This window comes from Sardina pilchardus, chromosome 1 (genome assembly GCF_963854185.1).
Source record: "Sardina pilchardus chromosome 1, fSarPil1.1, whole genome shotgun sequence".
Taxonomy (NCBI): domain Eukaryota; kingdom Metazoa; phylum Chordata; class Actinopteri; order Clupeiformes; family Clupeidae; genus Sardina; species Sardina pilchardus.
In genome coordinates, this window is record NC_084994.1 from 14,372,698 (window position 1) to 14,497,697 (window position 125,000).

Sequence of the window (125,000 nt, forward strand, 5' to 3'; positions counted from 1 at the left end):
GGCTGCCACTGAACAACCCAAGCCTATATGTCGCCCCTGATTTACACATACACGCACGCACGCACGAACACACGCACGCACGCACGCACGCACGCACGCACGCACCCACGCACCCACGCACACACACACACACACACACACACACACACACTATAACTCACTCTGATTCAGAGGGTGGTTGTTCACCCCTGAAGTCGGGACCATCATCCCTGGAGTCATCACTGTGCAAGCTGGGTGCCGGAGATGGAGATCTTTGTTTTTCTGGTCTGGTGATGCAAAGAAAGAAAACAACAACAACACAACCGTTCATTTTACCCAGCGTGAATGAAGCAATTCACACCCAAACTTGGTTACATTTTAAAAAGTCGACTTGACAGAGGGTGGAATGCTGTTCTTTACTGTTGATTGCATTGTTGATTTCAGTTTACATTCCCATTAAATATAATCCAGTTTCAACTATTACATTCAATTTCAAATTGACTTGGAATCAGTTCCAAACTAAATCAATTCAATTTCAAAATGTACTATTCAACTTCAACTTTTCAATACAATTGTTGAAATGCAACAATTCAAATGAAAGTACTAAACGTTCAGATTAAGCTCTCAAATAACAGAGATGCCCTGGTGAATCGGGGATTTCCAGATGAATGCCATCTATACATTATTATGACCGCCGCTAGCATAGCTAGCGAAGCGGTCATATAGTTGTTGTCAAAGTTTTTTTTTTTTTTTTTTTTTTTTCCGTCATCGGTTCTGAATTTTTGGTCAACGATTCCCGGGACACCGTAACACCGGGGCACATGAAACTTGGTGGGCATGTAGCCCCAGTAGACTTTTACGGAAACATTTCGTTTCGTCCCCGGGGGTCACTCCCCCCCCGCGCTGGCCCCGCCCGAAGCCCAAAAATTGCAGTTTTTCCTACATAACTACCTGAACCGTGGCACCGAGGATGACAAATTTTTTATGGTATGTTGGTCTCAAGAGCTCGGATCAACTTAGCTTATAACCAGTCATTTGTGAATTGCACCCCCATGGTAAAAATTGAAAATGTAATGTAATATTGCTTTAATTGCCCCTATCTTCAGATGAGATGCTATGAACTGCACCAAATTTCATGTGTATGATTAACCTGACACCCTCTGGGAGTATGCCAAGTTTTGTGGACTTTCATCCATGGGGGGCTATAATAAATTTATTTATGTGTGCATTTAGTGAATGGTCCCTCAACGTGGCTGCTCTACACTGAAGCCTAGAATGGCCCCATGGCCCCATGTAGCTGTGTCACTGGCACCCCCGTGGCTACCCTGTGCTTACCAAATAAAACAATTATGTATTTATTACGATTTTATATGAGAACGTCAAAAGCAGAACTAATGCAACCACGTTCAAACACTGCAGCCTGCTGCCACTGGTGTGTGGCGCTGGCGCTACTCAGTGAATGATAGATCAGACCAGAGAGAAGAAGACAAACGAAGAAGATGGAGTTGTGATTTCTCAGTTCCGAATGGCGGCCATATTGGAATTTTCTTTACTGTCGCTAGTTTCACACTACTTGATTTCTCATGTTGCAGTAAGCTAAACGATTTCATCTCTTACGTGACTTGTTGTTCTTGCACGTAACTGTGTAACCGTCTGACTGATAAAGAAGTTGTTAAATGTCTTTACGTTTAGAAACATAATCAAGCAAACTCATCCAAGCAGATGCGAATAGCCTACAATGTCAGTACTCAAACCACCAGTAGCAGGCTTAGGACTAGGTAAGTAAAACATCTCTTCTCTATATCTCTACTATTTTCATTTTAAAAACTGTATGTAAAGCGTAATTCTAGCCAACACCTGTTTCCAAAATGTATTTATAGAGTCTGTACATGTGGTCCCTAGCTTGGTTTGCCCGAAAATTAAGTGGAAATATCCTTTAGAAGTGTTTACTTTAGGCGCTAGTTAGCATGTAACAGCATCTGAATTAATGAACTGGCATGGTGCATTTATACCTGACGATCTCTTTCAAGTTATTTGAATAAAAAACTGACATCATGGTTAGTATTTATAGAGTCTGTACATGTGGTCCCTTGCTTGGTTTGTCTGAAAATTAAGTGGAAATATCCTTTAGAAGTGTTTGTACTTTAGGCGCTAGTTAGCGTGCCAGGTGTCATACCATCAGTAATCATCTCACTAAACACGTCTTTTCATATCCAATCTGTTCAACAGAGTTTGCCAGTCAGACCACTACACCTTTGCCAGCACCACCACCCAGCAAGCTTCATCAACTCCAGCCATGCCGGTAAATACAGTGCCTATTGACAGCCTACACACCCCTGTTCAAATGCCAGTAGCTTTGTCCATTGTTAAATCCCCGTTGTTCTTAAATGTGTTATTGTGTTTCGGAAAGGTATTGCATTACATTACTCTTCACCTTTTGCTTTTGTAGTAGAAAACATGTTGATGGTAGTGAAAAGGTAGTAAATTCAGCTCAATTTTTTTTGTATGAACCCTGCCATTGCAGTAATCATCTCACTAAATATGCCTTTTCATTTCTAATCTGTTCAACAGAGTTTACCAATCAGACCTACACCTCTGTCAAATTCGCTCACAACGCTGCCAGTAACACCCCAGCAAGGTAGAACTGCATTTTCATTAATCTGGCACCAATATCAAGGGAGAAACAAGCCATGAATGTCTGTCACAACTTCTTTGCATCTTTACTTTCCTTACATCTGAAGAGTGTGTTACATATATCATTATTAAAAATAATTTTAATAAATTGTTTAAGCATGTACAATAAATAAAGCATGTAAATGAGCATGTAAAATAAATAGGCCTAAACAAAAGCAAGTAAAATAAATAAATAAACAAAATGTATTGAACCTAATACTATGTGTGGTGAGTCTGTGTGATAGTTGCTGAGGATAAATGTTTTTATATTGGATTATTAAATTACAGAATACATTTATAGGTTTCTCATCAGCAGGCACTGTCTTCACCTTAGTAAATTTGGTAACTTTGGTAAGTCCTGTAAATAATTGTAAATTGTTCTGATTGAGGGCAAATGGAAAGTGTTATAATGTATTATTGCTATTTTAGTGCATCATTTTCATTATTATGGCCATAAATAAGGCCAATTAGAAGCTGGTGGGTAGTAAGCGGCAAAAGGGTGGCCCTTTATCTGGAGCCGCTTCTGAGCCGCCGGTGGACAGCCAGAGAACTGATGAGCAAAACTCCAGCGGGCCACTGGTGGTTACCGCCGTTGGGCCGCCAACTCTGCCGCTGGTTTGTAACAGTAACTTTAGCATTGCCCATTAAATGATTGCAAAATATTTATTGAGGTGAGTTTAACCCTTTGTTGACTGCCCGAACATTCCATTTTTTCCACACTTGATGACCTTGTGGCACAAAAAAGCTTGCTGTGTGGCCATACTACATGGCAGAGATAAAATATACACACCATTGTAATCAGAAGAAAGAGCACTTCAAAATGGTATAAAACACAAGTAATTATGTGTGAGGGTAGCATAATTATGTCTAGAAATATGCTCATAATTAATCCGAAAAAATAAAACAAAATACAGTTTTTCAACATAAATCTTATTTTTCTCTAATTTCTGTTGTAGATAGAGAAAAACTTAGAGTATATGACAGACTAGCAATGTTGTCCCCTACTCAAGGAAAAAAACAGAATCAATGTATCGCTTTCTGCTCAAAAGTTATGGTCAATTCATTATGTCCTGTACGTTTGCAGAAAATAGTAGAATGATGACCTCGGGCACAAAAAAGCTTACAGTGTGGCCATACTACATGGCAGAGATAAAATATACACACCATTGTAATCAGAAGAAAGAGCACTTTAAAATGGTATAAAACATAAGTAATTATGTGTGAGGGTAGCATAATTATTTTTATAAATATGCTCAAAATTAATCCGAAAAAAAAGAGAAAATTACAGTTTTTCAACATAAATCTTATTTTTCTCTAATTTCTGTTGTAGATAGAGAAAAACTTAGAGTATATCACAGACTAGCAATGTTGTCCCCTACTCAAGGAAAAAAACAGAATCAATTTATCACTTTCTGCTCAAAAGTTATGGTCAATTCATTATGTCCTGTACGTTTGCAGAAAATAGTAGAATGATGACCTCGGGGCACAAAAAAGCTTACAGTGTGGCCATACTACATGGCAGAGATAAAATATACACACCATTGTAATCAGAAGAAAGAGCACTTTAAAATGGTATAACACATAAGTAATTATGTGTGAGGGTAGCATAATTATTTTTATAAATGTGCTCAAAATTAATCCGAAAAAAAAGAGAAAATTACAGTTTTTCAACATAAATCTTATTTTTCTCTAATTTCTGTTGTAGATAGAGAAAAACTTAGAGTATATGACAGACTAGCAATGTTGTCCCCTACTCAAGTAAAAAAAACAGAATCAATTTATCACTTTCTGCTCAAAAGTTATGGTCAATTCATTATGTCCTGTACGTTTGCAGAAAATTTTAGAATCTTTACCGAGTAGAATGTCTTCACTGCCCGGTTTGACATTTGACTCAAAATCCAGACAGAATGGTCAAAATAAGTTATTTTGGCCATATATCCATGAGACAGAGCTATATATGGTATGTTTCACTATACTTTAGGACAGGTAATACAAATCTTTATGGAAAAGAAAGTGTTAACCTTTTAGTGACCCAAGAAAAGTTGCACCTAAATAACCCAAATATGTACATTTTAACTTTTTTTTGGAAACCACCACAACACCCAACATCTATTTTGATTGTATTTAGTTGATTTATTTGCAAACATAAATTATTACAAACCATATTGCTTCATTTTTTTTAGATGTGGTAACTCAATAAAGAAGTGCACTTATCAAATCACGAAAAATAACAATCAATAAACATAAGCAGCAATGGACAAACAGTCAACCATCAACTAAAAAAGTGCTTCTTATTTAGGATGAAAAAGCATGTTATGAACAGTCAATCAATAAAATCTAAAAAATGTCTTATTTATGGTCAACAATAAATGTAAATTCATTGGTAAGTGCATTTCCAATAAACAATCAATAGTGAATGAACACTCAATGTCAGATCAATGGTAATGGAAAGTGCCTCCTGCTTTCATGTGCAATAAACAATAATCTCTTGTCAATCACTATAAACAGTACCCAAGGAATATGATCAGTGACAAATTCCCCAGGGTTTTGTATAGAAGCATAAACTATGTTTTGATTTCACCATTCCACAGCAACATGCTGGAATGGTTGGTAAAGTGCTTTACTACACGTCACCTTGAAAGTCTCTAACAGGCCAGTGATTTTGCAGTTTATCACGTTCATCTTCAGCACCAGTATCTACAACATGGAGCATTGGCATCAATGCTTTGAACTGGTCTCTTGACATTATGCTGCGTGCCCACAGGCCATGGTACATGGTTTTGGGGCTCCAGTATCTGTAAAAAGAACTGACTGGGACAAGGCCACAAAACATTACAAGGGCCATCAGTCGTGCCAATTCATCTGGACTAGTTTCTTTCCTTGTACCATCTGTGCCACCATAATAGGGCTTTCTGAGGATTTCCTCCTAGGCATAAGCATTTGTGTAGGTGCATTTGTAGCAGGAGGGCATCTGTAGAAAAAAGTTTTTAAAAATCTATGGCTTTGGTCATGGTACCTCGTGTTACTTGTACATCTAGGTGAACGCCAGGCTGGCGTACAGGACGGACAGATGGCAACTGGTTGAGCATGTCTGGATCATCATAGCTATATGTCTGGACAACAGGTTGATTCACTGGATGTGCAGCTCTCCCTTGGCACGGTCGCTCTGGCATTCCTTCTGGTCCTTTCAGGTTCAAGGGTCAGGGTCATCCTCCTCTGAGTCGGTGGCAGAACCAGGAGAATGTTGAGTTCTAAAAGTTGAGATAAAAAAATAAAAAAAACAAGACAAGTTGTTCACAACCTAGGTCAAGGCTAATTTCAGTCAGAAAAGGTTGTAGCAGAAAAGTTGCTACTGACTACATGTCATTATTTTCTTTCTAGAAGTTGAGATGGGGAAAAAAAAGTAAGTTGTTTACAACCTAGGTCAAAGCTAGATTCAGTCAGAAAAGGTTGTAGCAGAAAGGTTGCTTACTTACTAAATGTCATTAGGCTTTCTGTCTAGAAGTTGAGAGAAAAAAAAACAAGTTCAATGTTCAACACCTAGGTCAAGGCTAATTTCAGTCAGAGAAGGTTGCTACTTAGGCCTACTAGGCATGCCTTTCTTATATGCCATTACTTTCTTATAGGGAGCACAAATAGACATTTCTGGAACTAAACAGAACGAGTAACACTGATATTTATTTATTCCTTCCATCCTATATTCAGCTCTTCATCCAGACATGCCCATAGAATATGCTAGCAACACTACAATGTTGGCAAAGAGCGAATAATTTACCCGCGAGTATATAAAGCGCGATCAAAAATAAACAAACACGAGGCGCGATTTCTTTCAGTTGTGACAGACAAAAAACACACCATACAAAAGGCACAGTCTACTCAGAGTGTTATCACACGAAAATATAAGGTTTTATGAAGCTGTAAGTAGTGTAAGTAGTAGTAAAATACAATATTGAGTTTCAAGAACTTTATTGTTTACTCACGTTGTTGTCGCCGTAGCAGCAGCTAGTCGTCGTCGGAGTCAGAGTCACGAAAGTCTTCATCCAGTTCACGGTCCAACTTGTACTCTTTTCCACTAGATAAGCCACCTATTTCACTGTCTTCACTGCTATTGTCATCATTTATGTGTTGACAACACATTTCTGCCACCTCAGCAGCTGAAAAACGGACTTGTCGATATGTATGGTCCGACATGTTTATTCATTGAACAGCCGCGAATGAGCCGAACGCGGAAGTATCGGAGGCGGGGCAATCACAAGATGCAAAATGACATAAAACTAAGCCAATAGGCTATCAAAACGAACTAAACTACTTGACAGTGATTGGCTAGCTGTTGACAACGTATCTACATAGTTTTTTTCATCGGTGAGGTTAAATGCGTGATTCAAACACGGCGAACACGTCATGGTTCGAAATCGAACCATATTTCAATGGGCCGTCCACAAAGGGTGAGTTTAACAAGTGTAATTTCATTGGCATATAAGTCAGGCCTATAGTAGATGGCTAAATGGCTACAGTAGAAGGATACACGAAAAGCCCAAACTACCAAAATCTTCATATTTTATTACCACAGTTTCTATCTATAGGCCTCTCTTATTTGGTATACTGACTAGACATTATTGAACAAACATAGGCTATTCATCTGTATTTCAGTATCTCAGTAGGTTAAAGTATTTTTTAGATACCTCCCTGAAATTACTTTTTGCAGGTTGTGATGTCTTCTATATGTTCTGACGTTACTGTTAAAATGGCGTAACTGTTAAATTCCAATATAGTGAGTAGGCTATTGGCAAAACCGATTGGCATTTTTATGTTGAGCCGGCAGGGGGCTCAGTTTAAAAAGTAACTAAGTTCGCACACACACATCAACAGATTCACACGCACAGATAAACACACTTCCATGGATTCCACACACACACACACACACATGCGCACACATGCACATTCACACACACAGACAGACACACACACATCTTTATACAAGCAAACTCACACATGCACACTCATATACACATGAGCTGCAAGAGTAGGAGATATACATACAGTATATTGCACAAATCGGAGATAAGGCAGGTTTAGACTTGCTGCAGACAACGCGTTCGTGTTCGTATCATGACTGCCTCGCGTATTTTGCGGCCGTTTGGTGCGTCGGTCGTGCACGTCGTCGCAAGCGAACATGACGCGTCCGCGAGATGCAATACTGATAAGAAAGTAGGGGGCGATCACTACAAAAAAAGGTGACTGCAAGATGCATTATCGACATCGAAGCTGGGGGCAATCATGAGAGTAAACAATGGCACATGGCCACATCCACATCTGATGTTACTATTCTCCCCCTAGTGAAGACCTCCAGTAGGGTGCGTAATGCTGCAGCGAGTCTGTACACCGGACACAGCAGGTCGCACACGGGCGCATATGCTTACGGTTGGTCTAACAGCAAGTATAATCCCAGCCATACAGGAAAGTTGACGAGCGTAATTCGTTTTGGAGAGAATGTGCAGAACTGAGCGGCGGTCATATTGTGTACCGCTATGCGGTGCATCTAGTTTATGCTTAATTTGTATTTATAAGGGGAGAGCATAGATGCTTCTCACTTCTTTTTTCCTTTTTCTTTTCTGTTTATTCTGCCTCTGGATTTTTCTGTTTGACAGCTGGCTGGAGGTCTCTCTTTTTCTCTGACCTCTTGGCCTTCCTCTCTCTCCATCTTCCTCTCCCTCTCTTTCTTTCTTTCTTTCCTTCTCTTTCTCTCTCCTTACTTTTAGGTTGGGTCTTTATTTCACTCTCTATTTCATGAATTGTTCAACTGGTGTATTTGACATTCTAACTTGTTAAGTTTGAGGTTGTTATTTGGTTATTCTTACTTTATTATTTTGTAACTTTCTTACAATATATGCCTATCTGAGTCTTACCTCACATTCAATGTTACTGTAGGTGATATTGGTCACATCTACTTTCATGATTTACTGGTAAATAAATGGTTAATTCACCCACCATTTATATATCTCTTCTCGTATTCCATGCCACTACTCTGCTATAGTTGATAAACTTTGTAATTAATCGAGGTCAACTTCTTTGTTTTATGGAGTCAGATTGATTGTAATTTCTTGTAACATTTACCACAGTTTCACCAGTCTGTCCATGTTTAATACAAATTTAAACTTTGATGTCCAATGCAATTGTCATCTTGATGAGCAACTGTGCCATCACTTAAGCTACTTAGATTTTCACCTTGACAAAAAATAGTGTGACATTTTTGTATCGCAAGATCTCGTCGCACCCCTATTTGAAACACATGTTATTGGACGAGCCATCTGCCAATCTGGCTGGCACTGACCAACCCAAGCCTATATGCCGCCCCTGATATTTACACACACACAAACACACACACACACACACACACACACACACACACACACACACATTATAACTCACTCTGCTTCAGAGGGTGGTTGTTCACCCCTGAAGTCGGGACCATCATCCCTGGAGTCATCACTGTGCAAGCTGGACGCCGGAGATGGAGATCTTTGTTTATCTGGTCTGGTGATGCAAAGAAAGAAAACAACAACAACACAACCGTTCATTTTACCCAGCGTGAATGAAGCAATTCACACCCAAACTCAGCTACTGTAGTTTGATTGTAATTCCTTGTAACATTTACCACAGTTTCACCAGTCTGTCCATGTTTAGTACAAATTTAAACTTTGATGTCCAACACAATTGTCATCTTGATGAGCAACTGTGCCATCACTTAGGCTACTTAGATTTTCACCTTGACAAAAAATAGTGTGACATTTGAAACACATGTTATTGGACGAGCCATCTGCCAATCTGGCTGGCACTGACCAACCCAAGCCCGTATGTCGCCCCTGATATTTACACACACACACGCACACACGCACACACAAACACACACACACACACACACACAAACACACACACACACACACACACACACACACACACACACACACACACACACACACACACACACACACACACACACACACACACACACACACACACACACACACACACACACACACACACAAACACACACACACAAACACACAGAGAAACTCATTATAACTCACTCTGCTTCAGAGGGTGGTGGTTCACCCCTGAAGTCAGGACCATCATCCCTGGAGTCATCACTGTGCAAGCTGGACGCTGGAGATGGAGATCTTTGTTTATCTGGTCTGGTGATGCAAAGAAAGAAAACAACAACAACACAACCGTTAATTTTACACAGCGTGAATGAAGCAATTCACACCCAAACTGAGCTACAGTTTAAAAGAAGCCATCTTGTCAGAGGTAGAAATAATGTTGCTTACTGTTGATTGCACTGCATACAGTTTAAATTCCCATTCATTAGAATACAGTTTAAACTATTATACTCAACTATTTCATATTCTACCTCCAGAATCCCATGACAGTTCAAGCTAATATGACTCAAAAAAGTTGCCAAAAGTGGCAGCTTTAAGCTCTCAAATAACAGAGATGCCCTGGTGAATCGGGGATTTCCAGATGAATGCCATATTATTTATGCTTAATTTGTATTTATAAGGGGAGAGCATAGATGCTTCTCACTTCTTTTTCCCTTTTTCTTTTCTCTTCTATTCTGCCTCTGGATTTTTCTGTTTGACAGCTGGCTGGACGTCTCTCCTTCTTTTCTCTGACCTCTTGGCCTTCCTCTCTCTCCATCTTCCTCTCCCTCTCTTTCTTTCTTTCTTTCCTTCTCTTTCTCTCTTCTTACTTTTAGGTTGGGTCTTTATTTCACTCTCTATTTCATGAATTGTTTAACTGGTGTATTTGACATTCTAACTTGTTAAGTTTAAGATTGTTATTTGGTTATTCATATTTTATTATTTTGTTACTTTCTTACAGTATATGCCTATCTGAGTCTTACCTCACATTCAATGTTAAGTGATATTGGTCACATCTACTTTTATGATTTACTTAAGCAATATAGCACGATTGAGAGCGGGGTTGTTAATGGATATTCCCACGGGTGTTGTTCGGCAGTAGCCACGAGGCCGGAGGCTGAGTTGCACAGGCAACAACAGCCGTGGGAATATCCATTACCAACCCCACGATCACGAGTGCTACATTGCTTTTATACAACAATTCTACCACTTGTTTTGCGTTAATTTCCCATTATAATGTAAACGTTTAAATCACTCAAACTGTCTTGTTTGTAGAACTACTTCTTTCCGCCACACATTTCTCTTACGTTCAGGACAAACTGCCGTGACTAGTTCTAAATGGATGGTTGCTATGGCCAAAGAACAGTGTTAGTTCTAAAAGGACGGTTGCTATGGCCAAAAGCCAGTCGTTAGTTCTATCTCTCCCGTTGTCAAGCAATGCAGCCTAATAAACATTAGCTCGCATTGCGTCTGGTTAGGACATGCTTATAGCTTTGAAACATTACTGTTTTACTTATTGCCGACTACATGCCATCCAACTAGCTAAGATCCACCTCCGTCATATACTATGTTCTGAGCGTCTGTATTTCAGCTTGGATGCAACGTGACAGTTTGTTTAAACTTAACAACTTATTAGCTGTGAAAAGTCAGAGTTGATTATCGTGGGATATTTCAACTCATGGAACGTCTTTTGGCCAATCAGAAACAAATAAACAGCTCCACAGAACCCAATTGTTGCATAAAAGAAAATGAATTGTTGTTCACCCACAATTTATTCTCGTAGGCAATGCCACTACTCTGCTATTGTTGATAAACTACTTGGTATTTATTCATGGTCAATTTCTTTATTTTACAGAGTCAGATTGACTGTAATTTCTTGTAACATTTACCACAGTTTCACCAGTCTGTCCATGTTAAATACAAATTTAAACGTTGATGTCCAACGCAATTGTCATCTTGATGAGCACCTGTGGATCACTAAGGCTGCTTAGATTTTCACCTTGACGAGAAATAGTGTGACATATTTGTATCGCAAGATCTCGTCGCACCCCTAGTTGAAACACATTTTATTGGACGAGCCACCTGTCAATCTGGCTGGCATTGGCCAACCCAAGCCCATATGTCGTCCCTGATATGTACACACACACACACACACACACACACACACACACACACACACACACACACACACACACACACACACACACACACACACACACAGAGCACACACAAGCACACACACACACACACACACAAACACACAAACACACGCACGCGCACACGCACACGCACACGCACAAACACACACACACATCTCATAATCACTCACTCTGATTCAGGGGGTGGTTGTTCACCCCTGAAGTCGGGATGACCCTCAATGGAGTCCCTTCTCTCCAAGCGTGGTGCTGCAGATGGAGATCTTTGTTTATCTGGTCTGGTGATGCAAAGAAAGAAAACGAAATCAACACAACCTTTCATTTTTCCCAGCATGAATAAAACAATTCACATCCAAACTCTTTGGAACTCTTCGCCAAGTTGTTAGGGGGTGCAATTCTGTGTTTTACTGCTGATTGCATTTCATACAAATCCTCATTCAGTAGAATACAGTTTCAACTATTATATTATTATAGTTGTATGTGATCTGCCATTGATGGTCATTCCCACAAAACACATGACCATGAATCTTTCCATTTCAGGAACACAAAAACACTGTATGAGATGAGATTCAAAAGAAAGAAAAAAACAGAGAATGAGGAGAGTAAATGGGGTCTGAGATAAAGAAATAAAAAAAAAAACTAAAACTCACCCTCCACCAGAGTGTGTTGGTGACCCAGGTTCAGCCATGTCTTCATCATTCTTGATGGTTCCACAGCCGTGTGCTGCAGACTCTGGTCTGAGTGTCTCACTGGGACCTGCAGCCTCCTCTCTCTCCTGAGTGTCACTCATCCCAGCAGCAGTGGGAGAGTCTCTCTAGACCTGAGGAGCAAAATATACCTTTACATATCACAGATGCCGTGTTTCCTAGCAGCAGTGGGGGGTAATTATTCTTACTTCTATACCGTAATTTACCGCTACAAACCAGCTCCCTTGTCTTTTTAGAAAACTTGATGATACAATTTCAGTCTGGTTTCAGAAAACGGCATTCCACAGAAACCGCCCTGGTGAGAGTGCACAACGATATTCAGATGCCTCTGACAGGTTGTTGCTCCGTGCTAGTACTTCTTGACCTCAGCTCTGCCTTTGATACTGTGGACCGTCATATTAATAACATTTACCAACTGGATTTACTAAGGAAAGTCAAGATCTCTTACATACGTCACATACGTTTATTGCCTTATATGGATATGCTAGCTCTGTAGTGCTTGATCAACGAAAAATACTGTCTCCACAGCTTAATTGATGTATTTTCATTCAGAATCCAGAAATGGTCCATTTTAATCAGTTTACCTGTAATTTAACCCTCCACCATGCCTTTTCTCCCTCTCTCAATTCTCCCTCTTACCTCTCATCTGTCTTGTCGCTCAACTCCCTCTGCTCCCCCTTCTCTCTCAACTCTCCCTTTTTTCCTTTTTTGCCTTTTCTCTCTATAGTATAAAGTGTGATATACTTATTAGTACTAACCATCATGATTTATAGTGATACTAACCCACTCTATATCTCTTTCTTCCCCCATACCTCACCTGTGAGGTACACCACTACCGGTCATCAGTCATCCATGTGTACAGTATGGCCCTCATCACACTTGAAGTTGCATGCCTATGACTGCCCTATAATTACCTGTTGCTATCCACTTGCCCGGATTCCTGGCCCAAGCACCCTAGCAATCCACTATTTCCCTGAGACAATTCATAATTCCTATGGGCAATGTATTCCCTACACTAGGCTATTTGAATTTCTGACAGTAAATTACCTTACTGTCCTGTAACTGACTCTAGGCAGATGGGTCAGGTCCTTGATTCATGGATCTGTCCAAGGTTTCTTCCTATGTGTATCTACAATTCTTCCATAATTTTTCCTTGTCCCTGTTACACATGTTTAACACTCTGTAAAGCACCATGATACATGTGTAATGTTTTGGCACTCTATAAGTGAAATTAAATTAAAATTGAAATTGCAGTCACTATCTGAATGAGATTGATTTGATGTTGGATGTTCACTCTTCACATCGTCCCATATACCACCTCTTAGATGTACTGTATATTTTATTGTGAAGGAAAAGTATTGTATGTACCTCTTTCTTGGTTTCAATTGCAATATTTGTGGCATTGTTGTTGCTGACTCTTGAGATAGCCATGACAGCTGGTGGTAGCTAGGCATATACTGTCTACATCTACATCCTGTCTATCTGAGTGCCATTGAAGAAAGTTGTGAAGCATGCATTTCACTAATGCCTCAGCAACATGCCACTGGCTTGCAAGAATGCCAAATGCATATTCAACCTCTGGCGCTTCTCCTGGCGCTATAGAAACTATAGTTGTACATGCTTTCCCTGGTGGTGGCATGTACTGTACAGTACTCCTCATCGAACAGTGGAAAATCCTACCCTGAAATTGAAGGCAAGTGACCTAAAGGAGTTCCCTGTTGCTAGAAATCTGTAAGGGGAAATTAATTCAATTGAATAACATGATAATTAAACGCAATGTACCCTAAATTGTATTCAAACTTGTATGGTTAGGCTGCTGAGGCTCTTCTTAAGGAATGATGGACATATTATTGCTATCATAGCCAAATGTTCGGCTGGGCTGATGGCTTCTTTAAATTTTGTGTCTGTTTTTTTGTATCTTTGGTACAGTAATTTACAACAAACTGCTGCTTGTTCAGTCATGTGAAAATGGTCGTCTGCTAGGTAGAGCTGCGCACTAGTTTATGGTATTCTCCACATAACTTTCATGGCAGCAGTGTTTCATGAACCCAAACTGAATGCTTTTTTTCTTTCTCACTTTTCTCCCTTTCTTCTCCTTCCATTCCTAAAGTTTCTTGGTGTTTTGGGCCTCCAATGTTGTCTTCAAGGCAGCACTGCCTGGAAGGTGCTAGGGTTAGGCATGGGTTAAAGGTTAGGATAAGACTTAGGATTAGGTGCCTTGAAGTCGACAGTGACAGCGCTGCCTGGAAGACGACGTTGGGGGCCCAAAACACCCTAAAGCAACCAAGAGCAAATTTCTATTGCTGGCATCCATTTTGTTATCTATGAACGTAGCAACATTGACCACTAGTGTAATTTAGAAACAAAAAAGAACATCTTGGATTATTATTATTATTATGGTCTGAGCATTGCGTTACGCTTGCCGCTGGCTAATGTGATCCCCGCCTAATGCATGTAAGGCTGCTGGTCCTGATGGCATCCCCGTCCAGTTGTACTTACCCCCATCATCATGAAGTGCTCTGAGAGGTCCTGGTCACCACCATCACTAGAGTCCTTCCAATTTGTCAGAACAGGAGCATCTCTACGGTACTTCACTCTGCCCTGTCCCACCTTGACAATAGCAACACTTGTTCATGTTAGAATGCTGTTCATTGACTTCAATTCATCATACAATACCATCACCCCTCCAAAACTGATGACCAAACTCAGTGAACTGGGCATCAATACCTCCCTCTGTAACTGGATTCTGGACTTCCTGACCAAAAGACCTCAGTCTGTTAGGTTAGATAATCACACCTCCCCAACCATCATTCTGAATACAGGGATGTGTGCTGAGCCCTCTCCTTTACTTCCTCTTCACCTACGACTGCACACCAGTACATGGCTCTAACACCATTTTTTAAATACACCAATTCGACTTGTTTTACTGTGCATTCACACCGAAACCGTCAAAAGAGTCAAAATCGCTGGTGAAGCTCATAGCCCGACGCTCAACTCAGTTCAGCGCTGAAAGCTTCAAAGCCAAGACGTGAAACATTCGAACCAACCACAAGCAGCAGTCCTGCGAGTTTGACATTCTAATTGGTTGACGCCGAACCGTGTCACAGCTAATTACCATAAAGTTAACTGAGGCTCAACTTTTTTTTGACGCCCGTGAAGCTCATGAAGCCACGCTCACGCCCAGAACGCTTTTGACGCCGGTAACGCCGACTCTCCATAGAAAATGAATGATTTCCGGCGCTCTTGACGCTTTTGACGATCTTTACTTGGTGTGAACGCACAGTTATGCAAATTTTCCATTTTTATTTTCCACACTAATTCTTTTTAAGCGATTAAAACATTTAAATTATCACCGGAAATGAACCCAACGCAAGTGGCAACAGTGGAATAAGCGGGATAATGGACTTCACGCCGTTCGATTATGCATCTAGAACGTGCATTAACTTTGTATAATTGAACGGCGTGTCGTCCATTATCCCGCTTATTCCACTGTTGCCACTTGCGTTGTGTTCATTTCCGGTGATAATTTAAGACTTATGTCTTTAGTTACTGTAGGCTACACCAACTGGCCTGTCGATGGCTGGACAGTTTTCTGTGAATATCTCAAAAACTGTTGGGACTAGGGCCCATGTCCACCCATCCCATAACTACCCATTTCATGTCACCTAGTCAAAACTGAAAAAGCGAAAATGAGGCATTGTAATCACATATCTTTGCTTGATAGGATCAAAACTGCACACAATTTGAAGTCTAGGATCATTATTACACCCTCTGGATGCATGCCAAGTCTCGTGGAATTCCATATCAGACAGCTACAAACACGCACAGACACACAGACACACAGACACACACACACACATACATAAAGACACACGCATGCATGCATGCATGCACACACACACACACACACACACACACACACACACACACACACATCTAGTTTAAATTACATCACATGTTGCTAGGTAAATCATCAGTTACAAGGTTCTTAAAATGTATCTTCCTGCAAAGTGTCACGTAGGCTATATCCCATTTCTCACGTAGGCTATATCTCTTTGTCACGTACAGTAGGCTACATCTTTCAGGTCCACAGGAAAACCACAGACATTTGCTTTAGCACGTTGCTTTTCTCTGAGAGAACAGACACAAGAGCATCATCATGCAGCTATACCAAACTCTACAAAGTGCTATAATTAGACATTTCAAAATGTCAACTGTGTTATTTGTTTGAGTGGCTCTGTTGTGATATCATGGATGGAGAACATAGTAGCGACATGTAATCAAAGTAATATTGATTACATTTACCGCTTTAAGCTTACCTTTAAATTGTTAATCTACCCAACAATTACTTCTCTCTCTTTTCATAGCCTATGCCATACCAATACTCTACTTTGTAATAATTCAAGATATAATTCTTAATTTTATGGACTTATGGATAAATTGTGGTTTCTCGTAACATTAATATTGCTTCACCAGTTTATCTTTCGTTCACACATGCACCTGAGAGCGGCCAACGCAATTCTCATCTGTGAGGAGCGCTGTGTGCCTGTTATTTATATTCACAGTCACAACTAGGAATGGGTATCGTATGGTTTTTATCCGATACCGGTGAATACATGAATAGGCTATACTGTATGCACAAAAGGCTGTTCAGGTACCTTCTTTGTTTCCGGTGGAGCATAAGCATAAGAGAATAAACACAGTAAACTAAAAATACCTCATGAAGTTGGACATAACATGAGCTGAATAAAAACTAAAACATGAACTGCATGGCATAGAATAGTGAATGTCATTAAAACAATGGTACGGCATGATTATCCAATGATACCAACAACACAGAGCTCAGGTAGGCCCTGGGTAAGCATGCAGATGCGCACCCTTACCACTCTCTTCACCCCAAGCATAATACTGACTCCAACATAGGCCCAGGCTGTCTTCTGACCTCAGGGCTGCTCTGTACAGCTCTACTAGGCCCTGGGCAGCATGCAGAAGCCCACCCTCACCACTGTCCCCACCCTAACCCTCACACTCACACTGGCCCTCTGCTACAGCAGTGTGTTCTGGCCGTGTGCTGTCGTTACAGTGTACAGGCCCCGTCCACTTCTGATTGCCGGGGTGGCTCCTGCTTGGGTCAGATTGGTCAGCCATTAAAAGGCCCAAGATGGCATCAGAATAGGGCCTTTGAGCCCGCCAGCATCCACAGTTGTGTGAGAGCCGTGGATGGCTGTGTGTAGTGTGTCTTATGTGGTGTCTGTTTACAGTGTGTGCTGAGTGCAGCAACTACTCTCCCAGACTGGGGAGTTTGAGTGGCTACAGTGTAGCACATCCTGGCTTAGTGTGGCCAGAGTGTGCCGGGTTTGGCATAAGCCTGTTTAGTGTATTTGTGTGGCCACCATGCCAATCTCTAGCTATGGTGAAGGGTATGTGATGATGTGGGGCTATTTTAATTCCAACGGCCAAGGGAACTTTATCAGGATGCATAATATCCTGGATCTATGAAATAGCTGGCCTTTAAAAATAAAAAAATCTGCAAGTTAACCCAATGTGTTAGATTCCCATAGGGTTACATATGGGGTCAAATACTTTAATGCATTAAGATCAATTGTCAAATGATGTAGAAATACAGCTTGGCAAACAACAAAACATTCAGCAGATACCCCTAGTAAAGTTTGCTAACTTTCACTCAAAAATGCCCGAGGGTGTCACATTATCTGAAAATCAACCTGGTCTATTAGGACATGGACACCATATGGCCATGACCTTTCACCCCATGACCTTGAGTACTGATGTTCATTCTTACACAGGACAGTATTCAACAGGACAGTATTAAAACTACTTAATAGATTTGACATGAGGATTTATGCAAGGGGAGAGACATTATTTCCTTTTTCCCAGGAAGGAGAGACCACAGCATCAGAAAAGTCTGTGAGGAGCGCTTTGCGGAAAGAGCAGCACGTGTAAGACACAAAGCAGTAACATCTATAACACAATTCCAGTGACGGGCAGTAGCTTCACTCCTTGCACCATAGAGATCTGTTGAGAGATTTGTTTTGTATAGAGTAACCACTAGGTGCCACTAAAATCATTGAATCACTGAAATTGCCGGGTGGGGACAAAACATTGATCTCAATGGTGCATTTTGTCCATGTTTAGGGTGGAAAATGAAAAAGAAAGATTCGCATAAGACAAGTCAAATTGGTGTTTTTAAAAAGAAGAGGTAATGCAGATTAACGAAAAAAATAATTTATATTATATATAATTTATTGTATATTCCCATAAGGTGTTAGGGTGCTCTGAATATGAGATCCAAAATTATTTTTCAAACTTGTGAGGTCTGCTGGGAGAGTGTTTCTACTGATCTCAATAAGAGAAAAAAAATCAAGAGCCTATGTTGAGTAAACATATGTCTTCTGTAAGCCTAAACAGAGCCCAGCCAAGAACTCCAATAAAATTTTGATCAACTTTGAGGGACTGCTATGACCATGCAGGATCATCCAGACTACTCGTGGTGATTTTACTGCATACTATTCCTATTTATGCACCAGCCTGCAAAATTTGAGCCTCCTACAGATTCTAGTTCTTGAGCAATGAGCTTGTGAACTTTGACAAAAAAAAGAGGTAGAACAAATTTGACACCCCCCTCCCCCTGTAAAACTGGCTGTTACTTGAAAAGTATTGATCTTAGCCCAAAAACATTTTACAGAGTGTCTCCTGGGTAACATAGGCACACATGGTATTTTTTTCAGATTTTTTTGAGACGCAAGTGCGTGGGCTCTGGTCATGGGCGTCAGTTTGGTTTGAAATGTGCTGGGGACAAAAACGCATTCGGAAGTGCATTTTCAGAAGTGCTGGGTACAATGACGCATTCATTTTCTTTATCTTTTGCTCAGGCCATGTTTTGAAAGACGCTGTCTTTAATTACTTATGTAAATGAATAAAAATGTTGACAATGTGACATGACGTGACATCGACTCAGAGGCAGGCACGTACAGTAGGCCTAGCCTAGGTGTTCAAAAGATTCGGGGGTATAGATCCTTAATTACTGAGCTCCGCTTTAACCCTTTCTGCTGACCCTTCCATTTTCTGGGGGTCCGGGGGTTTTTCCCCCGGGAAAATTTTAAGATTGGGCTGTGAAAGATGCGATTTCAACATAGTTAGGAAAGTAGGCTAAGGCCAATCGTTGAGGTCCTCGTTGTCATATTTTAAAAACAAAGCTAATTTCCCCACTAGACCGAAGTCTACGTGTTTAGATGTGTATCGAGCAGAACGTTAATAACATACTCTGACGAAGATGTAGGCTAATCGAAACGTTAGACTGTTGCTGTGCACCTTTGCATTAGCCTACAATAAACTAACAAGCAAAAAAAAAAAAGCACTAGCCTTATAAACTGTGCTGCTCCGGTATTTTTCTCTTTTTTTTATCAACTTGTCCCCTGCCGTGGATGCATGCACTAGTAGTTGCTTGTAGAAGAGCATATCTATTCCTTTTTTGAAGTTTCCTATATGTCATTGATTGACTTAAATAGCTACACGTAGCCTATTTCCAGTTTACAAACAATACTAGAGGACGCCGGATGGCCGCTCACATCGTTCTGAAGTTGCACAAATGATTCGGACTCTAACGCCAGGTCAGCGCTAGTAACAATGTTGCAGTTGTGGCTGCCAGAGCCATATAGATATGGCTCTGGTGGCTGCTATGTGTGTTATGAACTTCAGGCTAGGCTACTGTTTAGTTTTTAGCCAAATTGAGCTCGAGTTTTTTTTTTAAAAAAAAGTGGTGGGGACAAAATGACTTATGACGAAATCTGATGAGGATGCGTCCTCACCGTCCCCAGCGCAATCGACGCCTATGGCTCTGGTTGATTTGGCGTGGAATGACCCCCACATGTGTAGCCTACATCAAGGCAATTAAGTTAGGCTACTGTATCTGTTATGCTGAGTTATGTTGGCTAGGTCATTGCCATAGGCTACCACTGACTTGTCATGAAGCTGGCTCACTTATGTTCATTGTTTTGTAAATTACAAAGTAGCTTCTGATGTAGCAAACTACTTTTGGGAAATGTATGTAACTCAGCTTACTACATTTTGTTTTGGGGTAGCTTTTGTGTAGTTAAGCATCATTTAATATCTGCGAGCTTAGCTCACAAAAATTTCTAAGTAGCCTAGCTTGCCCATCACTGCACAATTCCCTTCCTTTAAGGCACCTTCTTTCATTTCCGTTACCGAAAACATAAAATGATAGTAGCCTAGTAGTAGTGTCGTAGTTTATCTGCCTCTTGATAATTAGGCCATTTTTACGATACAAAACAAATGATAGTATAAGACATAGCCTACTTACGACGAAATAGGTCCTTCAACGTATCAATTTTCCGAAACGTCTCAATCAAAGTCTGTCCGCTACACGCATCTTCGAGAATTCTGAAATGGCGAGAACTTTTTGTACCACCTTTCACTTTCGATATCGGAGTAACTGTCAGTTAGACTGTGTTCAGGTTGACGGGGGGGGTCCACATTCTGCAATTCGCAGATGACACTACTGAAGGTTCGCCAGAGCTGTAGGTCGGCCAACAGATCCAGACATCCACAGAACGAGGTCAACAACCACGAAGTCAGGCAGTCTCCAGACCAGAAGTCCTGTTTTTGGGTAACCCTCCCGCACCAAGACCAAGAGGTAGCCTATTAGATTCGAGTTTGTGTTTAGGCTACCCACTGCCGCTGCTGTGCATTTCGTTGCCCTAAGCGATATTGCAGAGCCGCCGCTCCCACCACGCGCATAATGCTGTGCATAGGGCACCAAACGACAGAGGGGGCAGTGCACCAACATAGCCATTTACAATAGTATTCTTGCTGCAAACTGCGTTTCACTATTTGTCGAGAATGTTTACAATGTCAAACTTCACCAACGCCATGTTACATAGCTACTGTAGGACTGGCCCCAACAATATCTATAGCTCTTGTGAAGCCTATGTTTTTTTTTCCTATGTGTGCTGGTGTGCTTCGATATAACTAAGACAACATTAAATGGCACTATGATTGTCACTATTGTCACATTTACATGTATTCATTTAGCCGGTGCTTTTATCCAAAGTGACAAGACAAGACAAGACAAGTAGGTGTAGGCCTATAGCCTGGTCCTAACCATCCCATAATACTACCATTTCATTTCGTATTATGGTCTGGAATTTCTTTGCTCTGAGGCGCTTGCAGGAAGCGGGAAGTAACGCCCAGTTCTGGTTTGAATTGATTGGACAGCTCTCACCCAATCGGCGATAGTTACTCATAACAACATAGCGCAGGCGTTTAACGTCATCGTCACGAGCGCCCTCCCCCTTTCGCCCCCACCAACCCATCTCTTCGTTTATTGGCTGCTTTCTGGAGGGGGGGCGTTCTGTTACAATTCTACCGAGCAGAATGCTCCACAGAGGAGCACGGCCAGACTCGTAGTGGAGGCAATCCTTGGCCGGAAGTACGTGGATGGCTCGCGAGGCTAGTAGGCCTATGCTATACAGAGTGACTTGGACCAGAAAAAACAATCTCTACATCTTTACAAAACTCATCTTTTATTTTCTTTATATTGATACAGGTAAAAAAGACACAGGCATATCTCTGTTGGGACCCTCTCTATATTGCCAGACATGTGTAGCATTTGTACCATTTTGAGCAGTCAGTGGTGAAAGGCAGGATTAAATAATAACTAATGATAATAACAATAATGGTTCAGTTCTAAAAATTAGCTTTAGTATTAGGCCTACTGAAGACTTGCATTTTGCCCATCATTCAAATCAGAACCTACAGGCTGTCCTCCATATCTGCTGATGTCACTCCTCATCAGTGGGGACCTCTTTTACCTCTTTTACCGTCTCCACCAGATCAGAATCGCTACTGCCAGGATCACGACCAGCACACCTACACCTATGATTCCTGTAAAATTGCCTTGGAGAGACAGAATAAAGAAATCATCAGTACGCTACAACTGTTCGGTTGGAGTTTGTATGTATGCACACATGTATGTCTTCTATTCCATGCTACTCCATTTGCGTCATGTGGCCTAGATTTACATTAGGATCCTCAAATGTAATTTATTGTGTCTTAAGCACTTGTTATATCAAGCACTGGAGTGGTGTTTTTTGGTTCTCTACTCGGTAGAGTCTACTGCATATTCACAATTTCATATTTCACATTTCACATTTATTTTTCATTGCAACAGTTAGTAGCCTACTATTCTTTCTTGATTGGATTTAAAGCAAATCTTTCTATACATAGTATCAAAGGTATACTATGCAGGTCCAGGTATTTTCAGTGACTGTATATCTCCCCCTAGAGTCACTATGTATTTATATTTCACTCTGCCGTTGTAAACAGCCTACTTCTCATGACTTGTTCCCCCTGTACACAGTGAAAATGCTTTCGTTGTGGAGGTGAAGGATTAACAACTAACAAAAACTATCATATAACAGATATTAAATTAAACTCTGATAACTAATGCAACACAAATGTAATAAGAAACAAGAATGTGTCACTTCCTGGTGCTTATCATATGATTAACACCAGAAAGTCTTAACTCTCACACACACACACACACACACACACACACACACACACACACACACACACACACACACACACACACACACACACACACACACACACACATTTACCTTTGACATCAAGAGTTAATATTCTGCTTGGTTGTGATGATGTGGGTCTGTCTCTCCTCTCCCCCTGACACCAGTACTGGCCCTTATGAGACTCAGTAGCTCCACTGATGGTGAAGGTGTTTCCTTCAGACACTGGTGTGCTGCTGGACCCCTTATACCACTTATATGTCCAGTCACCATGAGACTCTATCACACACTTCAGAGTGACCGTCTCTCCAATGAACACAGGACTCTGGGGCTCTACAGTCAGGGTAGCCAAAGGCAGCTCTGCAGAGGAGTTGATGGAGAGAACAAGGAGCAAAGCAGAATGAATATGAACTGTTGGATTACGCAAGACCTTGGTAACAATACAGTACACATGTCCATGTAATACTATATCAGTATACAATTCAGACATGATACCAACATGGAGGTCGTTGGCCTTTTTCCTCTACTTCCTGGTGGTGGTCAGCGCGATAACTCTCTAAAAACTGACAAAGTGACAGACTATAGGTATATGTTTATGTTTATATCTTCTATTAACCATGCTGCTGCATTTGCGTTATGTGGCAGAGAATTACGTTAGGATAGACAGGTAGTATATTGTGCCATATTCGCTTGTGTGAAATTATTGTTATTATCATTGTTAAGTACATTTTGGAGTGTCACAGTTATCTTGCCAATATTTTATGTATACGTGCACTGCTGATGCAAAGAATGTTCTTGCCAACATTGTCCTTATGTGCGTCAAGGGAAACAGATGTACCTGCAAAAGCAGGATATGGGAGACAGCTAGGACGAATAAGGACAAGGTCACACTTCTCTTGCAATAAAATAACTACCCTGAGTTTCAGAGGACAGAGACTGTTAAGCAGGGAGGGGAATCCTCTTGTCTGGACACTCTCTCCTCTGGGCCAGAGTTAAAAAAACATACTACTTGTTGTGGTTCTTGTGTCTTAAAATCTTAAATACTTGGAAGATTTTCCAAACAGCTCGTTATATGAAACACTGGAGTGGTGTTTCTAGTTCTCTATTGCATATTCACAATTTTCTTATTTTACATTGCAATAGTTGGTGCTAATTCTGTGTTTTACAGTGTGAATTTAAGTTGACTAATCAAACTATTGTGTGCACCTTTTTTCTTTTTCTCTTTTTATCTGGGGGGTGGGGGGAGGAGCAGTATACTGCAAAATCAAGGTCATTTCTTGCTTTTCAACTGCGGTAAGAAAAAATCCATGTCGTCCCATTCCAATCAATATTTTAAATCCTATATACAGGATTTAAGGTATACTATGCAGGTTCAGACAGCTGTAGAGCTCCCCCTAGAGTCGTGATTTATTACAGTGCATGAAAATGCATTCTTCTTTTCCTTCTTCTTCTTCTTCTTCTTCTAACCAACGTTTCTGCATCTAACTCAGCATCAACTGTTTAATGTAGAAACTTGGTTCACACTTTGCAACATAGTCTTGAAAAGGACCCGTAGGCAGTGTAGTTTTCATTTGATTAAACATTATACTTTTTTTAGATATTAACAAAAAAAATCCCCATAGACTTTGCATTGGCACTATGACATTACAATGGGCTAATTAGACTGATTTGCACCTGTATCAACTGCCAGCTGCTCAACTAGACCAACTCTCTCTGGGTATTTCTCAAAGTCAAGAGCTCGTCCTTGATAGAATGCTTTCTTTCAAGTCGAGTGCTAGAGAGACAAGGCTACACACCTTCCCAGTACCCTCTCCAGCCGTCAAGATCACATGCAATGGAACAGCCTATAGCGAGTGTGGAAGTGCAGGTCAATTGTGCACGGTTCCGGCTGCGCGCTTAATTAGAACCGTGGAAATTGTGCTGCTTTTACAGGAGTTCCGACAACTGCAGCTGCACTTTCCTCTAAATAAACCTTTTGGAGTAGCCTACAGTATTTCCACATTCGACTTGGTCTTCACATGTCACAATCCGTAGTTTATAATTATGTTAGTGTCAATGGAAAGTTATACCGGTAATTGTCAACAGCAACGGTAAAGTTAAACTTCTACAAAGTTCGTATTGGGCGAAGTTCTGAGATAAATTAATAACAAGTCTATCACAACTTGTTCATGCATATTGACATATGCATTTATGATGAATATGCACAATAACTTGATATAAATGCCTGAGCAAATATACGATGGCATTAACAAAACACTTGATAAATCATATTTAGCCTACAGTACATTAACACGCACTGCTTCTTTGCATCTAGGCTACTTTCCATATCCCTCTCCCTCTTTTTTTTTTAAAGGAATACTCCACCCAAAAATGAAATTAAGCCTGTCTCGGTCACCCCCGGAGTTAGAACAGTGAAAAAAACCCGGTTAAAATCCGTCCGGGCATTGTCCTGCTTTGGGAGCAGCGTTTTTAGCGTTAGCTTAGCACAGTTGCTGTAAATGAAGGGTGTCAGTTAGCACGCCCTCCAAAAAAAGTGACCGAGACATCTACATTTTTTTCTAAATATATCTTGGGAGCCATGTGTTCAAAACGAGTACATATCATAATGCAAAATTGAACGAGGTTATTACCTGGGCAGATATTTACTTGGAACTATATTCGGCCTCATCACAGGCGAAGCACCGCTAAATAGGCGCAAAGTTCTCAAGCAGCAGCACTTAATCCCATCCCGTGAAGTTCCAGTCGAATCAGGAAGTTAGGAGTTTTCAAGTGCTATGTGCTATGGCTACGTGAGACTAGCTGTGCTTTGCCTGTGATGAGGCTGAATATAGTTCCAAGTAGATATCTGCCCAGGTAATAGCCTTGTTCGATTTAACATTATGATTTGTACTCTTTCTGAACACACGTCTCACAAGATATATTTAGAAAAGAAATTAGATGTCTCAGTCACTTTTTTGGAGGACGTGCTAAGTGACACCCTTCATTTACAGCAACTGTGCTAAGCTAAAGCTAAAAACGCTGCTCCCAAAGCAGGACAATGCCCGGACGGATTTTAACCGTTTTTTTTTCACTGTTCTAACTCTGGGGGTGACCGAGACTGGCTTAATTTCATTTTTGGGTGGCGTATTCCTTTAAACCGCACCGTCAGAAATGTTCTAATGGTTCATACGCAAAGGATTGTGGGTTATTTCTTCACTCCGAGGATCCATCGATGCATCCTCCAAAATTCTCAGAAATTCTCAGAACGAAGGACTCAGTACTTGCTAGAATTTGAAAGCATCCTTGACTTTGGAACAGTGCTTGACGAGATTTGATGACGTAATGTCCTTGAAAAAGTGGCTTGGAAGGAGCAATCCTTGACTTTGAGAAGCACCCTCTGTGTCTCTCCATTCTACAAAGGTATAATGCACATTCCATTCCACCTTCTATCCATGTATCTTCTTCAAACCATTCACTCATCCATGCATTAAATTATATGCCAATATCCATTAAACAATCTGCATATCAACATCCATTAAAATGTCTGTCTATCAACATACATTACATTATCTACATTCAACTTTTAAACGATCTACCTTGTCTCTGGCTTCCAGCACTGGCTTTCTTAAGACTACAGATCCCGTTAAATTGTCTGCTTTCCTCTGTTTCAAATAAAATTCCTTACTACAATAATTCACTATAAAATAATTTAACTATACACACCACTCAACTATTTAACTGTTCAGCCATTTCAACTGTCAGTTATTATCAACTATGCCTGACTTGTTCATGCACGGGTAATTCCTCAGAAATACATTTTCAAGTTTATATTTTACTCTGCCTAAGCGCACTGGGGTTTTGCCATTTTAGGAACACACTTTTCCATCACAGTCATAAGTGAATTGAAAATGATGAAACTAGTTAGACTTATACTAACACTAACAGATTTAAAATTGAACTCTGATCAATAGTGCAAAATGCACAAATGCAATACTTAGCATATTTGGAAAAAGAACAAGAAGTTAACACTGATTTTAATGATATGATTAACACCAGGAAGTGTTAACTTCTTACACACACACACACACACACACACACACACACACACACACACACACACACACACCAACCTTTGACATCGAGAGCTGTTTTTCCACTTGGTTGTGATGATGTGGGTCTGTCTCTCCTCTCCCCCTGACACCAGTACTGATCCTTATGAGACTCAGTAGCTCCACTGATGGTGAAGGTGTTTCCCTCAGACACTGGTGTGCTGCTGGACCCCTTATACCACTTATATGTCCAGTCACTGAGAGACTCTATCACACACTTCAGAGTGACCGTTTCTCCAATGAACACAGGACTCTTGGGCTCTACAGTCAGTGTAGCCAAAGGCAGCTCTGCAGAGGAGTTGATGGAGAGAACAAGGAGCAAAGCAGAATGAATATGAACTGTTAGATTACGCAAGACCTTGGTAACAATATAATCATGTACCTTTAATATTTATCAGTATACAATTCAGACATGATACCGACATGTAGGTCTTTGGCCTATTACCTCTACACCCTCCACGTGTACTGGTACTGGCCAGCATGTTAACGCTCTAAAAACTGACCAAGTGAGAGACTAGCTGTCTGTGTACATCTTATATTATCCATGCTGCTGCATTTCCGTTATGTGGCCGAAAATTAATGTTAGGATAAACAAAAGCATTTTATTGTGCCATATGTGCTTCTTATATGAAACACTGGATTGGTGTTTTTGATTCTCTCATGCATAATTACACTATCATATGTCAAATTATTTGTTATTGCAATAGGTATATAGTACTAATTCTATGTTGTCCAGTGTGGATCTAAGTACACTTATCAAACTATTGAGTCCACCTTTTTTTTTTCTTCTTGGGGACTTATAGCCTACCTGACTAGTCAAGGTGCTTACCAGGGTCACAGTGGTGCCTTCTGTGCTAATACAATTACTTGTAATCACAAAAGTGTTAATCACTTCATTAACACTTCTGAAATTGCACTCTGTTCACTAGGGCGGCACAAATGTATCGCTTTAGCATATTTCACACTTAGCGATGTACAGTGTAACAAAACGTTTGAAGTTCTTGGTGTTAATTTTAACTCGGTAGATATGTTTCAACACTGTATCTAAGTTGAATTTCTTACACTTTATGAAGTGTTGAATTAACACTGACGCGATTGAGACAAAATAAACACAGGCATCATGTTAAAATTGATTCTCACAGTGTCGATTTAACACTGGATGATTTGCTGTGTGAGTGGTTACATGATATTCTATGTCATTATATATTTTGCACATGCTCAATACATACTGTAGTACTTACCTTCAACAACCTTGATAGAGTTTAGCTTGATGGGAAGCACAGAAACATCTGGTTGATTTTCAGCCACGGCTTGTTCCAGAATGGAAACCACATTTGAGTCCAGAACATTTTCTTTGAATATCAGGACAAAATCCACAACAACTGATCCTGATCTAAGCATTCAACAGGGAAAGAGGGAAATTAAAAGGGAATAGATTAGACCTTTACAATCACTCTACAACACGTAGTGTAATATCATGCACATCTACAGTACCAACCTGAAACTAATGATTTGTGTGCGAAGGAATTGGGATCCATACTTCTCAGAGTAAATTTTGTCTAACTGAGAAATCAAGGCATTAAGAATCAATCATTGCTCTTTAGTCAAACATAATGCTAATGCAGGTTCATGTTCATGAAAACAGGAACAACACAAGTTTCAAGCAAAGAAGATGTTCCAAGGATTTAAAAACTGGAGAAAAACAGCAAAAAATATGCTTACCACTGTTGAAACATCTGCAGCCAAGCTCTTAAACTGTGATGAGGAGGAATCGGCCAGCTCTGGAGTAAAAGGCTGTTGCAGGCTGAATTCCATGTGAATTTGATCTTTATGTGCTGTTGGGATGGAGGAGGGTTATCTTACTTAGCCTGTTAGCTAACCTTAGCTTAAAAAACATGCAAACCGATTGCCTTGAAATTACAGACTAACCTGGAACAGGAATTGCAAGTTGTGCAAACAAATGCTTACTTAGCGTAGTGCACTTACACTACTGAGAATTCCTATTTCACCTACATAGGTCATTACAAGTACTCGTGTACTGTGTTTATTAATGTTGCAGTTCTAATGACTAACATTTCCCAGGTGTGGGACGGACTGTTTAATGTCTGAAAATGGGCTCATAGACTTGTCATTGTGCAACATGTCCGATTACTTTCAGGTAGAGATTTTTTGTTTTGCTTTTTGGTTTCAACAATGTAGGCCTAACAAACAAAAATCATGCAATTATCATGCATCATTTAGCATATCATTGAACAGAATCTAAAAAAAGCCAAAAAGTCTTTGTGAAACTACCCATACTGGAACAAGCCCCACACCTTACATTAAGCTGGCTACACTCCTGCATGTATAGTATTGTGTTTCATCCCTAAAATACCTGGCAGCATTGTAACGTTAACTTAAATGTACCTCTGTATTGGGAGAATCTGACATACATCAGTGACATCAGGACACCCAGAATAATCGGCACCACCCATGCAATACCTGTTTATATTAGTGAATACAGAAATACATAACACAAAAAAATAACATATGTTTTTTTTAAGGTGTGTGGGGTGTCATCAGAAATGCACATAAACAACACTTAGTAATTAAAAAGAACATATTTTACCTGATCTGATCCACTGAAGTGAATTGACTTTTGCTGGTGATACTTTTGGTTTCTGTTCAGGAGCAACAATTTCTTGTGTCTTGTCGCTCTCTGCCAGACGAGTTACACTGCAAGTCAGAATTCTCTGGTTGGTCAGATTTACTTTTGCCTGTATGCATGCCAAGTTTCGTGGAACTCCTTAAAATAAATTAAATTATGTGTACATTTAGTGACTGCACACCAACTGGCTTGTAAATGGCCAGACAGTTTTCTGGGAATATCTCGAGAACCACAGGCCCATGTCAACCCATTCCATAACCTCCCATTTAATGTATAGCGCCACTTAGTTAACATAAAATGCAAAACAAACTTTTATTTGGAAAGGAAATGTCTCCTCTCAATTGCTCTTTTTCCTGCCTGATGTCTTGACATTTTCTTGACCCGTGTTTGTTTGCCCCTCCTCCTATCTCCTTTACAATTGATGAGTAAATGAAAACTTAAAAATACTCCGCTACTGGACTGGGTATTAGACACTCTGCTCTGCTTGCGTGTCGTGTCTAACAATTGGTCCTTAGGCATTCTAAAATCAGTGTAACCCAGGGGCAGACTAACTATCTGGCATACCGGGCATTTTAGGCTGATGACGCTGGGCTGAATATAATTTCACTAGTTTAGTCAATGATCGGCTCAAAGGAAGAACAGTCAGTGGCCCACTGGTTAATTGTCCATACTGACGCTGGGCTGATCCAATAGGAGCCCTTGTCAGGCTCCACCCCTCCCATTCTGGCTTACACCTTGTCCTAACCGGACGCGATGCGAGCGAACATTAGCGATACAATTTGTTTAATTCCATTGTTTTCAATTGCAGTGTCCTGACTGAAGCGACGCGAGCAGCGCAACGTTTTGAGAGAACTTTTGTCGGACACCCTGTTTCTATTTTCATTTTGTCGCTCGCTTTGCTCTGCTATTTTGAATGAGAAATATGGAAGCCTGTGACACAACAGAGGGCATATTTCACGGATTCAGTGTAGACTGACAACATTCACAGTCGTTTGCTTGGATCCGGTTAGGACACGGTGTTAGAGCCTGGATTCTGTGAGCGCATCATAATGGGTAATTGATGCAGCCCAGAGCCATATACATCCCTTAATATGGCTCTGATGCAGCCTACATAATGTGACAATATTCTCCCCTCATTTTGAAGTTATTTGTTGAAACACCTTCGATTGGATGGGCCACCTGTCAATCTATCTGGCACGGGCCCACCCAGGCCCTTATGTTGGCCCTGGTTCACACACACACACACACACACACACACACAGTCACACACACACACAGACACACACACACACACCCACACACATACAAACACACACACACACACACTCACACACACTCACACACACTCACTCATAATAACTCACTCTGATTCAGAGGGTGGTGATTCACCCCTGAAGTCGGGACGATCACCCGTGGATTCATCACTGTCCAAGCTGGGTGCTGGAGATGGAGATTTTTGTTTATCTGACCTGGTGATGCAAAGAAAGAAAACACATGATCGTGGGGTTGGTAGCCTATTGGATATTCCCACGGCTGATTTTGTCTATCTGACCAAGTGAGGCAAAAACAGGAAAACAACAGCAACACAACCTTTCATTTTTCTCAGCGTAAATTAAACAATTCACATCCAAACTCAGTTACATTTTAAACAGTCATCTTGTCAGGGGTAGAAATTCTGTTCTTTACCATTGATTACATTAAATAGAGTTTAAATCCCCATTAATTAGAATATAGTTTACACTATTATATTCAATTTCAAGTTGACTGGGATTCATTTCCAAACAATTAATTCCATTTCAAAACATACCAATTAATTCCATTTCAAAACATTATTTGTTCAAATTCAGCAATTCAAATCAAAATACTAGATTATCAGATTAAGTTTGAAATGTAACACATCTTCCTCCATATTTTGTTCCTTAATGTTGATTGCATTGAATACAGTTTCTAAAACACACACACACACACACACACACACACAAACACTTATAGTAACTCACTCTGATTCAGAGGGTGGTGATTCACCCCTGAAGTCGGGACGATCACCCGTGGATTCATCACTGTCCAAGCTGGGTGCTGGAGATGGAGATTTTTGTTTATCTGACCTGGTGAAAAAAGGAAAACAACAGCAACAAAACCTTTCATTTTCCTCAGCGTAAATTTAACAATTTGTATCCAAACTCAGTTACAGTTTAAACAGTCATCTTGTCAGAAATGCTGTACTTTACATCAAATAGAGTTTAAATCCCCATTATATTATACAGTACTTTACACTATTATATTCAATTTCTTAATTCCATTTTGAAACATACTAATTCATTCAATTTCAAAACTATACTTCAAGCTACATACTTATTTTTTCAATACAATTGTTCAAATTCAGCAATTCAAATCAAAATACTAGATTATCAGATTGAGTTTGAAGTGGAACATGTTTTACTCCATATTTTGTTCCTTATTGTTGATTGCATTGAATACAGTTTCTAAAACACACACACACACACACACACACACACACACACACACACACACACACACACACACACACTCATAATTGCTCACTCTGATTCAGAGGGTAGTGATTCACCCCTGAAGTCGGGACGATCACCCGTGGATTCATCACTGCACAAGCTGGGTGCTGGAGATGGAGGTCTTTGCTCATCTGGTCTGGTGATGCAAAAAAGGAAAACAACATCAACACAACCTTTCATTTTTCTCAGTGTAAATTAAACAATTCACATCCAAACTCAGTTACAGTTCAACAGTCATCTTGTCAGAGATAGACATTATGTTCTTTACTGTTGATTACATTAAATAGAGTTTAAATCCCCATTACAAGTGCTTTAAGCATAGTGGATGGGCCACCTGTCAACCTGACTGGCATTTAATCCAATTTAACCAAATTAGTGAACACACACAGTGAACACACAGTGAGGTGAATCACACACTAACCCAGAGCAGTGAGCTGCCTGCCCAACCAGCGGCTCTCCGGGAGCAGTGAGGGGTCAGGTGCCTTGCTCAAGGGCACTTCAGCCGTGGACTGGTCGGGGATCGAACCGGCAACCCTCCGGTTCCAAGTCCGAAGCCCTAACCAGTAGGCCACGGCTACTATACACATCTCATCACTCACTCTGATTCAGAAGATGATGATTCATCACTGAAGTGGGGACCACCACCCATGGACCTATCTGATCTGGTGATACAGAGAAAGAAATCCACATCAACACAACCTTTCATTTTTCACAGCATAAAACTCACTAACAGTTTAAAAGCCAACTTGTCAAGAGGGTGGAATTGTGTTATTTACTGTTGATTGCATTAAATCTTGTTTAAATATCCATTTATTAGAACACACTTATACCATTTGTTTTATCAATACAGTCAAAATTCAACAACTCACATGAAAATACTAAATGTTCAATCACATGACTTGCTGAAACACCAAAGGTGCAGATATTCCTGGTGTTACACTCTTTGGTGTTTGAAAGATTTTCATCATTCTCATTTGTTATATTCAGTGTGTAAAACAGAGGAATTATACCTAAACTATCATCGTATGAGCTATCCTCTCTTGTGCTGTTAAATCTTCAAAGAAACATGTCTCCAAGATCAACATAATTTCTTCAACCTGCTACCTGAAACCTGTCTTCAATCTGTAAACTGTTTTTCATTACGATTTCTGTGTGGACAAAACTGTCTCAGGAAAACAAAACGGTTGTGAACCTAAGAATGCAACTGAAGTTTTCTGTTTCTAGAGTACATACATACTGACAGACTTCAACTTTATGAGAAGGATCTTACAGTGTAGCATGTAACAGCTTCTGTGCTGATTCTCCAGGATTATTGTTGCTCATATCCAGCTCTTTCACACAGGACGGGTTTGACTTCAGAATCAGAGCCAGACAAACATAACCGTCATCCGAAATACCACACTTACATAGTCTGAGAGGGAGAGAGAGAGAAAGAGAAAAAGAGATGATGATGATCAACTGTATTATAGTAATCCTGACAAGTGAGTCCAGTAAACCTCCAGGATTCTCTCAGTACCTCTCAGTATTCAAACTGAACTAAATGAGACTGAGTTGAGTCCATCTCTAAGACTTCAGATTTACCTCAGGATTAAACAATAAATTACTCAATAAACCTGCCTAATGATGTAAGCTACAGGTCTCTTTGTACATAATTTGATATGGTGTAAATAGTTACACTCTCCTTTTCACTGTCTGAGAGGGGCTCAATTGTTGGCCTGGGAACCCATTTTAATGTGAATTTGCCCTTGCAAAACCATCTGGCCACCTGTCCATTCAAATCCAAAATGTCTAAACACCCAGGAACCAATCAGCACCACGTATCAGTCATGGGGCGGGCTTTATACCATGACAGACAGAGGAGGATAGTTACTGTTTTGTACACAATCAGTGATGTAGGCAAACTGTTACGCTGACTGTTACATTGATGTGGCTTAACTATGAGACTTAACTTAACTATGAGAAAAGTGCATGGCCATTAATAGATGTCAATCATCAACCTTAATATCTGTAGCTTGCAGTGGGGGCTAGACAGTCCTTTAGAAAGAAGCTGAACTCCTGAATCTCCCAAGTCATTGTGACTCAGGTCCAGCGCAACCAGGGAGTTTGGTGACTGTAGAACTAAAGCCACAAGCTCACATGATTTATCTGCGAGTTTACAGCCAGCAAACCTGTAAGACAGTGTGACAAGATACCAATTATTAGCTGTTAACATCAGTAGCTACTTTTTAATTTACAAAAACAATGCAAACTAGAAAAGCTATTTCTGACCTTCCCTGAAAATTTCATCCGTCCATTACTTTTTTTTTTTTTTTTTTTCAAATGTATTTTATTGAGTATTCAAGATACAGGTAAAGTCATTAATACTGTACATTTCAGGCTCTTTTTTTTTTTTGCTTACAAGTATGCTCACAAAGTCGAAGAGGATATTGTATGCTGATAGAACACAACAGAAAAAAACAAAACAAAACATAGAAACAAACAAAATAGACAATGTAACACAATGGACATCAGGTTGACTAGAGTTTATGCTATCTCATAGCATAAATGTCCACCACTAACCTTAATGTCTGCAGTTTACAATGGGGGGTAGACAGTCCTTTAGAAAGAACCTGGACTCCGGAATCTTCCAGGTTGTTGAAACTCAGGTCCAGCTCTTTCAGGGAAGTTGGAGTCTGCAGAACTGAGGCCACAAGCTCACAGGATTTATCTGTGAGTTTGCAGTCAGCAAGCCTGTAAGACAGTGTCATAAAATACAAATTATTAGTCATTGCTGATTAAGAAGGGCTAATATTTCTAAATGATCCCTGTATTAATGGATGTAATGAATAATGTACTGTGTATGCGTTGCGCACATGAAATATACTGCAAAAGCATTAATACTACTAAAATGGTAGGTATTATGACATTTTTAATTTCAGGATATTGGGATACTTAACTTTTGTAGTATCACTGCACTGTGCAACACTAGTAGACAGAGATTTCTGTTCATATGGTACTATCAGGAAATACATGGCCATAAAATTAATGTCCGTCACTAACCTTAATGTCCGCAGTTTACACTGGGAACTAGACAGTCCTTTAGAAAGAAGCTGAACTCCAGAATCTCCCAGGTCATTGTCACTCAGGTCCAGTGCTAACAGGGAGTTTGGAGACTGCAGATATGAGGCCACAAGCTCACATGATTTACTTGTGAGTGTACAGCCAGCAAGTCTGTGAGAAAATGCAAATTATTATTAATTAATGATGAAGAACGGATGTTTTTGAATTATCCTAAATGAATGACTCAATCAATACTCTAATGTAACGTCATACACCGCAATGGTACACACTAAAAAGTGATGTGTTAAAAATCACACAAACTGTGTAGAGTTTCAACGCATAATGTTGAATGTGCTCAGGAACAGCACATTTGGTGTCAAATTCAACACAGCAAAGTGTGGCTGGCTGGGTAAAAGGTGAAGGGCATATTTCAGGTTAATAGTAATAATAATAATAATAATAATAATAATAATAACAAATATGATAATAATATAATTATATATACAGTATATACAGTGTGTATACATATATATATATATATATATATATATATATATGTGTGTGTATTCCTTTGGATGCTCTTTAAATTCACAAGAAATCTCAAAATGCTTCTGCACACTAATGATTGAAAACAGTAGACAAAAGAAAATCGCATTATGATATTTTAAAAGGCAGCAGCCATTGAGGTTAAATCAGCAGCTAGCCAGGCTAATTGAAAAGCATGTCATGTTGCAGTAGATAACAGATAACAGTAGCAGATGACATCACTACTAGTCACACATTGCACACCAAAGGTGCACATATTCCTGGCTCTATTCCCTTTAGTATATTGAAGTTTTTCATCATTTTTCAGTGTGTAAAACATTTGAATTATACCTATCATCTTATGAGCTATCCTCTCTTGCGTAGGTGAATCTCCAAGATCAACATAATGTCTTGAACCTGTAAACTCTGCCTTTCATTACTTTTCTGTGTGGACAAAACTGTCTCAGGAAAAGAAAAAGTTGTGAAACTGCGTATGCAACTGAGGTTTGCTGTTTCTAGAGTACATACTGAATGGCTTCAACTTTGCGGTGAGGATCCTCCAGTGTAGCAGAAAACAGCTTTTGTGCTGATCCTCCAGGATGATTGTTGCTCACATCCAGCTCTTTCACACAGGTGGGGTTTAAGATCAGGGCCAGAGCAAGACAAACATATCCTTCATTTGAGAAACCACACTTACAGAGCCTGAGAGTGAGACAGTGTATGTGTGTGAGAGAGAGAGAGAGAGAGAGAGAGAGAGAGAGAGAGAGTGTCATGACAAGTTGTATGCTGATAACTCCTGACAAATGAGTCCAGTAAACTCCAGGGATCAGTATTCAAACTGAACCAAATGAGACTGAATTGAGTCCATCTCTAGGATGGTAAGTTGCTACGTGTTCACTATGTATGTTGTTTGTGCTTCATTTTATGTGTAGAGACCCTGAGTAAGCCACTGACAAGGTTTGGTGCTGTTCTGAGCAATATTACTGGTTAGAAATGTTTTTTCTAACTTAACTTTTTAACTTTAACTTTAACTTTTAACTTACATTCCATTTGATTGATAGTGATAATGGTTGTATTTGCTTTTAATGGTTTACTGGTCAATAAATTGTTAATTCACCACCATTCACACCTTTTCTCGTATAACATGACACTACTCTGCTACGATTGATAAACTACTTGGTACTTTTTCCGGGTTGCCAATATTTACAGTACAACTTCTTCTTCATTCACCTAATGTTCAAGACACGTTTAAACTCTTCCTTAGCCAAATGCAGTTCTTCCTGAGGTGTGTCTTTTTACATCCTTATTGGCAAACTGTTTGACTGTTATGTTGATGAGGCTCTCTAAACTACAGTATGACAAAATACATTACCATAAATAAATGTCAATCACCCACCTTAATATCTGCAGCTTGCAGTGGGGACTAGACAGTCCTTTTGATAGAAGCTGAACTCCAGAATCTCCAAGATCATTGTTACTCAGGTCCAGCTCTATCAGGGAGTTTGGTGACTGTAGAGCTGAGGCCACAAGCTCACATGACTTATCTGTGAGTTTACAGTCAGCAAGCCTGTAAGACAGTGTCACAAAATACCAATTATTGTTCAGTAGTGATAAAGGGATAATTTTGTGAGGAAGTTACATAAACATCTTGTTTTTTCTTCTCTGTCTTTTAATCACAATTATTATACCATACTGTATCTCTTGTTACTTCATTATTCTGTATCTCTGCTTCTTTGAAAATGAGGGCTACCCTCAATGACACTCCGACAATATATAAAGGTTGAATGAATGAATGAATGAATTAATTAATTAATTAATCATGTACACACTAAACACTAACATCATTAGAATAGTTTCAAACTCACCTATTCACTTCACTATTCACATACAACGTTCCCCAAGCACTAGCATTAACTCTAAACGTCCATAAATAAAGTTACTTACTTACTGACACTTCCCCATTGTAAGACCATCAGAATTTTTTTTTATCTTCATCAAGAAACTCACCGTGCTTTTCTGAAGCACCTGGAAGCAGGTATCAGTCTCCTAAGTCCCTCATCTGACGTGTTGTATTTCCTCAGGTCAAACTCATCGAGCACCTCCTCAGACATCAGTAGCATGTGGGCCAAAGCTGAACAGTGACTAGGAGACAACTGTTCCTTGAAATCCTTTGTTGACTCCAGATAATTTAGAATTTCTTGGTGCATGGAATGATCATTCAATTCAAACAAGCAGTGGAAAAGATTGATGCATATGTCAGGAGAGAGATCTTCTCTGTTGAGCTCTTTTATATACTGACAGATTTCCTTAATGTTCTCTGTGGTGCTGTATGTGCGGTTCAGTAGACCTTGCAGAAGTCTCTGATTGCTCTCCAGAGAGATGCCCAGAAGGAAGCGAAGGAAAAGATCCAGGTGTCCATTCCTGCTCTTCAAAGCTTTGTTCACTGCAACCGTTAGAAGTTCATTCAGCGATACGTTCCAGGAAACCCCAGAACGAGATTCTAGTATCTTCTGATTTAAAATGAATGCATGAAGTGCTGCCAGAAACTCCTGGATGCTCACATGCACAAAGCAGTAGACTTTCCTCTGGTGAAACACAGATTCTTCCTTGAAGATCTCAGTGCACATGCCAGAGTACACTGAGGCTTCACTGATATCAATGCCACACTTCTGCAGGTCTTCCTCATAAAATATCAGTTGGCTTTGCTCTAAATTATTGTTGGCCATTTCGGCTAGCTTCAGGATTATTTCTTTCTGTGATTCCAAGAGCTTACTCTTATCTGTTTCATGTCTTTCTTGATATTTCTGATTCTTTCTGGAGGTCTGGATGAGCAAGAACTGTATGAACATCTCAGTCAGAGTTGTGGGTATTGCCTGGGTATTGTCCTGTTCCAGCATCTGCTGAAGCACAGTGGCTGTAATCCAACAGAAGACTGGCATGTGGCACATGATATGGAGACTCCTGGATGTTTTAATATGCGAGATAATTCTGTTGCCCTGACTTGCATCTTTGATCTTCTTCCTGAAGTCCTCCTCCTTCTGTGGGTCACTGAATCCTCGTACTTCTGTTATCTGGTCGATGTACTGAGCAGGAATTTGACTAGCAGCTGCTGGTCGTGAGGTTATCCAGATTAGTGCAGAGGGAAGCAGAGTTCCCTGAATGAGGCTTGTCATCAAACTATCCACTGATAATGTTTGCTTTGAGTCAGATACCCCTTTCTGTTGGAAATCAAAAGATGTCTGACTCTCATTTAAACCATCAAAGATGAACAAAACCTGACAGTCTTTGTATCCTTCACTCCCCTTCAGCTCCTTCAGCTCAGGGTAGAAGTCAAGCAGGAGATTGTGAAGACTATACCGATCACCTCTGACCAAATTCAGCTCACGGAATGGAAAGTAGAACATAAAGTCTACATCCTGATTAGCTACACCATCTGTCCAATCAAGAATGAACTCCTGCACTGAGACTGTTTTTCCAATGCCAGCAACACCTTTGGTCATCACAGTTCTGATGTGCTTCTCCTGTCCAGGTAAGGGCTTGAAGATGTCATTGCAGTTGATTGGTGTGTCGTCTGTGGTTTGTGCTCTGGATGCTGACTCTACCTGCCAAACCTCATGCTCCTTATTCACACCTTCACTCTCTCCAGCTGTGAGGAGTATCTCAGCTCCTGGTTTGATGATGCCTTGAGATAGGTTTTCAAACCTCCTCTTCAGACTGGTTTTATGATTCTCTATAACGTTCCTCAGGACCTCATTATCTGTTTGATATGAAGAAGGTTGCAAGATTGTTTAGCTTAATTTGCCTTAACTAAGCTTCGGAGTCATTGGAATGGTTATTTGACTTATTTCGATTGAATGACGTCTGTCCCCCTTGTGCCTCTAAGCGGAAAAAACACACATGCAAGTTTCCATAACAGAAAGTCTCCAGCCTCGCAATCATGCTCATGAAATGGCAGACAGACCGATTGCAGAGTTTTTCAAAATAAGCACGGTAAAGCTATGCTCTGCAGAGAAATCTGCAAGCATAAAACGAGAGCAAAATCGAAAGCATAGTTTCCCTTTAATAACTTTTACAATTGCAAAATGATGGACCCTATTTCAACCACTTGGCCATAAGCACATACAGTATAGTAAAGCTGAGAGAATAAAGCAAATTGATTGATCAAACCTCCGCTTCATGCTTTATATCTTTCAATTCTCCTTACCATTTGTATGCCATTGTGTTAATACATTTTAATACTTCAAAACTTACTTAAATACTTCATCAGAACATAAAGCTCTTGTCTATTCACAGTCAGTCAGCGGCAGCTAATTTACATTCACCAATAAACATTAACACTGTCTGTCCTGATTCTACTCATACTACTACTATTTTTGCTCATGTTCACCTGTTTGTTTGTTGATGCGATCATCAGTGTTTGAGCCACTCAGTTCCCGTCCACCGTCTGCACCCATAGACTGGTCAGCTCTCAATACACTACAAACACATAACATGGAATATGATCAGTGAATGGGTCCGAATTATACTTGATTAATGTACAAGCACATACACATGAAGTCAGTTATTAATTTCACTGGCATGGTGTTTTAAATTACCCTGTGTCAGATAAGCTCTAAATGTGCTACACCCACAGATGAGAAACATTTATGGGATACTCCATCATAAATGTCACAACCAGCCAGAGGTTGTGTGAAGAGATCATGTTTTCACTTTTGTCTGTGGATATTTGGTCAAATCTGATCTAGTATCGTTATTGAGAACCTGGATTAAACCAGGACACCGGCTCTCCTCTTCTTGCACACTTCACAGCAGTGAGAAGAAGCCGAGGCCTTTGTGGTCCACTCGTTTATATAAACCTTGGCACCATTCCAAGTCTCTTTCGCCACCTTGCCGCCTCAGATTCAAACAAAATCAGAACAGTGTGGGTGTAGCCTAAGAATGAATGGGGAAAGTAGGTCTGTGATCAGGAAACTCACCTTCCAGAGTCAGAGTGTGTTGGTGGTGACCCAGGATCAGCCATGTCTTCATCATTCTTCATGGTCCCATAGCTGTGTGCTGCAGACTCTGTTTTGAGTGTCTCACTGGGACCTGCAGCCTCCTCTCTCTCCTGAGAGTCACTCATCCCAGCAGCAGTGGGAGAGTCTCTCTACTAGACCTGAAGAGCAAAATATAGCTTTACATGTCACACATGCTGTTTCTTATAGCCTTGGGGTCATTCTTCTTCTTCCTATTAAAAGTAGAACTTGTAGTGAATGGGTAGATTGCAGTGCAACAGGTAGTGCATGGGCCTAAGCTTAAGAAAGTTTTAAGAAACAGACGCCTTAGGTCCTCGACTGCCAGTTTAATTAAATAGTAGGCTACCCATTAAAGAGTAGTGTACCTGAATGACTACATCTCACCTAAAGGCCGGGACACACCAATCTGACGGCCGACCGTCTGCAGAAAAGCAGTCGCACTTATCAGTCGACTCCCGTCTCCCCTGGTCGGTCAAAAAAGTGCCTCTGAACACACCGAAGTGACACTGACGCCGATTGTACGTTCTGGCGTGCACAAGGTGTGATTAAAAGATTCAGTCAGCCGAGTAGCCTAGTTATCAAGCAGTATTCGCCGAACGAAATGCCACTAGTTTTCGGACTTCTCTGATTAAGCAACAAGAAAACATAAATCTAATTATATATTGTGTACTATTTTATTGTCATCGCTCATGTGAGATGCCAATCGAACACTATCTTGGACACGGAATAAATAACTTTTTTGCCTGTTAACCTAGCTAGCTAACTAATGTTAGCACAGTAAACGAAAAGTGAATGGGAACTGCTACTCATGTTCGCTAGCTAGGTAGGACTTTGGTAAAACTTGTACATTGTTGCAAACTAACCTGAAATAACAACGTTCAGCAACGGTGCGATAGTCTGCTAGTTCTAGCAAACATATGTTAGGATATCAAAATGGGTTCATAACTTACATCGCTGAATTTAACATTTTTAAGTCCTTTGCTACCTAGCAATGGTCCGAGATGTTTCGAAGGGTAGGACTCCACCAATCAGATTGGTCATTGAGGCCGACAGCCACTGGCCGACTTTCAAGTCGGCCTTAAATAACCCCGACGCCGACACACCAAACAGACTCGAGTCCCCGACCGCCCCCGACTGTCCGACAACATCCGACAGCCGATTATCGGATTGTTATGTCCCGGCCTCAAATGACTACAGAAGTCTCACCTATGACTACAGACATCTCACCTACATGACAAGAGACATCTCACCTACGTGACTACAGACATCTCACCTAAATTACAAGAGACATCTCACCTACGTGACTACAGACATCTCACCTACATGACTACAGACGTCTCACCTACATGACTACAGACGTCTCACCTACATAACTACAGACATCTCATCTACATGACTACAGACATCTCACCTACATGACAAGGGACATACTGTATCTGAATGACTACAGACATCTCACCTGAATGACTATCTTACTTTTGTTCATTAGATCCTCTTTTCTGTTGAAACACAAGGTCATATAGTTCTATTGTTTTGCCCTTTGGTGCTCCTCCTGTATAAAAGATGGATCTTGTCCAAGAGCTGGACAAGAGCTGTTTTTATAAATGTCTTGTTAATCATTAATAAATCAATAATTTAGTCGAACAGTAAGCCTTTCACCTCTAATTATATTGGATATACTCCCACAGGCACACAACAGTGGCCTATGCACAGTATGCTGGACTTCACCATAAGGATCACTGTCAGGACAGGACATACCTAAACCTCTTTTCCACATCTGTTATGTCTTACATGGTATCAACAACAACCAATGAAGATCTGCGCACCATGATCAAAATCAGTATACACAACAATAAATGTGTTCCAGTCTGGAGTCACATGGCACAGGATCACAGCAAATGAGCGCAAGGTCAACATTCTACACTCAACCCTGTAGGTGAAAATGCACCGAACTATGTTTTTTGTTTTATCTTTATTGTCATTTCAAATTGCCAAGTCTTACCTTAAGATCGTTTTAACCACCGATTCCACCAAGACTGTGTGATACCTGTTTCAGAGTGAACTTTGTGCTCCTTTTTTTTTATAGCAGCGAACACAGTTATCACCAGAACTAAAGTCCATAATTCAGCATTGAGTCAAATTCCTTAAAGAAACAGTAACATGTTGTAGGTGATATGTGTGTGTTTTGGACTGAAACAGTAACATGGTGTAGGTGTGTGTGTGTGTGTGTGTGTGTGTGTGTGTGTGTGTGTGTGTGTGTGTGTGTGTGTTTGGGACTGAAACAGTAACATGGTGTAGGTGATGTGTGTGTGGAACTGAAACAGTAACATGGTGTAGCTGCGCATAGGTCATAATAATATATACTTTTTAAGAAGGAAGAAGAAGAAGCCTAAGAAGAGCAATACAGTGCCTTTTCATGCAAAAATTAAATACATTTACAAAATCTGGCCCCAACAAGTTCTCATTCCAACAACACTAATGTGCAGTGCAATTCTTCTGTCTTTCAGTGGCGGACCTCATCTAAATCAGAAGTCACCTGTTCCCCCTTCATTCCCTGGAAGTTTCTTTATCGGGCCTCTAATAATACAGTATTTGGTCTAGTCTGTGTTTTTATTTACTGCATTCTCGTCATTTTAAAAGTAGGTTTCATTTTGTTTTGCCCTGCTGGAATTGTTGATGTTGTATTGTAAATTGTAGATTTTGTCAATCCCACTGACCGATTTCATCAAGAGTTCAGACATGCTGATTATAGAACGTTACAGTAGCCTACACTGTCAGATGAGGGACCAACATCAAGTTAGCAAGCATGGGTGGTCGTTACGGTCAGCAACCCGCTGCTGGTTTGCCAGCTGTGACTACTTCACTTTACCATTTGACCTAACAAACATCACAAAGACATCTCTCAATGTTCTGAATTTCATCATTTTGTCTGAATTTCATCATTTACAGTATTTCAACTCTTTGGACATTGTCTTCCTCTTCCTACCTGCCCCTCTCCTCTTCCTTGTACCCCACCTCTAACACACACACTTGTCCCCTGCGTTTCTGTTTTTTGTCCATTGTTGATATGAACCTCCAGCCAGCCTGTTTCAACTCTGAGCTGATGGTTACATCATTAGACACAAGTGTTATCAATTTTGAGTGGTAGTGTTCAAATGGGGACAACTGTGCTTTAAATGTTTTCACCATCCACCTTCTTTGATTATCAATGTAATTAAGAAGTACATTATAATGTACAATGTGTTTAGAGTTCTGCAAAAAGGGTTTTGTAAAATGCATCTAATTAGGTGAAAGTAGTCTATGGGTTTGCCAAAAAAGAGATTGATTCAATAAATGCGTTCAGGCATTTAAGATTTTGATTCAGATAATGAGGTTTATAGTGTTTTAGCAACTGTGAAAATCTCTAATGGCCATATGACCTCATATAAAAGTGTCTCTGATATGACCTGTAGAGGAAGCTTGGCTCCGCCCTCCTACTGTACATACTTCTGCTCAATTTTCATTTCCCTTCAGTACGTCGTCTGGGTCTGCGGTATATTTGCGGGTTTTCTCAAGACAAAAATGTGCAAGTCCAATCAGCGAACAGAGGGAGTAGCTGAGAAAGATGACCACTCTGGTTTGAACATCACACAGGTCACGACCAAATGTTAGCGATTGGTTATGGCAGATCTGAGTGGCTCTGGGCAGATCTAACAGTTGTAAACATCATCAGAGTACTCGCATTCAAGGGAGTTCCCGCTTGGCAATGGAAAGTGGCCAGACTCTGTACATTATGAATGTCCAAGAGGTTGATAGGACCAGGCAAGAGGGCCCACATTCTCTGACGACCGAAATCCACCTATGACCTGCACATACTTCCTAATCGTGTGGTCATAACGTGGTTATTTCTGAGACTCTGTTACATTTTCAACCATGACATATGCACATCTCCGAGTTGAAAACGTATCAGAATCTCAGAAATAACCACGTTATGCAGTCGTCTTAAGATGGCTGCAGGCGGCTACATCAAGTCAAATCCACTTCTTGTTGTTAAGGTTTTGGGGTGGGACTTAGGTCATGGGACCTTTCCTACACCTCTCTACCTGGTAAATGTGTTCACCTGTGATTGTCTGGCATGCCCTGATAAAAACTGTATATAGGCTTAGTTGAAAACATGTTGCCATGAATTTAGATTTTTCATGCCAATTTTGATTTTGAAAGGCTTTTTATATGTTTATCAGGGGTGCCTCAAGTTTTCTGTTTTTATGACAATCACATACCAGCATAGATTGGAGTACACAAACCAAGGCCAAATGCTTCAATAGCAAACAAACACACACACAGAGATAAACTGACTACAAAGGACTTTCTGCCTTTTGTCACTCTCCTGCCGCAGGCATGTGAAAATGCTGGCCTTACAAAAGAAAACAATCAAGTGAACTCTACTTGAATACTTCAATCCATGTCAATAATCAGAACACTCTACTGCACACTATTGACTTAACTCTATTTTATTCAGAGTGAACAAAACATAATTATCATCATCAAGTACAAAGGCTACATAATTATCAAAACCCTAACATGAGCAAAAAGATTTGTAGAAAAATATACGTCACAATTATGCATCATCATTATATCCACAATGTTACTGATACATGCACCACCGTGAAACTATTATAGTCAATACCCACATTTACAGAAAATAATCAGAACACTCTACTGCACACTATTGACTTAACTCTATTTTATTCAGAGTGAACAACACATAATTATCATCATCAAATACATAGGCTACATAATTATCATCAAAACCCATCTACCGTGAAACTATAATACATGTAGTCAATACCCACATTTAAAGAAAATAATCAGAACACTCTACTGCAAACTATTATTAACTTAGTTATTAACTTAACTCTATTTTATTCAGTGAACATTTTGCATACACAGATTCACTCAGGTGCGGCCTGAGTTCTCAGGTGCCTCTTATTTACCCCACATCATGATAATCACCTGACCAGTTGTTCTCAGTCATCATTTTTGAAATGCCAATATCCAATATCCCCACAAATAGCATAGACCATTTCTATTAATGAAAACAAATATAAAATCTGATCCCAGAGTATGTCCTTTAGTTAGTACTTAATTTAACATTTTTCTAATTCAGGTAAAGGTTTATAATTATGTTACAAAATGCAGTAGTAATAGAATAAACAATTGAATAAATGTGTAGGCTATAGGGCGTACTGTATATGTGCAGAATATTTCACTGGGAATATCTTATTTTTTTTCTGTTGAGAAGAAATGTCCAAACTGTCAAAAAAACCCAAGTCTAATACTTTGTTTTCTCATCTGATACTGTAGTAACGCTCACATTTTCATTGTAGCCTACTGTAAGTGTTCTATTCTATACAGTACATAAGCATTGCATGATAAAGCCCCCCAAAAAATCACTTGGACCACTGGGTTCAATAATTAGCTTATAGTCATAGCCAATTTCTATCACTGAAAAGGAAAAGATAAATAATTTCTTTCCAAATAGAAAACTATGAAATATTGTTCATCTGAAAATAATAATGTAATCAGAACAATATTGCTCTGTCGCTCGTTTGGAGTTTAACATGGTTTTAAACTCCAACTCCCAACTCCAACTCCAGTTTAAAACCGTATTAAACTCCAAACTAGCAACAGAGCAATTGCCCCTATGAGAGAAGAGATGTTTCATCATAACAACAATAACATTTCCAGTGAAATGGCCTGAAGCCCCTTAATTCCCTACCACCTTTTTGATACCCTTTTGAGCCACCCTTCCAGTATGTTTGCCCACTGTTTCTCCCATCTTCCCACCTGTGATGGTATACACAAATTCACCAACCATTTGATCCAGAAAACCCATAATTGATATTGCTGCTACATTGTCATCAACACCTTTGCCTCCTGTGTTTACAGCATTAAGTGCTCCACTCAGTCCAGCATTTGTTCCTGCCGTCCCACCAGCTCTCCCACCTGCTGCTCCTCCTAGTTCACCCCCCTGGCTGTATCCCTCTTTTGCTCCTGTATATGCACCAGTGAAAGCCCCTGCAGTCACTCCAGCTGCTGCTCCTAGTTTTGCTCCAGCAATTGCTCCCACTGGGCCTCCTACAAACAATCCACTGAGTGCTCCTAGTGCCGCTCCCCCAAATGCTCCTCCTGCTGCTCCTCCAAATGCTCCCCCAACAACTCCTGCAGCTGCTCCTATTCCTTGACCTTGGTAAAAGTGAAAAGGAGTTACAAGTGCACCATTTATTAATGAATTAAACTGCATGAAATTAGTATTTAAGAAATTTATATTTTAAAACAAAAATTATTTTCATTTATGTTATAAAACAGCAGCCTGGGTATTCCCATGCTGCTTTGTGCGTGATTTGATTCACGCTGCTGAGGCAGCCTGGGAACTACCGTCCTAATTATGACCGCCGCTAGCATAGCTAGTGTAGCGGTCATATAGTTCTTGTCAAAGTTTTTTTTTCCATTATTCTTTTTTTAAATTCTTTTTTCCCTGTCATCTACTCCCTGAATTTTTGGTAAACGATTCCCGTAACACTGTAACACCAGGGCACATGAAACTTGGTGGGCATGTAACCCCAGGAGACTTTTACGGAAGAATTTAGTTTCGTCCCTGGGGGCCACTCCAACCACGCTCTGGCCCCCCCAAAACCCAAATATTACAGTTTTCCTAAATAACTACCTGAACCGTGGCACCAAGGATGATTAAATGTTTATGGTATGTTGGTCTCAAGAGCCCGCATCAACTTAGCTTAATCATTTGTGATTTGCACCCCCATGGTAAAAAAATGAAAATGCAATATAATATTGCTTTAATCGCCCCTATCTTCAGATGAGATGTCATGCACCAAATGTTCATGTGTATGATTAACCTGACACCCTCTGGGAGTAGCTAAGTGTTGTGGAATTTCATCCATGAAATATAGCCGCAAGCGGCGATGGCGGGCCCGAGCACCTGCGGTGCGGAGACCTGTGACATTTCGGAATCTAACAAAGCAACATGTGCGTGTTGGTGGGCATGTGCATGAGCAACACACATAACCACCAAATTTGGTCAATGTTCCTGAATGTATGTGTCAACCACAACAGACAACACGCTAGGTGGCGCTATAGAGTCCCTAAGCCACACCTTAGGCCAGAGCTCTGTCTCTGACTATCGATAGCAATAACGCACAAGCCCACCAAATTTGGTTCATTTTCGTTAATGTGTGTGTCAACCACAACAGAGAATGCGCTAGGTGGCGCTATACAGTCCATAAGACACTATTGGCCAGAGCGCTGTCTCTGAATAGCTATAGCAATAACACATATGCTAACCAAATTTGGTTCATTTTCGTGAATGTATGTGTCAACCACAACAGACAATGCATTAGGTGGCGCTCTAGAGTCCCTAAGCCACACTCTAGGCCAGAGCTCTGTCTCTGACTACCGATAGCAATAACACACAAGCCCTGCAAATTTGGTTAATTTCCGTGAATGTTTGTGTCAACCACAACAGACAACGCACTAGGTGGCGCTATAGAGTCCCTACGCCACACCCTATGCCAAAGCTCTGTCTCTGACTAGCCATAGCAATAACACAGAAGTCCACCAAATTTGGTTCATTTTCGTGAATGTTTGTGTCAACCACAACAGATAACATGCTGCTAGGTGGCGCTATAGAGTCCCAAAGCCACACCTTAGGCCAGAGCTCTGTCTCTGACTAGCAGAAGCAATTCCACATGTAGCTGCCAAATTACATCCAATTCATAGCCTTTTTTCTGCCTATAACACCAACTTCCTGTTTCTTAATAAAACGCCATAATTCAAACCTTCGCCATTTCGATATACTTTTGAAATTCAAAAATCTGGTCGCAATTCCTCTCGGGCAACCCCTCAAGATCATTTTAGTGCTGATATGACATGATTTCGATAAACCGTCTAGGAGAAGTGTTTCAAAATACATGATGTGCAAAAATCATAATCATAATCATAACTCAAATTCTTCTAATATTTACTATAGAGTGTAAATGTAAAAGTTGTTCAGATTAATAGAACACACATGCCTACCAAATTTGGTTCATTTTCGTGCATGCACGTGTCAACCACAACAGACAGCGCGGTAGGTGGCGCTATAGAGTCCCTGAGCCACACCCTTGGCCAGAGCTCTGTCTCTGAGTAGCGTTACCAATTCCACATCTAACTGCCAAATTTCAAGAGTTTTAGAGCATGCTAAGATGGTGAAAAAATGCCAAACATGACCTGTAAGAAGATTCCACAGACATAATAATAATCTGAGCAGAAGCAATAGGGCCTTGCACCTACGGTGCAGCCGCTGCTACAGCGGCCGCACCTCGGTGCTCGGGCCCTAAATAAATGCATTTATGTGTACATTTAGTGAATGGTCCCCCAACGATAGTGGCGGTTCTACACGGGCCTAGGGCGTCCCGTGCCCCTGTAGCTACGTCCCTGGCCACCCCCTTGGCCACCCCGTGCTAACAAAAAAAAACATTTATGAATTTATTACAATTGTACGTCAAAAGCGGAACTAATGCAACAGAACGTTCTACACTGCAGCCTGCTTGTGGTGTGTGGCGCTGCTCAGTGAATGAGAGAGCAATGCTACAAATTGGGTGCCAGCTGCCGTTAAATGCCAAAGAAGAAGAAGAAGAAGTGAATGATAGATCAACGATCAGAGCTACGATTTCTCATGTTAAAACGATTTCATCTCGTACGTGACTTGTTCTTGCACATAACCGTGTGTTGCAGGTTAGGGGGTTTGTTTACATCAGCTACATGTAGTGTCTGTAATGGTAGCCTAACGTAGGCGGAAGGTGTGTGTGTAGCACACACGAGGATTGAAAGCTGACACAGGACTAGAGGCAGCAGTTACAGTACGTCTAGCCTACATTTATTTTCCATGCCCACTGTTTACATGTTGTAGCCTACGCTGAGGACAATAAATCACAAATGAAAGGAGCCATCGGACTGTTTTCTGAAGAGGGAAGAGTTGCAATAAGTTTACCCAGAGCATGGAAACTAGCTCTGTCCTGAACTAGCAGGAATGGCAACACATGTTACCGTCACACTGATAATGAAATGAAGTTGGTTCCCTGCAAGCAAATAACGTTCTGCTAACTTTAAGTAACGTTAGCATTTGGTTCCCCTGTGGTTAGTTTTTTAGTAACCTACTAATAACGTTTACAGGGCGTTCACACTGTCTACGTCCGTCAACGGATCTCATTTACTTTGCATGGGGCGGACTCGAAAGGAATTGTGGGTCCGTCCGTCCCTTCAGCTCCGCTGCCTCCGTCAAAAAAGTTGAGAAATGTTCAACTTTTCAGGCAGCGACGGATCCGTTAGCCAATCAGATAGCGTGTATGCAAATATACATACGGCAGACAGGCATTCCGTGATCCATCGACGGACGTAGACAGTGTGAACGCCCTGTTAGAGAACGTTATCTCCAGGTTGTCAAAAAAATTAACGTTCCCCTAACGTTTTTACAACAAAAAAAAAGAAACGTTATATTATGGTTGAATCCCAGCAATCAAATAACGTTAGCCGTTGGTTCTCCTGTGGTTAGTTTTTCAATAACCTTCTAATACCCTGGAGAGAACATAGCTCCAGGTTATCAAAGTTCCCCGAACAAAAAATAAACGCTATATTCTGGTTGCATTTCTCTTTTCACACAACGTTGCTACTTAGTTGTTTGCGGTATCTTATTTGTATAACCGTAGAACATATTTTCTGGTTATGTGCTTGGGGTTGAAATTGTTGATGAAAATCGCCCCCGAGTTTCCAATTGAACACGGCCAGCAGCCACACTGTAACTTCAGTCGGAATATAATTTGTTGCAAATTCGACATCAGTAGGCCTATAGGCATATTCTATTCTTCCCCCCTCTGTTGGATTGATATTAGGCCTACGAGCTATGAAGGTATAATTGGGGCAAAAGTCACGAGCACATTTAACTGCAGATTTCGCATTCGCACAGTAAAGTCACAAATGTGTAACCGTACATTTGAAGTTGTAAATATTTTTTTCATACCTTGTTAACACAAAATAGGGCTACGGGTTCACGAATCCGTTTTACAAGTTCACAAAACCGTTTTACAGATACACGAATTCTCACCTGTGCATCACAAGTTCCTGGCCTCATCCCCTCGAGACTTTTGCCCCACTTACACTGCAACGATTGGGGCAAAACACATTCGCACATCCGTGTTTCATAGTCTGAGAACATGCACAACATTCGTGCATTTGTAAACCCAAATGTGAACTAATGCAACAGAAGTTGTGCATCTGTGAAATATTTTCTCATTAATAAAAGTCTTGCACGACTACAAGTGAATTGATACAAGTGCTTGAGTCTACATCTGCGAGTTTCCGTCGCTGTTTTCCGGGGACGAATACTTTTGCACCAATTATTCCACCTAGGGATGTGCAAAACCGATTTGTACTCGTGCACACAGAGAGCATCGATCGAAAACAAAACAAGGCGGCCGGATCTGGATCTGGATCGCGCCCACACATCCCTGCTCATAAAGCCTAACCTCCGCTTGTTTCCTCATCAATATAAAGGACAAGGACGCACAATTTGTAGATTTTCTTTTCACAGAGTGAGAAAACATATTTCGGAGTGATTATTTGCACCCGGGTGTAGCCTAAATAGTAATATGGAGGCATTTTCTTATTTGCACCCAAACCTGTAGCCTATGCGTGCAGAAACAGATGGGATGGCCTACCTAAATCTAACAAGTTAGGCTTTTTAAAAACAATCTTTTTGATGGAAACGTGGTGCTAAATTCCCATAAACTTGTTCAGTGAACGGGTAAAACCGTCCGTTTGTAAGCAAAATCAAGAATTACGAGTTTGTTTACCGTCACCTAGCAACCAGAAGATAGACAAATATTAGTAGTCCTTCGTATTATACGACAATTCGTGTAGGGATGCGGGTAAATGCATACACCGGTAGTTTGAGTTTGGCAGTTCTAGTCCTATCCAAAGTTTTCCCACTTCTTTTTTTTTGCATGCCTAAATAGTTGAAAGAGTTGTTTTCTGTAGAGGAGTTGACTAGAAGCGTTCTACTCACAACGGTAGCCTTTCTATAACTAAAATAAAACTAGACCATTTTAACAGGTTCATTAAGCACAAACTCTTATTTGCCCCGAGGTAACGTCAACAAAGAAAAGAGAGTCGTTCGCACATACTTTCACAATATGTTATTTTGGCATGCAAAAAAAAAAAAAAGAAGTGGGAAAAGCTTGAATGGGATTCGAACTGCCAATCTGAAAGTCCCGACAGATGCATTTACCCGCTACCCTACACGATTGCTAACAAACTTCCATGGACTACTAATATTTGTCTATCTTGTGGTTGCTAGGTGACGGTAAACAAACTCGTAATTCTTGATTTTGCTTACAAACGGACGGTTTTACCCGTTCACTGAACAAGTTTATGGGAATTTAGCACCACGTTTCCATCAAAAAGATTGTTTTTAAAAATCCTAACTTGTTAGATTTAGGTAGGCCATCCCATCTGTTTCTGCACGCATTAGGCTACAGGTTTGGGTGCAAATAAGAAAATGCCTCCATTCCACTATTTAGGCTACACCCGGGTGCAAATAATCACTCCGAAATATGTTTTCTCACTCTGTGAAAAGAAAATCTACAAATTGTGCGTCCTTGTCCTTTATATTGATGAGGAAACAAGCGGAGGTTAGGCTATATGAGCAGGGTGGGCGCGATCCAGATCCAGATCCAGATCCGGCCGCCTTGTTTTGTTTTCGATCGATGCTCTCTGTGTGCACGAGTACAAATCGGTTTTGCACATCGCTAGGTGGAATAATTGGTGCAAAAGTATTCGTCCCCGGAAAACAGCGACGGAAACTCGCAGATGTAGACTCAAGCACTTGTATCAATTCACTTGTAGTCGTGCAAGACTTTTATTAATGAGAAAATATTTCACAGATGCACAACTTCTGTTGCACATTTGGGTTTACAAATGCACGAATGTTGTGCATGTTCTCAGACTATGAAACACGGATGTGCGAATGTGTTTTGCCCCAATCGTTGCAGTGTAAGTGGGGCAAAAGTCTCGAGGGGATGAGGCCAGGAACTTGTGATGCACAGGTGAGAATTCGTGTATCTGTAAAACGGTTTTGTGAACTTGTAAAACGGATTCGTGAACCCGTAGCCCTATTTTGTGTTAACAAGGTATGAAAAAAATATTTACAACTTCAAATGTACGGTTACACATTTGTGACTTTAGTGTGCGAATGCGAAATCTGCAGTTAAATGTGCTCGTGACTTTTGCCCCAATTATACCTTCATAACGAGCCATATAGGGAACCTAAGTCTCCGCCCCTTTCCAGGACGGTCCACTGGACCTAAGATCGGAAAAAAAATGAATGAAAGTCTATGGAGAAAGATAAATTATGTTGTGGTCCCGATCGTCTTGTGCCATGAATTACACATATGATGTTTGTCAATTTTAAAGACAAATTTTCATAAGACATTTGCAGTTCATTTCGTAACTAGTGAATTACAACATTGTGAAATATCGTAATTCCAGCGACTACAAACACATCAGTCGCGTTAGTGACGTTAGCCCACTTCACAGGCACAGCCACCGGCACCAGAAACAGCAGGTCTTATTTGAACTTCCCCCCTTGCCGGGGAAAATACCATGAGTCAGAGCATTAAACACTCCAAATAAGTTGTATTCCTCCATAGACTGTACATAAACTACAGTAAAGTTACATAGTTGGCAGCAAGATGTAACCGCTAACTAGCATAGCAACTAGCTAACTAGCGAGCCGCTCGTCTAATGTTGGTGAGTGACGTACATCGTTTGAGACGAGAGATGTAGTCCACTTGGCAGATTTGCACAAAACTAACATAACTTTTAAAGTCTATTGAATAACAGTACTTTATTGACGTGAGAAAATATATTTTAAATTCACACACATCATATGTGAAATGCACAGTACAATTCGAACGGGACCAAAAAATAACTAGAGGCATTTCCCCGGTGGGAAAGTGCGAAGTGTGCTTGCTCCGACGTGCTGCGACAGCGCCCCGGCAGGAGACGCAACCAAGCGCCAAAGTTTGGCAAAGACGCGAAGCTGCCTCGAGTTTGGCGGCATTGCCCTCGATTGCCGAATTCTTACACTGACGTGACGGGTTGCCTAGGTTCACCAGTGGTATGTCCCAGAGCAGATAGGCGTTACCAAACAAACACAGATTGTCCTGAACGGACATAACATTTTCCCCTCTCAAGGGGGGGGGGGGGGGGGGGGTGTTCAAATAAGAGCGGTAGACACAAAGTCCTTCAGGTAATCCGGCCGAGCTCTTGTGCGCACTGGCCGTGGAGAACACACAGCTGCAGGTGAGGCGACTGGTGATGCTGGGGACAGGGGCAGTGGTGACGGGGCCACTGGATGTGAGGACGAGGGAGTGTCTTCAGGCGGTGCGGCTGATTGAGGTGTGGAGTCCTCCTGCTCCGCTCTGGGTGGTATCATGTCGCTGTTCTGAGTTGACGTTGCAGTAGGATCTGGCACCTTCTGAAGGCAGCTGGCGTGCCAGCGGGTGCCGTCATCTAGGAGGTATGTAGCTGGTCCCAGTCGGCGAACCACTTGCTGTGGAGTGGACCGGAATGATGCCATCTTGTTCTCCCTGTGGGCCATTGTCGGTGGTAATGTCTGTGGAAGGCCCCAGCGGGAGAAGAGGGACTCCAGCAAGTCCACAATGACCTGGGAGGTCACAGAGCCGGTAGTGGTCGGCTCAGGCCATTTAGAGTGTAAATCATACACTACGACCAAGAACCGCTGAGAATGGGGGGCACCGTGGATCTCGCCACATATGTCTAATTGCAGATGCTCCCATGGCTTTGAGGGCCAGGCCAGAGGTTGCAGGGGTGGTGGGGGCTGGCGGCCGGTTTTTCCACTCACAAGGCATGCTGGGCATTCTTTAACAAGGGCCTCAATGTCTTTATCTATGCCTGGCCACCACACCAGGTCACGGCATCTCTGCTTAAGTTTCACTATGCCCAGATGGCCCTCATGAGCCATGGCCAGCACACGGGCACGAAGGGCCCCTGGAATCACAGTGCAAAGCCCACGCGCCACAGGTGTCATTCCAACACGAGAGCTCCTGCTTGACACGAGAAAAGGCCAACAGCTCCTCTGGCGGTTCCCTTGGCCATCCCTGACGAATGTAGGTGCAGAGCTGGGAGATGGCTGGATCCTGTTCTGAGGCTGCCTTCAGTTCCTGTAGAGTGACCGTGGACTCGAGCAGGGAGTGAAGCATGTGAATGATCTCCGTTTCGATGTGGTTGACGCTGGTGGGCATGGCCTGGGCAGGAACCGACCGAGAGAGAAGGTCTGCAACGACATTATCACGGCTCGGGGTAAACTGTAGCGCAGGGGTCTCCAACCTTTTTGGGGTCGAGGGCTACCCAAGGGTGAAAAAAAGGGCTACTCATTCGGGGGGGGGGGGGGAAACGTCTTAATTTCACTATAAAACTATGACTATGTAAAATTATTTGTGTTAATCAATAATAATCAATGAAGACATGAGTAATTAATAGCCTCAACAATTGTATTAAATAATATTAACTTTTATTTTAAATTCCCAAATTTACATTACATTTTAGAGTAGTAAAATGTCTATCTAGGCTAGGCACATTTATGACATTTACAGTAAAGCTGTTGCAAGGCTAGTGGGAAGCCTGGCATTGCATGGAGTCCACCAGTGCACTGTAGTTAGGGGTGTAGCTTGACACAGCAACTCTAATAGAATCCTCAAGGTGAGTATCAGTTAAACGAGTTCTGTGTTTGTTTTTAATGAAGCTCATGTTAGCGAAGGCTGATTCACACAGATAGGTTGAACCAAATAAGCAAGCAGCTTTTAAAGCTGCTGTATGCAAACCTTTGTATTTCTCTGAGTCCACAAGACACCAAAACTGAGGGGAACCCTGGTGGGCTTTGAGAGTAATGTCATTTTGCAACGTGAGGATTTCCATTTCTAGCTCACCAGCATTTAAGTTAAAAGTTTCACCTAACTGCTCTGAAATGCATGTGATATCAACTTGCAAAAAGGGATTAGAAATGAATGTGACACATGGCTGCAGTTTGTCAAAGTCCTGAAATCTCTCCTCAAACTCATGCCCAAGCCTAGATATGAGCTGGGTGTACTTTTCTGCAGCCCTGTCCAAGGCCCCAGACGCAATGTTTAGAATTGACTGCACAGATGGAAAGTGAAGACATTTCTTACTTTGTAAATGCACAGAGAAAATGTTCAACTTGGCTCTGAATGCACTCACAGCACTGATCATGTCAGTGACATTCTTGTCTTTGCCTTGCAACTCACAGTTGAGATGGTTAAGTTTCCCTGTGATGTCCGTTAGAAAGGCAAGGTCGAGCTTCCACTCGGGGTCTTGGAGCAAAGCAGTGTCCTGACCTCTCGAATCCATGAATTCTTTTATTTCATCCAGAAGGGACAGAAAACGCTGTAAAACTCTACCCCTGCTGAGCCAGTGAATCTCTGTGTGCAGCAAGAGATCACCGTACTCAGCTGACAGCTCCTCCAAGAGAAGTTTGAATGACCTGTGTTGTGTGGCTTTGGAGCGGATGCTATTCACAATCTTCACGACCGGAGTCATGACGTGGTCGAAACCCATCACTTTTGCACATATTGCCTGCTGATGGATGATGCAGTGGTAATTTAGAAACCGTGGAAAATCGGGATCTTGTCGGCAGCGCGCAACGAACCCTGAATGACGGCCGGTCATTGCGGGGGCTCCATCGGTCGTCACCGATACCAACTTTTCCAATGGGATATTCTTCTCGGTGAAATACCGCTTCATGGCTTCATAGATGTCAACAGCCTTAGTTGTTGTCTTCAGGGGAAGCAAAGTCAGCATTTCTTCTTTTGTCGTGAAATCACTGAACACCATGCGAACGAAGACCATCAGCTGCGCCGTGCTACTGTTGTCCACAGACTCATCACATTGAATGCTGAACCATTTGCATGTGCCCAGGTCACGGTTAAGCTGTTGCGTTAAGTCCGTGGACATCGCTGACACTCTCCTGGCAATGGTATTGCCACTTAGCTGGACATCCGAGATAGCAGCGATGATTTCTTTCCCGTTCTTATGGTCTTTGAACAAGGTGTCTGCTACCACGGACATTACCCCTTTCACAACCTCACCATCCGAAAAGGCCTTCTTGTTTACAGCCAGGTACTGTGCTGCCCTAAATGAGGCTTCAGTTGTAGCTACTGACTGTTTCACGGGCTTTGTGAAGAAGGATTGCTGCTTGCCCAAAGCTGCTTTTAGCTCACGCACCTTTTCTGCCCTCAGTGTGCTGCCTGGTGGGTAGCTAGCATGGAAAGTTCTGTGCAATGTAGAAAAATGTCTTTCCACATTGTGTCTCTTGGCCAAAGCTACGGCAGCTCCACAAATCAGACAAACGCTTTTGTCTTTTACTGTAGTAAAGAAGAACTCTTCTTCCCATTCGCACTGGAAGTGATATGTCTTTTTTTTCTTGGTTTCAGACATAGCTATTAGCCTACTGAAAGCCACGCAGAAGTTATCCTTCTTTACATTTTGTGTTCTAATGTTAAGGGGAGTCTGCACAGTGGTGGTATAGGCTAACTTTTGGCGGTATAATTATCATTTTCTTTATTTACATCACTAAATTCATTTTCAAATGTTGTAGGAAATCTTACAAGTTGGTCTCCTCTACAGCTAAACTTGTATTATAACACGAAAATGTTTAGAAATATATAATATTTTTAAAAATGTAGAACTCTGAACTCTGCGTCAACCAATGGCTATTTTTAGAACATCCACGCGGATGCCTCAAAAGTTGCCGGCGGGCTACCTGGTGCCCGCGGGCACCGTGTTGGAGACCACTGCTGTAGCGTGTAGTTGTATTGGCGGAAGCGGTCATACCAACGATGCAGTCTCAGCGGCTTGTGACCGGTGCCAGTAGAGGAGAGCAGACCTGTCAAGATCTGGTGGTCTGTTCTCAGCGTAAACTGGCGGCCATAAAGGTAGAGGTACGATCTCTCGCAAGCCCACATGCAAGCAACGGCCTCCCGCTCTCCAACTGAGTATCTTTGTTCGGTTTGGTTCAGAGCTCGGGAGGCGAATGCCACAGGCCTCTCCACGCCATTCTGTACTTGTGACAGTACAGCCCCTATCGCCATGGCTGAGGCGTCACAGGTGACCAGGGTGTGACTGGATATGTCAAAATGTGCTAACACAGGAGGTGAGGTAAGTTGAGCTTTAAGGGTTTGCACTGCCTTGGTGCATTCTAGAGACCAGACCCAAGGCTCATCTCTCTGAAGCAGCTGGCGCAGTGGGGCTGTTATGGCTGAATACTGAGGCATGAACTTCATGTAGTAGCCCGTCATGCCTAGGAATGAAGCGAGCTGGGTAGCCGAAGTTGGTTCGGGAACAGAGAGGATGGCCTCGACATTAGATTGAAGGGGGAAGATGCCCTCAGTGGAGAGTCGGAAGCCTACATATTCAATGGCCGGCACAGCAAGAACACATTTGCTGCCATTGAGGGTTAGGCTGTGTTTGGCGAGGGCTTCGAACACACTTTGCAGGCGACTGTCATGGATAGCAGAAGTAGCCCCATGTACCACCACATCATCAAGGTAAATAGCCACACCTGGTATACCTGCCAGCACTGAGGTCATTACCTTTTGAAAGCAGGAGGGGGCGGAGCTAAGGCCAAACGGCATCCTCGTGTAGCGGAAAACACAGAGGGGTGTAACGAAGGCCGTCAGGTTTCTGCTTTCCGGGTGGAGTGGCACCTGGAGATAGCCCTCTCTGAGATCCAGTTTTGAAAAGACGGTGGAGCCGTGAAATTGAGCCTTGAGTTCCTCAGACGTGAGGAATGGGTACCTGTCTGGGATGACAGCTTTGTTCACAGCACGGAGGTCCACACAGACGCGCAGTGCCCCTGTTTTCTTTCTGACCACAACCAAATTCGAAATCCATAGTGACGCATCAACCGGCTGAATGATACCGGCATCCAGCAGCCGCTGCAGCTCGATGGACACTCCATCCCACAAGGCCAGTGGAATACGGCGCAGAGGCTGGACGACTGGAGTCACTGAGGAGTCAATGAGGGGTTTATGGGCGAAGGCAGACAGACAGCCCAGCCCTTCAAACAGTGATGACCACTTCTGATGCGGTCCGGCAGTGACAGTCATGATGGCAGCACCCCCTGTGTCAATGATTGAAAATCCCAATGCCACAAACAGATCCAGCCCCATTAAATTCACACGGTTTTGCTAATTATAGAGCCATCGACTGACCAAATAACACCACATTTATTGAGGGTGCTTTAGATGGGGTCTCAAGTCATCCCACCAAATATGACTTTCATACGTCACAGCATTTACAAGATAGGCACACTTCCTGTTTGGCGGCTTCGCTCGCTAAATTTAATTGGCTGTCACAGGCGAACGCTTGGACGTATGAAGGTGAAATCAAGGCAGTTGATCCGACTTGGTCTGTAGATCATGCGTGCCAAGTTTCATGACGATCGGATGAACTATGCGGCCAGATCGCTTTACTTTGACTTTGGACAAAATTCTAAATGGTGGAAAATCCATCATAATGGCGGAAAATTACGTCACATAGTGTGTTGGAATCGGCTTAGTCAGAGGATTCCAATGGTATACGTTTGATCAAAATCGGCCATACGGATCAAACGTTACGGGCATTAACGCGTTTTCCTACGTGCTTTTGCAAGCACACTAATTATTATCTCTCCATTGACTCCCGTTCATAACTTTTCACGATTTAGGTCCAATGGAAGTAGATGCGCGTCACTCAGGTTCCCTAATAGCCGTCTAGCATGAAGGGGCAGCCAGCGCGAGAAGAGGTTGAGAGAAGCTACTTCGATCATCTCGGGTCCGTGGAAAAAAAAACAGCCAGCTCTGGTGTGTTGGTGTGTTAGCAGACTCTGTACCTCGCTAACTTTAAGACATTTGGATAACACAGAGATAAAGTTACTCACGTAGGCTACTGGCTGTATGGTATTGAATCACGTTCTTCACATCGTTTTCCATGCACTTGTTCCATTAAGTCCAATACAGTAGTCAATAGGCTTTAAAAAAAACCCACTGATACAGGGTAAACCGGGTGTAGGAGATATAGGCTAGCCACCGATTTCATGCTAACATTTCCCGAGAGAGAAATCCCTGGACCGCCATGAAAACAAATGCTGCCCTGCAGTCAACTCGCACTGGTTTCATTTGTGAAATACAGTCTTTCAGACATGCACAGAATGTCAACAGTTGGGCTGTACAATCAACCCAAGTTATAATCTTGGTTAATCTCCACCAGCCAGTTTGCTTACAAAAACAATTGTCTCGCAGTGCAAGTGGCTCCGGCTGTCCAAGTTATAGCCTACGAGTGCACTGTTTTCACTTAGCCTAACCCACATTTCCCTAACCTGACTTTCGCCAGATCCTGTAGTTCGCTGTCTGCTTCACACAAGGATCTGGGACTTCTCGATAGGAGATGTATTTCTGAAGGCGGGTCCTTGTAAAACATCCTCGCATGTGATTCGATAAACCACTTGCCTGTTATCTTGAATGACGTGCTAGGCTTCTTCAAGCTCTTGCCAAACCCGGTCGGAAGAAGAGTAAAAACATCCTTGCCACCAATAAATGTCTTCAAAACTATTCTCTGTTAATCTTTTAAAGAATGAATACTCGATAGATTCGACAAAACGGTTGAAATAGCAGAATCAATGTCAGCACAAGACTCCTCGCTGCGTGCCGCCATTGTTATTTGAATCAAACACTCGCTTCGGCGCTCCTGATTGGTCGATTATTTTTTGATCACTGGCCCAGGGGTTTGGGTTGCCCTCGCGTCCAGACCCTTGTGTGGAGCTCAGCCTCTGGTGGAGCATGGCGGAACTACAAGGGTCTGGCGAGAGTCAGGCTAACATTTCCCAGTCCCAATTTAAAACAAATTAAACCAAAATCCATCATAGTTCTGAACTGAGAAGTAATGGAATACGATGCAATAAAAGCAGCCAGTTTTGAATTTTGAAACAATGTGGTTGGGACATTTCAGCTTAGGCTAGCCTGCTCTGCTGATGTTTTGAACAACCGATCTGACTTAATCGTTTATTATGGGGAAAAAGACACCGTAGACAAGAAAGTATTAGACCTAACCCGCATTTAAAAACTACGCTGACATAAATAACTGGCCATCGTCGCAGTTCAGCAAGCAAGTAAGTGAAATATACGTGTAGTGAATTGTTATTGCCTTAATCATCAAAGACATTCGTTCTCCCTCTGATTCTGTGGCCACACATATCGTCGCAGACGGCGAGTGTAAATCAGCGGAGCTAATCTATATGTCACAATAAATCTACATATTTTTCCCCCCTTTCAATGTTGTTGCTGTGAGGTTAGGGGAACGTTAATGCAACCAAATATTGTAACGTTCCCTAAAGGGTAGGAGAACGTTCTGCTAACCAAAATAAATAACCAGAAAAAAACGTATTTCCGTTAGGAAAACTTTCCTGGGGAACCATGGGGCAACATTCGCAACTTTCAGGCAACGTTCCCCTAACCAGGAAAAAAACGTTCTAAAAACGTTCTCCTAACCAGAAATTGTTAGCAGGGTAAATGTCTGGCCTCTGTTAAGCTTTTGTATTTTGTACATAAAAAGTAGACATTTTCCCATAAAGTACTGTATAGTTAGCAAGTCCGTTAGAGGGAAGCTAGCGTTCAACGTTGCACAGTTTGGAGATAACTACAACCACACACACACACACACACACACACACACACACACACACACACACACACACACACACACACACACACACACACACACACACATCTACCTTTAACATCAAGAGTTATTTTCCAGCTTCGTTGTGATGATGTGGGTCTGTTTTTCCTCTCCCCCTGACACCAGTACTGCCCCTTATGAGACTCAGTGGCTCCATCGATGATGAAGGTGTTTCCCTCAGACACTGCAATTCTGCTGAAGTCCTTATACCACTTATATGTCCAGCCACTGAGAGACGATATTGCACACTTCAGAGTGACTGTCTCACCAATGAACACAGGACTCTGGGGCTCTACAGTCAGTGTAGCTGCAGAGGAGTAGATGGAGAGAACACAGAGCAAGGGAGAATTACAGTTTTTGCCCGTTGCTTGAACACTATAGACCCATGCTTAGGTTAACACAAATTGAAGCTTTTGTACCATATCTCAAACACATGTACCTATACCTTACACAAAAGTGCTGCTTTGCACTCTAGTTGAAATTCTACAACACACTTACTCCTTTATGCAACACACTTGGTCCTGCATACTACACTCTATTTCATACATAAGACACTTCGTTCCATAGTGGCCAAATGACACCAAGTTAACTGAGTTTACTTTGGATGGTATCTAAAGTCATCCCATTAAATATGGTCTTGATACGTCAAAGCGTTTCCGGAATTTGAGCTTACTTCCTGTTTGGCGGCTTTGCAATAGAATTTGATTAGCTGCCACGGGCAAACGCTTTGACATATGGAAAGAAAATGTACACCCCTGACAGGTCATGGTCTGTAGACCCTGTGTGCCAAGTTTTGTGACAATCAGACAAAATATGCAGGGTCACTTTACTTTCACTTTTGACAAAATTAAAAATGGCGGAAAATCCATCATGGCGGAAAGTAACGTCATAGTGTGCGTTGAAATTGTCAGCCTCCAACAATTTCAGTGGTATACGCTTTATCAAAATCGGCCATACAGATCAAAATTACAGGTGTGAACGTAGTTCCAACTTTGACAAGTAGGTGGCACTAGAGCGTGAGAGTTGGCAGCATGTTAGAGAGTTAGCTGCAGAGGAGTAGATGGAGAGAACACAGAGCAAAGGAGAATTACAGTTTTTGCCTGTTGCTTGAACACCATAAAGTTGCATTACTACAGAATGAAATACGGTCGGTCAAGGTGTGTGTTTATCTTGGATTTTACAACGGCATCAAACGAGATTCAGCTAATTATAATCAAGGACCGGAACTGTGCATTTTAGAATATGAACTTAAAAGTACCTTCAGGTTGGGAAAATAGGTAATATCCAGACCCCAGGACACCCAAAATAAATGACGCCATAATGTAATGCCTGTGTTTAGATAAGTGAATACAGAAATACATAACACAAAAATAACATAATAAATCATAAACAAAGTAGCCATTAAATAACATATTTTACCTGATCTGCTCCATTGACATGAACTGACTTTTGCTGGTGATACTTTAGGTTTCTGTTCTGGAGCATCAATTTGTTGTGTCTTGTCGCACTGCAAGTCAAAATTCTGATTGGTCAGCGTTATTTATGCCAGTTGTCTAAACACATTTACTAAATCTAGCCACAATTTTTCAATACCATAAACACATTTCACATGAAGAGACAATTCACAAAACACAATCCTCCGTTCTCATAAATCTAAGCACATTTTTCCTTGCTAAAACACATGTTGCAAAACATATTCTCAAATGAAAGCTCATGTGATGCAAAATGCTTGCCACAGTCAGCAACTGAACACAATGAACACACCTGGCGTCATTTATTACACACAACGACTCAAAAATGAAGACACTTGTTGCTAATGCGCAGTGACTGTGGTGTGTGTGTGTGTGTGTGTGTGGTGTGAATGAAGAAAAGAAAAGAACTTCACACCCTGATCACCTTTTCAAGAGTACTGTTGTGTGCAATAGATTCTGTGTTTTGCATTGAGTTGTGTTACAGTAGTGTACTTGCAGAATTTTCTGTACTCTTCATATGAAACTCAACTCTAAATGAAGAGGTCTTTTCCAACACGCTTCCAAATCCATTTTTGAAAACATTACTGTACTGTAACAAATCATGTTACTGAATTTACAGTAATTGTGTTTTTCAGGTAATATCAATAAAAATTTGTTTTGTTTTTATTGAGTAAAGATAAATTACTGTAACTAAACATAACCCAATACAGTTTCACTGAGATTACTTGAAAAACACAATTTAAAAATATATATTTATGACAATTCATTAGTAAAATGGTGGATATAGCGTTTTGGAAAATAACTCTTCAAATGTCTAATCCTCTGCAGAGATCTAAGAAGATCTGTTACTCTAAAGTTTTTTAAAAATATGCATTGGCAGTTATGAAACAAAGAACCTACTCTCAAATTGAGCATTGTGTTTTCAATTGTTTTGCTGTAGTGTGTAATGATGTGTATAGTGTTTACATTTTTGAAAGCTTCGAGCTGCTCTTTTGGTGTGAAAGTTTGAGTTTTGAAGTGAGAAGTGTGGTTGTGCTTATGTAGCTTTAGAAAAGGGTATTGTGTTTAGACATTGTGGAACATGGGGGAAACATTTGTGAAATGTGTTTTAGCATTTGAGAAAAACTGTAATCACCTAGTAATAGGCTACCTTGAAACACCTCGAGGTTATGCTGCTGTCTGTTAGGTACATCGCGATTGTAACAGGTAGTCTATCTTTTATTTGGACTTCAGAAAGACTTTGACTTTCATTTGGCAAATTAAACAATGAGGAACATTTAAAAACCCATAACTTTTTTCTAAAATTACGCCTTCTGCCAAAAAGACATTTCTGATGTTTGATTAAAAATGACAGGACATGGGGGGCGAGGGATGTTCACTTTTGCAATATAGGCAGCCAAATTTTTCCTTGTGCCCTCATAGCCTACAGTTTTAAGCACGTTGTTAAACAGGCTTTCTATCAACAACCAATGAAGATCTGCACACCATGTTCAAAGTCAGACTTAAGTCTCGTTTCCACCGAGCAGTACGGTATAGTTCAGTTCAGTTCGGTCCGCAATTATTTGTGTTTCGATTGTGAGAAGTTCTAAAGTGTACCTAAATAAGCGTACCGAACCGTACTGTTTTAGGGGACCCTTCTGTTGAGGTACCAGTTTGTAGTACGGTATAGAGACACGCCCTTATGCAACAATAAATGTGTTCCAGTCTGGGGTCACATGACATGGGGCAGTGAATCAGCAATAAACACAACATTCAGCATTTTAAACCTGTAGGTCAAAATGCACTGAAATACTGATTATTGTCCCTGTCTACCAGAGGTAAATATGTAAAGGATCGTTACTGAAGAGTTTGGAAAACAGTTCCTCATTCAAAGACAACAAGACACCATTGTACTCTGCCATGTACATCTAGATGCCAAGAAGTAGACGCTTCCGTGTAGAGCATTTATTTAACAGCATAGAACAATGTTGTTAAATAAATGCTGTTTTTTTTAATCTGATCTTTTTGTAATTTCAAATTGCCAAGATTTTTCACTTCAATCAGATTGATTTCAGTTTAGCCATAAAACAAGTCAATGTACTTACCTTATTGTACCTATTGTTTTAACCAAAATTCCACCAATACTGTCTGATACCTGTTTCAGAGTGACCTTCGTATGACAGCAGAGAACACAGTTATCATCAGAACTAAAGTCCATCATTCAGCCTAGAGTCAAATTCCTTAAAGAAACAGTAACATGGTGTACTGTAGGTGCTGTGTGTGTTTGGGACTGAAACAGTAACATGGTGTAGGTGCTGTGTGCGTTTAGGAGTAAAACAGTAACATGGTGTGTGTGTGTGTGTGTGTGTGTGTGTGTGTGTGTGTGTGTGTGTATGTGTGTGTGTGTGTGTGTGTGTGCTTGTGACTAAAACAGTAACATGGTGTAGGTGCTGAGAGTGTGCTTGGGACTGAACCATTGGGTGTTCTGTCTGTTTAGGGAGATAAGGAGGGACTTTTATTACATTTACACACTCCCAGCGATATGGTTGTGAATTAAAGGAACACTTCACCATTTTTTCATATTAAACTACGTCATTAAATTACGTTATTCCCTTAAAGGAACAGTATGTAAGAAATGTATTTCAGTTAATCATAAAATGGCCCTGATACTGTATGTCACTAGACATTAAGAAATCATGCTGATTTCAAATACTTCTATCACTGATGGTCCAGCCAATATATTGTCAAGTTGCAGCCCTCAACTGATGTTGATGTTATTATGTTGTGTTTTGGTTTGATGCACCGCCCTACACTTATCTACTAATCACGAAGTCAGTAGTGTTTCGGCATCCGGGTTGCCAGCTCTGCTAGTTACCACCATAGACAGCTGCTGCAGTTACAAATGTGTCAGATAAAAAAATGTCTAACGTTATGAAACATAAAAAGACCTTGTTATGAATCCGAAATTCGTCTGAAATAAAACAAGGATTTGTATAGGAGATTGAGACGGCTGAAAATGGAGAAGAATTTTAAGACAGTAGTGTTGTTAATTTGCTCCTGGACAGGTAAAGATTCATCAGTTTGGCTAACTTAGGCCTACTTGTAGGCTACTTAATGTAAATGGACATTTCAAATAGCCTATTCATGACACTCGCCCAAGACATTTTCCTTCTTGCTCAACCATAGTAAGCAGTTCTAATAACGTATTTATGCGTTTCCTGTATTTATTTTCCGAACTGATCCCATGAACACACTTTTTTCGCTGGTCGGAACTTTTTTAAGACGGGTCCTCCGCGGTTCCGAGCTGCATGAAGGCACTCTTAGTCCGAATGGAGTCCCGCACTGAGTAATGATTGGCTGTAGCCGCTGGATAGCTAGCCGTCCACCAACATGTACGCGCATGAGAGCTCGTGCCCAACACGGATTTTTGTGCACAGAGCTGTTTCTATGCTCCATGCAGCGCCATACTTGAAGATGGCATATGCTTACATGCCGAAGCTAATCTACACAGCCTTTACAGGGCTGGCAAGTTTCAGAAAATGGCTAGACTATGCGTTCTTCTGGGAAAAAAATTTGACTGTCACTTAGCAGCTCCTATTAGAGCCGCTTTTTCAAGTGAGAAGAGGCCAAGAGAAGAGGCAAATAAATGTTACACAGTTCTGCAACAAACATAGGACAATGATAGACTTATAGAAGCTTAGGGGCAGCCGTGGTGTACTGGGGCAGCCATGGTGTTTTGTTTTTGTTATTGTTATTGTTCACGGGGCAGCCGTGGCCTACTGGTTAGGGCTTCGGGCTTGTAGCCGAAGGGTTGCCGGTTCGATCCCCGACCAGTCCACCACGGCTGAAGTGCCCTTGAGCAAGGCACCTAACCCCTCACTGCTCCCTGAGCGCCGCTGGTTGGGCAGGCAGCTCACTGCTCTGGGTTGTGTGATTCACCTCACTGTGTGTTCACTGTGTGCTGTGTGTTCACTAATTCGGTTAAATTGGGTTAAATGCAGAGAACTGAATTTCCCTCACGGGATCAAGAAAGTATATATTCTATTCTATTCTATTCTAGCAGCCTTAAAACAGTACATGCTAACAACGTTGCGGCTATGTCTTTTGACCATGTTATATTAAACTTATATTAAACTTAGACTAAACAATACTCAATGCTAGTGCATTATACAGTCTCTGCTCTGTTTCTATGGAAGTTGCAAGAATCCACATTCTACCTAATGAATCCAGGTGTGTGTAATTTATATCGGATCTGAGCATTGCACGCCAAGATTGGATGTGATTACTTGCAATATGCAATGAGAACAGTCAGTCAGAAAGATCAGATTCTGATCGGATATACAAGACTCGTGTTACTGTGTTTTAATAGGGAAAACATGGAGATGTTTGGTCGTTTCTAAATTCATCTCTGTTTGGATCCTAATAAATGAACTGGGCGAGCTAAGTGCTATCAAAGTAGCGTGCCAGAGCCAGTGAGTGCACGCATTGAAACGTGAGAGGACCAGAAAAAAACATCATCTGTACATCTTTACAAAAGTCATTTTACTTTACATTGATACAGGTAAAAAAGACACGCATATCTCTGTTGGGATCCTCTCTATATTGGCAGACATGTGTAGCATGTACCATTTTGAGCAGTCAGTGGTGAAAGCCGGGATTACACCACCATGACCAAGACCAAGGGTGACTTTCATGTAACGATTTATCGGTCCTTCCTTCCTCCCTCGATCCTCGTTCACCGGAAATCGCTGACAGTCGACTTCACGAGGACATCTCATTCATGTAATTGCAACCAGAGAAGGCAAGACCGAGGACAGAGGAGGGAAGTGGCAATCCCGATACGAGAGGAAACACAAGACCATCCCACGCGGAAGTGTTATTTCGGAGATGGGCGTTCTGTGGCTACGCATGGATGACGTATCCTGTATAACGTTTAAAAATATAGAAATATAGAAATGTTGTCTGTTATTTATGGCGTGTGAAGTTGATGCTAAAAGCTATAGTGGGATTATGTTAGGGGCTCATGAAGAAACATAAATGTAGCCTAACGAACAATAAGTTCATTGAACGTCCTTATCAACATTTGCCATTGAAACATTTTGTGTATCTGCACAAAAAAGCAACATCGGACCTAGTGAATTTTAATTATGCGTTATGTGTTGAGTTCAAAACACAATGTTGTGAATGTCCTTTTTTATCAGCAGAAGAGCTGACGAGTTTCATACAGATGTCGGCGCGTCTTTTGTATCCGCCCTATTACACTGACGTCGCACGTTTGCTAAATGGTGTACGCAGTCGAGGACAGAGCTGCCAACTTTTCAAAAAACCTGGTGAGTGAGATTCTGTCGGGGGTGACCAAAAGTTTGTCCCGCACGCGTCACGATACCAAAATTATTGTTTTGATACGGATACTAAGTCAAGAGTTGTGATTTCGACTTTTTTTAGAAAACTATTTTAGTGTATTTGGTGATTTAATAATCAGTAACCTAATATTGAATATTGTGTGATCATTCACACCAGTGGCCATAAGATTCTGCTCGACCCTCCACACACACACAGAAAAGTATGGTCATATGTTTCTATATTTTGGAATTCTTATAACTGTACATATTTTGTTGATAATGTTTAGTATTTTACAATCTGCATAATTATTAGTAGCTAAAAAGTGTGCATTAGTCAGTGGTGTATGTAATTGAGTGCCTGTCGCTTTAAGAAATACGTGAGGTGGCTAAGGCTTTCTATCTGACGGTTTTATGCGAGTGAAATAGAAGATGCATGACAAGGATATGTGGATGCAATTAATTTTGCTTTCTGTGTCATTAGATAAAATACATGTTCAAAACACTAACAAGTTGAAGAAAATCTTTCAGGGATCTTATAAGAGATGAGTGTCTTGCAATGTTCCTTTATGATTTTAGTGAGCACTATGATTAAGCTCTCTCCATTTATCCACACGTTCCAGCAAACAAAACAGTGCAATGTCTAAAGTTAACATGTAGGCTAGGGAATCAAGTTCATCCACACAAACTGATTTCTTTCAAGATGTTAAGTTTAAGAGAGTGAATTCTTAATTAACTATAGGCTAGGCCTATGAATTGTGACAGTCAACATACCTAGTTCTCTGACCAGATTGAGATTTTCTCCCGCGGGTCTCTCCTTCTGTCGCAAACTTGGATGTCTATGCAACTAATAGGGTATGCCTACTGTACAGTGGCGCTTCTTAGCCGTTGGGGAGTTTTAAAAGGAACGAACTAGTCTCAGCCCAAAATCAGATGTTGCTTAGCGTGAGAAAATGGATGTATGGCGTGAGTGCGTGTGTAAACACGCAAAATCGTGTGTCACACGCCGAAAGCGTGAGAGTTGGCAGCTCTGGTCAAGGACGTCTCATTTGCGCAGTTCATCGAACTTCGTTCCTCCATCATCCACTCGTTCCTTCGTTGTTTCCTTCGCAAAATGCATTAGTAGGAGGGGCTATGACCGGGGTGAGGATCGAGGGAGGAAGGAAGGACCGATAAATCCTTACATGAGAGTCACCCTAAGACGTGCTGAGCGGCAACACGCTTTGGCTAAGATCTGTTCCTGTTTCACACTGTCGCCATTTTGTTTTCTGCTCTTACATTGGTTCTTTTCTGCTTTATGTTATTCTACATGGGTGTTATTGACATGGAACAATCAACAATGAATGTTTGTGAATGATCGGTGCCTGTTCTACAATTATATAACTCTGCAATTTAAGTAGCCAAAATACATAATAAGTCAAACAGATTTTAGCAAAATTGAATACATTTACAAAAATCTGATCTGAAAATCTGAAAAAGAGTTCTCATCAACAAATCTGACCGCCTGATATGAGCCTGACACCCACAGGGCCTCTACTCAAATGGTGGACAAAGTGCAGGCTGTCCTCCTTCTACTGATGTCATTCCTCATCAGTGGGGGTCATCTCTTCTACCGTCTCCACCAGATCAGAATCACTACTGCCAGGATCACGACCAGCACACCTACTATGATTCCCGTCGGATTGCCTTAGAGAGACAGAATAAAGAAATCATCAGTACGCTACAACTGTCCGTTTGGAGTTTGCCACACTGGGGCTGTGATATTGTGGGAACACAAAACGACAGACAAGCTGTTTGTGTATGCTGTACACACATGTATGTCTTCTATTATCCAGGCTGCTCCATTTCTGTTATTTGGCCTAGAATTACATTAGGGATTCTCTAGGGATGGTGAAGGGTATGTGATGATGTGGGGATTTTTTTTATTCCAAAGGCCAAATTAACTATTTGAGTGCATAGTATCCTGGATCTATGAAATAACTGACCTTTAAAAGAAAAAAAAAATCTGCCTCTATGAGAATTTAATACATAGGGTTTACATAGGGGTTTCAATACTGTTCTTAAAGGCAATAAGATCAATTTCCAAAATATGATTTTATATTCCTCTTTTTAGTGAACTTTAGCATTTTGGCCAAATACACTGCTCTGCAGAGGGCAGTGTATTTTTATCTTACGCTTAAATTTCAGTAAGGTTGAAAATGTGATCTCTCTAAGCATATGTGCTGGGGCTGTGGCATTCACTTTTCTGGGAATACACTCGTCATCATATGTACAGTATATTGAAAGTTATGACAGTAGTTAGAGTTACAACAATTTAACAGATTTTACTCTTAAACAGAAATTCAACTCTGATTTTTACACTTGAAATAAGTACAAGAATTTAACACTTCCTGGTGCTTATGTCATTTGATTAACACCAGGAAGTCTTAACTTCTTAAACACACACACACACACACACACACACACACACACACACACACACACACACACACACACACTTACCTTTGACATCAAGAGTTGTTTTCTCGCTGGGTTGTGATGATGTGGGTCTGTCTCTCCTCTCCCCCTGACACCAGTACTGACCCTTGTGAGACTCAGTAGCTTCACTGATGGTGAAGGTGTTTCCCTCAGACACTGGTGTGCTGCTGGACTCCTTATACCACTTATATGTCCAGTCACTGAGAGACTCTATCACACACTTCAGAGTGACCGTCTCTCCAGTGAACACAGGACTCTGGGGCTCTACAGTCAGTGTAGCCAAAGGCAGCGCTGCAGAGTAGATGGAGAGAACAAGAACGAGAAGGAATTTGAACTGTTCTCATTAAATGATGCAAGACCTTACCTTAGATATTAACATACAGTAGACTTTGAATTGGCACTATGGCATCACAATGGTCTAATTACAGTACACTGATTTGCACCTGTATCAACTGCCAGGTGCTCAACTAGACCAACTCTCTCTGTATCTCTCCATTCTACAAAGGTATAAGGCACATTCCATTCAACCTTCTATCCATTTATCTTCTTCAAACCATTCACTCATTCATGCATTAAATTATATGCCAATATTCATTAAACAATCTGCATATCAACATCCATTAAACTTTCTGTCTCAACATACAATACATTATCTACACTCAACTTTTAAACTATCTGCTCTGTCTCTGGCTTTAAGCATCCAATCTGGCTCTATTAAGACTACAGATCCTGGTTTCCTCTGCCCACAACTGTTTCAAATAAAATTCCTCACTACAATAATTCACTATTAAATAATTTAATGATATAAACCACTCAACTATTTAACTGTTCAGCCATTTCAACTGTGAGTTATTATCAACTAGATGCCTCACATTTTCATGCACTGGTAATTCCTCGGAAATACATTTTGGAGTTTATATTTTACTCTGCCTAAGCGCACTGGGGCTTTGGCATTTTAGGAACACACTTTTCCATCACAGTCATAAGTGAATTGAAAATTATGAAACTAGATAGAGTTATACTAACACTTGAACAGATTTAAAATTGAACTCTGATCACTAGTGTAACACAATGCAATACTTACTGTAGCATATTTGGAAAAAGAACAAGAAGTTAACACAACCTGATGTTAATCATATGGTGAACACCAGGAAGTGTTAACTTCTTATACACACACACACACACACACACACACACACACACACACACACACACACACCTACCTTTCACATCGAGAGCTGTTTTTCCGCTTGGTTGTGATGATGTGGGTCTGTCTCTCCTCTCCCCCTGACACCAGTACTGACCCTTGTGAGACTCAGTAGCTCCACTGATGGTGAATGTGTTTCCCTCAGACACTGGTGTGCTGCTGGACCCCTTATACCACTTATATGTCCAGCCACTGAGAGACTCTATCACACACTTCAGAGTGACCGTCTCTCCAATGAACACAGGACTCTGGGGCTCTACAGTCAGTGTAGCCAAAGGCAGCTCTGCAGAGGAGTAGATGGAGAGAACAAGGAGCAAAGCAGAATGAAAATGGTAATGAATCACTTGTTTAGAGCTCCCCCTAGAGTTCTGATGTATTCATATTTTACTCTGCCGTTGTAAACAGCCTACTTCTCGTGACTTGTTCACCCTGTACACAATGAAAATGCTTTTGTTATGGACGTGACGGATTAACAACAGCAAAAAAACAGTCTCCAAAGAGTTATATCTACTGACAAAGTAATATTTTGATCATTTGAGCCGCTACTCTTGAAGTTGCAAGGCTCGTTCTTTCGTTAGCGACTCGTCTATGCTGTTTGGCTATGCTAGGTGACCGACTCCCCTACTACAAGGTTGTTTACCATCAAACTATCTCTGTAAAGGTTTAAATGTGAAAATCTCCCACAGTGTAGCTTTGAGGTGAAGTGGATGTACAGTAATTTACTTCATGGACTCCTTGTGGCTACAAGGTCAAATTACACTACAACATGACAATGGCTTAAAGCCTTTAGTGTCACAGTCACTTAGTTATGCATTTTATCTTACGAGTAAATTTCAGTAAGGTTTGATTAGATGTTGATTGACACCAGAAGTGTTAGCTTTCTTGTAGATACACACACACGCACACATCTACAGTACCTTAGACATCAAGAGTTGTTTTCCCGCTTGGTTGTGATGATGTGGGTCTGTCTCTCCTCTCCCCCTGACACCAGTACTGGCCCTTATGAGACTCAGTAGCTCCTCTGATGATGAAGGTGTTTCCCTCAGACACTGGTGTTCTGCTGGACCCATTATACCACTTATATGTCCAGCCACTGAGAGACGCTATCACACACTTCAGAGTGACCGTCTCTCCAATGAACACAGGACTCTGGGGCTCTACAGTCAGTGTAGCCAAAGGCAGCTCTGCAGAGGAGTTGATGGAGAGAACAAGGAGCAAATGAAAATGACTACAGTGATGAAATATGCCTTTACTTGTCTTTTCATCGTTTATTTGTATTCACACACTTATACCAATCACTACAAACACAGAAGGGAAGACCAACACGCATGCAACACGCACGCAACACGCACACAACACACAAACAGGGTGGCCACACACAACACACAGGGATTAACACATGAGGTATAACTAAGGGACGACTACACATGCTAACACATACAGTACTCAACAAGGTAAACACAACTACAACTCCTAAAACCGACAGTACACCAACAAACATTCAACCTCGGTGCATCATGGGAGTCCACAGTCCGGAACTAGTTGGCTCGGTTTGTTACAATATGAACTGTTAGATTAAGCAAGACCTTGGTAACCGCAAGCAACCACGTCCATGTTCCTGAAAACCACCCTCTGTAAACCATCTGTATACTACTGTCTACACTGAAGTGCTTATCTTGTTCTGTCTATGCACCACCTGACTACAGTTTGTACATTACACTTTTCTGCTTTTTTGCACTTCTGGTTAGACGCAAACTGCATTTCGTTGTCTTTATATTCTGGGGGGAATTCTGCCATTTGTGCGTAAATGACATGTAAGCTTTTTTTACACGCACTTTTGTGTTACGCACATTCTCACATTTCTGCTTTTGTCACAGCCACAGTATCCAAGTTCGAAATCAAGGCGGCCTTATGAAAGAGTCATGATTTATTTCAAATAGAACCAGACTGATTCACCGCCTTCTTTATTTAGGCTGATAGGAAAACGTGGAAAGTGGACTCCCTCATTGACCAAGGTTTGATCATATGTTGATTGACACCAGAAGTGTTAACTCTCTTGTAGACACACACACACACACACACACACACACACACACACACACACACACACACATGCACACATTTACCTTTGACATCGAGAGTTAATCTCCTGCTTGGTTGTGATTTTGCGGGTCTGTCTCTCCTCTCCCCCTGACACCAGTGCTGGCCCTTATGAGACTCAGCAGCTCCACTGATGGTGAAGGTGTTTCCCTCAGACACTGGTGTGCTGCTGGACCCCTTAAACCACAGGTATCTCCAGTCAACAAGAGACTCTATCACACACTTCAGAGTGACCGTCTCTCCAATGAACACAGGACTCTGGGGCTCTACAGTCAGTGTAGCCAAAGGCAGCTCTGCAGAGGAGTTGATGGAGAGAACAAGGAGCAAAGGAGAATGAATATGAACTGTTCTCATTAGATTACGCAAGATCTTGATAACAATATACTGTAGTACACATGTCCATTGTCCATAAAGCGGTATACCACAAAATCAAGGTCATTTCTTCCTGTTCGACTGTGGTAAGAAAAAAAATCATATTGTCCCAGGCCCATACTTGTCATATTTTTGCCGACCGTAGAGCATCCCCTAGACTCGTGATTTATTTATATTTTACCCTGCCATTGTGAATAGCGTACTTCTTGTGACTTGTTACCCCTATACACAAAGAAAATGCTTTTGTTTTGGAGATGAAGGATTAACAGCAGGCAAAACTGTCTCCAAAGAGCTACAGAGCTCTGCATGAGTGAATACAACCATGCTAAACTTGACTTAAAAGTGAAATAATTTGTAGTGAATTTACAAATCTTTTGTAAATTGATCTTAATGCTTCAATTAAAAACATGAGGTAAAGTCCAACCCTTAAGAACACCTATTTCCTTTGTGAATGAATAATGTATCGTAAATAAATCAATGTTCTCCTTTAAAATACAGCAGGCTTAAGTGAGTACACCCTTATGTTAAATTTCCATAGAGGCAGGCAGATTTTTGTTTATAAAATCTGAAATATATTAATTCTATAATTTATCACCAGTCAGTGTTAACTCCTCTCTCTGACACACACACCCATACACACAGACGCACACCTACCTTTAACATCAAGAGTTAATTTCCCGCTTGGTTGTGATTTGGGTCTGTCTCTCCTCTCCCCCTGACACCAGTACTGGCCCTTATGAGACTCATTAGCTCCACTGATGGTGAAGGTGTTTCCCTCAGACACTGGTGTGCTGCTGGACCCCTTATACCACTTATATGTCCAGCCACTGAGAGACTCTAACACACACTTCAGAGTGACCGTCTCTCCAATGAACACGGGACTCTGGGGCTCTACAGTCAGTGTAGCCAAAGGCAGCGCTGCAGAGGAGTAGATGGAGAGAACAAGGAGCAAAGCAGAACGAATATTGTAATGAATCACGTGTTCACCCTGTACACAATGAAAATGCTTTTGTTGTGGAGGTGAAGGATTAACATAGGAGTAGAACAAGGAGAATGAATTTTATCTGTTCTCATTGGATAACGCAAGACCTCGAAAACAATATATTAAACATGTCCATGTAATATTTTACTTTTATTACATAGCTCTTCATAATGCTGTAGAATGCTCCATTCACTTCCCAACGTTCAGAGGTCTGATATTTCTCAATAACAGATCGCTGCTAAGTATAACAGACCGCTGTCAAGGAAAATAGGTGTTGTGCTTCTGATTTACGTCTTTCATATCAATCCGCAACAAATTCGTTCACTTATTGGAATGAAATTTAATTGAAAGTGAAACGCAGCTAGTAAGAGGTTGCCCTGCAACACCTGAAACCGTCAATTTCTATCTGTGTGACGAACTATTTATTTTGCCAGTAGAAGTCACGAAATGGTAGTCAAACAATTGCTGTCACACATAGACACATAAACACACACAGAGACACACGTGCACACACATCTACCTCTGATGTCAAGAGTTAATTCTCTGCTTGGTTGTGATGATGTGGGTCTGTCTCTCCTCTCCCCCTGACACCAGTACTGGCCCTTATGAGACTCAGTAACTCCACTGATGATGAAGGTGTTTCCCTCAGACACTGGTGTGCTGCTGGACCCCTTATACCACTTATATGTCCAGCCACTGAGAGACTCTATCACACACTTCAGAGTGACCGTCTCTCCAATGAACACCGGACTCTGGGGCTCTACAGTCAGTGTAGCCAAAGGCCGCTCTGCAGAGGAGTAGATGGAGAGAACAAGGAGCAAAGGAGAATTATTATGTTCTCATTCGATTACGCCAATTTAAGTTGCATGTCTTACACTTTTAATGGACTGTTGAATAAACACTGACAATACTGAGACAAAATAAACACAAATATAGTCCATGGGGTAGGAGGATCAGTACTCCCTTCATGGCACAGACCAACATGTATTATGTGTACGCTTTTCACCTAAATCCATAAAATCCCATTCTTTTCATTTTCATTTTTTACTTAGTGGTCTACCAGGTACAGTGGGGATTAGTTTATTTCTTGTTAATATATAATGCTTACCTTTATAAACTATACTGTTGAGCTTGATGGGAAGCACAGAAACATCCGGATGTTTTTCAGCAACGGCTTCTTTCAGAATGGATGTCACATTGTCAGTGTTCAGCGAAATCTTTTTGAATATCAGGACAAAATCCACGACAACCGATCCTTGTCTAAGCATTCAACCGGGAAAGAGGGAAATTAAGAGAGAATATATGACACATTTGCAATCACTCTACAACACTTGAGTGTCGTAAAATGTTGCATCCACAAACCTGAAACTATTGATGTGTGTGCCAATAAAATGGGATCCAAACTGTTCAGAGTACATTTTGTTCAGCTGAAAATGAACACAGAATGCAGAATAGATTATGTTATTGTTAAGTTATTATTCATAATTATATTATTATTATCATTATTATTATTGCCAATAATTACAATAATTACTATTACTATAATGCTAATGCAGGTTCATTTTCATGACAACCTGAGAGAGAGTAAAGCAAAGAAGATGGCAAAGAGAGTTCAGAACTGAAGAAAAACAACAGCAGCAAACATATGCTTACCACTGTTGAAACATCTGCAGCCAAGCTCCTGAAGTGTGATGAGGAGGAATCGGCCAGCTCTGGGATGAAGGGCCGTTGCAGGCTGAACTCCATGTGAATCTCTTGCTCTGTAATATGTTTCTAAATTGTTTAATACTTAATAGAAGATGCAATAATACTTGTTAATGACATGTTATTTCCATTATTCAACAGCTATCAAGGGAGGAATCTGGTGACTTTTCACAAAGATCTCAGATTCTCACGGTCACCGAGAGTCACGTTAGTTTAGTGCACTTACAGTACACTACTGAGCATTACTATTTCACCTAACTAGATCATTACAAGTAAAGTATACCTTACCTATACTGTAAAGCTAACTAATGACATTTCCAAAGTATGGGCCAGACTGTTTATGGTTTGAAAATGCTGCTCTGTCAGATAGAAATGTCGACTTAAATGTACCTTCAGAGTGGGAAAATCGGTAAAATCCGGCATAGAGTGACATCAGGATACCCAGAATAATTGGCACCACCCATGCAATGCCTGTGTTTATATTGGTGAATACAGAAATACAAAACACAACTATAGCTTGTGTTATTTTAATGTGTGTGGGGTGTCCACAGTTTACAATGCACATAAACAACACTTATAGTACAGTAATTACAATAGAATATACTTTACCTGATCTGTTCGACTGAAGTGAACTGACTTTTGCTGGTGATACTTTTGGTTTCTGTTCAGGAGCAACAATTTCTTGTGTCTTGTCGCTCTCTGCCAGACGAGTTACGCTGCAAGTCACAATGATCTGATTGGTCAGCTTTGCATATGCCTGTATGAACGATAAATAGCTTACTGTGGACAAAATAAGTCATTTGAAGGCCGTTGAGATACACTGATCCACATTTTTTTCACCCATATGAAAATAATCTTTAGTTGTGACCATAACACTTATTTACTTAACTTAACTTAAACGTAATGTTTATTAATCAATAACTGTTGTTAATTGTTGCTTGTTTATTAGCCACTCCTCCTTTCTCCTTTCCGATTGACGTGCAAATGAACTGATTGGTGCTAAAAAATACTCCACTAAGCCACTGGATTCTAAAGGTTACACTGATTGAACTAAAGGGGGTTTTAGACACTCTCCTTGCGTGTTGTGTAACAATTGGCCCTTAGCCGTTCTAAAATCGTGTAACCCAGGGCAGACAGTGACAGTCAGTAGCCCATAGGTTAATTGTCCATACTGACACTGGACTGATCCAATAACTTGTCAGGCTCCTCCCCTCCCATTCTGACTCAGAGCCTGGATTCTGTATGCGCATCAAAATGGGTGATTGATGTAGCCTACGTATGTTACAATATTGTCCCCTCATTTTAAAGTCATGCTGAAACACATTGATTGGATGGGTCACCTGTCAATCTGGCTGATACTGGCCCACCCAGGCCATTATGTTGCCCCTGATTTTCACACACACACACACACACACACACACACACACACACACACACACACAAATGCACAAACGCATAATCACTCACTCTGATTCAGAGGGTGGTGCTTCACCCCTGAAGTCGGGACGATCACCTGTGGAGTCATCACTGTCCAAGCTGGGTGAGAGTTTCCCTTATGGGGACCTGGTTTTAGGTCCCCATAGTGGAACAGGTCCCCTTAGCGTGACTGTGTAAACAGATCGATGTCCCCATAGGTATAGGAATGCCAGAACACACACACACACACACACACACACACACACACACACACACACACACACACACACACACACACACACTCATATTCACTCACTCTGATTCAGAGGTTGGTGATTCATCAGGAGGACTGATGGAGTCATCTCTCTCCAAGCTGGGTGCCGGAGATGGAGACTTTTGTTTTTCTGATCTGGTCATTCAAAGAAAGGAAACAACATCAACACCACCTTTCATTTTCCCCAGTGCAAATTATACAATTTGTATCAATTCACTCAATTCACTCACTCTGATTCAGAGGGTGGTGATTCAACCCTGAAGTCGGGATCACGACTCGTTGATTCATCACTGTGCAAGCTGGGCGCCGGAGATGTAGATTTTTGTTCATCTGATCTGGTCATACAAAACAGAAAACAACATCAACAAAACCTTTAATTTTTCACAGCATGAATGAAGCAATTCACACCCAAACTCAGCTGCAGTTTAAAAAGCCAACTTGTCAGAAGGTGGAATTCCGTTCTTTACTTTTGATTGCATTGAATACCGTTTCCATCCCCATAAATTAGAGTACAGCTTACTTACCACGTTATCACAACTTGATACAAAAGTTAGGTGCATCTTGGATAAGTGCAGCTTTCTCCTTTACGATTGACGTGACCCCTTATATCGCCCCTGATTTACATACACACACACACACACACACACACACACACACACACACACACACACACACACACACAGACACACACTCATAATTACTCACTCTGATTCAGAGGGTGGTGGTTCACTCCTGAAGTCAGGATCATGACTCACGGAGTCATCACTGCCCAAGCTGGGTGCTGGAGATGGAGGTTTTTGTTCATCTGGTCTGGTCATTCAAAGAAATAAAACAACATCAACACCCCCTTTCATTTTCCCCAGTGCAAATGATACAATTTATACCAATTCACTCACTCTGATTCAGAGGGTGGTGATTCACCCCTGAAGTCGGGATCACGACTTGTTGATTCATCACTGTGCAAGCTGGTCGCCGGAGAAGGAGATTTTTGTTCATCTGATCTGGTCATACAAAGAAAGAAAACAGCATCAATACAACCTCTCAATTTTCCCTGCGTGAATGAAACTATTTGTATCCAAACTCAGCTACACGATCAGTGAAAACTTCATAATAACTGTATTTATTTTTTCAATCAAGGACATTCATATGAAATTATATGATATGATTGTCACCTTGCGTGGTGGGAAAATAAGATTGCGGGGTCTTAAAAAACCGAAAGTGGCTGAACTGTCCCAGAGAAAACTAGCTAGGCTAGGCTACTCCCCATATACACAAAATGGCATCAGACTTGAACTTCGTGGGCCAGGGCAACTGTTCAGGTAGGCGACAGGACAAAATGATAAGTTCTTAAGCAAAAGTACCAGCTGATCGTGAAATAATTTTTGGAATACAAAGCTGATTGTGGTCAATGCCTTTGTAAAATCAGCACAAACATACACGCACACACACACACACACACACACACACACACACACACACACACACACATACACACACACACACACACACACACACACACACACATGCACCCAGACACACACACACACAGCCACTCACTCGGGTTCAGAGTGTGATGGTTCACTGCTGAAGGAGGGAGGATCAGCCATGGACACATCTGGAGTTTGATCTGTTAGGCAAATGTACAAATTTCCATGACTTTTCCCTGACTTTTCCCTGACCTAAAACCTGATTTCCCATAACCTGCTTTATAATGAATGGTACAACAGAACGGCACAAAGCGTCCAAGACTCACTACAGTAATTTCCCACATATAAGCCGCAGGACAGTGTTTTACGCAAGTAAAAAGAAACAAAACCATATTAACACCATATTAACTGCCCCCCTGTATTAACCTCATAGCGGAATACATTTTGTAAAATCAATGTATAAGCCGCGGCCAATAGTCGGGAAATTACGGTACACCTACTCCTGAAGGAAATACCAGTGCATAGAAAGTCATTGCAAGGATAATGCTAGGGCACTTATAGTGATTACTATGGTGTTGCTAGACTAAATATAGTGATTACTTCTCTATAAAAAGTGGTTGCTACAGAACGCCACAAAGCGTCCAAGACTCACTACAACTACTCAATCAAGCAGTGCACCTAATAACCAAATATATACAGTATGTATAACTGCATTTTGGCAACTACATTTTAAACTACTACAACAAAATTCCCTGATATTCCATGATGACAAAATTACCTGTTCCGGACAAGCGATTCCAATATTGTAAGGTAGTCTTAAACTTCTCTGACCAGCTGGACTTTCGAGCTCGGGACCTTCGTGTCACTGATCTGTCAATACAAAGAAAGGAAAACCAACACAACCTGTGAAGTAAATATGCAGTGCCTGGAGAACACTGTGTCCCTAAAACACGCATGCATGGTGTTACCTCACCGATTATCCAGATATCTGCATGAAAAACATTTAAATCACAAGGAAAATGGACACAGCCATAGGTTGTCCAAGACACTTTTGATATGTTTTTAGAAACAAAAAATACATTTCCTTTGGACATCATAGTGTTAGATAAACAGAGATTTAGGGCTATCCGTCCAGCTTTCCAGCTTAGTGCATTAGCCAACAGTGCGTGGGGACAGTCAGGTTCTGCTACTGCCATGATCACACACAATGGCCCCCTCTCATTCGTCTTTTTATCTATCCTCCCTTCCTTCCTTCCTTCCATCCTCAGTCCTCCAGCTCTATGTATCTATTAAGAACACTGGATAGACTATCCCGTTGTTGCTGCCCCATCATTCTTTATCTAGATCAGTGGGATCGAGGACCGAGGAAGGAAGGGAGGATAGGTAAAAAGATGAATAAGAGGGGCACAGTGGTGTGCTTGAGTGAGAGTCAGGTGTGTTAGGTGTTTTACAGTACACAGCGGGCATATCTCCTTGTAAAGGTCTGCCCGGGACATTTTTGCTTGGGGAAAAGTTGTCGTATTGTGAAAAACGCATATACTGTATCTGCAACATTTTCTGTAACAATGTGCAATTACTGTAGGACAAAGTCCTTGCATTTGACTGGTCTAATAGTGACAGTGGATGGCAACTCACGACTGCAAAAAATCCAATCTATTTTCAATTTTCTCTTGTAGCTCTAACAGAAGATTTAGAGGAAAAACACTGGAGGAATGTTGATGAGAAACACAAATGCAACCAATGTGTTTCAAGTTCTAGCAAAAAACAGAATAGCCAAATAATAAGTGGGGAAAGTAGATGAGGTCTAGTATCAGGAAACTCACCCTCCATCAGAGTGTGTTGGTGACCCAGGATCAGCCATGTCTTCAGCATTCTTGATGGTTCCATAGCTGTGTGCTGCAGACTCTGGTCTGGGTGTCTCACTGGGACCTGCGGCCTCCTCTCTCTCCTGAGAGTCACTCATCCCGGCAGCAGTGGGAGAGTCTCTCTAGACCTGAACAGGAGGGAAATGTAAAACAAAATAGCAAAATATTATTGTTTCTGCACTGCACTATGACAACTGCAGTTATTTTATGCAATTGCCTATGCTGTCCCGCACCTCTTGCCTATTGTCTTGTGTCACTTGTCTATTTCCTGAACCTCTCGCCTACTGTCTTGTGCCACTTGTTTATGTCCCGCACCTCTCGCCTACTGTCTTGTGCCACTTGTTTATGTCCCGCACCTCTCGCCTACTGTCTTGTGCCACTTGTTTATGTCCTGCACCTCTCGCCTACTGTCTTGTGCCACTTGTTTATGTCCTGCACCTCTCGCCTACTGTCTTGTGCCACTTGTTTATGTCCCGCACCTCTCGCCTACTGTCTTGTGCCATGCACTTGTCCTTGATTGGTCTATCTCAGTGGGCCAGTAACTGATTTACAGTCTTGATCAATCTGTTGTCTACTGTACAAGAATCGAATCTAATCATGAACATATTAGTCCATTTACGTACTCTGAAAGGAGAAATCCAGCGATGTTTCAGATATACTGTATCTCTGTTTCCAAACCCCGAAAACAACCAGTTTTTATCAAGCTCGATTTGCTGCAGCCAGTAGTTAGAGCCCCCATGAGCCTATTTCACAAGATGTCGCCACTGTGTAAACTAACTTCCTCTGGAACAGCTCAGTCTATAGGAAAGACAGAAACAGGAAGATGTTTTACCCTGCCAATTAAGGCATCATTAACATCAACTAGGCCAGGCACCTGGACACTGTGAAATTGGCTCATGTCCATGTCCCCAGACTGTAGTTCTGTAGCTGCTCAGCTGCAGCAACTTGAGCTGGGTTTTTGTGGTTGATGGCTTTCAAATGGAGCCCAGCGTTCTAGTAGCCTGGTAGTAAACCAAACCCTGGAATCTCTCAGATTAAGGGTCTGGCCACGAATAATGAAAATGGCCCAACTCGAGGGGCGGCACCAAGCATGCATTTGAAAATCACACTGCACGCAATTGGATAACACTACGACCAATGTTTACTCTGACTGATTCTGAACTTCGACGCAATTGAATAATGACCAAAAACGAAAGTTGTAGCGCTGTCGTCATCAGTTTAGCTTGCCCGAACCTTTTTTGGTTACCCCATATGGTTGGGGTAAACGTAACGTGCATCATTGCTCGTGGCCAGAGTATCTTGCAGACACAATTCAAATATCCAGGGTAGCGTTCTAGTGCAGTGTAGTAAATGATTTACAGTCTTGGATCATGCTGTTATCCACAGCCAAAAGTAAAATTTTGTATGAATTTGTATTGGAGATATAGCTCTCTGCGCCTTCTACAGGTTGAAACATGCCATGGCATTTTGGTCCAAAATGCTGACGTAGTCCTGCACTTCTCTGGAGACTCTACGTCACCAGGTCGTTACAAATTAGGAATGAAACGCCCCAACACCTGCTGTCCTGATTAGGCTACCTGTGATAAACCATGTCTGCAGTACTCATTCCCAGATTGACACGAAATCACCATGGTTGATTGGCTGCAGCAGTGCTGCACTCCCTTCCAAATTTCAGAACGTCCCGCCCATTTTGAAAGCCTTTTTCAGAGATGTGAAGTGGGTGGAGTTATGGGGTTCAGTTACACTTTAAAATCTGCACACCAGAGCGGTAGATAAAACAGAGTGGCGACACTCCCATAGACCTCCATAGGAAAAAGCTTGGCAGCGCTTTTTCCAGGCTATTTTCTCGTTATGGGACTTTTGGAACTATTTACAGCCAATCTCTTGGTCAGTAGTTAATGAGTGAATTGATTACACCTTCTAGCATCTAGAAGTGCATCCCACCCTCCTGCAATTCAGCCATTCAGTGCAGGTTTTTTCGAACTTTTGATTGTGTGGCGGCGACATCAAAGCGTGTCGCAACCCTCTCTCTCTATGGCTCTGCTGCACACCAGAAAGTAACAGCCAATCAGCAGCGAGGACAACTTTCAACATTTAACCCTTTACGTCAAAAGGCGCTGAAATACTGATTGTTGTCCGTGTCTACCAGTTGTAAATATGTAAAGGATCTTTAGTGAAGGATTTGTGAAAATGTCAATATAATATAGTAGTCTAACATAACACACTAATATAACATAATATAGCCTCATCCAAAAACCACAAGACTGCATTATATTCCACTGTGTACACGCATCTACTGTAGATGACAACAAGTCCAGATGCTTCTGTGTATTTTTATTTATTTTAAAGCAGAGATCAATAACCTGATTTTTGCTAATGTTTTGATTTTCCCTCGCATCATATTAATTTCTATTTAACACAAAACAAGTAAATGCACTTACCGTAGAATGGCTTTAACCACCTAAGACATATTCCACAGATCTGTTTCAGAGTGGACTTTGAGTTCCTGATATGAAAGGTTTTACTACACAGTAATATTAACACCAGAATTAAAGTCCATCATCCAGCCTGGAGTCCACTTCCTTTCCTTAAAGAGACAGTAACATGTTGTAGGTACTGTGTGTGTTTGGGACTGAAACAGTAACATGGTGTAGGTGCTGCGTGTGTGTGTGCATGTGTGTGTGTGTGTGTGTGTGTGTGTGTGTGTGTGTGTGTGTGTGTGTGTGTGTGTGTGTGTGTGTGTGTGTGTGTGTGTGTGTGTGTGTGTGTGTGTGCGTGTGTGAGACAGAAGAAGAAGGGGGAGTAACCACACTCATGAACAGTCCAGTTAAACAGACCCAGTGTGAATGTGCCCCATAGAACACTAATATAGGGACAGACATTTTTTATTAGCATTTTGACACAATTTCATTGTAATTTAACCAAAAATGAATGTGAATGTTTAATAAATGTTTAACCACAGTGAATTCTCATTACCGAAAAGCCCCCAGATCTTAATCTATTTTTCTGTTTCAATTTCAAAGTCCTTTTTTCCATAAATTATGCAAAATTGTGTACAAATAATATATCTCAGGTTCACATTGATATGAACGACATTTTGCAAAAGGAACTATTACATTTATTGCAAATCTATTGTGTCCACACAAAATGTTCCTCATTACTGTAATGCAACATTACCTGCCTATAAAAACTACACTTTTCCTTTAAATTAACAAGCAGATGCATGATGCATCACTTGAGACCAAATGTGCTACGTTTTGAAGAGACAGAGACTGGTGCTTATATGTAATGATGATTTTCAAGGTAAAATAAAATGAATCTGGGCCGGTTTACATTTCAGACAAAAAATAAGGCAAAAGACAACATAGAGTTAAAAATAATCTCTTTTTATTTTTCAGTGAAAGTGCAGTGGAAAAGTGGAAAAACATAGCAAACATTAAATCAAATTTAAATTATCCATGTCATAATGGCTATTTTTTGTAACTTTTGACTCTTTTGAAAATACAGGATCTATAAGTATACCCCGATGATAAATTCCCAGAGGCATGCAGATTTTTATTTATAAAGGGCAGCTTTTTCATGGATCCAGGATACTATGCATCCTGATAAAGTTCAAGCCTCTGCAAGTCACTACTAGTCTGGAACGCAGTTCAAAACCGTATCCTCAAACTAAGAAAATGTCAAACCAATTAGTGACAAGTTGGGAAGACAAAACCAAAACGTATTGTGTAATGCAGTTGAAAATAAAATGCAGAAATGCATTTACAGCAAATAGACTGCATCTCAAGTTGATGTCACTGTACACCAGGCAGAACTTGATCCAATTTACTGCATAAATAAGTATTTCCAAACAGGTTATACAGAGTTTACAAGTTTTATCAGGGTGCATAGTGTCCTGGATCCATGAAATAACTGGCCTAAAAAAAAAAAATAAGAATAAAAAATAAATCCTCTATGGGAATTTAACATGGGCGTTCCAATACGTATGACCTCTGTATTTTAAGGAAAACATTTATTTATTTACAATACATTATTCATTCACAAAGAAAATTGATGTCCTTAAAGGTGGAATATTTCCTTATTGTTTCATTTAAGGCATTAAGATCAATTTCCAAAAGATGATTTTATATTTAACTTTAAGCATGTGTTCCAATACTTTTGGAAGGCACTGTACATACCGGTAGTTCTACTGTATGTTCTGTCCTGTTTTCTGAGCTTGTTTATACTGTATTATAAAAGCCATTTGTATTACATGAATAAACACAGATTAAGTATTTGTGGAATTTGTGTGAAAGGAAATAGTTGTAATGTTAACAGAAAATGAACATAATGTGCTTGCTTTGAATCTGCCTTGGCGTTTTTGTTATAAAATGTATAGAGAATTATGTGGGGCAATCCATACGCTCTATTTGTGCTGATTAGTTGAAATATGCTATGCAAAATAGATGTTCATCTGTCAGTAGGCTAACTCTGTCCAGAGGTCACCATTACGCCTTTGGAGGAGCTTGATTAGCTGACAACCTCACTACTTTCCTGGTCAGCCTCTTTCTCTTGGGCACTTTTTTTCGCATCTGCTTTTTCAGATGGATAGGCACAAACACTGTGTACTGAGTCGTGCCTTAGCAAAACTAAATCACAAACTGCTTCTTTTAATTCCAACTATTTATTATATGGCTGTCAAGATAACTGATTCATTTAGATTAATTCTTTTGAGAACAAATAATTGATTAAAAAAGAAAAAAATCGATTAATCGATTACCTTTGACCCGGAGCCATTCTAGTCAGTAACCATTAGACTGTAAAATGGGGAGACGAGATGTGCTGCCTGGATCATTGATTGGAACATTTACTTAAAAAAAACGGTCTAATGGTGTGATAAACTGTTGATTAAGATAAGGTCCTCTGCAATGTCTGCAGTAAGGAATTTGCATATCACTGGAGTTCGTCAACTCTAAAGTACCACATCAATGCAAAAAAATAGTGTTGACATTGACATCAATGTTATAACTGTGGCCTGAAATGCCTTGTATGTTTAATTAAACAAAATGTTAATGTCACTAATGCTGATTATTCAATGATGCATTTGAATTGAAATATTTACGACAAGAAAAATATATGCGATTAATTTAGATTTAGATTTAGAGTACGTAATTAATTTGATTCTTTTTTTAATAGATTGACAGCCCTAATTTATTACAATACAAAGAGTGAATGTAAAAAAAGTACATTTAAGTAATAAAAAAGTAATGATATTGTATTTTTGTACTAAATTCTGTTTCCTGTGTGTTCCTCTGTGTCCTAAGCATACTTCTGTGTGCATGGTCTGACAGCAACAAGTCCATATTTAGATGCCACTCATACTCATACAGTATATATACACACACATCATGTGCATCATATATGATGTATCATATTCATAGATGAACTCTGGCATTACTGCAATGCTACAGCATGCTGGGGCAGAGTGGGAGAAAGAGAGTGAAAAAAAGAGAAGAGGAGTGACAACACACAAGTCAACCAGAACCAAAACCAGATCTGCTACTGTCTGAACAGGAGACAGGTGGAAGTACCTGTTTGAGGAGGAGCTCATGTGCTCGGATGCAGGGACACTGACGACCACACCATAAACCCTGGAAACAGGGGCTCAGTGAATTTAGAATGGAACGTGTACAGGTGGGTGAGTTTGTCAGAAGCAACGCTATAGAAGGACAGAGTACCGGACGGACAGTCCAGGTACACTCCTACTCTTTTGGAGTTGGAGGGGGCATGTATGGCAGTCTCTTGATCATTGTGGTAGGCAAAATATCGGTCGGCAGAGCACTCCAGACTCCAGGATTTGGGATTACGTCCTAGCATAAAATCGCGACCCCCCCCTTTCCTATTGATGCTTTTATAGGCCAAAGCTATACCAGCTCCTCCATCACTCCACTCAGCCTCCCAGTAGCAGCGTCCAGTCAGACCCTCTCTACACAACACCTGACACCACATATCAAATCTCTCTGGATGGTCTGGATACGGCAGCTCCTTACTCACACGTGTCACCTTTCTGTTCCCCTCAGAGAAATAGAGTTTTCTGTGTGCTGTGTTTGGGTCCAGTGTGAGCTCACAGGCATCTGCAGACAAGAGGAGAGGAGAGAACTTCAGAATATAGGGAGGGACTGCTGCTGCTCTCACACACACACCATGTTATATAAAACACACACACACACACACACACACACACACACACACAAGCACAAACACACAAGCACAAACACCCACTCCCACACCCATACACACACATTCTAGTATGTCATGCTATAACCTACTATCCTGGTAGTAAACCAGACCTTGGAATCTTTCAGATTAAGGGTCTGGCCACGAATAATGAAAATGGCCTAACTCGAGGGGCGGCACCAAGCATGTACTTGAAAATCTCACTGCATGCAGTTGACCTTTTGCTAAGTCCCGCCCATCGAACGTGTATAAGCCAATGGCAGTGCAGTAGCTCCGCACATGAAGATGAAGTCCTTCAACTTCACCTTACGGTTCCATAGAAATGCATTGGGAGCCATGATTTTTTTCCGGTTTTATAGGATTATATAATGATGTAAGTTGAAAAAGGACGACCAAATAAAATGTGTGGGATTAACGCAACGCCGATACAATAATGGCGTTCAATCTTGGTTATGCTTTTTTGTAATTATGTTAAATTAGATTAAATTCTCTCCTCCCAGCTGTCCCCTATTTTAAGCAAAGGGTTACTCCTTAGCAAACCATAATGAAACAGTGCTCCACCACATCTGTGGATTAATTTAAAGCAACACCATGTAAGTTTTGCTCTCGGGGTCCCCCTACAGTTGGGAAACGGTAATTTCTTATATATGTCGTAAAATCTGTGACGGTTACACCAGAAGCAAGTTAGACATAGCGTACAGTATAGGCTAGACTTGAGGCTGCACATTAAATATTAAATTATGTGGTAGCCATACTACGATACCAGTTATGTGATACATTTGTAAAACTAGGCTTTCAGCTCAGGTCTGTGCACGTTCTCGGTATTGGGATGATATTGTTGGTCAATTACTTATTTAAAAAAAAAAACGATTAGGCTACAATATTTATGAGCAATAGCGTAGCCTAATCTAGGGTGGTCATTTTTAGTGTCTTTATAACATAAAAAAAATTCGATGGTCACCAGATATTGTATTCTATGGTATTCACGTCCATAGTGGCATATATTTGCACGCCCAAAATGTTTGGAGAGGCAGAGCTCTTATAATATGATGACAGAATCTTACACGTGATAACTTTGTTTTTCAAGATAATTGTTTGGTCAGTAGCCTATAGGCGGTAGATTTACACGTTGAGCTACTGTATAACTAGCACACATAACCAGCTCCCGTGCAGTTTGGTTGGCAGCATGATGACACTAGAATCTAGTGACTAGATGACAGAGCTAGGATACACGTGCTTTTGTTGATAAGCCGATTTCTGCAGGAGGAGTTCTCACGTCTTGGGCAAACTCGGACTGCCTGCGTTGCGTGTGAAATGTAGGCTATAGCTATTCCAGGTAGCCTAGCCCATAGCATGCATTTCAGCATATCATCATATGAATATAATTTCATGGGTTTGATTTTTTTCAAACGCCAAAAGATCACGTAGCTCATGTTTATAAGGCATCAACTGTCTATTCAGCGCTCGCACAGAATTTGAGGAAGTGGTGGGGGAAGTGTGCCCTATATGCCGTAAAGCAGTCGAATTTTGTAGTTCTTTGGTTCATACCGGTTCGTACCCGAACCCCAAAAGGTTGAAAAACTCCATGGTGTTGCTTTAAGACACACAATCAACTCATTGTAAGCAAACAACAATGTTTATTGTTCTCAGTACTGCCAGCATTTTGCATAATATGATTGTCAATTATAGAAGACTCATAGATAGCAAATGTTAGCATAGTTGCCTCACCGCTGCTAACGTGCTAATATCGCCTCGTCAGAAAAGCTTGGGGCTGTGCAGTAGTGTAACATTTATTCACCATAGATTAAGTGAGGGATAATGGATGACACGCCGTTCGATTAAGTTAATGCGAGTATGAAAGTGGAACTTAATTCCACTTCACATTAGAGATTGTGTAAGTCCCAGCAGTTTTAAAATGTACTTAAATACTTGGCTAAAGGCGAAACAACTATGTGATCACTAATCTTTCTATAACATGGAATCTATATATTTTTGTATACTGCTTTGCTTCTTTTATGTTGTTTGTTGTTGTCGTTTATTGTCCTTTTATCCCCTTGCCTAGGGGACCACAGATGTAAATTAGCTGTATCTTTAACTCAGGTGCTGGGCTTGAACTGTGCATGGTGCCTGACAAAACAATGTTCTGTACATTGAAATTCTGATTTTTACTTTGAACATTACATTTAATCACATGCTACTGAAAGTATCTCTTCAAACACATCAAGAGAAAGAAAACAACCATATAAACTTACATTTCAGTAATTCTGGTCTCAATCTGATTTCTTCACAGTGGTCAGCCCTGTGACACATGAACACGAATGCACGCACGCACACACACACACACACACAAGCAATAAAGTAAAATCGAGTTAGAAATAAACTAATGAATCAGCAATAAATAGAGTGAAAAAGAATAGAGCAATAAACTAAGATAATCTGCCAGTTTGTTTTACCACAGCTTTAACAATAAAGCTTCTACTGTAATTTAAATGGGTGTGACCTCCCTACAGTTTACGCTCTGTACTCTGAACGCAACTTAAACCGTGCTTCCAAAATCATAAAATATCCCTCTCACCCAAACCACCACTTTTTCCTACTTCTCACCTATGAACGACGTTTCAGACCCAAAAGGACTGAAACCACATGTTGCAAAAACAGCTTCAAGCAACCCTACAGCAATTAATCTCCTGAAGACAACTAAACTGATTATTATTTTAATCGTTATGTATGTATCTATGTACACTATGTATGTGTGGGGCACATGTATTTGATACCATGCTAAAGTTGACTAAAATGAGGAATATAAAATTATCATTTAACAATTGATCTTAATGTCTTTATTAAAAAAATGAGTAAAAATCAAACCACTAAGGACACCAATTTGTTTTCCAGTTAGTCTATTAGCCTGTTTGATTTGCATTGAGCTCAATGAGCAGTTTACGCTCTGTACTCTGACAGGCTAACAGGCTAATAGGCTAAATGGAAAACACACCATGTCAATCTCTAGCTATGGTTAAGGGTATGTGATGATGTGGGGTTATTTTAATTCCAAAGGCCAAGGGAACTTTATCAGGATGCATAATATCCTGGAACCATGAAATAGCTGGCCTTTAAGAATAAAAACATATAAAAATCCTCCAGCTCCTATGGGAATTTAACACAGGGGTCAAATACTTACGCCCCCTAGCATTTAAGGAAGAACATTTATTTATGATACATTCTTCAATCACAAAGAAAATTGGTGTCCTTATCGGGTTGATTTTTACTATTTTTTTTAAATTAAAACATGATCAATTGTCAAATGATGATTTTATATTTCTCTTTTTAGTCAACTTTAGCATGGAATCAAATACATGTGCCCCACACTGTATGTACTGTATGTATGTATGTATGTATGTATGTATTATTATTATTACTATTATTATTATCAATACCAACTACCAACCACCAACATTGCTGTGTGGCAATAAAAGTATCTATCCATCCATCTATCTATCTATCTATCTATCTAAATTATTATACTGTGAAAGACTGCATTCTCTGCTTACTTCAGTGTCTCCAGTTTACAGGAAGGATCCTGCAATCTATCTAATAACAGCTTCAGTCCTGATTCTCCAGGAGAGTTGTAGCCCAGACCAGGCTCCTTTAGATGTGAGGGGTTTGAAGTGAGAACTGAAGCCAGGAAATCAGAATTTTTGTGAGAACCTAGGAAAGAGTGGCTAGGAAAGAGAGAGGGTGGGGAGAGGTCATAAAAGGGTGAATCCATCCTGACACACATGCAACATGTAGGCCCGTCACAACAATTGTGTTATCATCAAGTCGACAATACATTTTCCAAACCTCTGTGTTGCCTGACTGTTTACATATTTAGTTGTCTTGTCAACATAATTGGTTTCTGATTTGTGTTTAAAATAAAGCAAAGCATCATTTCTATTTGGCTGTCTCTGTGCATCATCTGTTAACTGTTAATTTAACATGGAACACTTATCACTAACATGGAGTACACAGGAATGTACAGCCAGCTAGTCTGTATAGGAAAATACAATGGACAGATCAGTAGAAGAACACTTAACTGAAACATCAAAGGTGCATATTTTCTTGGCACTACTCCCTTTAGTATTCTATGTGTAAAAAATATAATCTGATTATAGTTATAGCTATAAGTTATTCTCTTGGGAATCTTCAAATATCTCTCCAAGTTCTCTCCAAGTTCAACATTATTTTTTAATAACGTTATTTTTTCATTTTAGGAAAAGAAAAATATATAATCCAAGTGCAATTTTCTTTTGCTAGAGTACATACTGCAGTGCTTCAGCTCTATGGAGAGGATCCTTCAGTGTAGCAGATAACATCTTATGTCCAGGAGGATGGTTGCTCACATCCAGCTCTTTCACACAGGACAGGTTTGACATCAGGGCCAGAGCCAGACAAGCATATCCTTCACCTAAAATTCCACACTTACAGAGCCTTTGAGAGAGAGGTGGGAGGGAGAGAGAGAGAAAGAGAGAGAGAGAAAGAAAGAAAGAAAGAAAGAAAGAAGAGAGTCAAGAGAAACTGTATCCATCCTGAGAAGCAAGCCAAGCAAACCTCCAACATTCAGTATTCAAGATGAACCGAATTAGACTGAATGGTTTCAGGAATAAATTAATGTCTAGATAAGGATAATCACACATTTACATGAAAATCAGTATTTCCTAATACAAGGACACTAAACTGAAAGCGAATGCACGCGCCACTATCACGTCTGGTGTAGCTACTTCCATTGATTATAGTGATTATTAACTGCTGCAACATACGCGTCGTGAATGGGGTGCTTCAGTTGCGTGCCTGGTGTAGCTCCCCTGTAAGGCTTCTTTAATCACTGGATAGTATTGTCTATATCATTTTCCATATGTCTTCAAATGTCTTTCCATCTGGCATAATAGGTTTGATTACATACATTTAGCACAGGTCTAATCTGGGCTGAGAAAAAAGTAATATGGCATATAATATAAAAGTTGTGGTACTACTATACCTTCTTCCTCCTTTGACAGTTGTCAAGTTTTGTATCTTCCTAAGATACTCTATAGGTTTTTTACCTTGCCAAGTGAATTGGGGTGGATAATTCTATGAGAAGTGACTGGAACAAAATATCTCCATTCCATTTTGGTTTATCTGATTGTATGCTCAACAGGGTAATAGTTAATATTAGCAAGTGATGAGATCTCATTGGGGATCAATATCCCTATACTTCAGTGTATTCTGGTAACATTTTAGGTTAAATGTATCTTTAAATTGTCTGAGTGGTGTACAGTTCAGTGTGAGAGGCTGTTATTTCTGAATTTTAAGTTTGTATCCAGCATTTCTTTTTTGTTTTTTTAAAGATTCTCACAGACATGCTCTCTAGTAGGACACTACATTTCAGTGAAAGGCAGTGATATTTGACTGTTATGATGACATGGCTCTCTTAAACTATCAGGAAATAAATGACCATAAATAAATGTCAATCACCAACCTTAATATCTGCAGTTTGCAGTGGGGGCTTGACAGTCCTTTAGAAAGAAGCTGAACTCCAGAATCTCCTAGGTCATTGTCACTCAGGTCCAGCTCTATCAGGGAGTTTGGTGACTGTAGAACAGTTGCTACAATCTGACAGGATTTATCACTGAGTTCACAGCCAGCTAGTCTGTATAGGAAAATACAATTGACAGATCACTAGCAGATAACATGACTGTTAAACAACACTTGCTGAAACATCAGAGGTGCATGCACTCTAAAAAAATAAAAGGTGCTTATAATTCTGTGGATGGTTCCATGGAGAGTGAAAACCCTGTGTTGAACCATATTATATTAGGCAAAAGGTTGCCTTGATGGTTCTTTGAAGCTCTGAAAAAAGGTTCCTCTATGCCATGGCATCACTCTGAAGAGTTGGTGTTTCTTGGCACTATACTCCCTTCAGTACAGTTCAAATGAGACAGAGGAAGTGATATATTTTTTAATGTTGTTGCTATTTTCTGGATTCTGGCTAACGTGGGCTTGAGCTTCTTGTTACAGGTTTGGCATGCTCTTGACGGCATACTGTAGACGGCTTAGTGTCAAAGAAAACTTTTCTGAAAACTGACAAGTGTGCACAATGTTATTTTTGTAAACGGAGGGAAAGGAAATATTAGTTTATCAAAAAACCTGTGTATGTGTGAACGTAAACTTACTTTACATACAGAACTGCTGTTATTCAACTATGCCAAGGTAAACTCAGTTTTGCATGCTATCACCTCTTTAAGGACATATTTTTCTTACAAAGAGCTCCTACCGTACAGAACTACCACAAATGCCTACTGCAAATAAATAGTGCAAACATTTGTCTTTTTGTGGAATGTAATGATATCTGTGAAAAACAATATCCTTATAGGACAATAAAGACTCTATTTAATATTATCTATCTAACATTAATTGTTTTTTTTTAAATGGGAGACGCGTCAGGAAATGACTGCAGGTTTGGAACCTGGGGCTTCATTCACAAAATATTTTTGTAGGCTACACGGTTTTTGGTCTCAAAGTGTGGGTAGCCTACGCTCAAATCCATGGCAAAGTTCAGATTATAAAAAGTCTTTATGGAAAAGCACTTAGTTCCACATCAGGGTCCAACTTGGTGCATGACCAATGTATCAGTGATAATACTGATACATTGCAATCTGAGGTCCAAGAGTGATACATTTTCAGAAATGTCTTTCTTTTTAATCAATATCAGTAGAGGTTATACTTCCAAAAGACTATGTTGCTTAATGTGTCAAGGTTTGACTGAAACAGGAAATAAGAACTATACTTAGTGTATATTCAGACCGCTTTTTCAGTTTGAAGAAAATAATATGGCAAAGTTGTGAAGTCATGTCAAACAATCCCCTATGCTCAGACACTAAGGCCACGTTCAGACTGCAGACGAATCTGATTCAAATCTGATTCCTTCTCATATCCGATTTTTAGGGCTGACTGTTCACACTGCCTTTAGCAAGTGTCCAAATCGGATATGGCTCTGTTCAGACTGGGTCACATCAGTAACAGATCTGACAGGTTGCTGTAGCAACGAAAACAAACATTTTTGCCATCAGGAGGAAATACTTGCCAATTTGTTGTGATTAAACATAGAACAATACAACTAGGTGAGTGTTCATTGAATGCATGCATGCGTGTGTGCATTTGCGCGACAGAAACCGAAACTAATCGGTGGCAAGCTCCGCTTCAAACTGTTGGAAGGCTATGTAATTATTTAACGGCATTTAATAGAACAACGTGGATTATTGCAACTTCCATAGAAACAGAGCAGAGACTGTATAATGCACTATTTAGCATTGAGTATTGTTAAGTCACGTTTAATATAACATGGTCAAAAGACATAGCCGTAACGTTGGCCCACAACTCGAAATAGGTGGGCGGTGACGCGCGTAAAGCACGTAAAGTCACGCCACGGACAGTCAAATCCGACCTGAGTGTTTGGAGCTGTTCAGACTGAGACGCATCTGTCCATATCCGATACGAATGCGATATGAAACTACCTCCTGGATGTGGTTTGCAAAAATCAGATTTCATGTGACCTGTCACTGTTCAGACTTCAAAAGTGACATCCGACTCAAATCTGAATGGGCTAAAAATCGGATTTTGGCTGGCAGTCTGAACACAGCCCAAAACAGGTCTCTCGACCGGTGTTCTGCCACCTTCTCCATTTTTTCCTGTTGTCATGTGAAACCACAGGTCTCGGTAATCTGCTTGTGATTGGTCAGCTGTAAAAAGACAGCATGACGCATGTCGTTTTTCCGCTAGAAGTTGAATATTTCTCAACTTCTGAGCTGCAGAAAAAGATGGTTGCAGTCACGTTTAAAGAGAAGCCGACAACTTTTTTGAGAACACAGTCTACTCCATAGGATTATAATGTAAAACGGACGCTGGCAGCTGTGAAAAAGACACTTTGTCTGAACATACCCTTAATGAAGTGAGGTAACCTGGGCCTTACTGTCTCAAATCTGTTGAATTAAATTTGTGTCGAGATTCCGGAGCCGTATGTTTTTCGCTTAGTGGTGTAATGGCATGGTATGGCCACGTAGTGGCGATCTGAATAGTTTAGGTTCAAATGTATGACAACCTAGGAAGAACAATACAGGCGGAGGTCTGCGCTCTCTGAGTGCTTTTCTAGTTTATAAATGTATTTCACAGCACCGATAACAAGAACAGATATTCTTTGGCCTATCCAGTCCAGTTGTCTTTAAGTTAATGTTTCAGGGGTAGGCCTGCACAGTTGTACAGTTGGGCCTATAAAGGCTCTGGTCTAGAGCGCCCATTTTGCGGATGTAGACGGTTAAGTTTACTCCTCTTTCATTTCGGAATTATTCAAAAACATGTTAAATTTCATATACAGTATAAGTTGCACCTGACCATAAGTCGCAGGGCCAGCCAAACTATGAAAAAAAGTGTGACCTATAGTACGGAAAATACGGTATGATATTTCAAGCTCGGCACATTTGAATGCGAGCAGCAGTAACATCACTAACTGACAATCAGTTGACCAGGGGCTGATACCCACCATTGAAAGTCTGTGTCGCTTTGGATAAGCATCTGCTATACAGTATATCAATCAACTTAAACTTTAGCCAAATAGACCATGTAGATTTTTAAAATCTTAATTAAGATTAATAATTTATCATTAAACACTTTTTGTAATCTTCTTATATTCAAAGGTAATTCTATGAAAGCAGGAACGTATTTCCTTCACTTCCTGTTGGGCATTAATGTTGTGTTCATACAAAAGTTGTTTGTCTAGGGGAGCTACACACACACCTACTAAATTTGGTGTGTAGCTGAAACTATATACCAACTAGGAGACTCAGTGACAAATACAGCGTACCAAATTTCATTGCTTTTCACCCATGGAAACCACCACAAAACGTCCACAACACAAACTATAATAATCCTTACTGGGCTTCACACTCCTCCACTGCTCAGGCCCTAATAAATGCTCTAAGGTTATTCATTAGTTAATCCATCTCTGTTGGAAACTTACAGTGCCTTTCTGAAGCCCCTCACAGCTGGGATCAGTCTCCTCCGGCCCTCATCTGATGTGTTGTATTTAATCAGGTCAAACTCATCCAGCACCTCCTCAGACATCAGAAGCATCTGGGCCAGTGCTGAACAATGAGCAGGAGTCAACTCCTGGTTGAATTTCTTTGGTGATGACAAGTATATCTGAATTTCTTTGTGCATGGAATCATCATTCATTTCAAGTAAGCAGTGGAAAAGATTGACGCATCGTTCAGGAGAGAGACCTTCTCTGTTGAGCTTCTTTATGTACTGACATGTTTCCTTGATGCTGTTCGTGCTCTTGTGTGTGCAGTTCAGCAGATCTTGCAGAAGTATGTGATTTCTCTCCAGAGAAAGGCCCATAAGGAAGCGAAGGAAAAGATCCAGGTGTCCATTCTTGCTCTCCAAAGCCTTGTCAACCGCACACTTGAGTAGCACATGTAGATGATCCTCTGATTGTAAGCTCAGCCATGACAGAATAGATGATATCAGAGAAGGATTGGATTTCTGTCTCTCTTCTTCACTTACGAGGGATTTTAGTGCCGCAAAGTTCTCATTCACGTAAGAGTGAAACACAAACACAGCAGCCAGAAACTCCTGAATACTCAGATGCACAAAGCAGTAGACCTTCCTCTGGTTAAACATAGACTCTTCCTTGAAGATCTCAGTGCACATTCCAGAGTATACTGAGGCCTCACTGACATCAATGCCATTCTCTTGTAAGTCTTCCTCATAAAATAGCACATGTCCATGTTCCAAACCCTTAAACGCCAGTTCTGCCAGCCTCAGTACAATTTCTCGTTGAGATACCAGAGGATTCTCTTGATATGCTTCAGTTCCACTCTGATATTTCTGATCTTTCCTTGTGGTCTGTATGAGCAAGAAGTGTATGAACATCTCAGTCAGGGTTTTGGGGATTTCTGGAATGTTGTCCTGTTCCAGCATCTGCTGAAGTACAGTGGCTGCAATCCAACAGAAGACAGGAATGTGACACATGATGTGGAGACTCCTGGATGCCTTAATGTGTGAGATGATTCTGTTGGCCTGATCCTCATCACTGATTCTCTTCCTGAAGTACTCCTCCTTCTTTGGGTCAGTGAATCCTCGTACTTCTGTAAATTGGTCAATACACTGAGCAGGAATTTGATTGACGGCTGCTGGTCGTGAGGTTATCCAGATATGTGCAGAAGGGAAAAGAGTTCCCTGAATGAGGCTTGTCATCAGAGGATCCACTGATGATGCTTGCATTAAATCAGACATAATCATGTTCTGTTGGAAATTCAGAGGTAACCGACTCTCATCCAAACCATCAAAGATGAACACAACATGGCAGTCTATGTATGCTTTATCATCATTCAGCTCCTTCAACTCAGGATAGAAGTCAACCAGGAGCCTGTGAAAACTATACTCATCACCCCTGACTAAATTCAGATCACGGAAAGGAAGGGGAAACAAAAAGTCTATATCCTGGTTGGCTCTATCATCTGTCCAGTCAAGAATGAACTTCTGCACTGAGACCGTTTTTCCAATACCAGCAACACCTTTGGTCATAACAGTTTTGATGTGTTTATCCTGTCCAGGTAAGGGCTTGAATATGTCATTGCAGTCGATTGGTGTGTCCTGTGTGGTTTGAGATCTGGATGCTGACTGTACCTGCCAAACCTCATGCTCTTTATTCACACCTTCACTCTCTCCCTCTGTGATGTAGAGCTCTGTGTAAATATCATTGAGGAGTATCTCTGCTCCTGGTTTGATGATGCCTTCAGATATGTTCTCAAACCTCTTCTTCATACTGGCTTTATGGTTCTCTTTAACTCTCCTCAGGACCTCATTATCTGTTTGGCATAGAGAATATTATGTCAATTAATTTGAATACTCAACACTTTGATTCATTAGTCTTACAAAGCCCTTAATTTTCCATAAGCACATTATCTAAATTATACTCATTGATAAAACAAACCCTTTCATGCGCAACGTCCACATACGTGGACAGTAACTTTAACCCTTAGATGCATAAGTGGGGTCAAAAATGACCCCAGAGGTTGTTTTCTTGCAGTATCTTCTTAATTTTACATTTTTTTCATTTAACCTTCCATGTATTCCTCAAATATGTTGTCTTTGACATGAGGCCATTTGGATTTGTGTCTAATTGTTATATTTTTAAAGTAATTTCATGTTTTGTATCAGTACCACCGATCTGCATAGGTGGGGTCAAAAATGACCCCAAGCATTTTCTATGGAATTTCAAAAGTTAACCCTAGGATCTTTTGATTTTTATCAAGTGTGGCAGTAAGGTATACATTTACTGTTGATTATCACATCTCATGTCAGCAGTCTCACCATCCTGAAGGCTATTTGTACACAACAACATAAATCTAAGTATCATCATATAATGAGGCGGCCAAGCGTTCATAGCGACGTCGCTTTTTGATCCTTCAATGTCCACTCTTCCTATCATTGTGTAGCAGAATTCACCAAGCGATATTTACAGAGGGATTTGTTGATATAGCGTTCTTGGCCTGATTTGCATGACTTTTTATGCCTAAAAATAGGGCGAAAATCCATTTTTTAAGCCAATTGGCAGTATTTGCTGATTTACTGGATAACAATAGAAGATATTCATAATCACCTCTGTAAATGTTTTTTTATTTGATATATTAACACTACAAAAAAATAATTTTCAACCTGGCTTTTTCCAATGGTCAGATTCTTTGCATCAAAACATATATGCAAATTAGCGCATATTTAATTAGACATGACCTAATTAGCATATTTAAACATAAATACAGAAAACTTGCAATACGTTTTTTTCTCCTATTTATGTGAGTATTCAACTGGTAAAGTTTCATGAAGATATCTCAAAGTTAAAAATTTTACCCTATTCACCTATGTTGAGATCATTTTAGGATGTTTACCTTTTTTGCCTTTCTAAACGCTGTTTTGTAATAAAATGTTAATAGAAAGTGATACATCATATGTCCAACATGAAATAATAATTGTTTTGACAAATATATAATAAAAATCATCATCTTTAACCAAGATGAAAGACATTATTTGAGTTTACAGCAAAAAACGCATGCATTCTAATTGGGGTCATTTTTGACCCCACTCATGGAAGAGTGTAGGTATTGGTAGCCTATGCATCTAAGGGTTAACTCTGTTTTCTACTTATTTATCATGTTGATATACACCAATCCACTATAGGGCAGTTTTAGTAGGTCCTTGGCAATATATTAACAATATGTATCATCTTATATTTGGAATATTGACTGCTTGATGACATCATCAATTCAACATGAGTGACAGTAATGGCCATATGCTGAATGCTCCAGGCATATCTGTAAAAAGCTAGTACTCAAGAAGGCAAAATCATGTAAAAAAAAATATTATGCTGTACAGGAGAGTGTGTTGAACAACTCTATGTTTTCAGAAATTAAATCGGATGTAAAATGGAGTCTGTATGGAGTCTGTGTATGTGGACGTTGCGCAACAGAGGAGTTAAATGGCCAAAAATTAGATTTTGTAACTAAGACTTTTTTTTTTTTTTTTTTTTCAAATATGATTTTAATTGCTTTAAATTACAAAGAAACAAACATTTGGTAAACATATTTATAAATAATGACCTAATTTCATGTGGTAATGCCAAGGTGGTATGGTAATATGGGGGTAGTAGAGGGTTGGGTGGGTAGTAGAGGGGTGGGTATGAGAGTACTAGAGGTGTGGGTGGATTAGTAGTAGAGGGGTGGGTAGTATGGATGTAGTAGAGGGGTGGTTGGGTAGTGGTGGTAGTAGGGTAGTAGAGGGGTGGGTGAGGGTCGGTGAGCAATAATGGGGGTAGTAGAGGGGTTGGGCGGGTAGTATGGAGGTAGTAGAGAGGTGGGTGGGTAGTATGGGGGTAGTAGAGGGCTGGGTGGGTAGTATGGAGGAAGTAGAGGGCCATAGTTTCCACATTTTCTGTCATTACATTTTATCCTTTTTTACCCCTTTGTTGCGCACTGTCCACATACGTGGACAATAACATAACTTCTATATAAAAGCATATTTTTAAAAAATTCCAACTGATTTTCAATATTGGGCTCATATAGAGTACTAAAATCAATACTAAAAAAATCTAGACACTTTTTTTCATAATGCGTGCATGAAAGGGTTAACATTGTCCTAATTATTCTAATTGTTAGAATTTAATATACTAATATTTTATCTAATGTTCACCTGTTTGGTTGTGGCTGATGTTTCCACAGGTGATGGAGTCACTCAGTTCCTGTTCACCTTCTCCACCCATAGACTGGTCAGCCCTCAATACGCTACAAACACATAATATGGAGTCAGTGATCAGTGAATGGGTCTGAGTGACACTCTCTTAAAGTAGGCCCTACAAGCACATACTGTAAACATGGGATCAGTTACAACCCCAAATCAGAAATACTTGATGTTGTGTAAAATGTGAATAAAACAGAATGTGATCTACAGATCTTGAAAAAGGACACAGACAACATATCAAATGTTGAAAATACTCCACTACTGTGTGCACAAGTTGTTTGTCGGTAGAAGAATGTGCTCTTACCAGGCTCTGTACTGCTACTGTTCATTTCTATCCTTATTTCATATAAAAACGACCACTCGGTACACCATTCTTTGTCATTGACCAAGTTACCACACAAAAACAAACAAACACACACACCCACACAGACACTTACTGAGGTGTAGATTGTGCTGCCAGTCCACTGTCCAGTGTCAGAGGTTGACGCATGGACTCCTCACTCTTCATAGACACACAGCTGGGCACTGGAGATGGGGGTCTGTGTGTCTCTGGTCTGGTAATACAAAGACAGTACAAGTAAGAGAATGATTTGCATTTTCAGGCAAATGCCTGAGAGCTGTTAAGAGAAATGTTCCCAGACAGAATGACAGAGAAAGTATAGTATCAGAAAACAGCGGGTAAAAGTTAGCAGCGGGTTTGATATTCGCTGGATATTCGTTTTTGAAAGACATTTTCTCATTCTGATTGCTGACATTTTCTCATTCTGATTGCTGTAGTAGTTGCCAATGGTAGTCTGCTACTTACTACAGGTGAGGTTTTGCTGATATCTGACATTATGGTGAAACAGTACACATTTAAAGTTTTATAATAGGCACCAAAAATTAGCAAAAATATATTTTCTCATTCTGATTGCTGTAGTAGTTGCCAATGGTAGTCTGCTACTTACTACAGGTGAGGTTTTGCTGATATCTGACATTATGGTGAAACAGTACACATTTAAAGTTTTATAATAGGCACCAAAAATTAGCAAAAATATATTTTCTCATTCTGATTGCTGTAGTAGTTGCCAATGGTAGTCTGCTACTTACTTCAGGTGAGGTTTTGCTGATATCTGACATTATGGTGACACAGTACGCATTTAAATGTTTAAAATAAGCACCAAAAATCAATACATATATATTTTCTCATTCTGATTGCTGTAGTCGTTGCCAATGGTAGTCTGCTACTTACTACAGGTGAGGTTTTACTGATACCTGCCATTGTGGTGACACAGTACACATTTAAATGTTTAAAATATGCACCAAAAATCAAGAAATATAAAAAATGCACCAAAAATCAATGAATATATATTTTTCTTATTCTTACTGCTGTAGTAGTTGCCAATGGTAGTCTGCTACTTACTACAGGTGAGGCTTTGCTGATACCTGCCATTGTGGTGACACAGTAGCATTTAAATGTTTAAAATATGCACCAAAAATCAATAAATATATATTTTCTCATTCTGATTGCTGTAGTAGTTGCCATTGGTAGTCTGCTACTTACTACAGGTGAGGCTTTGCTGATACCTGCCATTATGGTGAAACAGTACACATTTAAAGTTTTATAATAGGCACCAAATATTTGCAAAAATATAATTTCTCATTCTGATTGCTGTAGTAGTTGCCATTGGTAGTCTGCTACTTACTACAGGTCAAGTTTTGATGATATCTGACATTATGGTGAAACAGTATGCATTTAAATGATTAAAATATTCATCATAAATCAACAAGCTATTTTCCCATTCTGATTGCTGTAGTAGTTGCCAGTGGTAGTCTGCTACTTACTACAGGTCAAGTTTTGCTGATATCTGAGATTATGGTGAAACAGTACGCATTTAAATGTTTAAAATATGCACCAAAAATCAATACATATATATTTTCTCATTCTGATTGCTGTAGTAGTTGCCAATGGTAGTCTGCTACTTACTACAGGTAAAGTTTTGCTGATAGCTGAAATTATGGTGAAACAGTACACATTTAAAGTTTTAAAATAGGCACCAAAAATTTGAAAAAAATATATTTTCTCATTCTGATTGCTGTAGTAGTTGCCAATGGTAGTCTGCTACTTACTACAGGTGAGGTTTTGCTGATACCTGCCATTGTGGTGACACAGTACGCATTTAAATGTTTCAAATATGCACCAAAAATCAACAGAAAGCTATTTTCTCATTCTGATTGCTGTAGTCTGCTACTTACTACTACTATCAAAGAGTAATACGTGTGTACCAACACAGTTGCATGTAACAGTTGCACTGCTACACTTTTGTAACTCTTTGATGGTATAAACCTGTTAAGTGTACCAGTTAATAACGTTCACGCACATAATGACATGTATGTTGTGTCTTTGATGTCTTGGAACATGTCTGCAATTACCCTACGTAGCACATGTATCAACTGTGTTGGTACACTCTTATTGCTCTTTGATACAGTGGCATAAACCCGTAACAAGGTTGTAGCAGCACAGTTGTTACATGTACACTGAAGACAATGAGGCCTTGACTGGAGCTAAAAATGGTTTGTATATCAAATCTATCATCACCAGATTTACCCCATCCAGCAGGTCTCAGGTCAGCCCTTTGCCTCTGATGAAAAATGTAGACAAATTGGTAAAGTTTTGTAAAAGCACTCAGTATTACAATGTAACAACTATATGTAGGAACCCACAAATACTTAATGATAGAATGATAGTACCTGACATATTACACAGGTTGTACCACTGTACCTAATTAGGTAGGTACACTGTAACATTAAAATAAAGTGTTACCAAATGTTTAAGATATACACCAAAAATCAATGAATATATATTTTCTCATTTGAATTGCTGTAGTAGGTGCCAATGGTAGACTGCTATCCGTCTCTATGCATGAATTGTGAATTCTGCATCTTATTTATTATGATGGTATTCATATTTTTCATTTAAGTGTCACTATTTAATATTTATTACTTTATTTATATCTTTATTTAAGTGTCTCTTGTTATTATAGATATCATCCTTCTTTAATATTCTGTAATAAAAAATGACTTGTTGACAATGCCATTAGTGTGTTTTTCAGAATTGTTCTTACCCTGTTTCATTGAAAGTCTCCCTAAGTAGAAGCCTACCATTGGCCACAGGCCAACTACAGCAAACAGACGATGAATATGCAATTTTGTTAAATAGCAGCCTACCACTGGCAACTACTACAGCAATCAGAAAGAGACAATATATATTTATTGATTTTTGGTGCATATTTTAAACATTTAAATGCGTACTGTTTCACCATGATGTCAGATATCAGCAAAACTTGACCTGTAGTAAGTAGCAGACTACCAATGGCAACTACTACAGCAATCAGAATGAGAAAATATATATTTATTGATTTTTGGTGCATATTTTAAACATTTAAATGCGTACTGTTTCAGCATAATGTCAGATATCAGCAAAACTTGACCTGTAGTAAGTAGCAGACTACCAATGGCAACTACTACAGCAATCAGAATGGGAAAATAGCTTTTTGTTGATTTATGATGAATATTTTAATCATTTAAATGCATACTGTTTCACCATAATGTCAGATATCATCAAAACTTGACCTGTAGTAAGTAGCAGACTACCAATGGCAACTACTACAGCAATCAGAATGAGAAAATATATTTTTGCAAATTTTTGGTGCCTATTATAAAACTTTAAATGTGTACTGTTTCACCATAATGTCAGATACCAGCAAAACTTGACCTGTAGTAAGTAGCAGACTACCACTGGCAACTACTACAGCAATCAGAATGAGAAAATATATTTTTGCAAATTTTTGGTGCCTATTATAAAACTTTAAATGTGTACTGTTTCACCATAATGGCAGGTATCAGCAAAGCCTCACCTGTAGTAAGTAGCAGACTACCAATGGCAACTACTACATCAATCAGAATGAGAAAATATATATTTATTGATTTTTGGTGCATATTTAAAACATTTAAATGCGTACTGTGTCACCACAATGGCAGGTATCAGTAAAACCTCACCTGTAGTAAGTAGCAGACTACCATTGGCAACGACTACAGCAATCAGAATGAGAAAATATATATGTATTGATTTTTGGTGCTTATTTTAAACATTTAAATGCGTACTGTGTCACCATAATGTCAGATATCAGCAAAACCTCACCTGTAGTAAGTAGCAGACTACCATTGGCAACTACTACAGCAATCAGAATGAGAAAATATATTTTTGCTAATTTTTGGTGCCTATTATAAAACTTTAAATGTGTACTGTTTCACCATAATGTCAGATATCAGCAAAACTTTACCTGTAGTAAGTAGCAGACTACCATTGGCAACTACTACAGCAATCAGAATGAGAAAATGTCAGCAATCAGAATGAGAAAATGTCTTTCAAAAACGAATATCCAGCGAATATCAAACCCGCTGCTAACTTTTACCCGCTTCAGAAAACACACACACACACACACACACACACACTCACTGAGTTTTAGATTGTGCTGCTGGTCCACTGTCCAGTGTCAGAGGTTGACGCATGGACTCTTCACTCTTCATAGACACACAGCTGGGCACTGGAGACGGGGCTCTGTGTGTCGCTGGTCTGGTAATACAAAGATGAACGCAAAAATGAATTCAGGCATATTAATATTCTGCACTACAGTTAATGAAAAATAATAGAAAGCAATGATTCACATTCAAATTCAGAGAATAAGAAAGCCACGTGAGAAAGACAGCACTGTATGGAGCTTTATTGTTTACAGTTTTTGTTGATTGCTAACACACATTTTCTGAAAACATGCCTCATACTCTCAGAACTCTACACACAAATCCAAAAACACACACACAATGGGCAAAACTCCTCAATTCTCCTGCAAAATGAAACTTTACCTTCCAAACAATGTACTTTCTCCTCAAAATGTTTTTTTGTTCTCAAAAGACACACACAAACCATCATATCAAGACATTTAAAAGGACCAGTTGAACACTGATGTGGTCAGTGTAAAACACTGCGATGAATTGAAAACACTTCTTCTCCATTCATCATAGTGCCTTGGGCCTTTTTTTGTTCAGTGTTACAAGGGAGCTACACCAGACGCATAACTGAAGCGTTCTGTTCGCGACGCGTAAAATCCATTTTAGAAGATGGGTCTATTTTTTTCGAATGTACGCGCCACTGTTGCGTCTGGTGTAGCTACTTCCATTGACTACAGTGATAATTAACTGCTACGACCGGCTGCAACATACGCGTCGCGAACGGAACGCTTCAGTTACGCATCTGGTGTAGCTCCCCTGTTACACTACAAACAGTACTACAAACAGTAGAAAAGCTGATACAGTAAGTGATATGCTTACCCTATCAATATTTTGAAATATCTCATTGTTTTCTACTATTTTTCTTTGTATTTGCCGCAATGTTATGGCGTTTTCGTCTAGGACAATGTTCATAATTTCAGTTTCCTGTTCAGGAGACAGAAGCCCTTGAGTTGGTAATCTTTCAGCTGCCAAACAAGTAAAATACTGTAAACTGTGTAGGAACACAAAGTACAGTAGGAATACTTTCCCCAAATACTTGAAACATACTTTATTTTTACAGTCCTACAGAACAGCCCACAGGCAATACTGTACTACTGCGCTCATTGAGCTGTATTGTACTGTACTGTACAGTACTGTACTGTATTGATACGCATCACTGCAATGTTCTAGTGGCTCGGATCTCATCGGAGATTACGGTCCTTGGCCTCCCCGTCCTCTTACTCTCACTCCTCTGGCTCTCCCTCTGCCTGTACTACTACTGTATACTGTAATAAGCTCTGATTGCTAATTGTAAAACTGTGTGACAGGTGTTTGCCCATAATTATGATGAGTCAGTGCATGTGCATGGTACAGTAGGGCAGTTAGCTTTAGAATTTGAATGGCAGTGTGTTCTTTGTGAAAACAAGACATTTTCTTCATGAAAATTGTGTTTAATGCAGAGAATTGTGTGTAGTGTTGCATCATGCTTTAGAACTGCAATTTCAGTGTAAAGCAGAAATTGTGCTTATAGTTCAGCAGAATCAGTTCAGGAGGTTGGTGCATGAGCTACATATTATGGGAATTGTGTCTCAAGTACCAGAAATTGTATGTAAACAATTGAGGAAAACTGTAAAAGACTGGGAGGAGAAAGGGGTTGAAACAGTTAAACTTACACTCCATACTAAAACTGAACATATCTCATCTGATATGATTACCAAATAGATACTTTGATTTGACTGCCGCTCAGTCCTGCACATTCTCTCCGCAAATATAAATCATGCCTTTGTTTCCATCGTCTACTCCATCCACTACTGCAACTTTTATGTGCGTTAATGACTGTGTGCATGTGTTTGTTGCTTTTGTGTATGAGTGCTTGGGGGGGTGCAAAGCAAGCCAAGTTGATGCGGGTTCAACATACCATGAACATTTTGTCATCCTCTGTGCCATGGTTCAGGTAGTTATTTTGGCCCCCGAGGACCAAATAATTTGTTTTTGTAAAAGTCTACCGGGGCTACTTACTTACTTACTAATGATTTATTTCATAGGGACAGATACATATCATGTGGGCTGTGCACAACCCAACAGAAGCCTTTATAGCCTTGGCTAATTTCCTATGCTTGTCCCTATACTTGCCCACCAAGTTTCATGTGCCCCAGTGTTACGGTGTCCCGGGAATCATTGACTAAAAATTCAGGAAGTAGTTGACAATCCATATGTGTAGCGGTCATAATAAGTAATTCAACTGAGTGAATTCTGAGTGGCCTGTGTCCATCCCTGGTCAGCCAGACTTTGAGCTCTCACAGGTCAGGAGGCACTACAGCAGATGTGGCAGACACGTGCATACGTCTGCTTGCATCTGCTTTAGATAGGCATTCAGCTGTCTCAGATTGAGGATGATCTCTGAGATCACCATCCTTTTTCGGGACTAGAACATATCTGCTGTAGAAACCCTTGTTTATGTTTTCTGCTGAGGCCATGTCGTCTGCCTTAGTGCCGCCATGTTGTCAGCCTACAGTTTTACCCTGCTGGTGATGTGTTGTTGCTATGGTAATCCTGCTCAATACGAGAGGAACCGCAGGTGCAGACCCGGTCACATAGACTTCCACACCGTATAGGATTTCCCCAGTGCAGATGTGTATAACTTCTAAACTAGACGCACACACAGCGAATATTTCTGTCTACGCAGTACGATTCTAAAGTGTATGTATACAGGACAAAGAAAAGAAACAAGGAAAATAGAGAGTCAGAGAGAGAAAGAGAGAGAGAGGCAGGAGGGAAAAAAGAGTGTGCAAGAGAGAGTGAGGGGAGGAGGATCGGTAGGATAGGATAGTGGAAAACTCACCCTCCATCATAGTGTGTTGATGATCCAGGATCATCCAGGTCTTGGTCAGTCTTCATGGTCCTAGGACTGTGACCTGCAGCCTCCTCTCTCTCCTGAGAGACACTCATCCTAGCAGCAGAGCGAGAGTCCCTCTAGACCTAGTTAGGATAAATAAAGCAAAGGAAAATGTAGTTTGGTGCAATTTTAGTCCTTAAACTTGTTTAAGAACATGTAATTGCCGAAAAGTAATAAACACTAGCATAGTGTATAGGCATTTTGCTGCCACCAGCATGGTGATGATGTTCTTACATGGACATACTCAGAGATATTGTAAGACAGAGTGACTAACTTGTGCTGACTATTCAGTTTGTTTCCTGTACTCCATAAATGCTACATCACAATAAAAAACAGTTTAAGTCAGTGCTGAGAAGGGTGCTCATTTTGCCATATGAGGCGGTCATCTTGGGTTTGGTCACACACCCACCCACCCACACACACACACACACACACACACACACACACACACACACACACACACACAAATACAGTACACTGTAAGTGTAACTTTATGGACACCTACAGACTAAAGGTCATCTCGGACAGAGTTTGTTACACATTAAAACTCGAGGATCAATGATCGACTCTGAGTCAGTGTAGCAGGTCACAATTGTATTATTTTATGAATACACAACGCAGAGTATATTCCACCGGTCACATCAGGATCAACTCTGAGCTTTTCATTTGTGTGTCTATGCTTGCTGGTGCTCTTCTGCTTGTACAGACATTCAGTAAGCATCAACAAATATCATCAACTGCTTGATGAAAAACAACTTCACGTATGTTAACATGAACATAATAACTTCCAATCACATGTCAGTTGTCAGGTACAGGTAGCTTCCCAGTAAACCCCACGTCACACAGACAATCTGCTGTCTAAAAACAGAGACCCATGCACACTTGAAGAGGTGGTTTTGTCTGACTTGGTTGACCTTTGAACCCAAGTCTTGCAGCACATGCTAAGAAACACCTGTGCTAACTGGCTCAAATAGTAGCAAAAGAGCAGGAGAGAGATCAACAAACAAATGTCTATAAGGGTTTATTAACGCAAAGGATTACATAACCGAGATTCAACTTAACAAAGTAACAAATTGAATACAAAACAAAGTCCCTCTCTCCCGCCTGCCACGCCATAACCAGGCCCTCTTTATGGCCTCAGGCAGGGACACGCCTCGCGCAGGACCAGGCCTAGAATAGAGACAAGACACGGCGGGGCAGCACAGGAGACATACAGTGGGGAGAATAAGTATTTGAACCCATAAAGTTGACTAAAAAGAGGAATATAAAATCATTTTTACATTGCATGTAAATGCAATGTACTGTTATCACTGTTCTTCTTATTATTATTCTTCCGACCAAAATCAGCGATCAAAGGCTCTAAAACCACTGAACCGTTTGACGTCATTCAAGCACTACTACAAAGGTCTCGAAACGGAGATTTGTTCTATTATTTGTCACATTTGTGAACTTTATACTTTTTGAGATATTTACGATAAAAGAGTTTAAAATTCCCATAGAGTTTACATTGAGACCCTTTGGCGGCAAAGATTAATTGTTACGTCAGTGCTCAGCTGTCAGTAATCAAGGATCTCTGAGTCTGATCCAAAGCCATGCCATCACCGCTGCGCTAAACCAGGCTAACGTGAATGTTACGTTACGTCTACATCTGTGAAAACATTCTAGCAGCTACCATGCCACTGTAATCCAGGACGTTGTTGTCTTGTCTCCTGTTAGGCTACTCCTTACTTGATTTGTTTATATCGTTACAGTAGCCTAACCGGTTTGCTCTCGGTAACGTTATCAACAGCTAAAGACAATCTAACCTAAAGACAATCTAACCTAACGTCAATGTAAACATGTATTTAGCTAACGACAAGCAAACTTGCTCCAGGCTAACGTTTAACGTCGGGGTAGGCTGCAAGGCGAACAGGGTTTAGCAAGCTAGTCGACTTGCCAGCCAGGCAATCATTTAAAGCTTTCGGTATCATTCACAAATTAAAAACCTAAGCTTATTGTACATTCCTATTAGGACAATCACGCACCTGAACACACTTCGAAGAACATACTAGCTCATACTGTAAAATGTGTAGCCTACATAAAATATCCTACGATAAGCTAACGTTACATTTGCTAGATATCCTACCTGTTGCTGCATCATCGTTGATTGGCGTTGTTTGAGTATTCCATGCCTACTTTTAACCTGCATTAGTGTAGATATGAAGGCTAAGCTATCCTACCAGTCGTTTCACTACTAAAGTGTCAGCTCTTGCAACTCGTTTGAAGTTGGCAACTTCATTTCAGTCTTTTCAAATTCTAATAAATGAAGAGTTATTTTCCAAAATAGCCTATATCCACAATTTTGATGCATTTTCATAAATCACTTTTTAAATGTGACTTTCCAAGTAATTTCAGTGGAATTGTAATTGGGTTATTGTTATTTATCTATTCGTCTGTGTAGCCTAGTTGTCTTTTTAACTATAGGCCTAAGCCTAATACAATGATGTCAGTAACCTTTTTGCATTTACATGCAATGGGAATTCCTTCCATGGAATTACATTTTCTAGTTTGACAATTTATCTTAAAACCTTAATTCAAAAAATGAGTAAAAATAAAACTGCTAAGGACACCAATTTTCTTTGTGATTGAATAATGTATCATTAATAAATAAATGTTCTTCCTTAAATACAGGGGCATAAGTATTTGACCCCTATGTTACATTCCCATAGGAGCAGGAGGATTTTTAATATGTTTTTATTTTTAAAGGCCGGCTATATCATGGATCCAGGATATGATGCATCGTGATAAAGTTCCCTTGGCCTTTGGAATTAAAATAGCCCCACATCATCACATACCCTTCACCATAGCTAGAGATTGGCATGGTGTCTTTTCCAGTTAGCCTATTAGCCTGTTTGGATTGCATTGAGCTCAATGAGCACCCACATTTCTGTTCAAGCATAAGGTTACAGTAGTTATATAGTTTTGCTCGTTGGTGCCGCTGTGAAAAAGATGGCTCTTGTCCAACAGCTGTAAAAGGGTTTCTATTGAACTTACTGGAAATCAGCAGCACTTTGAGGTGGGGCATTCAAGCACAAAATAATGAAATCATTCCATCTGTTTTTATAAATGTCTTCTTAATAAAATACTACACATTGATAAATCAATAATGTCAGCTTCTCTCCTCTGGTGATGGATAAACGTCCACAGTCAGTGGCATGCAGTAGTGGGGCAGCCGTGGTGTACCGGGTTGCCGGTTCGATCCCCGACCAGTCCACCATGGCTGAAGTGCCCTTGAGCAAGGCACCTAACCCCTCACTGCTCCCTGCGTGCCGCTGCTTGTGCAGGCAGCTCACTGCTCTGGGTTGTGTGATTGACCTCACTGTGTGTTCACTGTGTGCTGTGTGTTCACTAATTCTGTTAAATTGGGTTAAATGCAGATAACTGAATTTCCCTCATGGGATCAAAAAAGTATATATTCTATTCTATTCTAGTGGTGCATTAGCGAGTGAATGGGTTAGTGCTGTTAAGCACAATCAGGATCAGTACTAGAAAGGCGGTTTTCCATCGGCAGCGAACCCGGTGCCGTTCGGAATCCTTTGAACCGTGGTGCTATCTAGTGAACCAGTCCGCATTTTCACCAGTTCTGAACCAAACCAAAGATGCATCATCAACAATGGGTGTTGCATGCAAAAAACAAACTTAATAATGAGATGAACGGGAGAATGATATGATCAGTTGTCCCACATACTTATGGCAACAGTTGATATGGATGGAAAACTCATGCTTTTAGCCTTCTCCCCTCTGAATGGCAGAATGACACACTCACTCCTGTTCACAGGAAAAATCAACTATTTTCTGGGTCAACTTCCACACCAAGGTGCCACGTTTCCGAACTTTTGTCTGGTGGAAATGCTCCGAACGGTATAAGGGTGACTGCCAGGACAGGACAAACCTCAAACCTCTTTTCTACTTCTTTAATGCATTACATGATATGAACAACCAATGAAGATCTGCGCACCATGACAGACACAACAATAAATGTGTTCCAGTCTGGGGTCACATGACATGGGGCACAGTGAATCAGCAAAAAAGACGACATTCAGCATTTAACCCTCTAGGTCAAAATGATCTGAAATACTGATTATTGTCCCTTTCTACCAGAGGTAAATAAATAAAGGATCTTTACTGAAGAGTTTGTAATGCTCATAATGTAGCTCATCCAAAGACCACAAGACGCCATTGTACTCTGCCATGTACAGACATCTAGATGCCAAGCAGTAGATGCTTCCGCGTAAAGCATTTCTTTAACAACAATAGAACCATTTTTTTTGTATTTGATCTTTTTCATTTGGTCATTTCAAATGTCCAAGGTTTTTCACTTTACTCAGATTGATTTTAGTTTAGCAACAAAACAAGTAAATGCACTTACCTTAAGACAGTTTTAACCACCGATTCCACCAATACTGTCTGATACCTGTTTCAGAGTGAACTTTGTGCTCCTGGATCAAGCTGTTATAAAATATTTTACAGCAGAGAATGCAGTTATCACCAAAAAAAAAGTCCATCATTCCGCCTTGAGTCAAATTCCTTAAAGAAACAGTGACACGGTGAAGGTGCTCTGTGTGTTTGGGACTAAAACAGTAACATGGTGTAGGTGTTTGGAACAGAAGCTACTGTATGTGTTCTGAGGCCTCTCAGTGTGCAGACATTTTTTAGGGTGTTCACAGACACAGACACACAGCATTCTTTAGGGGGTTATTTTTTATTACTTTTACACACTCAGTAACACCAAATCCCACAACCCACGAAGGCACCACCGACCACAGCCTGAAAAAAGGCTACAAGTATGAAGGACACACAAGGCTGAAAAAAGGCTATAAGTATGAAGGACACACAAGGCTGAAAAAAGGCTATAAGTATGAAGGACACACAAGGCTGAAAAAAGGCTATAAGTATGAAGGACACACAAGGCTGAAAAAAGGCTTTAAGTATGAAGGACACACAAGGCTGAAAAAAGGCTATAAGTATGAAGGACACAAGGCTGATCTAGAGTCAATCAACAAATTCTTCTTCAGGCACAACTGCCCCCTGATCTTACAGTAATTCCTTTAAATAGATCAGCACCATAGTGTATAGGTGCAGTAAGAGATTTGGACTGTTCATCCTCAGGGACTCCAAATGTCAACAATCCACTCTGTAAGATGGCACAAGACATCAGATGACTGCTTCTCATGAAGCTGTAGTGCACATGTCCAGGTCCAATTGTTCAAAAACAGTATTTTCTACAAAGACATTAAGCGCTGACTAGACTGTTTGGTCTCGACCCAAGTTCGTTTGGACCGATTTGCTAATGTGAACAGTCTACAAAACCTGGGTGTGCACGAGCCTGGTATTAAACCAGACCCGGGAATCTTTCAGATTAAGGGTCTGGCCACGAATAATGAAAATGGCCCGAGGGGCGACACCAAGCATGCATTTGAAAATCTCACTGCACGCAATTGGATAACACTACGACCAATGTTTACTCTGACTGATTCTAGACTTTGACGCAATTGGATAACACTACGACCAAAAATTAAAGTTGTAGCGCTGTCGTCATTAGTTTAGCTCGCCCCTGGCCCGCCTTTATCAGATACACCGATTTGATTGGTTACCACAGATGGTTGGAGTAAAGGTAACATGCATCATTGCTCTTGGCCAGAGTATCTTGCGGACACAATTCAAATTGTGCTCTCACGAGAACTCTGGATTTCCAGGGTAGGTGCAGACCAGAGTCCGCTAGGAAATGGTGGTCTGGTATATGGTTTGTTAGTACTCTGGTGCAGTGTGAATGCTATCTGTTCCAAGACCAGGAAATAAACTGCAGTTTTTGCTTCCCAAGTTCCCAAGCAATATATAACGTCATAAGTCATCATACCCCTTTGAAATAGTGACTTTTTTTGTCTTACAGCCTGAAATCAAAACCCGTTTAAAATATTATATCTTTTTCCAGTTTTATTTACACATTTAGCTGTACAACATCAAGATGATGAAAAAAGACAACATTTCTTAAAAAAATGAAATACTAGAATAACCGGGTTGGAAAAGTCATCATACCCCTGATTAAATACTTTGTAGAGCTTCCTTTTGCTTTCATTACAGCCATCAATCTGTTTGGATGTCTCTATTAGCTTTGCACACCTAGATTGGAGAATATTAGCCCAATCCTCCTTTCAGAATTGTTCAAATTCAGTCAAATTATGTGGGGAACGGCGATGGACTGCTCTCTTCAAGTCAATCCACAGATTTTCTGTAGGGTTTAAGTCAGGGCTCTGACTTGGCTACTCAAGGACATTCACTTTCCTATCCTTAAGCCACTGCTTTGTTCTTTTGGCAGTATGTTTAGGATCATTGGCGTGTTGGACGGTGAATGACCTGCCCATCTTCAGCTATCTAGCAGAGGGACGGAGGTTTTCTTCAATAATTTGAATGTACTTGGCAGCATCCATTTTCCCTTCTTTCCTGACCAATTGTCCCACTGAAGAGAAACATCCCCACAACATAATGTTTCCCCTACATGCTTCACAGTAGGTATGGTGCGTTTTGGGTGGTTCTTGGACTGTGTTGGGTTTTCGCCAAACACAGCACTTGGAGTTCAGTGCAAAAACAAATATGGAATATTCTGCTACCATGTGGAAAAAGGTTTTAGGGTCAGATGAGACTAAGATTGATATTTTTGGACTGAACTCCAGGTGCTAACTAAACAAACACTAGGCTAGGATGAACAAAGAATGTTGATGCAGGAAATCTTCACTATTTTCTCCTTTCCTTTGTTTATGCTGCGAAACAGTGAATACAAAATTAAACTATTTTTATTTGTCTTGTCTTATAGGCTGTATGTTAACCCACATTTTGCTAGCTACACACATATAGCAATTCGCCGTCATTTCGAAGAACAAAGAAATCTTTTGGCTTAGCTTATTTCCTATACTTCCGTATCTATGAACGCTAAGCAGGAAGTTTGTTATTACACTCAAAAGTAGATGGCGCTCTAACATAACAAATGATTGGTAAAAACCATGTACTGTACAATAACATAAAATACAAATAAAATAAATAATTGGTCTGAAAAGAAGTTACTGCTTTTTTTCACACTTAGTGCGCATTTTTTTTCAAAATTAACTTTAGGGGCTTTTCGAAAGTCAAGAGACATTTAGTCTTTTAGACTTCACATTGTTTAGACATGCTTATTATGAGTTAGGCTGCCACCATAGAAAATTGGGGAGGCTATGGAACATATAATGTAAGATATTATAATATGTCAAGATATTAATGCCCAAACATGGCATGTGTTTTTCAAGCTGTAAAAATGAAAGAATTTCAAGGTCTGAAAAATATATGAGGACAGAAGATTTGCACAGAAGTATTTCACAGGCCTTGATATTATGACCCATTGATGATATAGACAAAGTTTGAACAAAATCTGAGACAGTGCAGCAACAACCTTATCTGATTTGACATGGAATGACTCAGATAAGAAAACAAACAGAGATTAGAACAACAAAGTAGCATTTACCCATAAGCCCCAGAAGCAACGCACACATTTGAGTACATTGTACTGAGGCATTTTCTATTGTGTAGCAAAATCAATGTACAAGCTTTGGCTAATTTACGGTAGGTTTTACAGTGTACTATTGCTGCAGTTGGAGCTGTCACAGGAAGTGAGCTTGGGCACCCAGTGGCGCGGCACCAGGAAGGTTGCTAGGTTACACAGGTCCACAAACACCCTGTAACGGTCACTGGGGAGAACAACACAACAACAAAGATCTTTAAGCAAACACTCTATAACAGTTACTGGAGACAACAAAGCTCTTTACGTAAGACAGGAATCCAAATTACCTGTCTGCAAGGGCTTGGGGTTAATCGTATTAATGATTCATTTTGTTAAAATCAGAGAGGAAATTTCCCTCTGGTTCAATCACAATTACACACACAAAGCATAAATGTATGTCAGAAAATACTAATATACAATGAAAACATATTCTGCTACCCATGATATTTTACAAGATGTGTTGCAATATCATTAGTCAAATGGACTAACGGATCTATTGTTTGTTTTATTTTCTGGGGGAATTGTGCCTGAGACATGGCCGTGATCAATGTGATGTAGTGTGGTGTGAGACGGTCATTTTATCCCGGCCTGGCTTACCTCACAGTGGAACGCAAATAACGGTACCCTTGGGTTCCACCTGTTCCCATCTTACTGCCAATCATCCTGTGCACCATGCACACATGATGGTCTGGAAGATGGAGGTATTCATAGTCACTTTCATAGTCACAACACTAATGCATAGTGTTATATGGACATGATGAACTGAGTGGAAACATAACCATTGTAGGGTGACCAGATGTCCTCTTTTTTCAGGACATTTTTTTGTTCTTCTAGCACCTCAAACGTTGTGTTTACAGCGAATTTGCATCGTGTTTCTCTCTGTCGTTCACAAATCAATATAAAATAGCCTTTTGAGGCAGTGTTTTCTCTTTTGTCCTTTTTTCACAAACCAAAAAAGAGACAAGACACAATCTGGTGAACCTATTCGTTTGTGCCACCTGACGTCACAGTAACTTTGCGCCGCCATCTTGCCGACCGATTCGAGTCGCTCACTAGGCGGCGCCATTCACTCATACATGGATATCTTAAATAATAGAAACTTTTCCCTTAGTTTGTTCCCTTCGTTTTACACGCAAACGGCGATTTCGCCTCTGAATACGATTCTTTCTAAACAAAACTCGGGCAAAAGTGGAGATTTGGAAATTCATTTCGCGTTGTATTTAAACTGAGAAAACCGAAGAAAAAGTGTGACCACGGAGCCACGGAGTGACCACGGAGCCAGCGGCTCAAGGGAAATGATTAGCTGGTAACAAGTTCAACAGATTAAGGTCACACAGTCATGTTAGCTATGTGTTGTGCAGTTGAGGAACCCTGAACTGGTATGTTATGCTAACGTTATACCAAAAGAAAGAAGAAAGAAATAGCTGCCATTCGAAGAGATGTTTGGATAACCACGATTCACACCCTGCAATGAACACTTTAGTGTCAGGTAAGCGAGCCTTCTCGACTTAGTAGCATCTGGGGCTAACAACAACAAGAGACACGTTTGGACAACACTTACAAAACTTGATTGACTATATCAATCAGTCAAGTTCATGAGGTTCACACGTTTTGTAAACATCACGCATGATATAATATCTTATGCAATGCGTTTGTGTTGTGTTAGCTGCTAGTAGATGGTAGCTGGTATTGTATCTATTATTTTAACGTTAGCACATTGAAATTGCAATCTTGCAATGTCTTATTCCATTTGATAGCCTACTAAAACCTATATTTCACATGAACACAAATGCTGAAGTCGGATTATTCTATTGTCATTAATGTAGTATCATCAACTTTGAAATTGTTACTAAAGCCTACACAGAGGAATAATATCGGCCTGTTCACATCGGCCCTATTTTGACATCGGACCGATACCGATGTGTAAAAAAATGACCATATCGGCCGATATTATATCGGCGGCCGATATATCGTGCATCACTAATTGTTACTCTTAATTAGCTTATAGCCCACTGTATCGTTGTTATTTGTATGGGCGTCTGCTAAATACCGTAACCATAACGTAATTAGGCTATTATGCTATCCCTATCTTTTACTGTCTGTGGCTAAACCCAGTAGTTAACTTCCTAATTTCTGTATCTGTCCCTTATTAATTATGTATAGATTGGTTCTGTCACTATGATCACAACTTGCTGCAGTACTGTCTGGTTTGATACTGAACTGTTTGAGTTAGTGGGTTGTTTAGGCTGAGATCCAGTGTTTGGCTTGCTAGTCTTTCAGCTAGTCTTAAACACATAAACAACACAGATGCTAAAACGATCTTAGGAGATCAAATTAATTTGTTCATTCATTCCTTCACTGAGATAGAAAACTCTAGCTTCTGCCATCAGGATTAATCCAACACACACTGACTCATCTGAGACACCTACATCTCCATTTGGACATCAGGGCGTCAATGTCCATCAGAGAGGTCAGCAGCTGGAACGGCACCTGGAAGCGAGGCTCCTCTCTGTCACAACAGACCACAGGTGAGTGTCGAGCAGGTGGACATTGAACAGGTGAAGTGAGTTGACATATTAAACGTGAGAAGATAAGGAGTATGAGGACACATGATCAAAACTGGGAAATGTGAACGGACAGGTGGACATCGAGTGAGAGAACATCTCACCTGTAGAAGTAGATCATGAGAGCGCCCTGCAAAGCTTTATAGGAGAGCCGCCGCTCACCTACGGACAGCAAAGACAGTATTGAGCAAGTAGGCCTGCGTGTGTTCTTGACATTTTCATCAGCTTGTTAGGATGTTTTCTAAGGATGTGACCAGAGGTGGGAAACTCCAGAAGGTCCTACCACATATCTATACCAACCACTAACTTAAACCAGATGATTCTTATTACTGTAATAGGCTACAACTCTTCAGCCAGGTAGAGTAGCTAATTGATGAGATCACCTGTGTTACTGTAAGTGCACAGGTAGAACCAATGCATGATTGGACTTTTACTTTCTGAAACTGGAATTTCCCACCTCCTGATGTTACTGTTAAGAACATTTAAAAAAAAAAAAAAAATGGAGATAACACTGGATTGGATTGAAGTACTGTCAACAAGACATTGAGGGGTGTTCAATTCTTACAGAGTGAGTAGCTAAATTTGGTGTCTGGTTGTTGTCATGGTGACTGTGTCTGTGCCCGTGCAATGACCATTTTTACCTTTACTCTTCAGGTCATCATGTCGTTGCTCATCAAACAGGGATGCAAACAGTTCTCTCTGCTTGATGAAATCCTTCATCTGCTCATCTTTGTCCTCTGACTCTGCTCTCTGTCCAATTAGAATAAAACTCCAGCAGAATGCATGTTAACCTTCCCACTTTTCGGGCGATTACATATGCCACCATTTCCGTGGTCCATGTCTGATTACATAGTCTGAATAAATGTGCTGTAACTCACTAATGACTATCCCAAATGTGAGGCCTGCAGATCATTGTTGACGGCATAATTATGATTTGAAGTTTCAGCAGGTTATCAACAAACCTCTATTTCCGCTCTCTCCTTCTTCAGTTCCTCAGTGATGTTGGCCTCCAGTTTTCCCCAGAAGTTGAATTCTTTCTCCTCAAGGCCTTCCAGCCATTTCTATGGCACACAGAAAGCAGGATATATATTGGGCCCTATCATGCCGACCGCGCAATGAGCTTTCGCGTCTTGCGCAACCTATAATTACTATTCTCTGCGAGCGCATCCTTCATTTTTCCAGCGCAAATGTACGTTCTCTAAATGGGAGATGATATTGCGCCCTAACAGGCATGTCAGTGAAGAGAAGAGGTGTGGTCCGGCGCAAAGCTCGCCAGTCGCTAATATATGGATGCAGAAAGTAAGTGCGCCACTGACCAGGAAAAACCTAGTCGGAAATCACTCACGCATAGCTGAAAGGCTATTTTATGAGCGCATGAGGCTTGGGGATATGGAAGAGTGCACAGTGCGCGCACACACCCTACTTCTTTCATCAGCAGGAGCGCGCAGCCCGAATATAATTAAATAATATTTGTCCGTTTCTCGGTTTTAGGTTCGTGTATTGGTCAGCAAAAAGTAGCACACATAGCATAACAACATCCACATGCAATAATACAACAATAACGTCTAACAGTGACCTGCTCATTTAGACAACATTACACAGCCCTATGGCTAAGTTACCTTCCGTTAGTTTTGTTCTAGCATACCTTTAACGTCTGGCATTAAACAGCTGTAGCGTTCTGACAACTGTCTACCTTGTTATTGCTCATCTGGAATAACTCCTCTAGCTGCCTCCATCCTCCATGTTTGTTTAAAAGAACTTGCGATATCCATGATGAGTAGGCTATTGAGTTAGTGAATTAGCTTCACATTGTGTGCTGATAGCGGAGTAAGAGAAAACAACAAGTAGCCTAGTTGCGCGCCTGCGTGCGTAATCTCTCCTGTTCAAACGAAATGTGTGCGCGTGGATATAGCTCTATATCGCATTAAGTTAATTTTGATAACGTGTTGACTGACTTTTTCTTGAAATAGAAGATTGTAAATAGCCTGATGGCAGGCAGCTAATGGGATGCTGTGCATATTGGGTGGGTACGGTATGGCATGCCAATTTGGTGTGAATACACACACACACACACACACAAGGGAAATGTAATAATGATAATGATCAATAGTGAGAACTGGCTTCTGGCTACTGCTGCGGCTGCTGCGTTCATTCTGAAATAATCTATTTAAGTCATAAGCCCCGAGAGACCGTAGGCAAGTGCCTAAAACCCCCCTTAGCCGTTCTAAAATCAGTGTAGCCTAAACTACGGACTCGAGTGGCTTATTGCTTTTCTAAAACGGTAACTATACGTCAATGTATTCATAGATAATCACTCTTCCGCCAATAAATATTTCCTCCAAATGAATGGTTGCCATGCAACATCGAGATGCAGCCACTTTAACTTTTGTGCAAGTTGTGGTAGTGCATTAACGAAATGCGGTCAAGGTGTATGTTTGTGTTGGATTTTATAACAGCATCGAACGCGATTCAGCCAATCATCATCAAGGACCGGAACTATCCGTGTTAGAAAATAATATTCACACATCATGTACATTATTTTCACAATTTCCCAGCATAAAAGTTGGGAAGGCTTAGCCTTCCCAAGCCTCAATTACGCGCCGCCCATGCCTCACGCACGAGCAAGTCGGTCTCTTCTGGAGTAGACGCCCAGGTAACTCCGCCATGATAATAGGCGCGTTCAAGTTGGCTGCGCAGCACAAAAACTGCGCAGCACAAGATGCACGTGGTTAAAAATCTGTCCACGATGGTCTAGATGGGCGTGTTTTCGACTCGGCAGTCGGTATCACATGGCCTCAACTTATCGCGGGAGCAAGGCGTGGCCAGGCGGCTGCTCCGCAAAAGAGCAGCCGGTCTGGAGGTACTGCGGAGAGCAGCGGAGCCTAGACCCTGCCTTCATGACGTCAGGTCTTTGCCCTAATTGGCTTTTACATCCCAGACGTGTGTGCAGGTGTTTAGATGCCACCCCATATCCACAAGAGTCCGTGCGGGTCCGTGCCTCGTGATTCGTCACATGGTCAAGTCTAGCCAAGTCTACACTACGGGAAGTAGAGAGTGTACAACTTCATTGCAGCGTTTGCATCCCCGCCCCTGCTGCCACCGGCAGCTCTCGTTGCTGCAAAAGGTCATTTGGAGTTGAACTTGAACACGGCTAATACTAATAGACCATTGAACAATGCGCCAGGCTTTTAAAGGGAATGAGAGTGTGAAATCTAATTATGACCGCCGCTAGCGTAGCTAGCGAAGCGGTCATATAGTTGTTGTCAAATTTTTTTTTTTTTTTTTTTTTATTCTTTTTTCCCGTCATTTTTTTTCAACGATTCCCGGGACACCGTAACACCGGAGCGCATGAAACTTGGTGGGCATGTAGCCCCAGTAGACTTCTATGGAAAATTTTCGTTTCGTCCCCGGGGGTCACTCCACCCCCGCGCTGCCCCCGCCCGAAGCCCAAAAATGACAGTTTTTCCTACATAACTACCTGAACCGTGGCACCGAGGATGACAAAATGTTTATGGTATGTTGTTCTCTAGAGCTTGCATCAACTTAGCTTATAACCAGTCATTTGTGATTTGCCCCCCCATCGTAAAAATTTAAAATGCAATGTAATATTGCTTTAATTGCCCCTATCTTCAGATGAGATGTTATGAACTGCACCAAATTTCATGTGTATGATTAACCTGACACCCTCTGGGAGTATGCCAAGTTTTGTGGAATTTCATCCATGGGGGGCTATAAAATAAATGGATTTATGTGTACATTCAGGACTGTATACCCATCGGCCAGTAGATGGTGGTATTAACCCTCTGGAGTCTAAATCCCCCCCTGGGTATTCCAAAAACTGTTCCAAACATCTCAATCTCTGCTAGTTTTTGTCCTAGAAACATATAAGTGACACCATTAGAAACCTTTAATCAACTAGTTTCCAAATATGTTTTAAAAGAGAATGGTTGCTCTGGGTGCAACAAACATGCAGGAACACACACACACACACACACACACACACACACACACACACATAAATACACACACACACACCCACGCATACCTACACACACACGCACCACTACATACACACATGTACATAAAACATTACACAAACACATGCACAAACACGCCCACATGCATGCACACATACACCCTTACACACACACACACACACACACACCTACACACACACCTACACACACACACACACACACACACACACACACACATGCACAGACACATCTTTGAGTACATTTTGTGAGACCACCGGAGCTGAGAAGTGAGTGTGTGTGTGATGTACTATAGCCTGTGTGTGTGTGGGTGCGTTTCTGTGTGCCCATCTGTGTGTTTGCATGTGTGTATATGTGTGTATGTGCATGTTCTGTGTGTGTTCTCTTTCTTTCCCTCTCTCTCTCTCTCTCTCTCTCTCTCTCTCTCTCTCTCTCTCTCTCTCTGTGTCTGTGTTATCTGTGTGTATTCTGTGTGTGTTATCTCTTTCTCTCTCTCTCTCTGGGTGTGCCTGTGTGTGTGTGTGTTTGTGTGTGTGTGTGTGTGTGTGTGTGTGTGTGTGTGTGTGTGTGTGTGTGTGTGTGTGTGTGTGTGTGTGTGTGTGTGTGTGTGTGTGTGTTTGTGTGTGTGTGTGTGCGAGTGTGTGTTTGTGTGCGTGTGTGAGTGTGTGCCTGTGTATAGTGTTTGTGTGTGTGTGTGTGCACACGCGCGCATGTGAGTGTGTGTGTGTGTGTGTGTGTGTGTGTGTGTGTGTGTGTGTGTGTGTGTGTGTTATCTGATATTGGAGTGACAGTGACGGCAGAGAACACAGTGAACATATACTCAGAGACACATTAAACACACACACAAGCAGACACACACTCACACTAGACAGAGAAGCACTCATACACAAAAGCAAGCGCACACATGCACACACTCATTTACATACATAAAAGTTGCAGTAGGGATGGAGTAGGCGATGGAAACACAAGCGTGATTGATATTTGCGGAGAGAATGTGCAGGACTGAGCGGCGGTCATATTGTGTATCGCTTTGCGGTACATCTAGTTGGTTTATTGCATGGTACGCCCAAAAGACACCCACGACTAATTAACTCAATTAAGACAACCCCTTTTCACTTTGCGCTGAGTGCAATGTTCACTTTTCACGCAGTCATTATAGCCTTTTGCACTAGGACCGCCCCCAAAGAAACTTGCGACAATGCCCATTTGATCCTGATAATAGAGCCCATATATGTATGTATTCATTCACCATAGTCTCAAGCAATACCCAATACTGGAGAACATACATCATACTTCTATTTGTATCACTATGTCCATATCATTACTACTAGGACAGCCACACAAAATAAACAGGAGGAAACCATATTAACGTAACATACTATATGATGTGTTGGCATGGAAAATGTCTTATAGTGGCCTATAGTAATGATATGCTTCTTGTGTCATGTGTTTGTTCTGTTCACAATGCCTGTATATAAACGACACACAAATATTCCTGTCTGTGTATGGTGGCGCTCCACAAGTCATCACCTCCACCGCCTGCAGCAGCGTGAGCTCCTTCTCAGAGCGGAGGAGCGTCTCGCTCTCCTGGCCATAGAAGGTCTTCCAGTAGTGCTGGCATCT

At 40.7% G+C, this 125,000-nt stretch overlaps 3 protein-coding genes and 1 long non-coding RNA gene across 5 annotated transcripts in view; 1 reads left to right on the forward strand and 3 right to left on the reverse strand.

Annotated features, from left to right (window-relative positions):
• Positions 1–20,829, reverse strand: part of LOC134076609 (uncharacterized) — a 51,223-nt gene extending 30,394 nt beyond the window's left edge. Inside the window, exons 1-7 of the mRNA XM_062531745.1 lie at positions 20,774–20,829; positions 14,935–15,045; positions 12,379–12,548; positions 11,902–12,006; positions 9,741–9,845; positions 9,082–9,186; positions 162–266 (exon numbers count right to left, since the gene is read on the reverse strand). Coding sequence (XP_062387729.1) covers positions 162–266; positions 9,082–9,186; positions 9,741–9,845; positions 11,902–12,006; positions 12,379–12,518 — 560 coding nt within the window. The 5' untranslated portion in view covers positions 12,519–12,548; positions 14,935–15,045; positions 20,774–20,829. The remainder of the gene's footprint in view (positions 1–161; positions 267–9,081; positions 9,187–9,740; positions 9,846–11,901; positions 12,007–12,378; positions 12,549–14,934; positions 15,046–20,773) is intronic.
• LOC134082976 (uncharacterized) lies at positions 1,448–2,806 on the forward strand. The gene is made up of 3 exons (XR_009939683.1): positions 1,448–1,757; positions 2,209–2,281; positions 2,551–2,806. It is a non-coding gene; the product is annotated as an uncharacterized LOC134082976 (long non-coding RNA).
• A 10,266-nt stretch (positions 20,830–31,095) lies between the features above and the next one.
• Positions 31,096–101,851, reverse strand: LOC134076616 (NACHT, LRR and PYD domains-containing protein 12-like). The gene is made up of 14 exons (XM_062531757.1): positions 101,778–101,851; positions 97,549–99,400; positions 94,015–94,185; positions 92,823–92,987; positions 92,069–92,239; positions 37,227–37,397; positions 35,306–35,476; positions 34,826–34,996; positions 34,264–34,434; positions 33,537–33,677; positions 32,866–32,928; positions 32,298–32,402; positions 31,736–31,840; positions 31,096–31,204 (listed from the first exon to the last, which is right to left on the reverse strand). The coding sequence occupies exons 1-14, from the start codon at positions 101,845–101,847 to the stop codon at positions 31,096–31,098; spliced, it is 3,636 nt and encodes a 1,211-aa protein (XP_062387741.1). The 5' UTR covers positions 101,848–101,851.
• A 13,365-nt stretch (positions 101,852–115,216) lies between these two features.
• LOC134082595 (NACHT, LRR and PYD domains-containing protein 3-like) overlaps positions 115,217–125,000 on the reverse strand; it is a 47,375-nt gene continuing 37,591 nt past the window's right edge. For both annotated transcript variants that reach the window (XM_062538423.1, XM_062538432.1), the window contains 7 exons: positions 124,908–125,000; positions 120,345–120,443; positions 120,024–120,132; positions 119,487–119,544; positions 119,248–119,327; positions 117,416–117,506; positions 115,217–117,005 (listed from right to left, as the gene is read on the reverse strand). The exon at positions 124,908–125,000 is cut by the window's right edge and continues 94 nt beyond it. In XM_062538423.1, coding sequence (XP_062394407.1) covers positions 116,888–117,005; positions 117,416–117,506; positions 119,248–119,327; positions 119,487–119,544; positions 120,024–120,132; positions 120,345–120,443; positions 124,908–125,000 — 648 coding nt within the window. In that variant the 3' untranslated portion in view covers positions 115,217–116,887. The remainder of the gene's footprint in view (positions 117,006–117,415; positions 117,507–119,247; positions 119,328–119,486; positions 119,545–120,023; positions 120,133–120,344; positions 120,444–124,907) is intronic.

Bases quoted from the DNA above. Each gene is read 5' to 3' on its own strand.
- LOC134076616 (XM_062531757.1), bottom strand. From the start codon at position 101,847: ATGGGTGGAGAAGGTGAACAGGAACTGAGTGACTCCATCACCTGTGGA. The intron at 99,401-101,777 runs GTGAACATTAGA...TATGCCAAACAG, and splicing joins CATCAGCCACAACCAAACAG to ATAATGAGGTCCTGAGGAGA. The intron at 92,240-92,822 runs GTATGTACTCTA...TCTCTTTCCTAG, and splicing joins CATAGAGCTGAAGCACTGCA to CCACTCTTTCCTAGGTTCTC.